Consider the following 144,179-nt stretch of genomic DNA (forward strand, 5'->3'; position numbering starts at 1 on the left):
CTTATGTGGATGGAGAGAAGGTGATAAATGTAAGAGATGCTATAAGTGTAGAAATGACAAGATGTGGCCATTAATTTCAAATGTGGGGTGAGAATGAGGGGTTGATTATGATAAAGTGACTGCAAGGAAATTGGTGAATTTTGGGAAAAATAATAAGTTCTGTTTTGTGTATGTTTAGTTTGAGATGCTTGTTGCACATCTAGTCTGAAATGTAAAACAGTCATTTGGCAATGTAGGACTAGAGCTCAGTCCTTTGTTTTAGAAGAGGACCAGGACAACAGAGAAATGATGATGTGACTTGTACTTGACTTTGTTTTGAGCGAAGGAGGGATGTTCAAGGTCACTAATGTCACTTTCTCCTCCTGAGCCATCTGGATCCAGTGAACAGGTATTCATCTGGATGGCTAGAGACAGCTCAGGGTGCAATGGGAGACCCTGGCCTTTTAGGCTAAGACCTTTTCAGATACTCACTTAAAGTGAGGTAATGCCCATTCAGTGAATAGGTGTCTCTATGAGATAGTTAGGGTGATGGCCCCTTTAATAGAAAAGAGAAAAATAGATAAGAAGTGGACTAAGACTAGCTATATATGTCTGTGAGTCTTCTAAGTAGAAAGTCTAATGAAATCCTTGGTGACTGATAAAGTTTTTCAAATATAGAGAGAAAAGAGTAGAGGATATGAGACAGAGTCCTGGAGATGCGTACACAGTTATGGGTATAACACTGATGATGACTAAATAAAGAAATCAAGAGGAGGGGCAGAGCCAAGATGGCAGAGTGAGAGTGCATACTCACCTAAGCTCTAAGACAAATTCCATCAGATACCTCTAAAAAGAGAATCTGAACAAATTTTAGAGTGGCAGAATCTACAAGGAGATAAAGTGTGGCAGATTTTCAGTCCAGGACAGCTGAGAGGGTTAATGGGATCTGTTGCATAGGGCTGGAGGAGCACAGAGCACAGAGTGCACAGGCTGTACCAGCACAGACCCCACCATAGCCAAGCTGGGCAGGAACCACAGGCAGTCTGAAGCAGAGGCAGCAGTGTGAATTCTCAAACATATCAGCCCAGGATGGGAGTCCAGTGGAACTGAGTGAGAGAGAAGCACAGAACCTCAAGTAACAGCTGTAAATGCTCTCCCCCTCCCCTTGTTGATTTTGTACACCCAGAGAATATTTCCCCAGGAATAATCCTGGAATAGTGAGATTGGCCAAAGGGGTAAGCAGTGTCTTAGCCTTGGAGGCTAGGAAAATTTCAAAGGGGGGGTCCCTCTTGCTGTGGCTGAAGAGGACTAGTGTGGGACTGGAGCTGTTCAAGACAATCACATCTCAGCAAACCAAGAGGAGATCCTGAGCCCCAGGGGTGTGGAGCCCATTAAGTGCCAATACCAGGACTCCAGGCATATCTTAGCACAGCCAGGGGAATTGAGCAGACACCAGTGCAGATGGGGGTTCACCAGTCACTGATCCTGCCTGTGCTCCAGCTCAGGAGAGGAGACCTCTTGCAGCCAGACCACCCCTCCCCCACACCTCATGCAGCCAGCTTCAAGGTAACTCTGGGGAAACTCAGAAAGACTTCACCTGGCCTCTGCTTTGATATGCCAGGCAGCTCAGCACCAGGTAAGGTGCAGTATTCTGGCTTCTAGCTGAAAGAACCAGAGCCCACATTATACAAAGCCTCAAGTTCTCAGCACAAGAACTGTGGAACAGAGCCCTCTATGTCCCAGAAGCAGAGATCCACCCTAAAATCCAGGAAAAAAGCAACCATCATGAGCAGGAAGAAAACCAGAAAAGACCAGAGAATCTTTCTATGGGGACAAAGACCAAAACATGAATACCTAAGAGATCAACATTGAGACTGTATTCCCATCTGAAACCTCAGAAGGGAATATGAACTAATCTCAAGCCCAAGGAGCATTCTTGAAAGAGCTAAGGATTTTAGAAGTCAAATGTGAGAGGTAGAAGAAAAAATTTTAAATTATGATTTTTAAAATATGAAAAAAGTATTCATGGGAGAATTTAAAAAGATTAGATAAATGAATAAAGAGATACAAAAACTAACTGGAACAATTAGACAAATGGAAAAGGGAAGCAAAAGTTAACTGGAGCAAACAATATCTCATTAGAAAAACAACTGACCTGGAAAATAGATCCAGCATAAAAAAATCTAAGAATTATTGGTCTACCAGAAAGCCACGATGAAAAGAAGAGCCTGGACAATATCTTCCAGGAAATTATCAAGGAAAACTGCCCAGATACAGAGGGCAAAACTGTCATCAAGAGAATCTCTACACATCATCTCCTGAAAGAGATCCCAAACTGAAAACACCAAGGAATATTATTGCCAAATTCCAGAACTGTCAAGTTAAGATGAAAATACTGCAAGCAGCAGGAAAGAAAGAATTAAAATATTGAGGAGCTACAGTTAAGATCACACAGGACCTTGCAGCTTCTACATTAAAAGATCAAAGGAATAAGAATTGATATTTCATAAGATAAAGGAGCTTGGACTACAACCAAGGATCAATTACCCAGCAAAACTGAACAAAATGCTTCAGGCAAGGAGATGGACATTCAGTGAAATAAGAGATTTCCAGCCCTTCATGATGAAAAGGCCAGAGATGAACAGAAAATGTTATTTTCAAATACAAGTCTCAAGAGAGGCATAAAAAGCTAAAGGGGGGGGGGGGGGAAACTTGTTATTCAATATTGTCAAACTGTTTGCATCTCTGTAAGAGAAGATGATACTTGTTAATCTTGAGAATTGTGTATTTATTATGATATTTAAAAGGGATATACACATACAGAGGGAGTGGGTATAAATTAAATGATGTGATGATAAAAAAATGTGATTAAAGGATATGAAGGGATAGTAATGGAAGATGTGAAAAGGAGGAGGCAGAAAAAGGTAAATTATATCACAGGAAGAGGCACAAAAACATATTACAGTAGAGGGAAAGAGTGGAGAGAGATGAGCACTGTTTGAGATTTACTCTCATCTGATTTGATTCAAGGAGGGAATAACAAACTCACTGAAGTGTGGAAATCTAACTAGCCCTATAGGCAGTAAGAAGGTAAAGGGGAAAGAAAAGGGAAGGGAGGTTAAAAGGATGGGAAGAAGTAGTAAGGGAAAAGGGGAAATAAAGGGAGGGAACCTGATAGACAGGAGGGAAGACTGATGGAGGCAGTGGTCAAAAATTAAAATTCTTTTGTGGAGGGGAAGGGAAAGGGAAGAACTAAATGTATAAGTATGAGGAAATAGGATGGAGGGAAAAACATAGATAGTAATCATAACTGTGAATGTGAATGGGGTGAACTCTCCCATAAAATGGAGTCAGATAGCAGAATGGATTAAAAACCATAATCTAACAATATGTTGTTTACAAGAAACATATTTGAAACAGAGGGATATACATAGGGTAAAGATAAAAGGTTGGAGCAGAATATATTATGCTCCAACTGATGTAAAAAAAGCAGGGCTAGCAATCCTAATCTCAGACACAGCAAAAGCAGAAATAAATCTAATCAGAACAGATAAAGAAGGAAACTATATCCTGCTAAAAGACACCATAGTTAATGAAGCAATATCATTACTAAACATATACGCACCAAGTGGTATAGCATCCAGATTCTTAGAGGAGAAGTTAAGGGAGTTACAGGGAGAAATAGACAGCAAAACTATACTAGTGTGGGACCTCAATCTCCCCCTCTTTGAACTTGATAAATCTAACCTCAAAATAAACAAGAAAGAAGTTAGGGAGGTGAACAGAACTCTGGATAAGGGAGATATAATAGATCTCTGGAGAAAATTGAATGGGGATAGAAAGGGATATACCTTTTTCTCAGTGGCACATAGCACATATACAAATATTGACCACGTACTAGGGCATAAAAACCTCACAATCCAGTGTAGAAACTGAGTATAATGCTTCAGAGAAAAAATGGAATTTCAATGAAATAGAGGACTTCCAAGAATTCTTGTTGAAAAGACCAGAGCTGAATAGAAAATTTGACTTTCAAATACAAGAATCAAGAGAAACATGAAAAGATAAACAGGAAAAAGAAGACTTAAGAAACTCATTAAAGTTGAACTGTTTACATTTCTACATGGAAGGATGTTACTTGTAACTCATGAGATCTTTTTCAGTATTAGAGTAGTTAGAGGGAATACATCCATACATACATATATGTGTGTATGGGTATGTATGTGTATATTATATGTACATATGTGTAGGTATGTACATGGGTTATGTTTTTATGTGTTTATGTATACATGTGTGTATATTTATATGTACATATACATGTGTATTTATGTGTATATATTCATATAAATATACATATATGTATGTGTGTATATACATGTGTATATATAGACAGAGGGCACAGGGTGAGCTGAATATGAAGGGAGAATACCTAAAAAGTCAAATTTACTGTTGAGTGGAATGTACTAGGAGCAAGAGAAAGGGAGAGGAAGATGTAGCAAATCATCTCATATAAAAGAGGCAAGAAAGAGCTTTCACAATGGAGGGGAAGATGGGGGACATGAAAGGAAATAAGTGAGCCTTATTTTCATGAGATTTGGCTTAAGAAGGAATAGCACACTCAATTGGATATGGAAATCTATTTTACCCTGAAGGAAGTTGGGGGGGAAGGAGATAGGACAGGGAAGATAACAGAGGGGACAGTCAATTGAAGAAAGGGATAATCAGAAGCAAACACTATTGTGGAAGTATGGGGTCAAGGGAGAGAATGGAATAAATGGAGGGCAGAATAGGACAGAGGGAAATGTGGCTAGTCTTTCACAACATAACTGTTATGGATGTGTTTTCATGGCTACACATATATGGCCTGTGTTGAATTGTTTTCTTTCTCAATGAGGGTGGGTTGGGAGGGAGGAAGGAAGAAAATATGGAATTCAAAGATTTAATAATGAATGTAAAAAATTGTTTTTGCATGCAACTGGGAAATAATATGTACAAGCAATGGGGTACAGAAATCTATTTTGCCTACAGGAAAATGGAGGGGAAGGGAATGGAAGAAGGGGGGAGTAATACAAGGGAGGACAACTTGGAGGAAGGCGTGGATGGGTTGCATGCTGTCCTGGTGTGAGGGGTGGGGCGAGATGGTGAGAACATTTTGAATTCAAATTCTTGTGCCAGTGAATGTTGAAAACTGAAAAATAAATTTTATGTATATATATGTATATATAGATATATATATATAAATACATATAGATACATATATATACATATATCTCTATCTCTATCTATCTACCTATCTGTCTATCTATCTATCTATCTATCTATCTATCTATCTATCTATCTATCTATCTACTTATAAATGTATCATTCAAATTCAGGTCTTCTGACTCAAAAGACATTGTTTTTTCACTGTAACATATCTTCCTTATGTCTTTACCAGGATTCTGATGTTCTCCATATCCCATGTATATTTTCTCTTTCTGTTTCTGCTTCCATTGATCATCATCCAAATACACTCTTTTTTATTTCTTTCTGGTTCCTGAATGTTTCATTTCCATCAGTCTTACTTTCTTCCTTGCCTCAGTTTCTTCTTCTGTAACAGAAAAATAACTTCATATTCCATGATTGAAGAAAACTTAGTAATTGAACAAAGAGTTTGCTGGTAGATTTGAATTGGATAGTTCCCCTATCTCTCTCGCAAAACATGTAAGTTCCTTTAAGTTTATGCTCTAATGACAGATATGTGGGGAAGAGCCAACTCACTAAACCTAAGCATAGGACCTTAATGAGGTTCTTTCAGATGTGGTAATTTTAGAAACAGGATATTTTCCAGATTTCCTGGAATATACTATTCACTCCAATCTTCTCTTTCTTGAAGCTTCCCTCCTGTGGCCACCAGCTTCAGATACTCTAAATTTCCCTTAACCCTGAAAGAGGGTCTTCTTTTAGACCTCTTAAGTACCTTCAGCATTCTTGCATTGAACATCTGATATAAAATTCCAAACTATATGCTCCTGACTCTGACCTTAATTATTAGAAATGCCAGAATGGGACCCCATCACTTTGGGACAGCAGCAATAGAAATAGAACCCTGAATGAATTTTATTCCCACTTTGATTAACATAATGGGTTCTATGAACAAATTGGCTGTAATAGCAAATTCCAAATATCCGAAATTTGGCTTTAGTTTTTATTGTGTTCCTGGATTACAGTTTACTTCTGGAAGGGGTATCCTTTCCTAATTAACTTTCCTTTTCATTTCCTCTAAAGGCTCAAGGTGGCGTTGCTTGGTAAGTGTTTATTAATACATATGTATATATGTATGCATATATGTATGTATTTCTATTCCACCTTATTCACTTATTAATTCCCTCTTCCCTGTTGAAACTGTATTTTCTATGTGGCAGTTGCGGCCATGCATCAGAAACAGCAGGTGGTGCCAGATGCCAGATGGAATGGGAAGCCACTACCCCAGTGAGAGAGAGAGAGAGAGAGAGAGAGAGAGAGAGAGAGAGAGAGAGAGAGAGAGAGAGAGAGAGAGAGAGAGAGCTAGCTGTGTGCTTATTGCAGGCAGGAGCTACTCTACTCTCTGCTCCCAGCTTACTGTTAGTAGCTCTTGGATTCAGGCTGCTACGCCCAGGAGCCCTGTCCCTTCAGCACCATCAGCCTGAAGCTCTTGATCGAGGGAAAACCAGCCCTGCTCTTCAGATTGGCCTGAATCTGGCCTGACCCTTCAAGCGTGGTTTGCAGTAAGTACAAGGGTTTACTTTGTTCCATCCCCCCCATCCCACCCTACCCCACCCTCTTTCATTGTGACACCCCTGTTTTTTTTTCTCACTAACAGGACTGATAAGTGAAATCAGGTCATGCTAAGCTTCATTGTGGTCCTAAATGGAGGGTTCTTTCTTTGACTCAGAGCAAGCTAGAGGGGAGGAAATGCAGGGCATCTATTAGTTATTGTGCAGTTTGATATTAAAAACATATATAGTTATACTATGTTGTAGTAAATTCAAGGCTATTATGTTGACTGAATCAAAGAACCAGGTAATAATGATAAGAATACTGAAAAAATGTAGGTTATGAATATATATTGATGAAAATGTGCATATGCCTTTATGAATCAATACATGGACACATGTACTTGCAAACAATGCATGACTTACTAGAAGGTTTGCTGAAGAGAACCTGTAAACAAAAATAGCAATTCAAATAGTAAGGTGAAATTTATCATACTGCATGATGCTCGAGAGTATTATGACTTTGTTCTGTTTTCTGGTTATGTCTTTTTAATATGAACAATTTTTATTTTTCAGCTAATATTTTGCACATATTTTAGAACCATATTTTTGGTTTTCCCCAGACTGTGACTGTTCAATCCTATGAGCATTAGGGCAAGGAAAACATGTTAATTGAGTCTAGTTGTACAACTGGAATAGTATATGGAAACCTAATAAAGGTGTTCCCAAAGGATCACTGAATGCTCTGAAGAATTATGTCACAGCCTCAAAAGACCAGGGTTCAAATCCAAGCTCTGATACTAGCTGAGTGATCCTAGTAAAGTCACTGTACCTTACCAAGACTCAGATCCTTCCTCTGTAAAGTGGGGATAATAATACCTGCATGGTTTATTTACCTTACAGAGTTGTGGGAAAAGAGCTCTGTCATCTTTTAAGCTCAATAGAAATGTAAGCTATGATTTGTGAGCTTTGATGATAATGTCAGGCAAAATGGAGCTGTTTAGGAAGGAACTATTTCCATGACTGTAATCTATTTTTTCCTGCTTTCTCCTTCTGTTGTCACCTTACTCATTTGGACTGTTTCAGATCTGGGAAGTGAGGCTCAAGAATGGTGAAGCTGGGGAGTAATTTGAGTGACAAGAACAGCAAACAACCTTCTGGTGAGGACGGCTTTCAGACTGTTCCTTTGATAACACCCTTGGAAGTAAATCACCTGCAGTTTCCTGCTCCAGAAAAGGTAACACTAATCATCTCCCCTATTCTCCCAGAAGTCAAAAGGATTCTTTTCTTACAGAATTTGTTCACCTGTCTTACGGTGTCCCCTGTATCATATCAATGAGATAAAAATGAATTTTTAAAAAATTTTTTAGGGGGGGTTAGCATAGTAAATAAATACATGGGACCATAGCTTTAGAGCTAGAAAGGACCTCAAACAGTATATAATCCAACAACACCATTTTGTGTATACTTAAATTGCACCTATAAACTTTAAGTGACTTGTCCAGGTTACACAGGAGATCAGGAATTGGATCCATCTCTTCTAAAATTCAAATCTAGCTCTCTTTCCACCCATTTCAGAGCACCTCTGTGGAGTTGGAACAAACATTGAGTATTATAGAAGAAAGGGACTTTATAATGTAGAATATAGATGGAAATAGCCTAAGGGACCTGGGAGATCATGGTCTATTCAAAGGGACTCTGAATGTAGAGTGTCAGAGCTTTAAGGGGCTGTGGGGATTAATTGCTTCATTTTATAGATGAGGAATCTAAGGCTTGGAGAGGGGGGACAAAGTTGAGACTCTAATGTTAGATTCAGAATGGACTTGAAGAGCAATTGTTTGGTTCAAACTTCCAATTTCACAGAGTCAAGCTGAAGCCAAAAGAAGGGAACTAAATTGGCCAACATCACATATACATTTCTGAATGTTGTAGAGAGGAAGAGTGCAGCTAACTTTAAGACATGGGTTTAGTCATAGGGAAGGTTTCAGGTACATCTAATGGAGTATCAATCGAAAGAAGGTGGAAGCTATTGTAGAGGAGACACAGATGCTTACTAATCCTGCATCCAGGGTGAGGTTTGTCAGATCCACAAAAGGGAGGTGGACAACTTTTTAAATTTATGGCATGTTTGGAATTTTTTAGTTGGATTTTTAATATGCATTTGGTTAAAATGTCTTGAATACCTTGAAAGAAAACAGTGGAATCCTCTACAGGAAAGGTAAAAATGGAACATTCTACCTATTTTTTCATCAGTAAATTTGAGGGAACAATGATAATTTTAGCCAATCACTTTGTTAAGTGGAATCTGAGAGTGATCTGAAGTGCATTGGATGACTTTATTAATGTAAAATATCTTTCGTGGTAGCAAAAATGGTTAGTCACCAAAGGCCACTGAGAAATTCATGGTTCTTTTCCTCAGAAACAGCATGGGTTCTAGTCCCAGCTCTACTCCTAACTGGATCTTTCACTTCCTAGGATCATAGATCATAGGATCATGGATTTAGAGCAGTAAAGGGCCTTAGAGGCCGTCAAATCTGGTCCTCTCATTTTACAGGTAAGGAAACTGAGGCACAGACACATTAAGTGACTTGCCTAGGGTTACATGACTAATAAAGGTCTGAGGTGGGATTTGAATTCAGGTCTTCCTGATTCCAAGTTTGATACCATATTCATTACTCTTGCTACCAAAGACTTCAGTCTCTGAGCCTCTGTTTTTTCATCTGTCAAATGAAGCTGTCTTGAATTAGAACTAGATGAGCTCTAAAGTCCCTTCATGCTCCACCAGTCTGTTTTCCATGGTGGTCCAACCTTTCCAGATCAAGCATTTTGCTCTGTAAGGTCCAAGCCATTTCAAAGAATCTATTCTAAGGTCTCTTCCAGGATGGATGTTTTTGTTGTGCATTCTAAGTCCCTTTCTAACTCTAACATTCTGTGCTCTGTGTTTCTTAAGTCCCTTTTAGTTCTATGCTGTGTTTTTATTTTTTAAGGTATATTCCACATTTAACATTGAGGAATCTATGATCATGACTTCCTGTAACCATAAGATTTTAAATTATGAAAAGTAAGAGAAAAAATACCTGAAAGAACTCAGCTTTCCTCTTCATGTAAGGGAATGTATATTGCCTGGGAACTGAGGGGAGGAAAGCCTGCTCCAGGCTTTGTCAGGCTTCACATGGAATCTTTCTCCCAAGGCATCAGTCTACTCATGGTTCTTGTATTCACATATCTCTATAAGAAAAACAGAAAAGAGATGGTAAGGTAGTAGTATTCTTGCTCCATCCTCAAGATAAATCCCAATTCCCTGCTGTAATTCCCAGGGAACAGAGTGGCTATAGGGACATCCATGCTCTTGAGTAGGCTCTTGCTCATAAAGGCTGTGATTTTTTTCCTGATCTCCCTGTAAACCTTAAGGGAGTTTAGGTCCCCTATTCCGCCCTACCCCAGTTTCTAGCTCATGGGGTTAGACATTGAGGTTGATGGTGTATTTTGTTAACAACATAGCCCATCTGGGGATGGACAGAGCTATTTTTTTCATGTTGTCTTCTATGGTCATGGTGTTAGAACCAACCTGACCAAAGGATTTGGTTTATTCCATTTTACTTCTGCAGCCCTTGTTCGTGTATTAAGAGGCAGAAGCCAGTCACCAAATCACCAGCCTTATAGGGTCTCTAGAACTAGAGGGATCCTCTGTCCAACTCCCTCATTTTAAGGTAGCTCTTACTTAGAGCCTTACTAAGGTAGGCTAACAAAGCTTCAAAAATTGGACCTCCTGAATTTTTAATCAAACCACTTCTGCCAATTTATGTAGTTGTGCTTCCACTAATATTCATCACTCCTGAATTTTGCATATGCAATATTAATAATTATACAGTTCACATGTTTTACACTTGGAAGTTTTCAAAGCAAGTTTATACCCATTAATTCATTTGAGTGTCACTATACCTTGTGAGAGGGAGGGGCAGGGATTTTATTCCCATTTTCTATGAAAAAACTAAGGTTCAGTAAGTGTGAAATCACTTGCCTTAGATCACATACTTATTAACTTGAGGAGCCTGAACTGAGAGTCAGGTCTTTTAACTTTGCATTCACTGCTCTTTCTCCAACTTCATCTTGCCTCTTCTAAGTTACCACAATACTGTAGCATTTCCACTAGGAATTTAGAGTGGGATCTTGGCATCTAGTTCAATCCTGTTTTACAGATGAAGAAACTGAAGTCTACGGAGGGGAAATGACTTGATGATCACTTCTAGAACATGTAGCTAGTAAGTGATAGAGCCAATATTTAAACTTAGTTCCTCTGACTTCATGTCCTGAGCACTGTACTACTCTGTCTCTACATTGGTTTAGCTGATAACTTTAAAAATATAAGAAAATTATAATGAACAGTCCTTTAATTAAGATGAAACAAGATTACATTTCTAAGTGACTCAGTCCTTCATGTGAACTCAGGAACTAGATAGAAAGGACTTTGCTAAGTCATCTTTCTGACTGCTGTAATTTAAGCTCTCATTCAAATCATCTTTAAAACAAAAATTAAGCCCATGAGCATTTGTCAAAGTGAGTTATTTTTATTTTAGAAGGAAAATACATGCCATAACTCTTTTGGGCAATTAATTTACCCTGCTTGTTGTGACCTTCCTGAGAAGAATCATAGCAAAATTTTATTAGAGAGAAAAATAGAAGTTCATTTGTCCACGAGAGAAATTAGTGTCATCTTGACTTTATAGCTCTCCTTAGGTCTTGGTGCAGTTGCTAGCTTCTCTCTTGGCCAACTTGCCCTTTCCCTGCCACAACCTCAATAGTAGGGAAATGAGAGAGATGCTTGGGACACCTTGAATTTGGTCCTTGTGCTTCAGGGATTAAAATTATTAGCCCTGTTTTAAAGGTAGGGAAATTGAGTTACCAAACAGGTAAGTGTTTTGTTCTAGGTAGATCATGGGAGTGAGTTCACAGCAGAATTAGATGTCTGATCTCCCTACATTTGGTGCCTTTAATTTATTTACCAAGTACTACCAATCCCTGCAGTCCAGTTAGGTAGATTGGGGATGTATAATTAAGCTGGAGTAGAGTGTGTGTGTGTGTGTGTGTGTGTGTGTGTGTGTGTGTGTGTGTGTGTGTGTGTGTGTGTGTGTAGGATAGTAATTTGAGATAAGCTTGTGAATCCCTATTTTTCCTTTTAAGCCTGACTCAAATACCACCTCTTCCATAATATATTTCTGACCACCCTAGTCCTCAGATGTCATATAGCACCATATCTACACCTAACTAGTGCACTTATGCAATATTGTGTATTACACATATCATCCTTCTATCAGATTTTGCTCCAGGATTAGGTCTTATCCACACTTCGTATCTTTTCAGATCTTAACAAAGTTAAGATCACAGTTCAGCACTCAGGAAGCAGTAACATTTGATGAACTGAACTGAATTAAATGTAGTTTCTTCTAGAAGCATGTGCCCAACATTTATTTGGTCCCTACTTTGTAAAAGGCACTGTCATAGGTTCTGAGGAAACAAAGAAAATTTTATATAAGTTGTGTCCTGAAAGGACTTACCATCTGAGGGGAAGGATAAGAGCAGAAAGATAAATAAACAGATAACTGGAACCCAAAGGTGATTAAGATAAATCTAGAGAAGAGTCAGGCAAAGAAGCTAGAAATATTTTGAAGTGGAAAAAATAACTTTCACCTTGAGGAAGGTGGTGGTAAGAGAGGATGGGAAAGCTATTTGGGAGAGGTGTCATCTGACTTGGGCATTGAAGGAAATGAGAAACTTCAGCAGACAGGGGTGGTAGGGAAAGGGTTGGAAGAAAAGTATTCTTGGCATTGGACATAACAAAGGTCTAACACTGGAGATTAGAGAAAGCAAAATAAGAATACAAAATAGGATGGTTTAGTTGGAATATAAAATATGTAAGAAGTGTAAGATGCAGTTATACAGGTAGTTTGGAACCAGATTATAGAGACACTTGAATACTAGGATCATGAGTTTATATTTTATTTGTTAGGAAAAGGGGAGGCTCTAAAGTTTTTTGGATAGATCAGTGATATAATTAAGACACTGCATTGAGAAAATTATTAAGCCACTTGTATGGAAGATAGATTGGAGATGATAAGAGAGTAAAGAGATAGGAATGTCAGTTAAGGGGCAATAGTCTAGGTGAGGAGGAGGTTCTGAATTGGGATGCTGGTCATGGCAATAGAGCGGAGGGTTGCCTTCCCCACAAAGTCAGCATTACTGATCAATGAAATAGAAATATTTGCATATGTGTGTATGTATAGCTGCACTAAAATTTCTGCGATTGCTGAAGATAGTTTCAAAGTCAATGAAAGACTTTTGAACTATTTACTATTGGGGACTCTGCATTTACCTCAGGGCCTACTCTCTATCTCTCTCCAAGCCCCTTTCCACTTTACACATGTGTGCACATACATGCATACATGTGCACATGCACGCACACACAGACAAACAACCTTGGTAGTTAAAACCGTTGTAAAAGCAATAACATGATTTTTTGTTTTAAATTGACTTATTGAGTTAAAGTCCTGAACTTGAGAAGAAGTGTATTTGTGCAGTTGTTTGTTATCAGTTCCCAAAACTTACTGACTTTTTGCACGTAAAGGAGCAGTGAGAACTCAAGCTCTGTAGAAGAGTCTAGAAATCTAGAGAAACATTCCTTCCCTCCCTCCCTCTCCCTCCCTCTTTCCCTCCCTCCCTCCCTCCCTCCCTCTCCCTTCCTTCCTTCCTCCCTTCGTCCCTCCCTTCCTTCCTTCCTTCCTTCCTTCCTTCCTTCCTTCCTTCCTTCCTTCCTTCCTTCCTTCCTTCCTTCCTTCCTTCCTTCCTTCCTTCCTTCCTTCCTCTCCCTCCCTCCATTATTAAATTTGGCTCTCTTCTCTAGTCTAATCTCAACCAATCTGTATCCTAAACTGAGCTTACCCCTATCTCGCAACCCTGCCCCCACTCTCAAGGACAATTCACAGGAACTTATTCCAGCACTTTACTGTTTTCATCTCATAAACTTATACAAAGGTTCCCTCTGAGGAGTCATGTGGTGTGTAATAGAAAGCACAATGGCCTTGGAATTACAGAATTTTAGAGTTCAAAGGAATCTTAGAAGCCATCTAGTTCAACCTATACCCCCAAAGAATCCTTACTTCAGCATATGTGACATGTAGACATTCATCCTTTAATTAAAAACCTCTAATGAAGGTCTAGTGCAGACCAATACTTTCTGACACCACCTATTCCAATTTAGGAGGATTTTGGTTACATCAAATTTAAATAATCTCTTTGCAATTTTAACACAGCTTTGAATTTCTGCTTCAGAAAGGTATTTCCAAAATGGAGCCAGAATTGATTGTTCTTTTCAATCTTATTCTTTTTTTGGGAGCTAGCGGGTTGTCCTCTGGTGTTTTCTACTACATTAATAATAATAAATTATTAATTATGTCTAAATAATAATAGTAATGACTACTTCCCACTGATAAATATCCTTAGGGTACAGTATGTAGTAGACACTTAATAAGTGCTTATAGGTTACTCTTTCATTTTCTTGGATATTCTTGGACACTTTTACATCAAAGCATTTTACACACAGTCCCTGTTTGATTAATCTTTGTGACACCCTTGTCCTTTGGGGGCCAAACAGAATAAATCTAATTCATCTTTTATACGATAGATTTTCACATACTTGAAATCAGCCATCAGTTTGCCCCTGAGTCTTTTCTATTCCAAGTTAATCAGCCCCATTTCCTAAGTCAGGAGACCTGTCTATATTTGAGTTCCAGTTATATCACTGATTTGTGAAATGAGTCAAGTACCTTCATGTTTCTTGGTCTCAGTTTCCTCATTTGTAAAATGATCAGGTAGAACTATAGCTGTCAGAGGTCCTTTCCATCTAGTGGTTATTCAGATTGTCTCTGAACACCTGGGATTTGGGTTTCTCTCTTCAGTTCTAATGATGTCTTTGCTGTATTATCTCAGACAAATTACTCAGCTTTTGTGAACATTTTTCTGCCCTACAAAATAGGGACAATAATTCTTGGAATAACTGTCTTACAGAGGTATTATAGGAGAATCACATTGTAAATCTTAAAGTACTATGGAAATGAGGCATGTAAGTGGTAAGTGGAGTTACTGAGGGCAGGGAGTGTCTGTCTCATAGTAACCTTTTTCTAGGATAGTCTTAACAATTTAGAGAAATCTTAGTAAAGTCAGATATTCTAATTGTGTTTCAGTGTTTTCTGTTTTCTACTACCCTAGAAAATATTGCTACAGAAAACTTAAAGGATCATAGGATCTTGAACTGGAAGGGGTCTTAGAGCTCCTCTAATTCAACATTTTCATTTTAGAATTGAGGTAACTGAGACCCTGAGATTAAGTGACTTTCCCAAGGTCACATAGCTGGTAAATGGCAGAGCCAGTATTCACATAGATTGTTTCTTTGATTCTTAATCCACAGTTTTGGAAGGAGAATGTTTTTATCTTACATGTGAGAAACCAGAGGAGATTCAGAGAATCTACCTGGGTCAGCTTTTCATAGTAATCCATCTCAACACTTCAGGATCGAACCTTAGAGCTTCAGCTTACTAAAAAGAGAATCCTTCCTCAGCATTTCCACATTTTATTTATCTCAGCTGCCAGTCCTGAGACTTCTTACACTGAAGATCTCTCTATTATTAATAATTCTTGGAAGTAATATTTTAAATTTTTATGATCTGCACTTTGCACAGACTGAACTGCAATGTATTATATGAACTTCTCTCTAGAAGCCTAGAGTTACATCAGGGCAGTGTGGTCTTTTCAGAATGAATAATTTACAGCATTTTCACAATGCCAATTATGTCAAATCCTATTACTTATTTCTTTAGGGACACTGTTCATGTAAATATGAAGAGAAAATCCTGAGAAAGCCCCCAAGTATGGGGGCTTTCTCAGAATTTTCTCTTCAGTGGAGATAATTTATCCAGCACCACTTACAGTACACCAACACACACACACACACACACACACACACACACACACACACTTGCTTAATTGTTTCAGTCATGTTCAATTCTTCATGACCCCATTTGGAGTTTTCTTGGCAAAGACACTGAAGTGCTTTGCCATTTCCTTCTCCATTTTCCTTCTCTCATTTTACAGATAAGGATACTGAGGCAAACAGGATTAAGTGACTTGCCCAGGGTCACACAGCTAGTTAAGTGTCTGTGGTCAGATTTGAACTCATGAAGATGAGTCTTCCTGATTCCAGGTCTGGTGCCTCCTAGCTAGCCCTATATACATACATACATACATACATACATACATACATACATACATACATATACACACATAAAATTATACTTTTGTCTTAAATATTTCTCTAAACCAAAGAAGCTAGTTAGTGTACTATGAAAAACAATGGATTTGTGAAACAACATGGGTTTGCATCCTGACCCTATTAGGATAACTAATTTTCCCTTTCTGGGACTCAGTTTTCTCATATGTAAAATGAGTAGTTTTGATTTTGAAGGTCTCTTCTAACTCTAAGATTTTATGAAGCTATGAAATCCTATGATTCACAATTACTTGGTTTCAATTTCTGTCTTCAGAAGGGCATTTCTAGAAATGGGTCCAGAATAGACTGTTTCTCTTTAATCTTATCCCTTGTTTTTTTTTTTCATTTTGTTTTGTTTGTTTGTTTGTTTTTTTTTAGGAACTAGCAGGTTACTCCCTGGAGTTTACTTTCACATTGATAATGACAACTTCCCATTGATTATGTATCCTCAGGGCCTAGAACATAAGTACTTAATAAATTTTATTGGTTATTCATTAATTTTCTTGAATATTCTTACATCAGAGTACTTTTACATATAGCACCTGCTTAATTAATCTTCATGGCATCTGTGTACAGCTCCCTCTAGAAGTGAGGAACCATGATCTTTCTGCTTTTATAGAAATGAAAAACTGAGTAACAAAGCAACTTAGAATATTTCTATAATTCTTAAAACTGAAGGAGGCCTCAGAGATCATCTAATACAGTACCTTCATTTCACAGCTTTGCTGCCGTGACCACTGTGGTCAGCTCCACCCAGATAGTCCCACAGACATCCCTAAGTTCTTTAACCTAGATGTTCACAGAGAAGCAGGGGCAGGAAGGATGTGAAGCTGGGAAACTTCCCACCCCTTAACTAATACCTTTTCTGAGAATTTACTCTCTAGCACATGAGGAAAGAAACAGACCCAGTGAAATTTCCAAGTCTGTTCAGCATGTTCCTCTAGCACTTTCCTTAAAGGCAATGAAGCCTTGTGTTGTGGTCTGAGCCCTAAATTAGGAACCTGGTGACTCCAATATATCACTTCCCTTCAACCTTCAGTTTTCTCATCTGTGAAAAGAAGGTGAATGAAAAAATCACTCCCATCTCTGTCTTCCAGCTCTAGTTTCTACATATGCCATGGAGAGAACAGTGGACTTGAGAATCAGAAATCTGGGTTCAAATTCAGGTTCTGAATTTCTTGTCCTGGTGACCAAGATACATCAGTTTCTCTGAGCCTCTTTGTAAAGTGGAGATAATATTCGTATTACCTGCCTCACAAGGTTGTTATAAGGAAGGTACTTTGAGTGCTTCATGTCCATTATCTCATTTGATCCTTATAGCAATCTTTTGAGGTGGTATGTAGTCATTCACTACCATGAATGTTCTGAGGTATTTGGATATGATGATTTCTATGACCCCATTCTAACTCTGAAGCCTACAGGTATTATGTTCATTCTTTTGGGAGTGAAGCAGGGACAAGATCTGTGATTTAATTAGTGTAGGAAAGTCCTGGGAGGGAACTGATACTATTACTGTGAGTAAGTCCTCTTTGGTCTCAGGGTTGGTGAGGGAGCCTCCTTTTAAAATATCTTACCCTAAACTTGGCATCAGTTTGAATCTTGGGTCTTACGGTTACTAGTTGTATGAACTTGGTCAAATCATTTAACATCTCCTTGCATCAGTCTCCTCCTCTGTAAAATGAGAGCATTAGACTAGATCATCTCAAGGGTTCCTTCTGATTTTACATTTCTATCACTCTTTCTGAAGTGCAAAACTCACTGGTTGGGGATCAAGGAGAACTGGGTTTGAATTCTATGTCTCAAGATGCCTGACTTTGGATAAGTCATTTCTTCTCTTACAGGACCTTCTTCTTTGGCAAAATAAGAATAACAGTGCATATACTTTCACCTTTCTAGGGTTATTTTGAGGAAAACATTTTGTAAATCTTAGAGCTATCTATAGCAATTTGAGCAATAATTACCACTATTCTGGTCCTGATACTTATTATGGAACCTTAGGCAAATCCTTTCCATCTTTTAGGACTTAGTTTCTCTAACTTTATCTCATCTCATCCTTCTTGTCCTATTGGGCTCATGCCTTGTTGTGAGGCAAGAAAAATAAGATCTTTTGCTGTTTTTGTTTTAGCATAATCAAGTGTCTCTGAATCTTGCTTTTATCAATCAGGAGTCTTTCCTAGGAGTAAAATACAGAAGCAAGAGTTTCTTTAACTAGAAACAGTATATGTATTTGTACTGTTAATTATTTTAATGTGATTAAAGATCTTTCCCATCCATTAATGGATCTGCCCATTAAAAGGAATTTGATTAGGGAAGATTTGTGGGAAGTCCCAAGCCTTTTGTTATTGAATCACTGGGTCAGAAGATTGTGCCCTCTGGCTCTAAAAAGTGTATAAATACTCTGAGGGTGAGGTTTTACTTTGGGGTTTAATTTTTGTAAGAAGGTTTGAATGCCAGATGAGGACTCTGGGAGGCCACTTTAGGAGCTGCTGCACTACCCCCAGCTTTGAAAACTCAGATGTCAGTACTTCCCTCTCTGGTAACTATAGTCAGATAGTCAGACTGTCTGTTGAATTCAGTCAGAGGAAGCCCAAAAATGTCTGTTGATCTTTGATTACTTTGGGGCTTACTGACTGGAAGTGTTTGTTTGACCAAATGAGGACTCTGGGAAGCTGCTAAAGGAGCCTCCCAGATTTGAAAACCCAGATGTGGGTATTTCTCTCTCTGGTAACCATGGTCAGACAGTAGGACCTGTTGAGTTATGGTCAGGCAGAGGAAGCCATATCTGTTGATCTTTGATTTCTCTGTATTTTCTTTGAAGTTCAGGGTGCTGACTCCCCTGAACTAGGTGAATGATATATGTACTTGATTAAAGGAATGATACATGTGCTTGATTAAAGTGATTTTTAACCCCTCAAAAGTTGCTTTTCCTTTTATGAATGCAGATCAAAGAACTTGTGATAGCAGGCTCCCCTGTGTATGTTAGGGTGCTTACAGTTATACTTGTCAAATTCTAGCCCTGGGTATCCACCATCATTTACTTTCTCTGTTCCTCTTCCACATGTGCCACTGAATGGTCTTTTCACTCAGAGATCATCAATTATGTGCATCTTCTTCTGTATTCCATTTAAAAATAACTCCTTGACATCCCTCATTTTTTCTTCCTTTAGTCCAATGTACTTTGTATCTGTTTGCTACTAATATAGAATACAAACTCTTTCTCCTGGTTATTAAAATCCTTCAAAATTTGCCTCTGGTCTGTCTTTCTAGATTAATTTCACGTTATTCACCCTGCACTTGAGCACAGAGGAGAAATAGATAATGTCTCTAACTTCTAACCATCTCCCCTTCTTTCACATCTTGGGGCAAAGCAGACTCCTTACGTGTGGTAGCTCTTCAGATAGAAACTTTCTCTTTTCTAGAATATCATCTCCAGTTCTTACAACTATTCCCTATGGTATATTCTGTAGCCATCTTATCATTCTGGTCAACATTCTCTCAATGTTGTCCAGGTTGTCTATAAATGTTCTTAAAATGTGGTATTCAGATTTGACAGAGTGCTATAAATGTGGTCATGTCAGGGCTGGAGATGGCAGGATTATCAAAAAGCAATGAGACATTGAATAAAACCCTTCCCTCCATGTACCTTAGGAGAATGAACTAGAACAGTGACTAGTAATTACTTAGTCCAGTGCTCTTCTAGATCACACTGCCTGTTGAATGATTGCTTCATAGAAACCCATGGCAGAGCAGTGAAATGACAGGCCTTAGCCTCCTTATTCTTCAATTTCCTTACCTTTCAGAATGTACAATTCATTTTACCACCCACAGACACGATAAGACCTAAAACCTCACCATTACCCAAATATATGTATGCCAGCTTTGTGATCTGGAACTTTGAAGTGATTTGCTATGATTATAATTTTCCTGTCTTCCACTTCCCAATTCCTCCTAAACTTTTTTTTATTTCTTCATACTACAACCTCTAGTCCCTTTCTCCTCTCCTGTTCTCTTGGTCTGACACCTTTGATCTTGTTGCATTTTGCTATAAGGGTCTTGACCTAATAGCTAATCATTTAAACTATATACTTACTTCTACCCTTGCATCTCTTGCCCCTTCCTCAATTCATACCCTGCCAATTCTGTCCTAGGTTATCCCACCACTTGCCTTTTACATTCTTATTCATGTCCTGATGACAGAAGTTAACCAACTATGTCAACTAGTTTCAATACAGATTCTTGTTATCCAGTCTTAGATGAGCCCCCATGACAATCTCTTATTTTTTTCTACTTTGGTCACTGCAAAGACTTCCTAATGTTCCCTTTCCTGAAGCCATCTCATACCCCTGTTTGCTATTTTTTCCCACTTCTTACTAACTCTTAGTCTCCTACTTGACTGAGAAAATTAAGGTAATTGATTATGACCTGCCTTTGTTTCCTCTACTTCATACCTTATAACCTTTCTGTACCTTCACCCATCCTCTCTTCCTTTGCTTATGTATATGATGAGGAGGGAGCCCTTTTCCTTGGCAAGGCTAATTCCTTTGCTTGTATCCTTAATCTCATCCTGGCCCCTCTCCTCCAGCAATTTGTGCCTCTCTCATCTATCTCTTCAAACTTTTTTTATTTGCTGACTTCTTCCTCACAGCCTGTAAACATGCTTAACTCTCCATTATCCTTAAAAAACAAATACCTCCCCCCCCAAAAAAAACCAAAACAAAACAAAACAAAAACAAACCTTTACTTTATTCCACAGTGTAATCGAGCTATTGTCCTAACTCTTCTTTCCCATTCATGGCCAAACTAAAAATGAGTCATGTATACTCACTGTCTCTGTTTTCTCACTACTGTCTCTTTTCCCAGTGCTTTATAATCTGGCTTGACACCCAATGCTATGTGAAACTGCACTATTAAAAATGACCAATAATCCCTTAACTGTTTAACCCAATGATCTTTCATTAGTTCTTATTCTCCTTTTATCTCTATGCAGCTGTTGATGCTGTTGCCCATTCCCACCACCTACTCTTTATGTTTTCTTTGATTCTGTGATACTGCTCTCTCCTGGTACTCCCAGGACTTCTCTTCTCTTTCTAATCTTTCCCTTAATGACTTCAGATACTATCATGGATTTAAGTTATCTTCTTTACACAGATAACTCTTTTTTGTTCTTTGTAAAAGGGCTGGCTGTCTGGAGAAAGGAGTGGGAGGGAGGGAGGAATGGGACACAAAGATGATAGAAAACCAAAAGATAGAGGTAAATTTTTATTTTTGTTTTTCCATAGAGGATCCTTTTTTATTTAAATTTATTTATTTTTAGTTTTCAATATTCACTTCCACAAAATATTGAATTTCAAATTTTCTCCCCATCTTCTCCCTCTCTGCATCCCAGGGCAGTGTGTATTCTGATTACCCCTTCCTCCAATCTATCCTCCCTCCTATCACCCTCCCCTCCAATCCCCTTCCCTTCTATTTTCTTGTAGGCAATATAGATTTCTATACTCCATTGCTTATATATCTTATTTCTTGGTTGTCTGTAAAAACAATTTTTAACATTCATTTTTAAAGCTTTGAGTTTCACATTCTCTTTCTTCCCCTCTTCCCATCCTCCTCTCATTAGAGATAAATAGTTAAAAGAAAAGTGTGAAATCCATGAAGACAGGAATTACTTTGTTTTATGTATTATATTTTAAACCCTTGGCATAGTATCATGTATGCAGTTAGCATTTAATATATGTATATTTGAATTAATTTGATTTAAAACATTACTTTCACACATACATATATATATGTGTGTATGTATATATACATATATATATGCATATATATATATATGTATGTATATACCTTCAGTGTATTTTCTGCTTTATACCCTCTTGAAGTCAACGGAGTAGTATAGTAGTTGGAGCACTAGGCCTGGCATCAGGAAGACCTGAGTTCAAATTTGGCCTCAGATACTTTCTAGCTCTGTGACCTTAGGCAAAGTAAGTCATTTAACCTCTCTTTACCTCAGTGTCTTTAGCTTTAAAAAGGGAATAACAGTACTTACTTCATAGGGATATTTTGAGGAAAGTTCTTTCTCAGTACTGAAGTGCCATATACAAGAAAGCAGTTATTACTATTAATAACTTTATGACATTAGCCAAATAATTTCCCTTCTCTGAATCTCAGTTTCTTCATCCTTGAGTAGAAGAAGATGGATTATATGATCTCTAAGACACTTTTCCTTCTCTGATATTCCAAGATCAGATCAATGACATCACCTTTTTATCTATTCTAACTGACTTTTCATTCTTTCCATCGAACAATGTAAGTGAGCTTTTGTTGTCTGTTTTGGTCAAGTCTCCTCATCTGATATCATGTCTAACGGAAATTTCATTTTGTAGGAATTATTGGGTAATGTGATGATATACACCAAACTGATTCACAATGAAAAGAAACTATGCAAATGGAAGTTAATACTGAAGGCCACAGGAGAAATAGCAGAAGCAGTTAATATGATAGTGTATATTTGAGGCAGAAACAAACTGGTGCTGTTGAATGTAAGAATTAGTTTCTTAATATAGGAATGGATGCCACTGTGCAATATTTTCTCCAAATCTTTTTCTAGATGTTTGCTTTTTTTCTTTTGGAGTGTTTTTTTTTCTCTTCTGATACTGAAACCTCTCAACTGGATATCAGAATCTCAAAGCCACATGTATAGACAGGAATGGTAAAAATGCAGTGAGTGATGATAATAGAGCACAAACCAAAAGTAATTTATGGTTAGAAACAAGTAAGATTGTGAATCTTTACTTTTCTAATTTATACCCCTTCTCTGGCTTTACCAGTTAGGTGCAAAGAGAGAAATCATTTGTATACCTCAAAAATTTATATCTAGAATTTACATTAAGCATATGATTATAATCAGAAAAGGAGATAATAAGGTTATATGAAAAATATGGCAAACTGCTTATGTATGGTTGTGAAAGAGTCATATGGAACTGAAGGATTGAAGTAGTAGGATTTGTCTTTAACTTTCTCTCTAGCTCCCTAGTCTTCCACTCAGAACCATAGATATTCTCTCTTTGAATCTGTTTACTGTTAGGGCAGACCAAGCAACTGGCATCTGAGACTATCAGGAGAAGATCCTCAGGGCCATCTAGCAATACCATTTAGAGTTACTTCAACTCTTGCCTTTATTCTTTGGAAAACAAAACAAAACATAGAAATTAAATAAACACCATTTAACTAATCAATTGTCAAGAATTTATTAAGCATTTACTATGTGCCAGGCATTGTTCTAGGTAGTAGGGGTATAAGTACAAAGAATGAAACAATCCCCACTTGTAATGGGTGTAAGAATAATGGGTGTATCTGCCCAGAGGCCTGACCCTGTGAACTTAGGCAAGTTATGTAACTGTTCTATGCCTTGGTCTCTCTATAAACATATCAGAATTATTTAAGGTCCAGCATTCTATATGCTTACAACTTTGACATTTTAAGAGGCTGTGTATCTACAGGCTTGCCAGTTCTACATGATGACAAAATTGATGGACCTGTACTAGCCAGTTCTGCCTTGGGTATTCTGATGTGGCCAGTCCCAATCATATCTAGTTCCATTATTTCTTGTATCCCTGACTTATGCTCTTTCTATTGTACCATGCTCCTTCCCTTAATGTACTAAACACTGTCAATTCCCCTGTCACTTACTCTGTGTCGAATACCATACTAGTTAACTAGAGGTATGAAAATAAAGAAGGCCAGCACAGATAGAGGGAGAAAAGGAAAGTGAATATGAAAACAAGAAAATTAAAAGAAAGCAATCTCTGACCTCAGAAATTTTAAAGTTAATTTGTTTCCTTATCTAGACATGAGGGAAATAAAAACAAAAATGATACAGGAGATACAATGAATATTCTTGCTGCCATTATAAAAAAATAGAATATAAGCATACTTTCTAAAAGCATTTTGTAGGTGCTAATAGGCTGTTCTGCATAATTACTGACACTCTCTTTCCAAAGGGCATACAGGAAGGAGATTAGTTGCCAAGTTAAACTAGAAAGAATTACAGTTTATGTAATTTAAACAGGATTTCTCTCTAAACATCTTGCATTTTAAAAAAATTACTTTCAGCAAAAATGGGCTGTAACTAGTATCTTGTCTTCATTAAAGGCTGTTCTTTAGTACCTAAATATCAGCTACCTTCAGGATACGTGGTATACCTCACAAGTATACCCCTTCATAGAATATCAGCAATGGAAAAGACCTTTGAGGTAATCTGATCTAACTTTCTAATTTTGTGGACAGGGAAAATGGAATGTCAGAGTGGTTGAGTTTCTGTCACAAAGCTAATGAGTGGCAGACACAAATAGAGACAATGTTATTATACAGTGTTACGTTATAATCTGTAGATCCAAAACAAAGTACTGTGTGAGGTCTATGGGGAAGCTAATGACTAATTGGAAAACCAGGGAGGGCATCAATGAAGAGGTGACATTTGAATGGCCTACAAAGAATGAGTAAGAATTTGATGAGTGAAGGATGGAAACCAGGGGTCTGGGAAACAAAGAGAAGGCCTATTTTTCTAAAGCCTATAGCATATGGAGGGTAATACTGTGAGATAAAATTGAGAAGGAAGGCTAACAAACAGATCCTTGAATGCTGGAGAGTAGACTTCAGATTTGGGCATTAGGAACATTTATTTAGCAGCTATATAAAGGAAGGTTTGAAATGAGAAGAAAATGGAAGAATATAGGAAGGTAGGCCTGTTAGGAGCATATAGGCCTCACAAGATGCATTGTACAGACAAACAGGAGGGCCCGTTTTAGCGTAGCAGAAGCAAGAGCAGAGGGACAGAAGACAGGGATATTGATGGAGTGGTCTAACACCCTTGAAGGGTGAGGGAGAGGGAAAAGTAAAAAATAACCTCAAAACTGCAAATATGAGGGAGTGTGCACACATCTATTCTGGATGCAATCTACCACTTCATTGACTTTCTTTTCCTCCCACTCCCCCTGCCCCACCAATCCCAGGTTCTTACCCTTTATTTCTTCAAACTGATTTATTAAAATCACTTGTTCACATGACTAGTAAACCTAGGAAGTGGGATTTGAATTCTGATCTCTTAATCTTTTCATTACATGCTAATGCCTCCCAACAAACAATTATCATGAACTTCTTATTTTCAAGATTATTTTGACTTACCCTTTCTTAATATCCTTTAAGTTTCACCACCCCTCCAACCCTGCCCTATATGATCTATCCCCTAAATTTGGAGTTTGTTTTGCTATGACTTATCTTTTCCTGAATATTTGTTGTTGTTGAGTTGTGTCTGACTCTTTGTAACCTCATTGTTTTTTTTTGGCAAAGGTACTATATATATAATATTTTGCCATTTCGTTCTCCAGCTCATTTTAGAGATGAGGAAACAGAGGCAAATAGGGTCACTTGTCCAGGGTCACACAACTAGTAAGTGTCTGAGGCCAGATTTGAATTCAGGAAGAGTCTTCCTGATTCCAGGCCTGGTGCTCTATCCACTGCACCACCTAGCTGCCCCTTCCCTGAGTATACCCCTCCCTCTTCTTTCTTCTCCAAGTTCCTTCTTGTTTCCATATGGAATTGAATGTATTTCTATACTGAACTCTTAATGTGTGTGTTCTATCCCCCTTTTCACTAGTTCAGATGAAAGTAAGTTTCAAGAGATATCCACGGTTCCTGCTCTATTCTTGTTTTTATGGTATTCTATTTATAAATATAGATTACATGAGATAGTAACTTTCCTTTCCCTTTTCCCTCTATGATATCACTCTTTTGTTCCTCTTTTTTTCTGTTAAGATTATCAAAGCATGACAAAAGCACTTGCAGGCCTCCTAACTGCTCTTATGATTTCATTCTTTTTCCTCTCTAGCTCATCTTCCATATTGTGATCACCAGTTATTGGTGTTTCCCTCCTTGGTCACTATGGTTAGACTGTTGGACCTGGCTGATTTATGATAAATGTATTGTAATGGTGAGACAGTTGAAAGCCTGTCTGTTGGTCTTTACTTCTCTTCTTGTATTTTTCTTTATTGGTGAATGACATGTGCTTGATTAAAGGAGATTGTTAACCCCTCAAAAGTTGCCTTCCCTTTTATGCATGTGGCTACTTAAGTAATTTTCCTAACCACATGTCTGACCATATCACTTACCTGCTCAAATATCTCTTGTGGCTCCCTGTTGCTTCAAATATAATATACAATGTCTCTTTTCCACCCCAATCTCCCCAAGCCTGGTTTTAAAAGTCATTTCTAATCAGGCTCCAACCTGTCTTTCCAGAATATTTCACATTACTTCCCTGAAGGAATTCTGTTTCTTCCGGCCAAAATTGGTCTAGTAGATTAACTTTATATTCCACATCCCATGTTCAGGCCTTAGCATAAAGTGATGTACTCCCTCCTTCTTTACCTCCACCTCTCTGAATCCTTATCTGCTTCCCAGATTCCGTTCAGGTGTAACTTCTCACAGGAGGATTTTCCTGAGAGTCCATACCTACTCCAGTGGTTAATTCTCTCTCCATCCTCAAATTACCTTTTGGTTATCTGTGTACATTTTGCAACCTGTCTGCCCCCATCAGAATGGAAGATAAATTTTGTGTTTTGGTTTTGTGTCTTTAGAACGTAAAAAGTGTCTTGCATCCAGCAGGTACTTGATAAACTTTTTTTCCCATTAAATTAAGATAATTAAATTAAATGTCTTTTCTTCTTTGACCAGAGGACAGAATGTACAATGATGTTCAGTTTTGTGGAATAGGAGAGGAGAATAGGAGAACTGGAAAAGCTCATATGTTTTTAGGCATCTCAGTGTAAATAAAGGGAGTGGTTTAGGGGGAAGGGTAAAACTTGGGGAAGAAGAAAGAAAAAAAAACTTGCCACGGACTTTAGAGATTATGATAAGGAATCCACGATACAAGAATAGATTGTTTAACAGCATTGAGGTCCCAGATGAAGTTATTTGGCATTCATTCTTAGTGGATGAGTTCAGCATCCTATTGTGCTTTAGGTTTGGAAGAAACTTAGATAAAATTTAATTTTCTCCTTTTGCAGATGAGTAGTCTGAGACCTGGATTGGAGAAATAACTTGCCTAGTGTCACACAGTTAGTGAGTCTCAGAGCTGGAAATTTGCCCCAAGATCTTTTCCCTCCAAATTTATTGCTTTTTTTCCCCTTAGCCTTCACAATGTGGAATTCTTCTCCATCCTGTGAAGCCCAAGAGAAATACCACCATCTCCAGAAAGCTTTCCTTGATGCCCTTAGTCAGGAGTGACCTTCCTTCCAAAATTTCACATATCTTTTGTTGGTTGCTTTTTCTTGCACTTGTGTATAATTTTTTGCTATCTGAGGTCAAAGGATAAGTTTAATCTAAGCTTTGCATATCTCCTATGGCCTATACATAGTAGGTGCTTAATAATATTTATTGAATTAAATTTAACCTTAGGGGTCATAGGATAGAGACATAATTCTAGTTTTTGGTGTATCTTAAGACTTGGATAGTTAGCTTACCCTTGAATAGCATTTGAACCCTGGAATCTGGAAATTATTATATGTAGTAACTGGTATAGTAAATCACAATAATAACCACAATAATAAGAGAGGCAGAATAGTATAGAGTCAGGAAGACTTCTAACATAATGGCTGTGTAACTCTGGGCAAGTCATTGAATCCCAGGCAACTCTCTAAGACTAGAAGTTGTAGATGGGGTCTGATCGTTGTTCCTGGAGGATACTCCCCAATCAGTTCATTATAACCTCCATCTTCAGAGAACTTTCACTTGATCCATACACTCTAGCTCGTCTCATATTTCTCCTCCCTTATGGATCTAAGCTCATTTAGTTACATAGAAAGTAGAGAAGACTATCAACAGGGTACATCCACTTCCTTTCCTCTCACTTGATCTGCAGTCATGCTTCCTACCTCATCATCCAATTGAAACAGCATTCTACAAAATTACAGATGATCTCTTAATTGCCAGATCCAATGACTTTTATCAATTCTCATTCTTCTTTACCTTCTTGTGGCCTTTGACACTGTCAATGTTTCTTTTCTTAATTCTAGGTTTTTGACTCATTTGGATTCAACTATCATCTTTATTCTAATGATTCCCAGATCTTCTTATTTAACTCATGTCTCTATCTTGCCTCCAGTCTCATACCTCCAACTCCTTACTGGGCATATAAAACTAGATGTCCAGCAGAAATCTTAAATACATCATATCTAAAACTGAACTCATCATCTTTTCTTAAGTCCTTTCCTCTTCCTGAATTTCCTATTTCTGTTCATTATACTATCCTCCCAGTCCTCCAGGCTTGCAACCTAGGTGTCATCCTTAACTCTTCACTCTATCTACCTTCTTCCCCTCCCCAGTCAACCCATTGCCAAGTCTTGTCACTTCTACCTTTGTATCATCCCTTGTATACTCCACCCTTTCTCCTCTGATACCTGCCACTCTAATGCAGGATCTTGTCCTTTATGTTTCTTTTTTTCAAGACTCAAGTATAGATTTGACCATGTCTCCCTCACCAATCAAAAGATTCTAGTGGTTCCTTGCTATCTTCAAGATCAAATGTAAAACGCCTCTGGCATTCAAAGCTCTTCAAAAACTTGTCCCCTCATGACTTTTCAGTATTCTTAGACCTTATCCTCCACAATGTACTGTGTGATCAATTGATATTAGCCTCCTTGAATTTCTTGTGTAAGAGACTCCATCTTCTGAGTCTGTGCATTTTCACTGGCTTTCTTTCTTTCCTGGAATGTTCTTTTTCCAAATCTCTACCTCTTAGCCGCTCTGGTTCCCTTCAAGTCCCAGCTAAAATCCTACCTTTCACAAGAAGCCTTTCCCAGGACCTCTTAATGCTAGTGCTTTCCCTCTGTTGATTATCTCCAATTTATTCTGTCTGTATTTTGTTTGTACATAGTTGTTTGCATGTTCTTTCCTCTTTTGCACTGTAAGTTTCTTGAAGTAAGTAGTTTTTTGACTTTCTCTATCTTCAGTGCTTAGCACAGCACCTATCACAGAATATGAATTTAATAAATGCTTGTTGACTGACAATCAAAGAAATAAATTATTTTTGGATCACATATATGCATAATATGATTACCTGCTGAAGAGCTGAAAAACAATAATGATATATAAATGTTTCAGGTGATTGTGAAGACAAGGACAGAATACCAGCCTGACCAGAAGAATAAAGGAAAACTCCGGGTGCCAAAAATTGCTGAATTTACAGTCAGTTTTACTGATGGAGTAACAGAAAGATTAAAGGTAAGATGGGTTACAGTCAACTCTGGTTTTTCTCTGTATAAAAATAGCAGACCTTGGCATAAGTAACGCAAAATGATCAAGATTACCTTCCAGGATTTCCTTAACTGCTCCATGTTAGATTCACTGATAAAGATAAAATAGTAAGAGAATTTGGTCCTACAACGTCCTCTCCTATCATCCTTTCTTACTGGCACACTGAGTTTAATCCAGTTTCAATATTTTCTTAATCATTCATTCATTCAACAATGAGGCAGAGTGAGATAGCAGAAAGAACCTTAGGCTCAAATCTTGTTTCTGTACTTATCAGCTTGATGACCTTTTTAGGTCACTTCCCTTCCCTAGTCCTTAGTTTCTTCATCTGTAAAATGAAGCCATGGGACTGAAACATCTTAAGGTCCCTTCCTGCTCTAATGTCCAATAGTTAGGACCTATGTGATTTCCCTAAGATACCATGTCTTGAGTATGTTTATTTCCCTTCTCTCTTTTCACATAGCTAACCTTTTTCCCCACCCCCATAGTGGGAAGATGTCACACTGACAAAAACCAAGTTTATTATTTTTTCTACTTTTTTTGTGAATTCTTCATATTTATCAATCTTCATGGTACCATCTGCCAGTTTGATTATGATACTTGTAAAGACATAAAATGTCCCAGTGGAAAGGGATTTTTGAAAATGAGTAGCTCTACAACCTCATTTTATACACAAGAAAACTCAGGTCTAGAGGGAACAGGTAATTTGTTCAAGGTCATCTAGCTCTCCTTCCTGTTCCTGACAGTCATAATAAATAGATGGCATTTATAAAGGGTTTTACAAAAGTACTTTATTTACATTATCTCATTAGGTCTTCATATTCCTATAAGGTAGGTATTACATAACTCTTATTCTACAGATGAGGAAACTAAGGCTCAGAAAAGCTAGTTGTGCGTGGTCACACAACTACTGGCAGAAGTAGGACTCAAATCTGGGTCTTCTGATTCCAAAATCATATCTTACATTATATTTACAGCTTCAATGATCATAGTTCACAATTAACTTGTATAGACTGAGGAAATGTAAGGTAAGAAGGAATTGGATCTTTTGGCTATTGCTGTTTAAGGAACAAAGATCTATTTGGAAATGATGGGATTGGAAGATCATAGATCTGGAGCAGAAAGGGACCTCAGAGACCACCTAAGCCAGTCCTTTCATTTTATAGGGGAGGAAAATGAAGCCAAGAAGGTTAAGTGCCTTGATCACAGTCACATAAATAGTAAGTGTCAGAGCTGGAGCTAGAACCTAGATCTTCAGATCCAAGGCCATAGCTCATTCAGTTATACCCTATGTATCATGCTTTGCTAACATTTATATAATTCACTCTTAGTCTGTGAAATCAGAGAAATGAACTATGGCTTTGTGTAGTAGAAGAAGGGAGGAAAGGAGTAATTTTTTTATGGGCAGAAAAAGTGGTAGCTGGGGAGCATGTGATCTTGGTCTGGATATAAGTTGTGGCTAATGGATGTAGAGAAAGCTAATGGCTGCCATAGAAAGCAACAAGATTAGTGATAGATTACATAGATATGAGTAAAGAACAAAGGAGGAAAAGATGGCTTACAAGTTTCTTTTGGAAGACTCCAGAATGATGGAAGATTATGGAGGATGACAGATTCAATTAATTTTAATTCAGTTCAAATAGCATTTATTAAGTGCCTACTGTGTGCAAAGGCACTAAGGATGCATAGATGAAAAATGAAATAATTCCTGCACTCAAGGAGTTTATAGCCTAATGCAAGGGGAGACATAGGGATGAGTGTTGGGGTAAGGATACATGTACACAGATAAAATAAAATCTTGTATATGGTAAGTGCATTGAATTTGGAGTCAGAAGACCCGGGTTTAAACCCTGCACCTTTCAGGGAAAGCCTTTTAACCTAATTTTTCTTACTATAAAATGAGGGAATTATATTAGATAATTCCTAAATCTTTTCAATTAATTAAACACATAGTATGTCTAAGGTGTTTTATTGGATGCTTTGGACATAGAGGAGAAAAGAAACAACAATAGTCCTTGTCCTCAAGGAGATTGGATGATATCTGGGGAAACAATACACTTATGTAAGCATATGCTCGATAAATTCAAGATTATTTTTGGGGGTGTGTGGGAAGGAACTAGCAGGTAGGGGAATCAGGAAAGGTTTCATCTTGAAGATACTAATTAAGCTGAGCTCCATGTAGAAGCAATGCTAAGAAGTGAAAATGAGGAGGCAATGAATTCCAGACAAGCAGCACAGCCAATGCAAAGGCTGGGAGAGGGGAAGTGAATGTCACGTGTGAATAAAGGCAAGGAGCCCGGTCTGACCAAACCATAGAGGGCGAGAGAGGTGTACTGTGTTTTAAAATCAGAAAAGTAGGCTGTGGCCAGATTGTAAAGGATTTTAAAAGCCATAAAGAGTAATTTGTATTTCCAGCATTAAATATTATGCCCCTATGATAGAAGCAATGAAGAGACACATAAAAGGCCTATGAGAAATAGGAGAGGGGAGATAGTAGTTTTGACTGAGGGAAGACTTAGGAGGAGATAACCTGATTTGTGTCTTGAAGGAAGAGAAGGACTTAGACAGGTAGGGTTGAATAGAGAGAATATTCTAGGTATGGAGAATGCTCAGTACAAGTTCACAGAGGCTTTGCTATGTTTGATTTGTGCTTACAATGAGAATATAGATAGAGATCAGTGGTCAGTGAATTGAACCAAGGAGGACAATTTGGTTATAAAAAAGTAGATAAAAAAGATTTGAAGAAGAGGTTGAGACAAAGTACCACATGAAATTTGAGTAAGACAGAAGTTGCTTCCATTTGGGGATGCCAGGGAAGGCTTGACCAAAGACATGGCATCATATTTAGACCTTGAAGGTAGAAAGAGAGGGATTTTAACAGATATTGATAAGAAGAAGGCAGTCCATTTGACGCATGGGGGATGGCATCAGAAAAGGAACGAGGAGACATAAGAGAACTGGGTATGGCGAACAGTTCCACATAGGTAAAAGCTGGAGTATATGAAAGGGAATAGCAATGGATATATTTAATTTAGTCTGACGGTAGTTCATGGAGGAGTTTGAACATCAGGATCAAGAGTTTGTATTTTATCGAAAAAGGAAAGAAGATGCACTGAAGCAATTAAGTAGCACAGTGGATAGAGCACTGGTCTGCAGTTGGGAAGACCTGAGTTCAAATGAAAATCAGACACTTAATAGCCTTGTGTCTTTGGGCAAGTCACTTAATCTTGGTTTGTCTCAGTTTCCTCAACTGTAAAATTAGTATAATAATAGCACCTACCTCCCAAGGCTGTTGTGAGAGTAAAATGGGATAATATTTGTAAAGTTCTTAGTGCAGTATTTGTTACATAATTAGCAATCTCTCTCTATATATACATGCATATACATATATGTAATATATACACACATACACATATATATGTAAATAGATATAAATAGATGTGTATACACATATATATTTGTTGTTGTTTAGTTGTTTCATTCATGTCCTACTTTTTGTGACCCTATATCTAGGCATTTCTTGGCAAAGAGACTGGAGTGGTTTGCCATTTCCTTCTCCAGCTCATTTTAAAGATGAGGATATTAAGGCAAATAGGGTTAAGTGACTTTCCCAGAGTAATACAGCTAGTAAGTGTCTGAGGCCAGATCTGAACTCAGGAAGACGAGTCTTCCTGACACAAAGCCTGGGACTCTGTGCACTGCGCCACTTAGCTGCCCAATAGATCTACTTCTATAGCTATCTCTCTATCTATAGAGAGATAGATAGATATAGAGATACCTCAAACAGTGAGAAAAATACCTAGCTTATGTGCCTTTATACATAGAACTACAGCTCGATATAGAGATATAAGTAGATATCTCTATATCTAGCTATAGATCAGTGGATAGCGTGAGATTCGCATATACTAGCTATTTTTATCATTATTTGAATTGAGGAGAGCTGTATCATATTTTGCAAGAGGCAGTTATGTAATATAATGGATAGAGGACTAGACCTGGAGTTAGGGAGATCTAAGTTCAAATTTGGTCTCAGATACTTAGCTGTGTGACCCTGGGTGAGTCTATTAAACTGTTTACCTCTGTTTCCTCAAATGTAAAATAAGGATAATAACAGCACTTACCTAGCACGGTTGTTGTGGGGATCAAATGGGATAATATTTGTAAAGCACGTAGCGCAGCTCCTGGAACATAGTAGGTGCTATGTAAATGCTTATTCCCTTCCCCCTTGTCCTCCCCTGATAAAAGATAAACACACAGTAGTGGATCACATGTTCAATGACCAAGTATCTCAAAAGGAGATAAAGTATATAAAATTTGTTATGTAATACCTATATGAGCATTGCTTCATTGTAATAGCATAGTAGTGACTTGTGAATTTCTCAGTAAGGACAGGAAGGATGGAATGTAATTTCAATGATATTTGATAGAACACAAGACATTCTGACACTAGCTATAACTAATTCTTGCACAGAGACAACCGTCAGTATTATAATGATGACTTTCCCTTTATTCACATTTTTAGAACAGAAAGTTACAGTTTTTTCTAAGAGGGCATCAGGTCTTTGAAATGGGATTTCCTTCCCTGGTCAATGACATTGGGAGCTTCTCATCTTTAAGGAGTGGCTCTTACATGCCTGCACTGTCACTGAAAATTAATGATTATTTGGAGAGGTGGTAAAACCAATCAAATTAGCATGGCATTTACTATCCTTTTTTGCCTCTGTAAGATTACAGTCACTGATCACACTATCCTTTGAGAGTAGGAAGGGACCTCAGAGACCACCAAAACCAGTGTGTCTCAAATTTTTCCACAGAATATTTTGAAGCTTAAAATATATTAACAAAACACATAAATGCTAACCCAAGCATTAGGGTCATGGATGTGAGGTGGTGGAGAAGGAATGCTATATCTTGGGAAGAAAGGAAGTTCAGGAAATTTTATAGAGTAGTGAATGATAAGCTGATCTTTTAGTTAGGAAGTCCTCCTAGTTCTAACAAATAATGTACTGGCTGTATGACCAGGATCAAGTTACTTTATCTTTCAGTGCCAAAGACAACTTTCTTTTATTACAAATTACATCAGAGTTGTGGGTCTGCTTTGGTGGGAGGGATACACAAACTGGGAGGTCTTTACACTGTTGATGTCATGGCCCTGAAATTTTAAAAAGCACACATTTGCTATTTTATGACTAGCATTGCAATTTTCTCAAGTCTTCTGAGAGACAGAGTTTGGGGAACTTTAATTTAGTCAAATCCCTTCATCTTGAAGATGGGAAAACTAAGATCCAGAAAGAGGAGATCATTTTTAGAAACAAGGATAAGGTGATTCACTTTATTGTGTCCTTACTCACTATAGAAATACCATAGAAAGGAATTTATGGTTGTAGAGGAAGGAGAAAGAGATTTAATAACATCCTTATTTTTACCACATATAAGTAATTGTAAATTGAACTAATTTTTTTTGAGGAAGAACTTCCACTATTTTTATTTTAAAAATTGTCCTGTAAATCCTTTTGTTCTTTTATTTCTGATATTCTGACATTCATTTCTTAACATGTCCCTCTCCCCCTTTCTCATCATATTGTGTAATAAATATCTTAAAAAGGAAGAAAAAAAGAAATCAGTTAATAAGCATTTATTAAGTACTTGCTATATGTCAGGCACTGAGCTAAGTTCTGAGGATACAAATTAAAAATGAAAGTCCCTCTGCTTGAGGAACTTACAGTTGAATGAGGGAAGACATGGTCATATAGCTGTGTTGTTTTGCGGGCAGATATAGAGTCATTTGCTAGATGCACTCTTGAAGTCTTTGTACCTTGTTAGGATATACTAGAGATTGCATTCTGCTGACTTAGTGGTCAAAAATTCAGACTTTGATAAGTCTTTAGAGCAGAAATTTAATAGAAGTCACCTGTAGATACTTATCCATATACTCTTTCCTATGAGACCTTGCTTAGATGAAAGCAAAGGGCGAAATTCTGCCTTGTGTTTTTAAATCCTCATGCCCTTTGACACCATTCTCCTGTAGGCAGTTGTACTAAAGATAAAGAGAAAGATGTATGTCCCAAATGGTAAATTTGTACTCATTAATGTTAAAAGAAGAAGCGTCCCACCATGTTGGATAGATCTTATGTAGAGGACCTAATCAATCTGACTGCATAGGTGAAGGAGGTCTTGATCTGCATTAGTAATACATACCAGGCATATACACAAACATAGCAGTCATGATGCATCTCTCTGTTCACCTTAAGATCATGTGCAATTTTGAATGTTTAAAAAGATTGTTCTATCCCATGACCGAGAATTATGTGACATTACCAAGAGAATATTGGTGTTAAAAAATAGGATCATCTTAGGATCATTTAAAGCAGTCCAGTCTATCTTCCTGCTATTCAACTCTAAGTCCAGTTCATTGTTCATTTGCAGTGCCTGCACAAGAAACATATAGTGATGAACTAACTTAATGGGCTGCCCAGCTAACTAAATGTCAGTCTGAGAGATATGTATTCCTTGTCTATAGGAAGGCAGAACCCTCACACCAGTAAGGTTATGGATACATCAAAGTACAAGTGTTTACATATCCCCTCATTGCTTTCTGTCTCTTCCTGTCCCAACTAGAACAGATATTTTAAAAGTCTTGTTAGGGTCCTGTGATCCCTGACCACCAAAATCCCATATTCCCTAATCCATTCTTCCCAAGAGACTACGAGGAGGATGTGAAAGGTTCATCAGAGTGCTAATGATGGCTGATTATGTGACAAAGTCAATTATTTTCCAGCCCTTCAGTGTTCCATCAGTGACCTCCAGAAGCTTCTCATGCGAGAGTTTTCCGGGGATATATCAAGCACAGTGGGATACAAACATGGGGAAAAGTCACTAAAGTCTTCATAGAATCACAGAACTCAATAGTTAGAAGAGCCTCAGTGGTCATCATGCTGACCAATGCCTGTAAAAAAAATCTCCTCTATCATCTATCCAAACAAAAGTTTCCCTAGATTTTGCTTGAGGACCTCCAGTGAGGAGAATCTAATTGCTTCCAAGGCAGCCATTTTTGGATAGCTCTCATTGTTAGAAACTTTTTCTGACCACAAGCCTAAATTTGCCACCTTGTAATTTTCACCCATTGCTCCTTGATTCTTCCTAAGTAGTCTAACAGAAATCTATCTATCTAGATTTTCCAAGTGTCACTGCTCCACCAATTGAGCTCTGATGTAGCTCTTGTGCTCATTCTTACAATCTAATTTACTCCATGTCCATAGTACAAGACCCCAGTCTAGTGGGACATTCTAGAGACCTAGCTCCTACTTGATTCCGTCTGCTGGCTGTAGGCAGCCTCAGAGCATCAAACAACTGGGCACCCTCATCAGGAAGTTTACCAGCAGTTGCTGTCTTCCCAACCTCACAGCTCGGTGGTTTTCCTTTCCTGATTCTGGTGGCATGTCCAGTGAAACTTCAGCAGCATCCTCATTTTTAAGGTTCCATACAGGTTGCCCGTGGCTGGCTGGTTGATAAATTCTCCTTATATAATGCAGGATCATTGCCTCATTTTCAAGCTATTTTTCTTTGTTTAAAATGTGTCCTCATACCATCCCTCTTAGCTTCCAGCTATGATGATGTCATTCTCATGAACTGCCCAAGCGGGCTGCCACATTTGTAATGAGAATGGCTGTAATTTATAACTTTCTCTCCACCTGGTTTCCCTCAAATTCTCTGTGCCATATTACATTCATGGTCTTCTATTTGCTGACAGAAATGAACCTAGATAAGAGATTATATTTTATTACTTTTTGTGCTGGTTTTTTATTACTCTGCACTTTTATTTAGATGCATATTTTAGGCATGTTATTAAAAATCCCTCCCGCTGGTTATGTGCATATCTATTATCTGGTATTGATGAAATTTTTGTGCATGTGCTGTTTGTGGCAGGAAAGCATAATAATGTTTAACTTTTATTATTTCACTTCTGGCTATGATTGTATTTAAAATATGAATGAGAGCACATTCTGTGATTCTGGCTGGCTGTTTCTTGCTACATTTCAGGTGGTCTCATTGGATTCTTATGGTGACTTCATCTTCATTATTGGGCTGTTGAAAAGCAAAATATCACGGTTTTTGGTTGTTGTTAATTAAAATGAAGCATTTTCCACAATGGAGAAGATAAGCCTAGTTTTTTCTCATGTAGAACTCAATCAATGTTTAGATGAGGGTGTTGTTAAATCCAACATTATCTTTAAAGTGAAGGACCCTTGGGTCTCAGTCTTTTGATATTAGTAGATCATTAGACTCAGAAAGGATTTTAGAACATAGAATATAAGAGCTGAACAGGGTCCTTAGAATATGGATTATTAGAATTGGAATGAATCTTTAAAAATTATCTAATCTGACCCCCCCCTTTTATTTTATTTTTTAAATTTTATGGAGGTCTTCTATTTTTCAATCAGAGCCATTTCCCATCATATCCTCATCATTCCCACCAATTAACACATCCCCTGTAACATTAAAAAAAGTTATACAAAACCAGCCAACAGTGAGATCATCTGACAGAATGTAGTCTTTTTTACTCATGGGCCCCAGACTCTTGACCAAGAGGATAGAAATATGTTTTGTCATATAAGGAAGGCCAAGAGTGGTTCTTAAAATTCACCAGTTTTGCCTGCCTTTTCCTGTTGTTGTTTTTTTTTGTATATTATTGCTTTCACCCACATTGTTCTCCTGATTTTGTGTGCTTAGCTCTGAATCAATGTATACAAATAACAGATTGTGGACAATATAGAGCTAGAAAGGACCTTAGAGATTGTATGGTCTAATCTCCTCATTAAGCAGTAAAAAAGAAATGGAGTCCTAGAGCTGTGACATGACTTGTGTGATTTGTGACAGGTCATAAGGGACAAATCTCCAGGTCCTGTAACTCTAAATATCATACTTTCACCACTGTACTTCAAGGTCTTCACATGTTTTTCTGAATTCCTCATGTTAATTATTTCTTATGGTGTAATAATATTACATTACCTCCCTATACCATAATTAGTTTAGCCATTCTCAGGGTCTCATACATGATCCTCGCACTCTTGTCTTTAAAGCTTTCTTCAGTCATTCTCCATGATTTATATTTGGCATTCTTTTACACAGCTAGGAAAGACTACATGTAGGACATCAAAGCTAGAAGGTACTTAAAACATAAAAATAGAGATTCAGATTTAGAAGGCATGGCAAAACATAAAAGAGATTATATTTGAGCTGAACTAAATCTTAAAACATAAAGCTTAGAAGGTCAGATCAGAGCCTTGCAACATAAATAGAAATGCCAGCACTAGAAAGCATCTTGAAGATTATCTGGTTCAACCCCCTCATTTTCAAGATGAGGAAATTGAGGCCCCTAGAAGCAAAATGATGTACCTAATGTCACATATGCAGTTTGTGACAGATTCAGGATTAAAGAATGATTCCCTGACTAGTTGCTATCTTTTTTTTGTATTAATTTATTTATTTTAGTCAACGTTCATTTCCACAAGATTTTTAGTTCCAGACTTTTTCCCCATCTCTATCAGTTGCTTTTTTTTTTCACAAAAGCACGTTGCTTCTGTGCTAAGAGAAGAAGTTGTGATCTGGTAAAAGGCAAGGAGAAATGAAGAAATCTTGCATGTAAAGTGAAGATGAGGAAGAACATTTTAAACTGAAGAGACAGCATGTGCAAAGGTAGAGGGGAAAGATATATGAAGATATACAGGGAGTAACAATTAGAGCACTTTGGCTAGATCATAGAGTGTGAGAAACTGCATAATGTAAGGTAGGTTAGATTCAAATTGAAGGAACTTTAAATGCCAAACCAAGAAGGTTGTATTTTATTTTAGAGGTAATAGGGAGCCACCAAGAGCTTCTTAAGTGGCATGATCAGATTGATGTGTGGGTGACGAATTGGAGAAGGGAGAATCTTAGTTGTTGCAATAATCCAGGTAAGGTAATGAGGACCTAAAAGAGGGTGGTAGTTGTGTGAATTGAAAGAAAAGTGAGAGATGTTAGAGAAGTTTAATCAATAAGATCTGGCAAATTATTAGATATGGGTGTAATGGTGGTGGTATGAAAGACTAAAGAGTGAAGGTTGACCCTAAGATTGGTTGATCTGAAGGATAATTATATTCTTCCTAGAAACAGAAAATTTAAGAGGATGGATTGATTTAAAGGGAAAGAAAACAGCAAAAATAACAATAACTACTATTTATTTAGTATTTTAAGATTTGCAAAGTGTTTTATACGTGTGCACCCCAATGACCCTTGCAACAACTCTGTGAGGTAGGTGATAATGAGTCCTACTTTGGACATATTAAGATTAAATCTCCAAGTGGAACCATCCAGCAGAAAGTTTGTGCTGGACTAGAACTGAGGACAGAGATAAGGGCTGGATATTCAGATTTGAGAGACATCTGCATAGAGGTGACAATTAAATTTGTGGAAGCTAAGGATATCATCAAGACAGTGTAGAGTGAAGGTTTAGGACAAATGAATAAAATGAGAGAACTGAACTAGACATAATCACTAAAAGTAGTGCCTTAACCATAGTGGTTAGTGAATTGAACCCTCTGGGATTTTGCCTTTCTATATTTAGATATTACTAGTTTTTGGATAACAAATTAACAGTATTTTCCCAGGCTTATATTCAAAACCTTTACAGTTTGGTGGGACCAGCCAATGCTTATATTTTCCTGGAAAATTCTTATAAAGCCCATAATCAGCTCTGAACCACAATGAAGCATTAAAGAAAGACTTGAAAATATTAGCTTTTAACTAAGTTAAGTATATCTCTAAACAAAATCCTAGAGAGTGCCCACAGGTCAGTAACTTATGCCAACTTGATCTTCCTCTCTCCTCTTCAAGAATCTGTAGCCACTTGTGTGCTGGAGGTAGGGAGACAAAGGTGTGACTTAGTAGCTACAATGATTTGATAGCTCATCCCCCATCAGTCCTTGAAAGAACAAAATATAAACTTAAGAACTGAGCTTATGATCTTAGTGGTTTGAAGAACTCCTTCTACCAATGAAAATTAACACCTTTTCTGTGATTTATAGTGGTAGAGAGATGCCTAGCACACTGAGAGATTAAGGGACTAACCCAGGATCATACAGCTAACATATGTCCAAGGCAGAACCTGAATCCAGATCTTCCTGATCCCCAGATTAACTCTCCAGCTACTACACTGTACTGCCTCTTGATTGAGGAATTGCTGAAGCCCAGTATTCACTCATTTCAAGAACTTTTCAGCACTGAACAGCAGGATACTTTTTGGACTGAATCCTAATGAATTAACTGGCAATTTTAAGAGAGAGGGGAGTAGACATAATGCAAACATGTGCATTTTCATGGAAATATATAGCTCAGTAAGCAACATAGAATCCCATCAAAATGACTTCTAAATGTTTAGAAAATAATCTTTAACAGTAACCGTAAAGAGAAAAGACTAAAAAATGGATAGAAATTTGTAACTAATTAATACCTTATTTAAAACTTGTTGGGATTTCCTAAATCCCAACAGTTTCACATAAATCCACTGGAGAGGAGTAGAGAAGTCCAGACATGCTTCTTTGCTGATCCATAGGGAAAAAAAGAAGAGATTACAACCCTCAGAAGAGAAACCTTTGTTTCCTGTCCCCATGCCTTTGGTGTCATGCAAAAGCATTGGACTTGGAGCCAGGAGCCTTGATTCTGAATCTCAGCTCTGCTGTTTTCTCCCTGTGACTCTAAATATAAATCTTGACCTCTCTGGGACTCAGTTTCCTCATCTATAAAATTAAAAGGTTGGATTAGGTTAACTTTAAGGTCTCTTTTGGTTTTAAATCCTATGATTTTTATCATTTGGTTTCTGATAAAAACCAAACCTTAAAAGATTGCCTTAGATCACATTGTGTTCCTTTGCAGATATTTTCTTTCATGTTTTGAAATATCTTGATCCAGAAAGAAGGAACAGATCCCTAAGCATCAAGCCTTTCTTTTCCATTTGAAAAGATATGCCATGTGCCCCCCTCTTGGGTTGTACAATTGTGTTGCAAGATTTTATTCAGCAAAGGAATAGTAACAGTCTCTCAATAAAATTTTCTGGGTTTTTGACACATAAAACATGTTATTTAACAAATATTTTCAAGTCAATTTACCCTGAGATTCATGGATTGTCAGAGGATGTTAAGAACTTGCAAAATCCCTTTCTTGTATGCATATTGTGTAATTTTACCCCACCTCTCTAAAATTTTAATAAAACTAGTTGCCATAGCAACTGCTGCATTATCACATCACAGAGTTATGCTAGAGATTCTGAGAAGCTACTGGAAGTTCTCATTGTACTTATTAATGTAAATAGAGCAGTTGGTAGGCAGATCATGGATTTAGAGTTAGAAAAAATCTCAGAAGTCTGATTATACCCTCCTATTTTATAAATGAAGGAAGTGAGGTCCACATTCTGGAAATTTTTATCATTATTGTAAAGTCCAACACTGTGGAATATTAGGGTATTTTTCTCCTTAGGAAATAAAATAGATTAGTACAATTTACTTTCCATGAAAGCAAACAGGATAGAAACTTAATGCGTTCTAATAACTAGGTAACATATCTTAGAATCATATAATCTCAGAGTTAGAAGGGTCCTTAGAGGCCATCTTTTCTAACTTGTACCTGATAGGAGTCCCCCCAACCATATCCCAAATAGGTTGTCCATTGTGACCTCAAGTTGCCTTCTTAACTTTTGGATAGCTCAAGTTGTTAGGAAATGTTCTCCCTATATTGAGCTAAAATCTGATTTACTCTAACCTCCACACATAGCTCTTCATTCTACTCTTTTGGGCCAGGAATAACAAGTCTAACCCCATTCCTTCAAAGATAGCAATCACGCTCCCTAAAGGGTTTTCTTTCTAGTCTAAATATCCTTAGTTCCTTCAGCAGATTGCCAAAATGTGATTGTTTCTATCCCTTCCCTGTCCTCATCCTGTTTTAGAGATATATTCCAATTTGTTGATTTTCTTCCTAAAATATGGTGCCCGGAATTGAACCAAGTGCTCTAGATTTTGCCTGATTATCTGGAGAAAACAGCGGGATCTTTCTTCCTTTGCTTCATTTCAGACATCATTCCTTTCCTGATGTAGTCTAAGATTACATTTGGTTTTCTTAGTCAACATTTTAGCCCTACTGACTTTACACTGCCATAAACCCCCAGACCCTTTCCTCCTGAACTAGAAAGACCTTGTGCTGATGCAGTTTGTTCCTAGAGGAAAGGTGAGCCTTTATTCTTTACACGTATGCTTATTTGTAGCTTATTAAATTTGGCCCAATATTCTAGCCTGTTGAGACCTTTTAGGATTCTGACTGACTGCCATCCAGTGTATTGAGTATCCCTTCAAGTTTCATGTGTTCTGCACCATTAGATAAATGTTTTCAAGTCATTGATTAACATGTTACATGGCCCAAGGACAGATTCGTGGGATACTCCTCTAGAGACCTACCTCTGATATGAAAGTTACATTAAAAGCTGCACATTTAGATTAATGTATGAACAATTCAGGACCATAACTCAGCCATTCTGGTAGTCAGACCCATTGGAATTATTGTGTCAAATTGAAGTTATTATATCTAATTCTGGATGTCTCATGTTAGGAAGGTTGTTCACAAATTGGAGACCATTTAAAGGAAGATGCCCCAAATAGTAGGAAGAGTTCCATATCTAGCTTTCCAGAAAATCAAATTCCACCCTCCCCCCCTCCCCCATTTCCTTTATAGTAGTAGCTTCTAAACCTTGTGTGATCCGGACTGTGGATCCATAGTACTTGAATTCTTTCTTTCTTGTTACTTGTAGCATTTTCTCATTGTCCTGTGAGTTCTGGATTTTGACTGTAGCGTTCCTGATAGCTTTCATTTTGGGGTTTCAAGAGGTGACCAATGGATTTTTCTCTTTTGTTCTGTCCTCTGATTCTGTTATCTGGACATTTTCATTTCTAAAAGCTTGAAATTTGGTCTCTAGGCTCTTTTTATGTTCATGACTTTCAGGTTAAATCAGTAATTTTAAAATTATGGTTCCTCAATCTATTTTCCAGATCAGTTTTCTTTATGCAGTATTATACATTTTCTTCTATTTTTCCAGTCTTTTGACTTTGTTTTTATTATTTCTTGATGTCTCATGGAATCATTAGCTTACAGTTATTTTCTTCAATAAGGTTTTGTGCCTCTTTTAACATTTTAAGGAATCATTTTTTCAATAATGGTTTTTTTTCATTTCTTTTACAAAGCTGCTAATTTTCTCTTCTACCTTCTTGCTTGGTCCTCATTTCTTTCCCCATTTTTTTCTCTACCACTCTCATTTGTCTTTTAAATGAATTTTCTTTGCTCCTTTAAAAAAATATCTTTCTTCAATTTTTCTAAAGAATTCTTGTTGGGTTTGTGTCCAATCTATATTTTTCTTTGCAGTGTTTCTTATTGGTATTTTCAGGTCATTGTTTTCTTCTGTTTGTGACTTGAACTTCCCAGGTCACCATATTAACTCTTTATGGTTGTTGTTGTTTTTTTTTTTTAATTTACTCATTCTTCCAATCTCCTTCTTGATTTTGGACTTTATGTTCTTGTTAGGCTCTGCTTAGGTTGTGGGGTGGTGGTGGTGGAGAGTATATCTGATCTAAACCACTATCTTTTTAGGTCCTTCTTCTGATTTCACAACTCATTCTGGGAACCTGCAGGTTTTTGATGCTTCCAAGGTAGTGTGATTGGGGAGAAGTTTGTTCCCTGCCCTTCTTGTCTGAGCTCTGCAAGTTCTTGAGACAGGTTTGGATCTGTGGGAGTGTGGTTGAGTTTCTGTAGGCTTATGCTGAACTCAGTCACTGTTAGCCTGCTGGGAATCTCCGCAGGTTCAGAGAAACTGAATTCCTAGCTACTCTTTGGTCTTGCTTCTCCTACCCTTGTTACTTTACTGAAGGCTTGTGTGAGGGACTGAATATTAGAAATGAGTCTTAACAGCCTTTTCTCCTCCTCCCAGTTAAGGGCTCAAAACTGTACAGTCAAGTTTTTGGAACTTATTTGTTGTTCAGTCCATAGCTAGGGCCTCTCTTGCTTGCTACTGCTTCTCTCTGACCTGGAACTGTGACCTAGAACTAGGTAACAGGTGACCGCTGCCAGCTGGCACCCATTTCTCTTCCTAGCACTTCCCTGGTTCAATTCTGAAATTTCTTAGCCCCCAGTGCTTCTAACCTTGGTGTTCTGCCCCAGCTCCCTTGCCATCTCTGGCACTCAAGTGCTGTCTATCACTGCTTCTTCAGTACCATGTTCCTGGCCAACCTATTCCTCAGTGTTCACAGAACTCTCTGTCTATCTTCTTAAGCAGCTTTATGCTGAGAAAAATCACCCTCTGTAATTTGATTTTCCTAATCTGAATTGGGTCTAGCGTATTGTGTTCTGGAGAAGGCAAATTGGGTGAGTTGGACAAAAATGCTGAAACTCACTCTGCCATCTTGACTTTATCTCCCCAAAAGCTCTTCTTGATGATTTTGAATATGCCTAAAGACAATGACTTTCCTCCACAACCTAGAGTGCATTGATGATCTGCCATACTTGTTTGTTTTCATGGCCTCCTTGAGGTCTCAGACCAAGATGATTGATTGAGTGTCTGTTTCTTAAGGATCAGTCTGTTCAAGTATGGGAACCTTGGTCACCACAAAGTAGGCCTCAGTAAGATGATTTTTTTTCCTTCCATATCAACTTGTGAAGACATTCTACTAAGGCATATAAGTTTTTACATATGTGATGGTAGGAGGAACACACACCCATGAATCCTTGAAGTATTAAAAAAAGTTGTTGTGTACCTAGCACAACTGGAGTTTCATAGCTGAGCAGACAATTTTTTCTTTATTAATAAATAATAACAATAGCAGTGCATTTTTATTTACTTCAGAGTTTCTTATAAAAATGTCTTTTCTTTCCAAACAGATTCTAAATGTCTCCAAGACAGGTACTATGTCCTATGATTTTTTATTTCCCCACTGTTCCTAGCATAATGTTGTGAATACTTGTTGGCTAGATGAAAAAGTGTGGTACAGCAAAAAGGGGACTGGACTTGGAATCAGAAGGACTAGTTTAGATTCTGGACTCTTTTTTACTAGTTCTATATAATTTTGGGCTAGTAACTTCCATTTTTCGGACTCAGTGGATTCTGAGATTGAGTAGACCCAGTAGGCAGGGCTGGGAACTTTCCCAAGTAGAGAGAAAAAGATTTTGTAATTCCTTCTAAGATGATAATGGGTGAGGGCCAGAGAGAATTCCAATTTGCAGCTCTGAAAAGTACATGCATACTGCTGCCTCTATTTCTGTACCCACCCTCTCCAAAATCAGCCTTTCTAGGACTCTGAGCCCATGCTGTGATTTGTGCATTAGTCTGGAAGGAGTACTTCCAGATTATGCTTCTGTCTCTCTCCCAGAAAAAGTGTACCCACTGGACCTGTCATGTGGATTCTAAGAGACAGCAGTAGGTGTCGGTTGACCATAAAGACTTCAGAGTTTTTGTTCATCTGTACAAAGAAAAAAATATTTATTTAGCTTTGGGTTACATAATAAAATATGAGAGAGATTCGTTTTATTTCCATTTCCCAAGGCAATCTAGGGAAATAATTCTTTAACAACTAAAATGGGGCCAAAAAAAATCAATTGCATTTTATTGCAGCCTGAGTTGAAACAATGCAGCAATGCACTAAGTATTCAGAGCAGTTCACTATTAATGACAAACTGAAGGCATGATCTATGTGAATATGTTTGTTCAGTAGCCAGGATGGGACCTACTATATTCACTTTTCTAGTTACCCACACCTGAAAGGCAATTTTAAAAAAGTGTCTGAGGAGCATTTAGACCATTTTATTTCACAGTATCCTAAATTCCTAGCCCTAAGATTGGAAGTAATCTCAGAGGCCATTTTCCAACTTCTTAGTTTTACAGATGAGAAAATGGAAGTTTTGGGAGATTGATGGATTTGTCCAAGGTCAGATAGCTAGTATGTAACATATATAGGATTTAATCTGGTTCCTCTGATTTAAGAAAGTGTTTTTTCCCCAGTACCGTGCTGAAAGACTTGAAGTCATCTATCACAATTTGTACCTGAACAGGACTGTCCTGACAAATACTGTTTCCAGAGTTTGCTTGAAGTAAGATTACCTATGTGTTAATCCATTGCACTTTTGGACAGCTCAACCAGTTAAGAAATTTTCCCTCCAATAATAAACCATCATTTTTCTCTCTGTTCAACCCATAGTTTTGCCCTCTGGGGCTAATTAGGATGCACTGAATCTTTCTCCAACCTGACAGATATTCAAGGATAGTAGTCTTGTTTTCTCCCCTCCCCCTTTAAATCTTTTCTTGCCTATCTGTCTCCAGTCCCTTCAACTGATTCTCATATGACTTGTTTTCTAGTCCCCTTACCATTCTGATCACTGTCCTCTGAACATTTCTCACCTCATTGATACTTCAAAAAATGTAGCTCCCAATATTGAATCTAATATTCCAGATGTTCCCTGAAAAGAACAAAGGACAGTAGAACTATCATCTCTTTAATTCTAAATTTGACCAACTCTCTGAGGCAGGAAGTGACTCTTTTGTGTTCACTGAGCCACTGAGACTCACTCTTGAAACCTCTCCAGTTCTACCTGTTTGTCAAATGAAGCTTTTAATCTTGGGACCAACACAAAACCCTTCTAGGAGGCTGCTTTCTACTTGAGAGAGTGTTCTTTTCAGGAATTGCAGTGTCTTCTTGCTCTTGATTTCTTTTAAGCTGATAAGACTAATCCCTGGTCAATTTGATAAGCCCCTCCAATTAAATGATAAGCTTCCATGGCATGGGCATTTGTCAGGAAGTACCTCCCATTGAGGTAGACTTGCATAGTCTACTCCTAGTCCTGTAGTCATAGTCCTGGTGCCTCACTGAGATAGCACAGGATCCATCACAGAAAATGTACAAGACACAAAAGACTAACCAATAGTCCTGAACAAATCTATAAAGCATTTAAACTATAGATGCTATAGATTCCCCCTAAAATGTAAAGACACTTTGTGAGACTGCTCAACAAATATTCTCAATTCATCTTGGAACTGCAGTCAGTCAAAAAATATTTATAAAGCTTCTACTCTATGTCTGTCACTGTGTTGAGTTCTGGGGATACAACACTGTCTCAGTGACTCAGAACAGTATCTTGGAGGGTTGGCCAAAAAACTGATTTTACCATAACTTTACCTTTGGGAGGAATCTAATGAGTTTAATGGGCTAAGCCCCTTTTATTTCCATAGTTCTTCATAGGTGCCAGAGGTTGAGGGTCAGGTTATCTGTACTTTGTCAATTCTCCATTTTACTGCTGAGTCACTCAGATGGTACAGATTCAAGAAAAATGGGGAAAATTTATTATTCACATGTTCCACAAAGAGTTCTAATGAGCCTAGTAGGGTATTTGAATATTTTTTTTTTGTTCTTTTCTGTATTTGTTCATGGACATATGTGAGTCTTTTGTATAATATATTTTCTGTGGTGGATGAAATACATGCTATGCCATATCCTATAATCATATTGTGTATAGAGTGCCTGTAAGAGTAGGAGACCTTATTACTCACATATGAGATGATTTAGAGAAGAGTTATTGCTAAGCCTTATTCAGATTTCTCCATAGTCTTATTATACCTGGGTAAGGACAGTGAGCTAAAGAGGGATACTAATTCTTTGGGATCAGGTTTCCCAGGATCAAATCTGGTCCATTTGAGCCAAGTGTCCATGACCCTGAGCCATGATGTATATCTTGGAGACACTTCTGGGGTGTAAAAATTGATTTTTGATTGACCCTCAGTGCTTAATCCTCTTTTGGGAATGTCACATATCTTTGGGGTTTATCAGAGTTTAATACGTTTTTAAAGCTGAATTGCTAATATGTTGTGAGTTTTGACAACTTGTCTAGATGTATATTTGGATTGCTCCATATTTTGCAGGGATCCATTGGAGAAGTTTTATTTGAAATTCCATTTCTAGTGTCAGTACCCATGAATTTTAATAAAGGATGAAAGAAAAAAAACAATTCTGACTTCTCTTTCATCATTGCCATCTAAGATCTCATTAGCTTTTTTTTTTTAGGCTTCCATGTCACACATATTGAACTTGCAGTTCACTGAATCACCGAGGTCTTTTTTGGAGAATTGTTCTTTAGCTTTATCTCCCTCATCCATACTTGTGGAGTTCATTGAAAGTCATCCTTTTCCAAAAGGTTATCTCAGATTCGATTCATCAGCTATTCTCATCATCTGCCAACTGCCCCTTCCAGTATCCTGTCATTTTCTAATTTCATAATTATTCCATCTATGACTTAATCCAAGTCATATTTCTGTATTCTACTTCTCGCTTTTATATATTAAGGAACATAGTATGCACCCATTTTAATGATTTGGAACCATTTATTATCCAAGAGTCATTTAAATGTGACTGCTATATGTGTTACTTTGTTCAAAGAGAAATTAAATAGGACAGTGCATTTTCTTTCACTTCTTAGTGAAAGAAAGAAAAAAAAATGGAGGAGCTCTCAGAGTCAGGGAAACTCAGGGAAAATGTTAATCTTGATGTTCTGGATCAGACGATCTGATATTGCTCCAAAGGCCTTACACAAGAAAATGCATCTGTCCCCTGAATCTTCTCCCTTAGCTGACTTCTCCAGAATATTAAGCCAGCTCAGGGAGAATAAGGCTCTCTGAGCTCTTTCTACCATGAACTGCACCACAGAAAAGTGGGAGCCCCAAGAGGGAGATTACAATTGACCCTCTTCCCTCCAACATTATCTACAGCATTAGTGCTATATGGATACGTGAGTGGGTAGATGGAGGAGAGATGGATGGAGATCATGACTGAACAAACGTGCCCACAATACAGGCAAAATAGGGAGCTCTGTTTGTGGAGTTTGGGTAAATGCTTTAAGTTATGAACCTTTGACCTCAGCTTTTATGTGATAAGTCTCTCTGTGGCATTTTATTTCATCATTTTTTTTAGTTCTTGCTGAGTTGGAGGAAAATTTGATTAGAGAAGCTTTTTCATCATTCTGGGCAGAGATAGTGATTAGGAAGCAAGGAGTTGATTCTGCTGCCAAAAAAGAACTGGTAAAGTTTATGGAGACTCTGGCTCCTGACACCAGAAAATTTAGATTAAAACTGAAAAATCCATAGGCTGTTAGCACCAGAAGGGGTTATAGAAATCATCGAGACTGGTCCCTTCATTTCTTTTTAATGTGAAACTTAGATCCACAACCTCACAAAAGATTAGTGGCAGAGCTTACCTGAAGTAAGGTGTATAAGCCAAGTGCTCTTTACACATCATGCTATTCCATTTGAAGTCAGTTGTCTGGAATTTTATAAATAATGCTGAAATATACACATGCATCTGTTTTATAATTGAATTGGATACTACTTTCAGTGATGCAGCCCATAACTAATCCATCCATGTGACACATATATTTATGTCTTCTCATCAGTTCAACACAGGGTTTCCACTCGGTATGTTAGAAGCTTCCTTCACTTTCTCCTGAGGTCATGAAGACTCTTGTAGAGTTCTCAATCTGTTCACCTGTCCTCTTTCATCCTCACCACATGTCTAGCTTATCTTCTTTTCTTGTTGTATGTTTCTCTGATGACAATTTTTAGCTCTCATTCTTTTTTGGAATTGGTTACATGTACAACCTACTCATTCCCACCATATACTTCTCCATTGATCTCTTTATGATAGTTATTTTCAATTTTTTGAAGACCCAAAAGTTGTATTTTATTTTGTTTTGTTCACTGTCCCTAAACACAGGAAAGACTGAAGTGGATGAAGAATTACTCAGTTTTTCACATGTAGTTGAATGAACAACCATGCTATAGAGCTTATCCATCAGCATACTCATTTGATACAGATAATATTAATAAACAATGAATTGAACTCAGTGTTATAGAGGAGTTGCAGAGCACACTGAATTTCCTTTAGGGAATTATAAAACAAGAACAATATTTTAAATATCAATGTTAGGCATGGTGGGCCCATGCTTTTAATCCCTGTTACTGAGGAAGCTGGCGAAACTATTGAGCTTAGGAATAGTGAAACCAATGAGTGAAGCCAATCTGTACTTACACTACATTTGGCATTAATACGACGAGCCTCCAGGAATGGAGGGGCCACCAAGTTGACTACGAAGGGAAAAATCTGTCCAAACCAGAAATGGCCTGTTAGCAGCTCCTGTACTTTCAGCCTGAATAAGATAGGAGCCCCAGTCTTACCCAAAATTAATATTCCATTCATATTATGTGAATATGAGATATAGAGCACAACAACCTCTGAAGAATTGAAAATTAAAAATTGATGAAATATGTTTAAATATTCAAAGTCAGATAATTGAACCATTTTGCTGATTTATTCCTTTATCATTTAATTTTCTTCATAATAAATTAAACTAGCCTAAGTACTGTTATATAAGCTTTACTTTGCATTTACTATGACACTTCAGACCCTTGTGAAGTAGTTGGTGTAGTCACTCCCTCCACTGGTGCCAACCTAAGCTCTTCATTATGTAGTTTATGGCTTCATGAATTGTCTTTTCCAGAAAAATATATTCACTGGGGGAATGAGCCTTTTCTTACTACTCTTCTCAAAGGACAGAAGTTCAGTCTGGCAAGGGGCTCATGGTCTTTCCAGGACCTGCCAGAACTTAGGTTTTATTGACAACACCTTCAAGAATTCAGGCTGACCTCCACATGAGGGACTTCAGAGTACTGGACCCTAGGAATCTGAGATGGAAGAAAACTTAGATAGCATTTAGTCCATCTCCTCCATTTCACAGCTAAGGAAACAGGACTAGAGGTGTGAAAAAACCTACTCAGTATCACACAGGGTTAGCATATCTGAGACTTGAATTCAGGTCATCTGAGTCCACAGCCAGGCTGCCCAGCTAGACTAAGCTGCCTCCAGAGTACAGGACATTTAGAACATTATTTATTTAAGACAGTTTTCTTGTATGCCAGACACATTTGTAAATCATCATCATCATCATCACCATCATCATCATCATCATCATCATCATCATCATCATCATCATCATCATCATCATCATCATCATAGTTTACATTAGTATAGTGCCTTAAGGTTTGCAAGGTCCTTCCTCCCCCAAACCTGTAAGATATGGGTTATAAGGGTTATTGCCATTTCACAGAATAAGAAACTGACACTGAAAGTTTATGAGATTTGTTCATGATTACACAACTAGTAGATGTCAGAGGTGGGATTCAGACTCAAGTCTTCTGATTTGGAGTCCTGAATCCTCTATGCTCTAAGTTCCACCTGCTAAAATAGTTAACATTCATGTAGGAATTAGTTGTGCTGGACCTAGCCTTTCAAAGAAATGATCCTTTAGTAATCCCATTCTCTTCCCCCACATCCCATGCCTACCTGACCTACCTGTCTTATCACTATTGGAGAACATTTTTTCTTCTGAAAAGACCTAGTTTTTTAAAGAAAGGTAGAAATATAGGCTTAACTTATAGAGAGGTCAGATACTGTGTTCCTGACTGACAAATCCTGCCTCTTCTCACATGGTTAGTGTCAAAAGAGTACTTGATTACCTATCAGGGAAGGTAAGGGAGTGAAGAAACTCCTCCTATATATCGTAGTCTGTATTCAGTACTCAGAACAAAGGAGAAAGTCCCAGGCTGTGGTGGAGAAGGGACCAGAAACAAATATAACCAGGGGAATGGTTGTTTGATTCATTTTCCTCCTGCAGCTGTAGACACTGCACCTACCAGGGGTTTCCTGAACAAACACTCTTTTATAAATACTAGGATTGGGCCCTAGCTCAGCTTTGGAGTGATAATAATAGTCATTTCTCTTTCTGTCATCCTTACTTTTAGTACGCATACACAGTGATTTCCTTATAATAACATCTCTGTGAGGAAGGGGAGCCATGGAAACTTTTAGGAGTATGTTAGATAACTAGTGGGAATGAAAATCATAGTATGATACTGAGTCTTGGGGGGAAGGGGCAACTGTATAGGACTGTGTAGGGAAAGAGGGACTCACTAGAATATAGAAAGGTTTTCAGAGGCAAGTCCTAATTGGTATGAGTCCTTTTAAATATTTTCTGTGGAATGTTTATATGGGAGCTGAGGACTTCTTTTACCAGATTTTGGGAAACTTAGATATGAGCTGTTATACCAAAATATGTTCTTGGAGTAACTACAGATATGGACAGTGAGCCAGAGAGAGAAAATCACCCTCCTCTTAGGGTCAGGTCCTTAGGCTTGTATTCAGTCCATGAGAGTCTAGAGCTTTAAAGGGGGAGGGAATGAGGAGGGATATGTGTATAGAAAGTGTTAAGAGCTAGGCCATAAAATTGCACAATTATGAGAGAGTAAAATTTTTTTTGGCCTTTACTTGATCACATGCTTCAACATTAAAAATTAAAGTTTGTAAGGAACAGTCCTTCCACTGTGAAAGACTTCTGTCACTTGGCAAGAAATGCAGGAAGTGGTTTCATAAGATAGATGTGGGACATTGTCCCACTGACAGCCCCCTGACCCTCATGTGACCCTCACCCTTCACTGGGTTCTTCTTTGCCTGTTGGCCTTCACTGATCTCTCTCCATTCTGAATCGTACTACCACTTGTAGGGCAGAACTGCTCATTTTGCCAGTTTTCGTGTATTGTCTTAGATTGTTACTTCTTGGAATGATAGAATCCTAGATTTGTATGTAGAAGGGATCTCAGAAGACTTCTGGTCCAACAACCTCATTTTATGAATGTGGAAACCGTTCTAGAGAGGAAAAAACAAGCTTGCCCAAAGCCATGCAAGTAATAAGTAGCAGAGCAGAGGGCTTCAAAACCAGGACTTCTAACTCAATCCAGCCCACTATCCACTGTATCATGCTGGTTGTTTCATGTCTGTTAACTTCCTGACCAGACTGTCCCTGGAGGGCAGAGACCCGTGTCATATAGTTCTGGATCTAGCTTAGTTTGAGGCACATATTTCAGTGGGATCATGGGATCAAAGGTCTGAGAGCTAAAAGGATATTAGACATCATCTAATCTAACCTCCTCATTTTTACAACTAAGGAGACTGAGGCCCAGAATGGAGATGGGAAATAAGGTGTGTGAAGGTGGGGGAAGCCTGTGTTAGGTCCTTGGGTCTATTAGTGTATTCTCACTGCTGGTTACATGGGAGTTCAGGGTCAGTCAGTAAGGGCCAGTTCATGGGGTGGATTTTTTGAAAACCTTTTTTGGGGAGAATTCTGGGTGTCCTAGACTATGGAGGCAAATAAAATTGCTGTATGTTTGGTGTATAATTTTTATTTTGAAGAGATTTGAGAGATTATGGGGAGCAGAGAAAATGACTAATCTTAGCCTGTGAATGTCTTATTGTTCTCATGGCCTGGATGTATGTCATTATTACTATTACTATTATTGAGCATAGATCTAGATTTGGAAGGAATTTCAGAGACTCTGATCTAATTCATTTATTTTGCAAATAAGGAATTTAAAGTCCAGGAAATTTAGGGTTTTTGTCCAAGATCACACAGGTAGAAGGTGTCAGACCCAAGGTTTGAACCCAGCTCCTATGTTAGAAAAGCTGGTACTCTTTCCACTGTTTCATGCATTATAATTGGTTTTATTTATGTCTCACTTTAATCAGTTGGATGAACTGTTCGTTATGATTTGTGTTTGCTTCATCTGCTGTGAGTTGTTGCCTCAGTTTCCCTATCTTAAAATGTGAGCAAATATGCTTGTTTTCTCCAGCCACATTGATATTTTTAGGCTTTAGGGGATCATTTGACAAGTCATTGGAGCCCTCTAGTACCCAAAAATTTATGTTCTTTTACGAGGAGGGTCATCTGATCCTTGATGATTTTCTTCTTATTGGTAAGACAGTGGAAATTTAAAGTAGAAAATGCTTTATCACTTAACAATACTTACCATGTGCATGGTGCTTTGTCTCTTCCAAGGCCTTCACCATTATTAATGAAATCCTGGCTCTAAATCCTTGGCTCCCACTCTCTGACCACCCCTTTCTCCCACAGGGAACTTCTGAAAACAGTTCCAAAAAGAGATTGAAATTATTACTCATAAAGTTGGAGGCCACAGATGTTTCATTTTCTCCTTCCTTTCAAAGGACAATTTATTAAACAGCATTCATTAGGATCTTGGAGTTTGGATTCCCTTAATTAGATTTTCAGTAGCTTGACGTTAGTACGGAGTTGACCAAATAGTGTCTTAATAATAACAGCTCCATTTTGGTCTGGTACAGGAGAGAAATCATTTTGCTGCTTTGCCCAGCCTTCACATTATAATCAGCTATTTCAGCGGCCAGGAAGGGGTTCACAACTGCTACTGATAGCCTACAAAGGAATTCAGAAGGGTCCAATTAATCAGAGAAATTCATTTAAATTCAGAATTTCAGGCTTCTAGACACAAATTACCTTTTACAACCACAGCAAGTGATGAAGACTTGGAAATGTGTGTTCTTCATTCAAGGTTCTTGCCTTGGCACGGTGTTATGCTGGGCAGGCTGCAGCTGGCACTGTGTGCATCTAAACAAATCTAAGCCTATTACTCCCTAAATAACTCAGAGAAAGAAAGGCTGTTACAAGATGGAGACCAGCTCAAACAATCAGCCTGCCTGATTATTTAATTATCTAATGAACCATTTGTAATCTGGTTTTGCATTCATGCAGTGTTCAGATTGGGTGGGGGATTCATGGAAAAAACTCTGAATTTGAGATCAGAGAATCTGAAATTAGAATTCCACTTCTGTTATTTACTACTTGTGAGACTTTGAAAGAGTCTTGGCTTTTTGAAGTCTCAGTTTCCTCGTGTGTAAAATAGGGTGGTCATGTGGACAGAATTTGGGCTACTTCCTACTTAGGGTTGTTGTGAAGGAAGCATCATATAAGTCTTAAAGTACCAAAGAAATGTGGACCTTTGACATGATATCTTAACCTCTTTGAACTCTCTAGCCCTGCTCGCCAAAAATTTGTTTAATTAATGCTAATAATAGTAAAATCAGAGTATGGACTAGCAGCAAAGCATAGTGGACTGTATTGGCCTTGAAATCAGGAAGACCTTAATTCAATTTGTGCTTTTGAAACTTATTATAAATGGGAATATAAGCAAAAAGCCTTTATTAATAATAACCTTAGTTTCCTTATCTGTAAAATAGACACAAATTATACCTGTAACTTATAGGGTTAGTATATGTCTCAAATGAGATTTTATATGTGTATAGTTACAGGGGGTTACAAAAGTTTTAGTGAAGGTTAAGCTTTAATGAGTTCAAACTTCAGCTTTGTAAATTTGCAAGTGCTATATAAATGCCCCTTTTTAGTATCAAGTGTTCACCTATCCTTTTCTCCTGTCATTTATGGTTAGCTTGTTGCTAAGTAACCATTATACAGCCAGGATACTGTAACTATGTTCCTGAAGATGCTCATGACTTGTTCACTGAAATATGCCTGGGTTTGGAGCCAGAAGACTCGGGTTCATGTTCTGGAACTGCCTCTTACTTCCCCTGTGACAAGTCATTTCACCTTCCTGAGACTCAGTTTCCTCAAATGAGGAGGTTGGACGATCTGGTCTTTGTGGTTCCTTCCTGTTTTAGATCTCGGATCCTCTTACTCTATGAAACGATGACAATGGCTCACATTTATACAGTGTCCCAATAACCTGGAGTAGACAGCGCTAAGAGTATCATCCCGGTTTGACAGATGAGGAAAGTTTGGCCTGGAAAATTGAAGTCACTAAAAGTCAGCTATACAGGTAGCAAGTGGCAAAGACAGGACTCAAATTCAGGGCCTCTGCCTCCAAATCCTGTACCCCTTTCTACTGCTTCATGTGCTCTCCCTATTGTCATAATCAACTCCATGTGTAGGTTTTGGAAGTCATTAATGTGGTGCAAGGAAAAGAGCAATGGCCCTGGAGTCAGAGCTGCAAGGCTCCTTAAAATCTGTGTGAACTTGGGCAAGTCATTGGACTTTTAACTCCCTGAGCTTCATTTTCCTGATCTGTGAAATGAGGGGGTTGGACTAAATACCCTTTTAGATTTCTTTCAGCTCTAGGTCTGTGGCCCTGTAATCTATGCTAAAAAGTTATTTACACTCAATTAGAGACCAGTGAAAATAGTTCTCTTGTGGTAACACTGCCCAGTGTGGGGTGGGGGCTTTATTGTTTTCATTCTAAAATAGGTAACCTGGAGTCATAGGATTTAGAGTTGGAAGGAACACTATCTAGGCCAAATCCATCATTTTAAAGAGGAGACAGCACCCAGAAAGGAACTGATGTATCCAAAGTGATACCAGTAGTAAGAAGCAGAGAAAAGATACGAATACGGGTCTTCTGACTCCTCATTCAGTGTCCTTCCCACTACAGTGAACTACAGACAAAGGGTCCAATTACCTCCCTTGTCTTGTCTTTTGGAGTGATGACTTATCCAACTCCCAAGCTAGAGTGTAAATTGAATAATAATTTTGGAGAAGATTGTATTTCATCTAAAATGCAGCACAGGAGTTTTGCCAGTGGACAGAATAAAATAACTAATTAAAAGCTGGATAAAAGCAGAGAAGTCTGGGTTGAGTTTTCTGCCTGAATTTTAAAATAATCTGTTTGGACCATTAAGATGCATGATCGTGGGTTTCTGTATGACTAGATGAGATGCAGCTTTGCTGGGTAATTATACACTGGGAAAAGTTCTGTGGAGTGTGTGTTTTATAAAGCTCACTCACACTTTTCAAAGTCAGTCATAAATCTTTTTAATGAAATCATCTTGGATTAGAAATGTGAGAGCTCTGGAGCCAAAGTGGCCTCACACATTGGCCAGAAGCTTCGTAAAGTAACCCTGATGCATACTGACAAATGTTTTATTAATCGGGTGACAAAAGCTGTACCATGTTACCAGTGACAACTTATGGGACTTAGATGTCCCAAGTGGCATAAAAATGGTAGGATCAAAGTAACATAAACTGATTAAGAAGACATGACTGACCCAACATAACATGGCTAGTCATGTAACAGACAATGAGAGTGAACAGTGCTCCATCAGTCCTGTAGGGAGATTGGGCAGTGAAATGGGAAGAAGGCTAAAGTTTTAGTCAGAGGAACTGAATTCAGATTCAGGTTTTTAATTCATACTGAATGTCTGACATTGGGAATCATTTAAACCTCTCTAGACCTTAGTTTCTTCATTTGTAAAATGCAGTTTGCTATACTTGTACATATGTAGAAAGTGAATATAATATATAACATGATATATATGCATATTCACATATATAAATATTATATATTACACATACACATTGTTAGTTGTTTTTATGATTTGTTATTTGACCTAAAGATTCTTCTCTATGTAAATTTGAATCCTTTCTTTAAAATACTTTTTACACTTGTCCTTAATCTCATCCCTTCCTGTCTTGTCTGACAGATTGCAACCTCAGGCAACCCCTTCCTCTTGCTAATCATCTTCTCCCAATCTACTATTTCCTTCCTGCCTGCCTTCTAACCATGCCCAAGTTTCCCGCTGCCTTAACAAAAAACTTCACTAGACTGTCCTCTCAACTATTGTTCTATTTCTCCTCTTTCTTTCCTAGCCAACATGCTTGAAAAAATTATCTGTTCTAGGTGTCTCCATTTCATCTCCTCTCACTGCTGACATCATCACTCAACTGAAACTGTTATCTCCAAAGTTTTCGCTGATCTCTTAATTGCATGATCTGATGGCTTCTACCCAGTCCGCATTCCTAACCTTTCCACAGCATTTGACACAGCAGAGTCAAGCAGACTATACCTTCCTTCTGCACAGTGTCCTCTTTGAGTTTTTGACTCATTATTCTTTCTTAGCTTTCTTCTTACCTTCTGATAGCCTCTTATTAGCTAGGCAACTAAGTGGCATAATGGATAGAACACCATCAAGAAGACCTAAATTTTAATCTAGCCTCAGACTTATTATCTGTGTAACCTTGGGCAAGTCATTTAAACCTCTGTCTGCCTCAGTTTCTTCATCTGTAAAATGGAGATAATAGTATCTATTTCTCAGGAGTGTTTAAAGAATAATGTGATAATATTTGTACTTTTCAAATCTTAAAATGCTATATAAATACTTATCCTCCTCCTCCTCTTTCACTTCTTCCTCTTTGTCCTCCTCCTCCTCTCTTTCTTTTATGCTGAGTATGTCTATAGCCTGCCCCCTAGTAGTGTGTGTACCACAAAGCTCTTTCCTGGGTCCTTTCCTCTTTTACTATAGTGACCTCATTAGCTTGGGTTTAATTATTATCTCTAGGCAAATGGCTCTCAAATTTATATCTAGCCCCATCCTCTCTCTTCAACTCAAATCCCACATCACCAATATGTTATTGGACATTTTGAACTGAATTCCCTGTAGGCATTTCAAACAATGTGGCCAAAACAGAACTCATTATCATTCCTTCAAAACCTGCACTACCATCCTTCTAGTGATGTGAGTTTGCAACTTTGGAGTGATCTTTGACTCCTCATTTATCAGTGATGCTGTAAAGAGTACTCATGCCTTGGAAGATGGTTAGACTAGGTGACCTCAGGTCTGTTCTAAATTAATTTCTCTCCTTAAAATTTTATGACTTGTAGATTCCTACTTTTTAAAATGTTATTTCATTTTATTTTTATTTTCAGTTCCAAGTTATCTCCTTCCCACCCACCTCCCTTCTACCCATTGAGAAGATGACAAAGTCTCACTTCTAAGGCCATAAATCTTTTGATATAGAAGAAAGAACCCTGGGCTTGGAACCAAGACACCCAGATTCAGGTTCTAACTGCATCTACAGAACTATGTGATGACCCATGTATCTGTATCTTTATCCACTCTGCTACCTAGCTGTCCTAAATTGGAAATGTCTTGTTGGGATTTACACTCAGGTCCTCTGACTCCACATCTAGCACTTTTTCTATTTAGGGGGGAAGTAGTGAAGACTTCTCACATGTGCTCATGAATTGTTGGCAGCTTGGCCTGGGACAAAGTAAACTTGTGAATTCCCTTTCCAGAAATAATAGCCCACAGTATGGCAGGTTGGGGAAAGGAGTGATGCAGTGAGGGCAAGTAGTAGTAGTAGTAGTAGTAGTAGTAGTAGTAGTAGTAGTAGTAGTAGTCGTAGTGGTAGTAGTAGTGGTAGTAGTGGTGTTAGTAGTGGTAGTAGTAGTATTGGTAGTAGTAGTAGTAGTAAAGGCAGTGGTGGTAATGGTAATGGTAATAGTGGTGGTGGTGATGGTGATGCTGTTGGTAATAGTAATAAAAACTAGAAATCTGAACCAACCTCCATTTTTACAAATGTTCTTGATGAACTAATGATGCTTCATCCTAGCTCAATAAATTGTTACATTGCTTCCAATAATCCCCACAAGACTGAGAAGACATTATAACAAGTTGTCACTGGTAAGGTATCCAGTCTGGACAAAAACCTACCATACCCCAAAGAAGAAGCATTTGCTTCATGCATCTAGGTGGCCAGAGGATAGAGCACTGGATCTGGAATCAGGAAGATCTGAGTTTGAATCCAACCTCAAACACTTCCTAGCTGTGTGACCCTGGGCAAGTCACTTAATTGCTATTTTCCTCAGTTTTCTCACCTGTAAAATGGTGATAATATTATCACCTAACTCCCAGGATCAAACGTAAAGATCATTGCCTTTCATATAGTAGACTCTTAATAAATGTTGGTTCCCTTTCCCCCTAATTAAGTCACAGATCGTTCTGGTCATAGTAGTATTCACAGTGCAGCAAAAGAAGAGAATTATAAAATGAAAATCACTCTGGTGATGCAAAGAGATGCAAAATATTCAGGACAAACAACTATTAATTCTCCTATTCTGGTATTCAGAAGAGCTGAAGTCAGTCAGAAGGTAACATAAATGGTTTCTAGCCATGTGTGGCTATGTAGGATCACAGACTTATTATAGAACTGGAAGGAATCATAGTGATTATCTGATACAATCTCCTTTGTCCCCAAAGGAGGAAAATGGGGCCAAGAAAGTTTGAGCCATTTGTTCAGGGTTATATATTTAACCTAGATGGGAATCAGAAGATTTAGCCCCTCTGACACTTGTACCTTGTTCAGATGGACACTTTAAACATTATGTTTGGCACAGCGGCATGCCTGGACTGTGCTGATTAATGGTAATGAAGATAATTTTCATTTCATACAACCTGAAGGCTACCAAATTCTTTTCTATTATTAATAAAGATGATAACTCACATTCATATGGTATTTTAAGTTTTATAACTTGCTATGCCCATAACAACCCTTTAAGGTATATAGTGTAAGTATTATTATCCCCATTTTACAGGGGGTCATTGACTTACCCAAGCTATCTGTTTTGCTCATATAGACATGGTCAGTAATAACAGTGTCTACCATAATCACATTAATGTGGTACTCTGTAGGGAGGTATATTAATATTTTAAGACTTTCTGGAGGGAATCAAATTGGAATATGTCAAAAAGGCAACTAGGATGAAGAGGGGAGTTGAATCCATAATTGTAAAGATTACTTGAAGGTATTAAGATGTTTAGCCTGGAGGAAAAAAGACAGCATTATATTACTTTTTTTTAACTGTTGGTAGGGGGATGATGGGGAAGAAGAGTTAGATTTCTTTTTCTGGGTTCCTTCACGGTGCTGGGTCCAAGAGAAGAAACAAAGTTTAAATGCCAGGTCTAGGATTAGCAGTCATAGAAAGAAGTTATAGCATGGCATATTTTGACACAATGTAAAGAAACACTTCTTAACAACTAGTGATTAAAAAATAGAATGGCCTGACCTTTGGGAATAGTAAGTTTGCTTCACTAGAAGTCTTTTACCAAAGTCCCCATCACCACTTATCAGGAATTTTATAGACACTGTTTACCCTATTGGTAATGGTTTGCCTAGTTGATCTTTAAAATCTCTTACCACTTAGGGATTCTACAACTATGTCATTTTAAGGCTTACACTTCAGGAAGGGGAAACGAAAGAAACTAAGTGTACTAAAGGACATTTTAGACCTTTTAATTTCAGGAGGCTGGGCTTCCATCAAGCTTTCTTCTAGTTCTTTATCCTTGTAGCCTGTTAGGGGAATGTGCAATGTAAATTCTTTCTCCCATAAGTCCCCATCTTGCTGCCACTTACAAAGATTAATGTCTGTAATGCATCTATGTTTTAGCTCCTCACAAATTTTGTTTCCCCTATGTGAGTGTTTTTATAGCTCTGAGATTTCCAAGGTTCATGTTATTCATAAGAAAGTTGAAGTTTATTGGATATTACTGAATTGAGATTCTTGACTATTTGAATGCTAATGAAGCATCATATTTTCTGGTATAACTAGAGCACTATATCTTCATTCAAGGATTGGCAGAATGTGGGTGGCTCTTTTCTCTTCCTTTCCTACTCTGACTTTTCCCTCTGAGTTTTAGCAATATTTGTGACATATCAGCTCAGAAGAAAGAATTTTATATTATTACCATAACAGTGGAGAGATCATTGGACAGGAAGTCTGGAGTCCTGGGTTTGAATCATGGCTCTGATACCTTCAAACTATGTGACCCTGGACCACTTGACCTCTCTGAACCTTTATTTCTTCATCTGTAAAATGGAGGTGATAATAATACTTGCGTTATACTGCTTCACTGGGATGTTACAAAGAAGACATTTTGTAAAGTTTAAAACACTGGAGAAATGTTAGTTGATCTTTTTATTGCCATATATCATAATCATCAATTATGTATCATCAGTGATCACAAGCTGTGTGCTTCTACCAAAGCTCATCAAATGCTAATATTCTCAACTTGATACTTGAAGGCTTCTAATGACAAAATAAAGCTATCAAAAAAAATCACAACTGCATATAGGGTGATGGAAAAAATATATCAAGTATAAATACATATAGCATGTTACCCTTGATGGTTTACCTGTAAGGTAGCATAAAGGCCATCAAGGGTATTTAAGACAGGGAAAGGAGATAGGTTAGTCCTGTAACAAGAGGGAGGGGTCACTGACAGTAGGCCTGGATGTTGTACAGGCAAGAATGAAATATGAAAACCATCAGAGCAAGGCCTTTAGTGTGTTAGATATGGAGGATTTAAGGAAGGACACAGAAGATAAGTATAAAATAAGAAAGCATAGGGGGGTTGCGACTTGGAGGAAATCCTCACAAGGTTGAAATCGTAGACCTAACTAAACATTGAGGTATAATATTGCATCACATTGTAGAGGTGAAATTCCTTGGAAATGCAGGTGAACAAAGGAAAAGGAAGGCATGTGTGTGTTTGAGCCAATCTACTAAAGAGAATATAATGATACCAGGTGTTTATAAAAAAGAAAAAACAAACAGCAAAACTTACTATCTTTTTTAGAGGGTCAGTGGGCAGACAAGAAGAAAATAAAGGAGTGTGATTGATTACCACTTTTCATGTCAGATAGAATACTATTCAGATTGCTCTGTTAGGATAGGATTAGGATATTAGGGTAAAAAGTCCTATTGGCAGATTGATTTGTTTACTCCTGTGTTCATTCTGCCACAGACTCAGCCAAATCAGTGCTGACAGAGACAGACAGGAAGCTAATGTTTGTGTCAAATAATAGGTATGCTTATGGCTAAGGGAGAAAAATGTTTATAAAATAAACCAAGTATTACTTAGTGCTTATTCCAGCATCCAGGATATAGGAGAGAGCACCCTGGATTTGTATTTGGGTTGCAATTCTACTATTTCCTGGGTAAATCATTTGACCTCTTTGAGCCTCAGGTTTTTTATCTGTTAATTGGAGATAATTATGTTTATGCATGGACAACTGATAGTCTCACAGGTTTTTCATGAGGATCACGTGAGATAACACATGTTCAGTGTTTTGTAAACTCTAAAGCACAATGGATATATTAATTGTGGGTATGACTACTATTCCTCTTCCTACTCCTCATCAGTTTCTGTATCTCCCATAACTTCTATGGGAGGTGGAAGTATACTTAAAAGAATACTGAACTTGGAAATCATAGGACCAGAATCATGATTTCTTTGCTACTTACAATCTGAATGACTTAAGGCAAGACACTTAGCCTTGCTGGGCCACAATTTGCTGATTTATGAAATGAGTAAAGTTGTATAAAAGGACCTTTAATGGTCTGTCCAACTCTAGATCTATGATCCTTTCATAGGGAGCTATGAAAATATAGGGTGCTATTGACTCCCAAACAGACTATATTCCTATGGTGCTCAGGTTCCATAATTATCCCAATCCTGTCCTTTGTAGCATTGTGATTATGACTGATAGAGAAACTGAGTAAAACCAAATGAGTCTAAGCAGGGCCATTGCATTCCATGGCCCTATCTCTGAGTTGAACATTCCTTTTCCAGATCAAGTATCGTCTGCTCATTTTTCTTAGGTAGCTTAGAATTATGAAATTTTTGACCTAGAGGATGCAACACTATTTTAAGTGTTACCTAGTGTACAAAACACTGGCTAAGTGATAAGGAGATATAACAATGTTTCAATAAAATGTGATCTCCAACCCTAAGTAGTTTACTGTCTAAGGTACCTTAGAAGTTATCTAGTCCAAACCTCTAATTTTATAGATGGGGCAACTGAGGCTCAAGGTGAGAAGTAACTCTCTCAAGGTCAGACCACAAGATAGTGGTGGGACTGAAACCAGCTCACTTTATGACATTCCTTGATTCCCAGGCCAGGGCTTTTTTTCTAATACACCAGTTTGCTTGAGATATTATAAAAATAGTTGACCATCCTACAAAATATAGCTCCTTATAGGAGTCTGCCTCATATAAAGCCTGGCCTACTAATTGTCTCATAACTCAAGATTCCTATTGGCCTCAGCCCCAGTGTTCCTTTAGCTCATTCCTAACTGGGAATCTTGCTCCAAAACCTGAACCTCCTAGCCCAATTAATGTATTCAGTCAAATATATGATTCAAACTAGCCCTTTATTTTCTCATAATTTTTTCCCACCCACTTTTCCAGTGAGGGACCTGAATTGTCAGGTACATCATCTTCAGAGGCTCTGGGTTCAAATCCTAATTCTGTTACTGTCTGTGTGACTTTTGAACTCTAATCTCTTCCCTTTATTGGATTTCAGTTACCTCAACTGCAAAATGAGAGTACTGACCCAGGTGATCTTTAAAGACTCTTCAGAAACTCTTCTAATTCCAGCTAAGCAGATAAAGAGCACAATGATACTATACTCAATCACTCAATTAACCAGTATTTATTAATTGCCTGCTCTGTGTCAAGCATTGGGGTAGGGAATAATTTAAAAAAATGAATCTCTATACCCTCTTTAGATGGCATATATAGGAAATTCTTAATTAGCATCTCCCTCTCCTCCTTATTTCTGTTGTATTTTGAAGTTTATAAAGAATCTTCCTCACACACACAAATCTATGCCAGCATCATGATCAGGGGAAGGAAGGAGTTTGTAAGACCAATCAGCACCATGGCTAGGGAATGCATCTCTCCTAGGATGTGTGACAATAAGAAACATGAAAATTGATTGGGGCAAGTGCAGAGAAAAAGAAAAAGACCATTTGTTTTACGCAAATTTTCCACATGAACAATGTTAAAATCTGGAGTGAAAAGCTCAATTTCCAAAGGGGCAAAGGGTACAGGAGTGACATGAGGGTGTCTAAGCTCCTGGACTGCTGTCTCTGATTGGGAAAGGGAAAATAACAAATGAGGTTGTTGGCTGTGAAGTGAGATTTTATAAGAAAGGTGACTTTGATGAGCAAGTTTAGTTTTGTATGAAAGGTACACATACACACACACACACATACATACACACACAACTACTTCACTGTTTTTATATGCAAGGACTCATTTATAAAGGCAGTTCTTCATCAAAAGCATACAGACTTCTCATTTGGCAGTGTGAGAAAATATTGCCCGAAGTTATTTTACTGAAAGACCATTTTTTCTCCTGAAGTATTATACTCAGTTTTGCTGGGTAGGTGATTCTTGGTTTTAGTGCTAGTTCCTTTGACTTCTGGAATATCCTATTCCATTCCCTTCGATCCCTTAATGTAGAGGGTGCTAGATCTTGTGTTATCCTGATTGTATTTCCACAATACTTGAATTGTTTCTTTCTAGCTGCTTGCAATATTTTCTCTTTCACCTGGGAATTCTGGAATTTGGCCACAATGTTCCTAGGAGTTTCTCTTTTTGGATCTCTTTCATGCACCGAAGTTATTTTAGATAGTAATAAGTTCCTCTCAAAGTTTAAAAGCAGAGACTTTTCTGAAATCCTTTCTTTATATCATTTTCCCAAGTGAGAAAATGCTTTATTCCTTTCTGTGAACAAACGTCTCATTTTACTCTCCAAAGAATCTTCTTTAAATTTCACAAAGTAAATTACAAACATTGTCTCATTAAATCATCACAGCACAATCTTACAAAGTGGCTACGATATTTAATACTTCCCCCATTTTGCAGATAAGGACACTGAGGCTCAGTGAGATCACCAAGGCCACATAGCTAGCAAGGTAGGAGTTTAGAATGTAGCTGTCTTTTAATTGCAAATATAGTACTCTTTCTATGGTACTACACTGTCAGAGATACTATCTTAAGGGCTTAAGAGTTATGGTCCTTAAATATTATCTACTCCATTTCTCTTATTTTACAGATGAGGCTTAGGGAGGAGAAGAGACTTTCCCAAAGTTACACCACTAGTTAGTAGCACAACTAGGTCTGGAGCCTCACTTTATAGACAGGCAGTGTGGTGCTATTTAAGAAGCATCAACAACTTCTGGTCTAACTCAAAAACAACTTGTAAAATTACCTAATAAGCTCATAATTAAGTTTCTTCTCTTCTCTGGGTTGGGAGCTAAATAATTCCAATTCATAGGTTATATGTAGGTCACAAGATTTAAAGACTTATAGAACATTTTAAAAAATTCATATCCCTAGCATTTAGCACAATGCCTAGACATAGCAGGCATATGTTAAATGTTCATCGTACTGTACTATATTACCCTGGCCATTTCCCTCATTTACAAGCAAGGAAACTTTCTGAGTTTGTATTACTTTCCCCCCAGTTTTTTAGTCACCTTCAAGGGTTTACTCTGAGTTGTCTGTCTATTTACAATGTATATACATATGGCAGAGACAGTCTGATTTAGTGAAAAACATTGGACCTGGAGTAGGGAGAATTGAGTTTTAATCTTGGATTTGATATGTACTAGCTGGGTGATTGCAGGCAAGTCATTTTTATCTCTTTCCCCCTCAGTTTACATTAGTAAAATGGGTACAATAATACCTGTACTGACTACCTCCTAGGGTTGGAGGAAAGCACGTTTAAGCTTCAAAATATGCATATATTTGTGAATACATATACACATATATGGTGGTGGTGCAGTGGATAGAGGGCTATGTCTGGAGTCAAGAGGACCTGAATTCAAATCTGACCTCAAGACATTTACTAGCTATGTGACCCTGGGCAAGTCGCTTAACCCTTTTGCCTCAGTTTCCTCCTCTGTAAAATAATTTCAAGAGGGAAATGGCAAACCACTCTAGTATCTCTGCCAAGAAAACCCCAAATGGGGTTGGGAAGAGTCAGCCCTGACTGAAAACGACTAAACAATAGAAATATCATGGTGAAGTTTATAAAATCTCAAAGAATGGTATATAAAATGTTTTTTTCCTATGTCTTCTATATTGTTGCCCTCATGCCCTTCCAGCACTTCATTGGACTGATAGTTTGCCATGGGTTCAAATCTGGGCCCTGCCTCTTGTGTATGACCTTGAATAAATCACCTCCTTTCTCTGGATCTTAATTTTCCTATCTTTCAAATGAAGAGTTTTCAGTAAATGTTCTCCAGGGGCTTTTCAAGGTCAGGATCCCATGATTATCATTTCAATGATCTTTCCCTTCCCTCATATTGTAATGAACCCAAGTCTTCATGATTCCTATTTGCTATTCCCAATAGCCTTTATAAAATTAAACAGTTTATTCTATTATGATGGATGAGAGGGAGGAAAGTTCTTGGTTTCCTTATTACATCAGGATCATATTAATCATCCTTTTTAAAATCCTGATTTATGCTTCGCCAATTGTTTTTACTGTCTCCACTGAAATGTGTTAAAGGTTTGGCAAAGTAAAAGGGGTGTGTTTTTAAGCATGGAAACTCCTTTGGCAGTAATGCAAGGCCTGCAGGGGCATGACAGGCAGTGACAAAGAGTTGGACAGAGTTGGAGGGATACGTCATATACTCAGCTATGTTCTAAATATGATGTAAAGCTGTATTATGTCACATAGCATCAGATCTGAAGAAGATCTCAGAAACTTGAGCATGGAATGTCAAGGTTGAGAAAGACCTTAGGTACTGTGTTGTTTAAAAAGGTTTGAGAGACATAGTTTCTGGGTAAATCATTTTATTAATTAGGCCAGCAAATTATTAATAAAAGGATCTCTTGGACCAAAGACAGTCATGGTGGTAGACTCACAGTTTATGTACCCTTCAAAATAGTAGGTGGTCCATCAAATAGCAATCATATCTAATTGATTAACTGATTGGAAGTGAGCTATATTAAAATGAAGGGCTGAGTATCTCTTGATAGGGAAAGTATCTCTAAATCAGACCACCCATAGCTTTAGACTATCAATTCAATGAATGTATATCCCACCTAAGTCTGAGCAGAACACAGTGGGCTTCCCCATCCTAGATTAAATTCTTTTCCAGGTTAGTTGTGGTCTGACCAAGAGAGTTAACGCAGTCTCATTACAGTAATGTCCTTAGAAAAACTGAACTTTTTAAAATAAGGAATTAACTAACAGGGGAGAGCCTCTGAATCTCCCCAAGATATTGGGTTATTAATAACCATTTCTCACAAACCTTATACTGTGATATGACCAAACTGGAAGGGGCTTTATTTAGAACATAGAATAAAGAATGTTGGAGTTAGGAGACATCTGAGAAAATATATAACTAAACTAGATGGAATATTCAAGATTATCCCATTAAATCCTGTCATTTTGAGAAGGTAGAACCCTGAGGTCCAAATAGGAGAATTGATTTATCCAGGGTTCCACAGCAACTCAGCAGAGGAGGAAGGATATAAAAAGGCAGGCCTCCTTACTATCAGCCCAGTTCTCCTCCTTTCCCTGACATGATAGGCTTCTTAATAGTCTAGTGAAAATGCAAACATGACATTTAATTGTCAAGTGGCTTTGATGTATCTATTCCCTACATGGAGATTAACAGCACATTTCTTTTATAGGTCACTATTCTTGTCAGCCTGGCTTTGGCATTTCTTGCCTGCATTGTATTTCTGGTGGTTTACAAGGCTTTCACCTATGACCACAGCTGCCCAGATGGATTTGTTTATAAGGTAAGGGATACCAGCCAAAGGAGTTGCCTGAGTTCAGGGGGCAATTAATTGGGTGTCATGTTATAGGCTTATCTCCATTTGTATCTAAATAAGGTGAATGGATTGGGCACAAGTGGGTCTGAGTCTTGGGTGAGAAGTCCCCTACTGTTATGTTTTTATGTTTGTGTTTTCTCTTTCTCCCTCAGCATAAGCGGTGCATCCCAACCTCCCTGGACGCCTATTACTCAGCACAGGATTCCAGCTCCCGGGGCCGGTTCTACACTGTCATAAGCCACTACAGTGTGGCCAAGCAGACCAGCTCCAGGGCCATCGCACCCTGGCTCTCTGCAGCAGGACCTGTAAGCCACGAGTCAAAGGCTGTGAAGGCAGATGGCCATTAAAGATGTCCACCAGTGGGGGAAAGTAAAGGGAGAAGGGAGGGGGGAGGGGGGCGAGGACATGGGCTTGGCGAAAGCCGTGCTCCAGGTACCTGACAACACTGTCCTCCCAGGGTTCCACAGAGGGAGGAGCAAGCCTAAACGAACACACAGAAGGAGTTTGAATCGATATTTACTTTGGTCCATTGTCATTCTGGTTGATTTGTAACTAACTGAGTCCAGCTCTTGTACAAAGGCATGTTTGGTGTTGATTGTTACAATGTAAAATATTTTTCAAAACATTGCTTACTATTTGTTAAGGAAAAAACAAACAAAAAAACCCTACGAAATAAAAACAAGTCGCTGTCTCAGAAACCTGGCCCAATTCCAGTGACACCAAGAGAAAGGGCAGGATCTAGTAAGGTCCTGTGAGATGAGAGAGTATGGTCATGGCCTGGGCAGGCTCAGGAGGATGGATACAAAGCCAGTTTTCCAATGTGTGGGGGGTGGGAAAGGGTTAGGGAGGCAGGGGGAATCTTTCATGCTGTGTGTGTGATAGGGTGATCTGTAATCTTCAGTCTGGGCCTGAACTGGCCCAGCCTCACTACTTCATAGAAATGACAGGTGCCAGGGGGAGGCAATTTGAAGAAGCAAGCTGAAGTTGATAGTGGAAGTATTTTCAACCCGAGTTAGTGACCAGGAAAAGACTTACCCACGTATCCAGTTGTGGGAAGACTTTATGGCTTGTAGTATCTTATTTTTTCTCTGAATGAGGTGAAGTTTTGCCCACAAGATATTGTCCAGAGGGCCCTTGGTGCAGATTCTTGAACCTGACTTCTGCCTGCAGTACTCATGCAACAGCAAGGCCAGATTTTGCGCATACGTATACTGGGGACTGGATACCATTATTGACCCATTATTTTTGTAGGCCTTCCATCTGCTCATTTGTTGTGGGCAGACCACAGTGAAACCCACGTGCCATAAGTAGAGCATTCAATGTAGGAAAGATGGGAATAGTCAGGTTAGTAAGAATGAAGTGTGGGGTAGGGCTTCTCTCTAATTTCTAACAGGCTGTTTAGAAGGGTATAGCAGAAGAGGTGTAATTCTGGTGAAGTTATCAATGCCATTATGCTCAGCAACTATATAGAGAAAATAGTCTAGTGAAACTGTAATGCCAAAAGCTATCAGCTGATTTTCTGTCCCCACCATGATTCACCTGTAAATTCATCTGTCACTAGAAATGGGAAACAAACAAAAAAATGACCCCCAGCAAACTGCTGAATAATTTATAATTTTGTGGCGTATTTTTGTCAGTAGGTAGCAAAGACTGAAGTATTTTTTGGTGTAATTCTTGAACTTTTCTGAGAAGAAAAACAATAAAGATAGATGTGTCTGAGAGTCTTCACCTTTCTTGACTCCCTGTGTCTTTTGTGCATCCTAGTGCTGAGTGGAAGGAGCTGCGGGGTGTATGTGACAACTACACTAGAAGAATCCCGAGGCACTGAGCCTGCTGTTTAATGGGGACTAGATCAGGACCCTGCGAACCTGACTTGGAAAATATATATTTTATGTACTAGTGGTCTGGAGACATTGTTGGGGAGGGGTGGGAAGTGAGTCTGTGGAGGCTTGGTTTTTCTAAAAGGACTAGCATTTATATAGTACCTGCCATTAGGGGCCAGACTCTGTGCTAAGTGCCTAACAAATATTATCTTATTTGACCTTCACAACAACATTGGAATTATTATCCTGTGATTATCTATTATAATTATTATCCTTATGTTATAGGTGAGAAAAGCAAACAGAGACTAAGTTATTGGCCCAAGTCACAGTTTCTTTTCCAAGTTTGTAGTATCTTGCACTTGTAGTATATTGTAGTTATCTTATCTTACCCAGACAGGGGTGAGAGGAATTTGCACTTCTATAATGGTTAGAGATGAAAGAGCACAATATTAAAAGGTTTCCTATATAGGGCTGGTCCTTGACAAAATTGAAAAATAGAATCTATGCTTCTGCATCTAGTGCAAGCATGTTTCCACAACTCATATAACTGTAGGATTTAGACCTGCGGGAGATTTAAGAAATAACCTCAACCAACCTCATTTGACAGATGAGGTGTTTGAGAGGCAAAATGATTTGCTCCCAAATCATGTAATCAGTAAGTGGGAGAGCTGGACTTCAATTCTTGACTTCCAACTGCAAATCCAGGACTATATTTCAGTTCTTAAGCCTAGCCTTGAATACACATGCCATTTCTTAGCCCCGTTTCACAATTGGAGGAGATATTCTAGGCTAACAATAAGGGTGAAGCCCTCTACAGACTCAAAAGGCTTTTCATTCATTCAACAAATACTTGTTGAGCACCAAGTTTGTGTTAGGCATTGTGTCTGGGACTGGATTTGGGGAAAGTAATATAAATATAAAATTAATATATTTATAAAATAATCATAGACTTTTATATATCAATGTGAAATTATTTTCAAGGCCTTGGCTAAATAAGAATTGGTAGTCCAGAGAAATTATATCTTCTTCTTTTTTTGGTCCATGAACACACAGGACTAAGGTTTATTTTGTGTTTCTTGGGGTAACGGCTCAAACATTTCCTACTGACTGACCTTCTGGCAATAAGCTTAGTTAAACTCAGTGAGGCTGGTCCTTAAAGAATAGATATTCCTGATGACAAGAAAAGGGATAATATCAAGGGACTGATGACCACTTGCTTAGATTTGCTTCACTACTAAGGCTCCAGTAAGTGAGATCAAGGTAAGTGGCACTATGCTGTCAAGTATGAATGTAGTACCTCCTCTGTCCTGTGCCCAATTACAACCTAAGAGAAAATAATGTCTCAGCCTTTTATAGCTATTAGTGCCCAGCTACCAGGCCTTTCATTACTAGGACAAAAGGACTTTGTCTGAAACCAGAATCTAAGCACCAGGCCCAAACATGAAACAAAGTTTCATATGGATGGTATCTTCTGGGTGTATATCATCTACCACCAACTTGGGGTGAATTTGGAGGAAATGGCATCAAGCAGTTGAATCTGCTTGTGGGTTCCACTCCTGTTTCCTAAGACCCTGAAGGGTGCGAGACCCAGTCAACCCATATGTACCCTGTCATATAAGTAGATTACAAACTTTTATTTCCTCCTTCTCCCTTAATTTTTAAGATTTGGAATCATCCTTTGCTGAGTTGAAACCTTCTTCCTCTACATCCTGCCCCTCTTTCTCATTCCCATTCATTTCAGTCCTTCCTTTCCCTTGTGCCTCCTAGAACTGTTCTCAGCAGATGCCCTTCCCTTCATCTTAGAATTTTCTTGAAACTTCCACCTTCTTTTAATCTTCTTATGCTCATATAAACCTGGATCACTTATCTTTAGTCACTCTCTAGTCCTGAGTTTTCCTTCTATCATGGTCAACCAACACATTTGGCCATCAGGAGGGAAAAGTATGTACCATGTTTCTCACTGCTCCTTACATATTGTTCCTTTACTTCATTCAAATGCTACACTGTATTTCTTTTCTTTTCTTTTTCATTTTTCCAATACATAGTTCTCTAAAGTTTTCATAACATGAGTCATTATCTCATTTGAGCTTATACCCTTCCTATTATATAGGTATTAGAGGTATTTATTTTCTCATTTTATTGTTCAGTTATTTTTCAATTGTGTCCAACTCTTTGTGACCCCATTTGAGATTTTCTTGGCAAAACTGGAGTGATTTGCCATTTCCTTCTCCAGCTCATTTTACAGATAAGGAAACTGAGGCAAACAGGGTTAAGTGACTAGACTAGAAGCTAGTAAGTGTCTGAGGTCAGATTTGAATTGAGGAAGATGAGGCTTCCTGATTCTAGATCTGGCACTCTATCCACTCTTCCACTTACAGATGAGGAAGCAAAGTCTCAGAGATGAAGTATTTTGCCATGATCAGAAAATTTAGGTATCTTATCCATTGCCCTATAAGTCCACTATACCATGCTGCCTCTTGATCTCTGATGCAGTCTTTTACCATTCTCAGGGTCATTCTTTAATTTTCAAGGCATTTAGTACTTGACTTTGCCAAAACCCAACCCTGATTTCACCTTCTCCATCTTATTTGTATGTTACTGAATAACTCTGAAGGAAGTCCTCAGACTAGGTTCATTACAGATTTATATCAACTAATTTCAACTGTGGCCTCACTACTGAGTGGCAATACTTTGACTCTTCCTGATTATTATGTGATCAAACTGTCTCCTAAGCCTTTATACTCCTAAACCTTTCTCAACAGAGAGAGAAAATAAATCCCATCCATCATGAGTTTCCATCCTCTCTTTCATTCTGGAGATAATGCTTCAAGTACTTCATCATAATTCTTCATTTTCTCCTCCTTTGTTAGAGACTCAAATGGAGATGTGGCCATTGTTGCCAGTGGCAAATCCTCTGTGACCTTGATCCCATCTTCTCTGAATTTAACCCTTTGATTATCATCCCTACCATCTCAAATCTCTATTTATTGGCCCCATCCCTTTGGCTTACAATATACTCTGGTCTCCCTGACTCTCAAAAAATACATTAAATACTTTTCTTGACCCTATCATATCCTGTATTACCTGTCCCTTTCATAACCAAACTCCTTGAAAAATTATTCCTCATTGACACCATTTCCTTACCTCCCACTCCTCAACCCCCTGCAATCTGGTTTTCAACGTTGTTACTCAGTGAAAACTCTGCCCTTTCTAAGGTTTGCAGTGCTCTCTTAAATGCTAAATCCAATAACCTTTTCTACTTAAAGTCTCTCAGCTTTTGACACTGCTCTGAGTGTTCTTTCTTATTTTGGTTTCTGCAATGATGCCCTTTTCTTCTTCTACTCCTATCTCTCTGACCATTTCTCAGAAACCTTGCTGGACCCTCTCCAGCCTTGTAATAAGCATGGGTATCTACCACTGTTCTGGGCTCTTTCCTCTTCTTTCTCTATAGATTTTCTGTGAATGGATTCATGGATTCTATATGCAGATGATTCCCAAATCTATAAATCTCACCCTAAATAATCTTCTTGAATCACAAGTCTGCCCATGTCAGTCACCTCTAAAAAATTCTCCAGGAGCTCATTATGCCTCTAGGATGGACTACAAACATCTCAACCTGGTATTTGACATCTGTAACAATATAGCCTTCTTTTTCAGATATGTTTTACTTTACTATCCTTCACTCATGCTGCATCATACCCAGATTAGACTATCCTTCCAACTCAACATGCTGTTTCCCAATTCTGCACCTTCACACAGGCTTCAATCTCCCCTCCTTCCCCCAACATCCTTCTTATTGTCACCTCTTAGAATCCTTAGTTTCTTTAATGCCTCAGCTCAGCTTATGTCAGATTATCTTATATTTACTTAGCATTATAGAATCAGAGCTTCCATCTGTGAATTTGTTGTGGGCAGGCCACAGTGAAACCCACGTGCCATAAGTAGAACATTCATTGTAGGAAAGATGGGAATAGTCAGGTTAGTAAGACTGAAGTGTGGAGTAAGGCTTCTCTATAGGCTGTTTAGAAGGGTGTAGCAGAAGGGGCCTAGTTCTGGTGAAGCTATCAATGCCATTATACTCAGCAACTATATAGAGAAAATAGTCTAGTGAAACTGTAATACCAAAAGCTATCAGCTGATTTTCTGTCCCCACCATGATTCACCTGTAAATTCATCTGTCACTAGAAATGGGAAACAAAAAAGACCCCCAGCCCATCTACCTTTCCAGCCTTGTTACACCTCACCATCCTTTTCTCACTCTGTATACCAGTCACACTGACCCACTTGCTGTGCCACACACATACTTTACCACCTACTTCATTTTTCCCTCTTTATTTAATTTTAAGAACTCATGGAATAAAACAAGCATTTTCATAACAGTACAATAAAAAAGATGATTGCATGTGAAACCACAAATTCGTTATGTACATTTTGCTGTTCCTTTTAAGTACAAAGCAAAATTATCATGTAAATTTCCTTCTCCCCCTTTTTTCAGAGCTCATCATTTTAGAGATGAGGTGATTAAGGTCCAGGGAGGTGAAACAATCTGTTCCTAGTCCTGTGGGTAAAAAGCATCATCCAGGATTCTGTGTACACGTTGTAATCCCTAGTAGAATGTAAGTTCCTGGAGGCCAAGGGCTATTTTGTTTTCCATTTTTGTATTCTCAGAATCAAGCTTAGTGCCTTGCATATAATACATACTTAAAAAGTGTTTGTTCAATTGAATTGAAATCAATTTACAAAATTCTTTCCTCACACAATTCTCTGAGGTAGGTAGGACAAATTTATGATTCTGATTTCACGGATAAGGGAAATGAGGCCAAAAGAGTGGCTGCCCCAAAGTTACAACGTGAGTTAATGGTGGATCTGTGACTAGAATCTAGGTGTTCTGAATTTTAGTCCAGCACTCGTTTTTTTTGTTTTTAAACTGGATCCTGCCATTGAGTCTATTTCAGACTCTTCTTAGGACTGCTAACATGAGATCACCAATTTAGGCTTTTCAGTCACACAGTGTTCTGGGAGCTCAGTCCCAAGGAACAGGTTAGAGTAACCCAGTAGCTATTATGGAAAAATGGCCCAAGATGTAGAGGCAACCACCAGAAAACTTTCTTGGGGCTATGTCCAGAGATCAAAGATGCTTTGCCCCTGAAGTTGGTATGGGGAGGAGGAAAGAAAAAATGAGGAGGCAGAGAAATAAGGTTCTAAATTAAATAATAACATTTCAATAGCATTTTGAGGTTTACAAATTACTTTCCTCACAATGACTCTGTGAAGCAGGTGCAACTTTTTATATCCATTATATATAACTAAAGAAACTGAGGTCTAGAATCAGTGCAAAAAGTACTAAATTTAGAATCAGATTTGTCTCTCATCTGAACTTTGCTATACACTGCTCAGGGGGATATTAGGTAACTCCCCTTCACTCTCTCAGTTTTAGTTTCCCTTCTCTGTTAAATGAAGTGGTTGGAATAAATGATTTCTAACATCTCCTCTAGGTTCAAGTCTCCCATCTGTGATTCCGTGTCCAGCATTCTTTCTACTATACAACATGGACTCCAAGATCTGGGGCTGGTACAGCATTCCCCTAGTCAGATCAAAATAACAAGAAGGTAGCCTCCTTCTTCAGGGTAAATGAAAGTCCATCTGGCTAGTCTAGGCACAATTGAGTCATTCTTTCCCTGAAGCAAAACTGAAACACGCTGGAAGAACAGGGTAGGTCCATATGAAGAAAAAGAAAATCCTGGCGATTTTTTTTTTTTTTGTAAAGGCAGATGCTGGACTTATCACAGAGATTTTAAAAAATAGCTCCCTTTAACAGATGGATACAGGCATGTTACCATGGCAACATCAATGTCACTTTCCATGCATTATCTTTCTTCCCACACTGTGGGGTGTCAGCATTTTCTGCTTTGCTTTGCCTTGCATTCTTAATAGCTAGCAAAATCTCTTGCACACAGGAGATACTTAATAAATGTTGGTGAAATTGAATTTATTATTATTAACATTATAATTATGAATCACAACTCTCATTTCCATAGCTCTTTCAGGTACATAGCCCTTTCCTCCCTATATGGGAGTTAATATATATACTATAATCTCTGTTTTACAGATGGAGGAAACTGAGCTTCAGAGAAATAAGAATAACTCACAATTTTATAGTACTTTAAGCTTTACAAAGTGTCTTCTTTCCAATAACCTTTTGGTAGGATAAACATTAATATCCCCATTTTTCAGATTATAAGGCTGATGTTCATATAAATTACACTAACCTGCTTATTTGTACCTCAATGAGTTTCAGAATTGGAACTTGAACTCAAGGCTTCACTTTCTATTCCATTCCTCTTCCCTGCCTTTCCCCTCACATCCTAGAAAAATGACTTACTCTTTAATGATACATATGTATATATGTATGTATGTACATGTATATGTGTATATATACATATATATGTATAAATGAGTGCTGAACCAAAATTCAGAACACCTAGTCCAAGACTATAGGCATAAATCCATTAACTCACTTTGTAGCATGAGGCAGTCACTCTTTTGGCCATATACCTAAGTTTTATCTTGAATTTACTTTCAAAGAATGACTTCCCTGTTCTGTCTATATAATCAATGTTTCTTTCTCTTCCAAAAGAATTGTTTCAGGAAGCATTAGATTTTCCTTATTTTAATTCTGTACAACACTAGGGGTATGGACTGTTCACTTACTAAGAGTCAACATGAATGGTACTGGGAGTTCATCTTGATTGAATCAATCAATCAATCAAAAGTAAACTAGGTGTGAGTAAGTCTTTAATCAATATGAAAGAACCATAGGGGCTTTGGGTCATTGACTGGAAGAAGATAACACTACATAAGACATAACTTGCATTTGATTGAAGAGAATTAGTCATGCTTTGTGGGGCTCTGGATAAAATGGCAAGCCATTCTGTGAGTTTGAGTATTTCGGTAAGGAACCAGTCCAGTGGTAGTCAAACTTTATGGTGAAGGACTCCTGAGAGAGAATTGCCCTTGAGGAGGTGAAAAAAGTGTTCTTTCTCTTCATCCCAGTTCCCCATAGACTAAGTGACAGACAACCTTGTAGACTCCAAAGAACTTCAGTATCTATACATAGGTGCCTATCCTAGGCTACGCCAGACCCAGGAACTCAATTCCACCTCCAGATATTCATTTGCCTACTTTCGTGAAAGAATAAACACAAAAGAAGCAGCAATACCATATGTTCGTGGACACTGCCCCTCTCCACCAGCCCCCCACAGGGATATTCTGCAGAGAAGAGTTGAGAGATCTCTTTTTTGAATCTTTTGTTTGCACTCAGTTCAAGGCACCTCTCTACTGGGTCATCCATTCTTCTGGCTTCTAACAGCATTGGAAGACTTTTCAGCATCACATAGTACAGATGCCTGAATCATCCATAGTTTCAAGCAGCCTCCTCACATTTCTGTATGTTGATCTGGACCCAATATATACACACATGCTCTGTATAAACCACCACTAAGGAGAAATCTGAGTATGTTTTAAGGACTGGTCTCTTCCACTAGTTGAAAATATTATATCCTCAACAAATTGTCCAGGGTGCATTTTGAACTCATAATCGACAACCCTAACCCAGAATAATTTTCTGGGTAATGAGAGGCTTATTAAGCATTGACCTTTTACTTGCTTCCCCAGTGTCTTACTCTCAAAACAGTGACACAGATTTTAGTATCATGTGTAAAGGAGGAGATCACAATTGTCCTGAGTTATAGGGATTCAACAAACAAAGGATATTTGACAAAGTTTATCAGAGACTCTTGCTTGTTTAGTACTTAATGAGGCCCTACCTTGGGACTTTCAAAGGCCTTTTCTAACCCAATGTCAATAAGGCAAAGATAAAAGCAAAGAGAATCATATTCAAAATGAATACAAAGGCTTACCTTTAACAATTTTCTACTTGTGTTTCTCACTAAGTCAGACTGGCCAGTCTTTAAACAACCCTATATGTGAGTAAGACTTTGGCAGATTTCTAGGTTTGTCCTCTCTATGGACCCTTTCCCCCTTCCCCTTCCCCCCACCCCCCAACTTTCTTTTTGCTTTATCATTAGCCGATCTCATTATAATTAGATGACAATTGTGGGAAATTTTGCCACTTCTATATGGCATGTAGATCACATGTGTGTATGTAGATCACAGTCTCTTGTTGGAGGGAATGGAAGGAAGAGGTAAGCAGTGAGTGAAGATGGAGGCAAAGGGAGAAATATTCTAAGAATCTGTGTATTGAGAAAAGATTTGGACACAGGAGAAATCCAGGGTTAAATTCAGGGTTTGTCACTTACTAGCTTGTCACCTTTCCTTTGCTATGCCTCAGTTTCTCCTTTGGTAAGATGAACAGGATCAGTGGGATATTTGAAGATTGCTTCTAGTTCTAAAATTTATGATAATGCCACATATTGGCTGGTAAGCCTTCCTAGGTTCTCTCACTGAGTTCCAATTTCTTCATCTTCAGAGGAGAGGATAATAAATTTTCATAAGGCGATTCTTAATACAATGCATCATAAGCCTTAAATCACTGCACAAATGGTAGTTTTAAAATTATTTTGTCCTAATAAGCAGTATGGGTAAATGAAATTATTTTGCTCCATAAAGGGTTCAGGGGATAGTGATCTGAGCCTTGGCCAGAGAGTTTTTTCCAGCCTTTCACATACTGTGTAGTCTGGGGGTGGGTGTGGGGGATGGGAGAGAGAGAAATTGAGAGAGAGAGAGGGGGGCTATTATTTATTTCTCTTATTGCTGACATCAACAGAGTTCTCTGGAATTCTGGATTTGGTGTCAGGAAGACCTTAGTCCAAATTATGATTCTGCTACTTACTTCTTGTGTGACTTTAGGCAAGTCATTTAACCTCCATAGTCCTCAGTTTCCTAATCTGTAAAATGAGGAAATTGTACCAGATGGACTCTAAGGCTCTTTCCAGCTCTAAAATCCATGATCATATGATTCCCATGATGAACCTCACCACTAAAGTTATCACCGACAGCCAGAGCTTTCTAGAGATCCTGGAGAGGTAAACAAAATGAAGTATTCGGTTTATTCAATAATTAACAACAGGAGGTTTAACCCAGTAAGGACACATCTCTTAGAGCCTCCCCACTTCTTTATAAAGAATGTAGTTTGCCAAGAACATCCCAGATGGGGTCATGAAGAGGTGGGCATGTCTAAAACAACACAACAACCATAACAACCCTTGGCAAGTCACTTAACCTTTGTTTGCCTTGGAGGCATTTAGGCGGCACAGTGGGTAAAGATCTGGAGTCAGGAAGACCTGAGTTCAATTTGGCTTCAGACACTTCCTAGCTGTGTGACCCTGGGCAAGCCACTTAACTCTATTTGCCTTAGTTTCCTCATTCCTAAAATGAGCTGGAGAAGAAAATGGCAAACTATTCCAGGATCTTTGCCAAGAAAACCCCAAATGGGGGCATGAAGAATTGAATACAACTGAAAAATGACTAAACAAGAACAAATAACTCTTTTTCCAAACTTCACAAATATCATTAAAGGCATTGTCATCCTTCTGACAACCCAGATTTATAACTTCAGTGTCATTTCTTAATTACTTTTTCTCACTCACCAAATCTTGTACCTTCTATCTCCACAATTTCTCTCACATATGTCCTCACATAGTCATGTCCCTAGTTAAGGTCCTCATCTCCTCTCCCTGGCCTCTCACAATGGCCTCCTTGCCTCAAATATCTCCCTTCTCCACTCCATCCTCCAACAGCTGCCAAAGCCATTTTCCTAAAACCCAGCTCTGTAACCCTTTACCCATTGGTTCCCTATAGCCTTGAGTACAAAACTCTTTGTAAATTCATTTCTCCATTTAAAGCCTGACCCCATCTATCTTTCCTGTCTTGTTACACTTCACTCTTCTTTTTTCATTCTGTATACCAGTCACACTGACTCTCTTGTTGTGGCATACACACCCTCTACCACCTACTTCATTTTTCCTCCTTCTTCTTTATTTAATTATTTAATTTTAAGAACTCATGGAATAAAGCAAGCATTTTCGTAACAGTACAATAAAAAAGATGTGAAACCACCAATTCATTATGTACATTTTGCTGTTCCTTTTAAGTACAAAGCAAAATTATCATGTAAATTTCCTTCTCCCCCTTTTTTATTCCCTCCCCCCTGCTCCAGAGATAGCTACCATTAGACACAAATATATATATATGTATATATATGTATATATATACATATATATATGTACACACATATGTATGTATATAAAATTATTCTATACATACTTCTATTTATCATTTCTTTCTCTGGATGCAGATAGCATCTTCTCTGTGACATTGCATAGTCTGTCTCCTATGCCTGGCACATACTAGCCTCCTCATCTAAGCTTCTTAGAATCCATTGCTTCCTTTAAGACTCTTCTCAAGGGACTCCTCCCTTCCTACTTGTCCCAGCTGCCAGGATGCCCCCATCCCAAAACTACCTTGTGTTCATTTTGCATATATCCTCATTCATTATATCTGTGTTGTCTTCCCAGAAATGTAAGCTCTTCCAGGCCAGGGCCCCATTCACATTTGTGTCTCTGGTGCTTAGCAGCATCCATACATTCTTAATAAATGCTTGTTGATTGATTGATTCCCACACTGCCAAATTTGAGGAGTAAGAAATCTCTCTATGGAGAAAGAAGTATTAATTTTATAATTTATCTAAATCTTAGAGAGTGTTCAAGGCATGTAAATGTTAAGTAAGTTGTCCATGGTCTCACAGCTAATAGGTATCAGGGGCAGGATCTGAACCCAGGTCTTCCTGACTCCAAGTTCAATGACCTATATTCATTATGCAACACTGTCTCATGCAAAAAAAAAAATTCAGCTCAATTCACATGGAATGGGTATAACTTCTAAATTAGTGTGGCCTGAATTAATGAAGTTTTACTATATAAATCCATTAATATTCTACATGCAAAACTATCAAGATTTTTGAATCATTAGTGTGAAAAATGGATGATTTCCAGTGCATTATTTATAGGACAATGAATAAAATTTGATCAAGATCAGACAGTTAGGTTAAGGCTTGACAAATCTGGCACAACTGAACCTCCTTCTTGGTTATGATGGCAAGAAACATGAAAAGAGAGTTGAAAGTCAACTCAGAACTTATACTTTTTCTTTTTTTCACAAATCTTATCTAGATTGGGTCAAATATTTAACTTGGAGTGATAAGAATAAGTTTAAATCCAGCTCTGCCATTTACTACCTATGTGTGATCTTAACCAAGTCACATTATGAATATTGACTCAGTTTCATAGGGTCACAGAGTATAAAACCATGCAATTAGAGTTGGAAGGGAGCTTAGAGGTATAATCCAACTACCTTACTTTTATGGATGAAAAAGAGAAAACAATATGTGTTTCCAAAGGGCCTGCTAGGTGCCAGGCACTGTGCTAGCTGATTTCTACAAATATTGTCTTATTGAATCCTCACAATAATGTTGGGAGGTAGGTACAGTTATTGTACCCATTTTATAGTTGAGGAAACGAGGCAGACAGAGGTTAAGTAACTTGTCCAGAGTCTTACAGTTTGTAAGTGTGTAAGGCCAAATTTAAACTCAGATCTTCCTGACTCCAGGTATGGTGTTTTATCCATTGCACCACCTCTAGAAAGTAGACTCAGAGGATTTAGATGAATTGACCAAGGTCACCCAGGTAGATGATCCGTGACAGAGCAAGGATCCAAACCTAGTTATTCTGCCTCCAAATCCACTGCTCTTTCTACTACAACACATGGCAATGCCCGTATCATATCTGTAAAATCAGGGTGTTGGATAGCTCTGAAATCCAGTGAGCCTTGGAATCTTTGCCTAGGTTGTCCCCTAAATCTTGTCTTTAACAGAATCACAAAAACATTATAGCTAGAAGAGGTCTATTATACAGCTACCAGAGGTCATCTGCTCCCCCTCCCTCTCATTTTATAAACTAGGAAACTGAGACCCTAAAAGGTTAAGTGATTTTTCTCAGAGTTAATAAGTGAGTGGTATAGGCCATAGGACTAGTAGGAAGATCAGTGGATAGAGTGCCTGGGGTCAGGAAGACCTGAGTTCAAATCCTGCCCCAGATACTTACTAGCTGTGTGACCCTGAGCAAGACACTTAACCTTTGTTAACCTCAGTTTCCTCATCTGTAAAATGAGCTGGAGAAGGAAATGGCAAACCACTCCAGTATCTTTGCAAAGGAAACCTCAAATGAGGTCATGAAGAGTCAGACATGACTGAAAACAATTGAGCAACAAAAAAGACCATAGTCTTTCTTCAGCTAAGTTTTCTGACCCTCTATTCCAATATTCAGGTTTAGCAATGAAGGGAGCCTCCCATGGAGTTGTCCTTTCACTTGGAAAATATATTGCTAATCTATTTTCCGATTACCAGATTTTTGGATCACAGAGGTAATGCAGATAGGGTAAAGGGCCACAGATTTGAAGTCACAGCTCCAGGTTCAAACTCAAGGTCTGCTGAAAGCCTGCTTTCTGGGGCTCTTGTCAAGAAAATGGGTTTAAAACCTTAAATGTCCTAAAAATGCATTCACCTGTGTGACCTTGACCAAGGCATGTAACTTCTCTGGGCTTACTTCTTCTTCCCTGTAAAATGAGGAAGCTGGATTAGAGAACTCCAGATCCCATTGGTTCTGCTACAGTCACAGATGGTATTAGTGCCAGGACCAAGCTGTAAAACTAACCTCTCTCTCTCTCTCTCTCTCTCTCTCTCTCTCTCTCTCTCTCTCTCTCTCTCTCTCTCTCTCTGTCTTTTTCTCTCTCTGTCTCTCTTTGTCTCTGTCTTTCTCCCTCTCTTCCTCTCTCTTTTTCCCTCCCCCATCTTCCCCCCTCCTTTCTACTCTTCCCCTTTTCTCTTTCCCACACTCTTTCTCTTTCTTCACTTGAATCTCATTCCCTTTGTTCCCCCTCTTTTTCTGCCTCTTTTCAATTATAATTTTTTGTGTGTTTGTTTCCCCAGAAATACTTCTTATGTAGGCCTGGCTGCCTTCCTGCATGCTAATAAGGAGGCTCTTGGTGTTGGCTGCTACACTGTTCTCACACACTGGCTCTATTTCGGGGTCATGTCAGAAGCAGATCATTTATCAGCAGTGGCATATGTGCTTTCTGTACCTCCAATCCATCACTTGCTTCCCAGGCTCCCTCAGGAGTAAGCCAGGCTCTAGCTGAATCCTCTCTCTAGTGTCTACCTCTCTTGCTGGGCCTCTGGTGATTCCACATGTACTAAGGAACAGTGGTGATGATGGAGCCTCCCTGTGCTCAGCACTTTGCTAGGTCATTGTGTGTGTGCATGTGTGTGTGGGGGGGCATGATCCTGGTCCTCACTGAGTTTCTCATCTTGGTGCTATGCCTTGGCCTACTTGCAAAACAATTAGGGAACGATGCAGATGTTAGGATAACCCCTTATTTTTCAGACTGTTAGGGTGGGAATAGACCTTAGAGGTAATTACTCCATCTCTCCCCCCACAGAGGGAAAAGGACTGAGGCCAAGAGAGGGGAAATGACTTACCTAAGATCCCCCTGAATATGATTGGCAGTATCAGGCCTTAGCCCCAGGACTTTTTATTCCAAAACCAATGTTCTTTCTCCTGTACCACACTGCCTGCCTCCTCTCTGGCACTGTTTATTAGGGAAAGGTGGCTCCCCACACCCCTCACATTTCCTCTAAGGCCTTATGGCCTAAGGCATGGCATTGATGGCTTTGTGTTCTATGAGAAGATGCCAGTGGAACCCAAGATCTCGTGGGCCTGGACAAACTAAAAAGACTTGAGAATGTGCCGAGAGCTGAACGGTGTATCCGCCAACCAAGTGTCAGTCCCAAGGATCGTTTGTAGAGATTCATCATCAGAATGTGAATCACCAGAAAGAAGCAAATTATTATGGTCATGGCAGCTTACAAACTTATTAAGGCATAGAGGGGTTTCTATCTGCACCAGTGGAAATAGCTCCTACACTAATGAAATCTTGGTGTATATTTTGTGTCGTTATTAACATTTACAGAGTGCTTTCAGGTTTGCAAAATGCTTTATATATGTTACCTCATATCTTCACGACAACTCTGGGAAATGGGTGCTACTACTATACCCATTTTACAGATAAAGAAACTGAAGAAAGGAGAAGTTAAATGACTTGCTCAGGGTCACACAGTTAGTAAATGTCTAAGGCAGGTTTCAAACTCAAGCCTTCTTGGTTCTAACTCCTATACTTTATTCATTATACTAAGCAGATGAAATATTCACAACGTTTTTAGGAGAGGGGATAAAAATAAGCTCTTATACAAGGTGAATTTTCCAAATAATTAATGGATTCCTTGAGTCAGTTAATATTTTTGATTGGATGCTGCTGCTTGAGATAGCTGGGTAGTACAGTGGTTAGAGCATTGGACCTAGATTTAGGAAGATCAGAGTTCAAATTTAACCTCAGGCACTGATTGGTTGTTTGACCCTGGGTAAGTCACTTAATCTCTATCTTATTTTCCTAGGGATAATATAGCACCTTTTTCACCAGGTTGTTGTGAGGATATACTAAGATGTTGTTTATAAGACACTTTGCAAACCTAAATGCTAGCTATAATTAGTATTATAAGTTGCCATGATTCATTTTATCTCCCTACTGACCTGTAAGCTCTAAGAGGGTAGAAACTATGGTTTATTTAAATTTTTTTATTTCCCCCAATTCCTCGCACAGTTTTATGTTTGCAGTACTTAATTAGTAGGGGCAGGGAGGTGGTGTAGTGGATATATTGCCAGGCCAAGAGTCAGGAAGTCTCAATTTCCTGAGTTCAAATCTATCCTCAGACACTGACTAGCTCTGTGACCCTGGGCAAGTGACTTAACTCTCTTTACCTCAGTTTTCTCATCTATAAAATGAGCTGAAGAAGGAATCAGCAAACCATTCCAGTATCTTTGCGAAGGAAACACCAAATGGGGTCACAAAGAATCAGACATTGACTGAAAAATGGCTAAATTCAATTAATAAATATTTGTTGTTGAATTGTGCTATACTATACTCTGGGTACATTGGGATGTATAGGGCTATATGCCCTTAAAGACCTCTGGATGCTCAACTTTTCGAGCTAATAAATCTGCTTTCTATGGTTTTTCTCTTCTTTCCACCCCTATCTTCCTTTCCAAAGACGAATCTATTTTATTTGTTGCAATCAATCTGGTATGGAACAAAAATACAAATCATCAAGTTATTTAAAGTGGCACATATCTAAATTAAGAATAACTGGGTTCTGTGCCACGTTAAATAACTTGGACCTTTGGTGGTGATAGTAGTGATGGGGAGCAACTATAAATAGTGTTAAATGCATTGACTTTGGGCTCAGAGAACCTAGATTCAAATCCCAATACTGTTTCTTATTACCTGTGTGTCCTTAGCAAAAGTATTTTATTTCTCTGAACCTCAATTTCCTAGACCCTTTAGGAGAGGGGTGGGGAACCTGTGGCCTGGAGGCTACATGTAGTCCCCTAGGTCCTCCAATGCAGCCTTTTGACTAAGTCCAGGTTTTACAGAACAAATCCTTTTATTGAGGGGATCAGTTCTGTGAAGTTTGGAGTCAATCAAAGGGCCACACTTGAGGACCTAGAGGGCCACCTATGGCCTTGAGGCTGCAGATTCTCCACCCCTGATTTAGGACATGATATTCTGGCAGCTATTGTGGTTGCTCAGAGACCTTTTGCTTACTTTCTCCTCTTCCTACCACATGTTCTTATGGCACGTTTTTGTTTATAATGCAATTTAATGCTTTCAAATGCATTATCTCAGGTGATCTTCACCAAATCCCTGTGAAATAGGAAGGATAGACAAAATCTTCCCCAGTGAAGCACAAAAAAGTGGTCCCAGTTTTTAAAATTAAAGTTTTATTGAGGTTACTTGTTTTTCATGTCATAGTCATTTCCTGCCATATCATCCCCTTTTAACCATCCCTGGTCATAAAGGAAAAAAGAACAAAACTGATGGTCAAAACAATCCTGTCTGACAGAGTGTGCAATATTCCATATGCATTATCTCTCACTTCTTTATTGGGAGGATGGAATGTGTCTCATTATCTGTTCCTGAGACCAACATTCATATGATTCATAAGTCCAGAACTCAAATACCAACTTCTTATAATAGACTAATAGAACAGAAATATAGAAATAGAAATATAATAATAGTGCAAAGAATTTTTCAAATATTATCTGATTTGATCACAACCATATTGGGAGGTAGGTACTATTATCATCCCCATTTTACAGATGGAAGTTGAGGTAGACAAAGGTTAAGTGACTTACTCAGGGTCACACAGCTAGTTAGTATCTGAGGCAGGATTTGAACTGAAATTTTCCTTGTTCTAGGTCTAGCACTCTATTGTGCTACCTAGCTGCATCATGGACTTCTACTCCATGGTATAGTTAATATCCTTAGATTCCTGTTTTTTTTTTCTTTACCCCAGGCTGTTAGTACAGTGAGAAAAGCACCATATTTAGTGGAAAGATCACTTCTCAGTTAAGAGACCAGGATTCACATTTTGACATCAACAATTATTAGTCATTCAATCTTGGACCAGTCACAATTTCCCTGGACCTCAATTTCCTCATATGTAAACTGGGGATGATAATACCTCTAGTGAATTGTAATCCTCAAAGCAGTATAGAAACATGAGCTTTTAGTCTTATTTTTTAAATGGAGAGATAGTAATAACATGCTATCTCCATCCAATGTTTGTGGTGAGATAAGTGTTTTGTAAGTCTTACATGCTAAAAGAATATGAATTTCACTCCCAAATAAAAGTACTAGCCATGGGCTATGTAATGATGCCAGTTTCTTGATTAATGTCCAGGGTAGAAATGATACAAATCCATTGATAATAAGGCTTGGAATAATCTGAAGAGTTTTTTTTTAAGCTACAGTTTAGTCTCAGAATTTGTCATTGGCTCTTGTGCCACTGGAGCTATGTGACATGCCCACAATTTTGCATCTGCCAAAGGTGTACCAGCATCATGCTACCCTGGGGATCCTGAGAGTTAGTTAGGTGGTAGTTGGGGCTCCCATATGATAGAAGAGGGGAATGAAGGCAGAAGGGCACCTGTGGGTGTGGAAAGAGCTAGAGCTAGTGAGTAGGTGGAAATGTGCAGGGCACACATGCCACTTTTTTTTCAAGCAGATGGGAAAAGATCACTTCTCATCTTTTCCTATTGTGATTTCAAGCCATTGAGTTTTGTCTGAATTGTTTGCATAATCACTTTGATTTTCTACCTCTAATCAGAGAAAATGGAATGTCAGGGCTAGAAGGGACATTCAAATATAATGGGAACGTTATATAGGAGTCATCATATCTTTGCTGTCAGGAAGACCTGAGTTCAGATCTTCCCTTTGGTACTTAGGACCTTTGTGACCATGAGTAAGTCACAGTTTCTATCAACTTTAGTTATCCTATCTATGAAATAGGGACAATGATGCTTGTTATTTTGAAGTTCAAATGACTTAAATATGAAAATGCTATGGAAATACCAATTACAGTTATTAAAATGCAAGAGCTGGCATGGACCTCAGGGATCATCTTCATTTTACAAAGAAAGAAACTGAGGTCGAGACAAGGGAAGGGAATGGCCAGTGTTATTTAATAATATGTTATCTTTACTATGAATGTATTTTTTCAGTGAAAACTCTAAAAAATAGTGATACATTGTTAGAGTGGGTGTGAAATATATTCCAGTGGAATAAGGAATTTTTGAGTTGAAGTTGTCTAAGATAAGACCAGGGCCAAAATCTTGATGATTTCAAGCCTCAGGACTTGAATTCACACTGTCTTCAACCACCCATGGCCACATCTCATGGGGGACCCATCTTCTTCTCCATCTTTGTGTCCAATTCTGAATCAAATCCAAGCTTCCTTTACTCTTCTTTATCATTGTTTCATCTGGTGCCCTTTTAGGTCTTTTGCTGGTATGTTTGTGAGAGCTGGGCTCCTCCAGGGCCCTATTTATCACAGTTTTACTCAGAAGTCTCAATAGGATGTGGAAATTTCTGAAATCTATATTGGTTGCTCTGCCCAATGTGACCATCTCTGAATCATCATTGTCCTTATCAGTAAGTTGGTGTATGGATGTAGTCCTGAGCAAGTCACTTGCCCTCTCTAAAACTCAACTTAGCTATCTATGAAATAGAAATAATCATACCTGCAGCTACATACCTCATACCTTTTTGTGAGTTCAGTGCTTCATAAAACTTAAAGCTCTCCAGATAAGGTGATCTTATCAGAGAGCAGAAGCTGAATTTTATCTTGTTAATTTGCAAGTGATTCAGCTTTCTTTGCAGAAAGAGAAAAGCCTGCAAACTGTTATCTGAGAAACACAGAGTAAGAATTGGATACTTCCTCTGGAAGAGAAGGGACAAAAGAACATTTGGGACCAAGAATTAAAGAGGCCCCAAATGCTTGGACTCAGAAAGACAAAAGCATAACCACAGTGACACCCTTGTAGATGAAGCACAACCAACCAGAGTTAGGAGGGATCTCAGTGACAATAACTGCAATGCATTTCAGCCTACTTCTACTTCTTAGAATCCCTAATTTACTTCAAGACTTTGTTCAATTATCCCCTTCTACATAAAACCTTTTCTAATTACCCCAATTATATTTTATATACATATATACACACACATATATTTATATACACATACATGTACATATGTATGTATATAATTTATTTACATATACATATTTTCATGCACACACACATATATGTATATGTGTGTGTATACATACATATATATATATGGAGAGAATCACATATGTGTATGTTATTTCCCCTATTAGATTATATATTAGATTATACAGTCCTGGAAGGTAGGGATTATTTCACTTTTGTCTCTATATCCCCAGGGTTTAGCACAGTACCTGGTACATAGTAGGAATTTAATAAATCAGTTGTTTGTTGTCCTTTATTGTCAAAAAGGACTAAAATGACATCATTATGCTAGAGTCAAGTTCCAGTGTGTCTAACTGTGGCCGATCAGACCAATATGAGCTCGGAATGTTCTACCACAGGTCAGGCACAAGCAGTCCATGTGGACATTTGGGATGGATTCTCTAAATGTACACAGCTTGCATTTCTTTTGAGCCAGAGTTTTAATTCTGCTTTGCTCATAGAGCACAGCAGCTTTTCTGATGTGTTCACACCATACTTAGTGGTCCTGTGCCAGTGTCTCCCATGTCACATAAAAGCATTTGTAAATGCTTGTTTATTGAATAACTTAGCCTACTCAATCCTGAATGAAATAGGGGCAGCTAGTTGGCACCATAATGCGCAGAGATCCAGGCCTAAAGTCAGGAAGACTTGAGTTTAAATTCAGCCTCAGATGCTTACTAACTGTGTAACCCTGGGCAAGTCATTTAACCCTGTTGCCCTCAGTTTCCTCATTTGTAAAATAAGTTGGAGAAGGAAATGGCAAATCACTCCAGTATTTTTGCCAAGAAAACCCAAATGGGGTCACAAAACATTAGACCTGACTGAACAACAGCAACCTGAATAAGAATCCTTGGTTTGGCATTTCCAAAAAGCCATCATCTAGCTTTTGACTGGAGCTCTTCAATGAAGGGGAATCACTGTCTCCCAAGAGAGCCTGTTCCACTTTGGGAGAGCTCAGATAATGCTGCTACTGCTGTGGCTGCTACTTGACTTGGTGTGATAGGAATAGCACTAGTCTGTAAGTTAGAAAGCCATGTTCTAGTTCTGATTTTACTATGTGGTTTTAGCCAAGTCATTCCCCCTGATCCTTAGCCTTCTCAACTATCATATGGGATAATAATCCCTTCCCTGCCTCCCTCCAAGGGCTGCTGGGAAGTTCAAGTAGTAATGTATATAAAGGTATATGCATAAAGGCTTGTAAAGTGTGAGGTGTTAACATTATTACTAACGACAGGACCAGAGCTTAAACTCTTGATTCTCAGTCCAGTAGTATTTCTGCCATATTGTAGTTGCCTCCTTGCTGACCACATAAAGACAGAATGGTAACCAGTATGGGGTGAAAAGGGCTTTGTCCCAGGATTCTAATAATAAGGATGTAGACACATCTTCACACACTGATCTTTTAGAGGCACAGAGTACAAGTGTCCCTTTTAGAGTCCCCATAGGATAGACTGCTTGATGCAAGTGTGTCTGTGGTGGGGGTACAGAGCTATCCTCTTCACTGTTGATGACTCCATCCCCAACCTGCACATATTTTCATGCTGGAGAGAAGTGTTTCTAAGTTCATATTATGTCATTTTTTTTTTCAGAATCCAAAGGGATTTGTGAAAGTTGAAGGTATTTTGTAAAATCTTTGAGTAACCAGATATGAAAATGGAAGGATATGGAAATGATACTCAAGCTAATGATTACAAAGAAAAATTTTGTATACTCCAAACTATTTATAACAGCATTTGTTTTTTTGGTGCTGGCAAAGAACTAGAAACCATTGACTGGGGGATAGCTCAGTGAGTTGTGGTACATCAGTGTATTGGAATCTCAGTTTCTTGTATGAAATAGTGAATAGAGATACATGGGAAAACTTCTATAAACTGATGCAAGATTAAGTAAATAAACCAAGAAAATGGTGACTGCAACAGGAAAATGGAAGGAACAACCCAACTGAAAACTGAATGCTGTAAATTATAATGTCTTGGCTTTAAAGGCGAGATAGGAGAAGGCTTCTTCTTTCTTTCTTTGCTGGGATTGGGGGTGGGGGACAAAGCTTTAGGTGTAGAACATTAAATATAATTTCAGATTTGATTCTTGGTTGGTTAGGCTTTTTTCTCTCTTGTATTATTTGCTTTAAGGGATGGCTCTCTGTCCATTATTGATCATTATTGATTTCTCTTGCTTCCTTTAAGTTTCAACTAAAATCCTGCCTTTTACAGAAAGCCTTTCCTAACCTCGCTTAATTCTAGTGTCATTCTTCTGTTAATTATTTCATATTTATCCTTTATATAAGTTGTTTGTACATATTTGTTTGCATTTTGTTTCTTCCATTAAATTGTGAGGGTAGGGCCTGTCTTTTGACTTTTTGACCAATTGATTGATCTGGGAGGGAGCAACGTACTGGCAAATATAGGTGGTATGGAAACAAGAGATAATAACAATTTAAAAATAAAATAATACCCATAGCTCCTTTCTAGCACAAATATTTTGTGATGTTGTATATTTTAATATTTCAAGAATCCAAAATGTCTTCAGTGTAGGCTCTTTTGCTGAAACACATCTTAGCAAATGATCTCGTGCATTACTATATGTAGAAAAATCCTTCTGGCCAGTCCTCTGGCAATTAACTTCTTTGCATTGTTGACGTTCAGGGCATCACTTGCTCTGCATTTATTCCACATTGGCCAGACCTGGCAGAAGCTTATGCTCTTCTGACATAGACTATGAATACTCAGGTCACTTCTATGACATAATAAATAATCAAAAATGGATTCTAAAGGTGTCAAAGAAATAAGGAAATGATTTAACTCTCACATAATGAAGATGAAGATGATGATGATGGTATCCAGCATTTTTATAGCACTTTAAGGTCTGCAACACGCCTTACAAATGGGGCGTATGAAATATTTAATTAGGATTAGCATCTCATCTGTCAGGGCTGGTTGACCTCTTTCCAAAGCTGCTCATCGATCTTTGGTGTCCATTTAGCACTTAACTCTTACCTGTCACTTCAAGAAGCTGTAGCATGTACAGTGGCTATATCCTGGCAAACTATCTCAGCAGACAGGCTAATCCAGATTGAGGGTAACTTATGGATCTCAAACTCTATTGGTGAATTAGGTAAGTGTCTGCTTCACGTTTGTGAAGACTTCTTTTGGTAGAATGGGCATATGAGAACAATTTGTTCCAAGGGCTATGAGGGTAGCTGAAGTAGGCACTGTGGAGCACTGTGGAGAAGATGCCAAAGTCATCCACTGTATCCTGGGCCAGTTACCCTGATGTTTTTTTTTTTTTTTTTTTGCCATTGGACTTCAATGATTGGAAGAGAAAGTGATGAATGCTGCCTCACTTAAATCCAATTCACAGGCAAGTTAAGACATCACTGTGTGAGGTTATTGATTCTTTTCAAAAATGGACAAAGAGCAACACTTTAAGGTTTGCAACATGCCTCACAAGTAGGTATTGTCTCATTTTATCCTCACAATGCAGATGCTGTGATTTTCCTCATTTTACAGATGAGGTACTTGAGGCAGACAGAGGTTATAGACTTGCTTATACCACTACACAAGTAGTAAATATTTGTTGCTTGTCCTTCCTTCTCAAAGAGGACCCTGACTTGATGCCATGACTTGTGAGTAAATTATATTTAAGTGAGGGAGGGCTGTGCAAAGTCACTAGCCTCACTTTCTCCTCTGGAGCCATCTGGGTTCAGTGGTGAGATATGGATTAGGATGACTGGAGATGGCCTGGGATGAGTAAATTTTTATGCTGGATTTGAATTCAAGTAATCCTGACTCCAGGTCCAGCTTTCCATCCACTGTACCACCTAGTGGTCATCTTTCAAGGGGATAGACAGACAGACAGACAGACAGATAGAGATAAATGTAGATCTACATATAATAAAATATGTATAATAAAATCTGACATCAAGTATTTTCATGTTTGCAAAGCACTTTACATAGATGATCTTATTTGATCTCTGCAACAACCTTATAGGGGAGAAATGAAAGATATTATTAATCCCTATTTTACAGCTTAGGGAAATTGAGGCTCAGTGCAGTTAAACAACTTGCTTATTGCCAGGCAGCTGGTCAATTTCTCAGGTGAGATCTGATCCAAGGTCTCTCCTAACTATATCTAGTGCTCTTTCCATATATATAAGTCTAGATGACTTTTTATTTAAGAATACTGACATATATTAATTGCATTTTGTAAAATTCAGCTACATAATTAAAATTCAGTGGACTTATCCATTGAATTTTGTTGTTATCACAGCGTCCTAACTTTGAAATATCTTGGTAATGTGACTGAGGGAGAGCTAATTAGTCTCTCTGAGCCTCCGTTTTCTCCTTTGTAGAAAGGAAATAGAGAACGGGCATGAGAGAGACCTGGGTTCAAGTCTTGCCTTTGCCACACAATTACTTTGTAACACTGGGTAAATCACACAGCCTCTCAGTGCTCCAGGCAGCTAAGGTATTAATCTGCAATGGTAGAGGGAATTCCTTACAGGAAGCTCCTTACACCCATGAAGTCATAGGTTATAACTTCCTTCCTCCCCTCCTCCAAAGGACATAAAATTAATTACATTATCTTATAAGACTATTGTAAGGCAAGTTCTTTGTGAGCCATAGAATGCTATGGAAATGGGAGCTTATTTTTTTTATTATCATTATCTACAACAGTTCCACAATTTCGTACCTGAATTGGCAGCACAGGCTCTGAAATCAGTTTTGTTTTTCCTTTCTGGTCTCCATTTCCTTTCTCCTTCCTCCTTCACCCTCTGCAATTTGCTGCTACTTCTGGGTGCTGCTACTTCACTCTCAAGTACCATTTCCTAAACTAATGAAATCACATTTGGACTCAAGCATCATGATGCTGGATTCCTAACTTAAACAAGCACATTTGATGAGAAGGATGTGTTAGCTTTGGGCTGGCAACATATTCCCTTCTATGCAGTTTCCAACCGCTCTATTTCCTTTAAAAAAAGAAACTCAGCTGTAGAATTCAGAAAGGTTAACTCTTGGAAGAGAAAACAAAGAAATTGCTGGCAAATTGATATTGTTTCTTCAAATTAAGTTGCCAAAAAAAGTACTGGAGAAACAACCTCATTGAATTTTACAACATAGAGTTTTGGGCAAAAAGGAAGCTTGAGATATAGAATGTCAGCCCTGGAAGAGAACTTAGATACAGAACACAAATTGGTCAGATTTTAGCAATGACTTAGTTACAGAATAAGAACTTTAGAGTAGGAATGAACCTCATGGGCCATCTAGGCCAAGAAGTACCTGACAGAGAATCCCCTTTACAACATTCTCAATAAGTGCAAATCTAATATTAGCTTGAGGATTACATGTGCGGGAGAACCCACAGTCTCTCAAGGCAGCTCATCTCACTTTGAGAGAGTGCTGATTGTTAGCAACTTTTTTCTTATGTGGAGAGGAAATCTGTCTGCAACTTCTATTGCTCTGACTTTTCTCTCCAACCCATTCAGTTTATATGGAGGCCTGTTTTGCTCCTTAAGCATCATGGTGGCACTTAGCCAGTGAGAGATCTGATAGCTACAATCCTTTGGATCTCAGCTTTCCTTTTAGGAGGCCAACTTGGAAAAGTAGGTATGGACTCTTCCCTAGGAATTCAATAATTGATTGAGTTTAGTTGCATAGAGATTCATAGGCTCTCAGAGGTCAAGTAGACCCTACAACTCACAGATCTGTTCTATTTTACAGATGGACACATTGAAATTCATATTGGTCGGTGACTTAAACATTCCACTCCAAACTTCCACTCATTTGGAAGCACAGGCTTCCAAGTATACTTACTGGTCTATAAACCCTCTCAATTTTATATCCTAGTTCATAGTAATCAGCTTTGCAGTGCATAAAGTTTTGTTTTCTTACATACTCTCTGAAACAGCACCAGTATTTAGGGGAGTCCAGACTTGTGATTCATCAATTCAAGGAACTCCCTCATGTAAGATTAATAGTGGTGGGGGGAAGAGTTAAAGATCTTCCCCACCTATTAATAGAGCTCAGACACATTTTATTAATTTCTAATGAGGCACAAGATTATTGTGCCCTCCAGCCCTGAGAAGAGTATATATACTCTGAGGTGAGGATTGCCTTGGGGCTTATTTTTTGGAAGAAAGCTCATGTGACAGATGAGACTCTGGTCACTTGTTTTAAGAAGCCCCCTGGCTTTGAAAGCCCAGATGTTGGTGCTTCTCTCTCTGGTAATGATATATGTGTTATCTATGGTCAAACAGTTGGAAGCCCTATCTGTTGGTCTTTCTGTTTGTAATTTCTGTTTATTTTAGCTCTGAAGTTCAGCATGCTGACATTTTCCTCTGAACTAAGTGAATGATATATGTGCTTGATTAAAGTAGATCGTTGATCTCTCAAAAGTTGCTTTCCTTTTAGAAAAGCAGATCTAAGAACCTGTACAACAGATCCTCCTGTGTATGCAAGGGTCCTTGCTATTAAAGCTCATATGAAAACTTTTTCTATCACTGTATATGAACAACTTGACTGTATTTATAATCTTAGAGAGTTTCCCAGGGCACTAAAAGTTAAACTACTTGCTAAGGGTCATAGAGATGATATATGGTCATAGGTAGAACTTGAGTCAAGGTCTTCCTAATGCCAATGCTAGCCCTTTCTGTGCTATGCCATGTTATTTTCCTGACAATATTGTTATGTTCATTTTATGGATGAACAGTTGATCCCCAGAGAGGTTAAATGACTTACCCAATGTCATATAGATAGTCAGTGGTAGATCCTTGGACCCAAGGTTTCTTATTCGAGTCAAATGCTCTTTTCACTACACAATGTTGCCTCATCCTATGCCAGTGCAATTTATCCCATCATGGTTCAGTGGAAACAATATTAGATTTGAAATCAGAAGATGTGGGTTAAACACCTAGCTCTGTTACTTATTAAGAAGGTGAACTTGGGCAAATCCTTTTGTCCTTATCTTATCCTCAGTTTCCCATCTATAAAATGACAGGTAAGAGTAGATAGATTCTAGCGTCAACTCTAAATCTGTGAGCCTGTGACTCATTGCATCAGCTCAGAATCCAGTATTCATAGCAAAGAGTAAAGCTGAGTATCTTTTAAGTTGTATGCCCCCATAGCTCCATCTTTTCCTACAACTTAAATCCCAACCTATGAAGGGCCAATTATCATTCCAGGTTCAAGGCACTATTCCCCTCCTAAAAAACAGCTATTGTAATCAAGCTTTCCTCAATGGGTAGGCCAAGCAATTGGTGGGAAAAATCCTCCTTACTCACATTATTCAGAGGCATTATACTTCTTGGTATAAACAAAAACAGCAAAAAGAGCCTACTTTGCTTGCCCTCACACAAACCACTTCCTCTATAAACTTGGAACATGCTGTCCTATTGATGTACACAATGAAAGTGAGAAGAGTGGACACACAAATGCCATTTATTATTTGAGTGGCACAAATATAGGCATCATAGATATTTTAGGCAATTCATACTTCCAACATTGCTGAACCCTTATATCCTTTCATTTTTTGAATTATCCTTCAAAGCTATCTCTGGTATACTCCCTACTGGGTGCATCATCTACAATTTAACAAATATTTCTGCTGCAAGAAGTCATATCTGGTGGCACAGGAGAGAGAAATCTCTTGTCCTCTAAAAGGTGAAGGTTGTGGTCTACTTTGATAACTGGCTCTCTTCTCTGCTGCCAGAAGTCACATTCCTCAGAGTTAGATCCTTGATTTGCCTTGCTGCTTAAAGACTATGTCTTAATTTTTAAAGGGCCACCTTTCTGGCACGCCAATCCCATTCCCCAACCAATAACTAGCTAACCTCTGATTCCATTAAGAATTTTACTCCCTCCCCCATACATACAGTGAAAACTCTTCTTAATACCTAATTTAAAACCTTAGCATTTATTTGCTTTTTTCCTGTCCCTTATCTTCTGGGACAACATCAGCTAGTCTGGTTGATTCCTTTACTCCTCCCTCTACCCCAACAAATGATCAGGGATTATCTGATTCACTGCTCTCAGCAAGCTATGTCTTTGAACTCCTTAGATCAAGGAACTTCTCCAATGGAATTTTGATAATTTAGTATTCTGAGAAAAAATTACCTTGAAAAAGTGTAAAATTAATGATATACATAAGCTACATAACCACAGAGCAATATCATATCTATGTAGGTGCCATGTCAAAGGACTGTGCATTGGAAATGTAAATCTAAAATGTATCCTCAGGGCACCTAAAAGAATACTCCAGTTTATTACCTTATCACCAAGCTCTATCAAATTGGCAAATTTCCTTCCCATTTTAAAATAATGACTCTGGATTGTTGAGGCTGGAGTGGGAGGAAGGAAGAGAGAACTCATTTAAATGAACAAAGCAAGGGCACAGAAGAAGGGGCCCTAAACTCAATGCAAAGGAAAGTGTCCTGGACTCAGGTACTTTGAACTTGGAATCAGAATGAATTCTCATTTCAATTTAGATACTTCCTTGATGCATGACCCCGGATAAGTCACTTAACCCACTTTTTAGACTTAGTTTTCTTTTCTGTAAAATAGGGGTAATGTCAATGCAATTCAAATCAATAAACATGTATTAAGTTTCTACTTATAGAAGTATTATGCTAAATGTTGGGGAATACAAAAAATTAAAAGAACAACAGTCCCTGCTCTCAAGGAGACAGTGTACAAAGAAGGTAGAAATGAGGATGGAGTACTAGGAGATACTGAGCATGGGGGCATCATGTTCCGAGCACAGCTGCTTATGAGAAGTGAAGAGTTAGCTGTGGAGAATTAGTATAATTCAAAAACACCTAGTCCCAGGAATGTTGTGAGGATAAGATGAGATTATAGACACACACAAACACATACATACACACACCATCTTCTATATACATATACAAAAGCTCATTTTATCCTCAGAACATTTAAATACACACACATATTATATGTAGATATAATATAGATATGTCATTATGTGTATAGATATAATACAAATATCTATCCCTCTAGACATATGCATGTATCTGTGTATATATGTACACACAAAATTATATATGTGTACATACATATGGTAGTGGTACAGTGGTTAGAATGCCATCTCTGGAGTCAAGAGGACCTGAATTCAAATCTGGCCTCAAGATACTTACTAGCTGTGTGACCCTGGACAAGTCACTTAACCCTGTTTGTCTCAGTTTCTTTATATGTAAAATGAGCTGGATACAGAAATGACAAACTACTCTGGTATCTTTGCTGAGAAAACCCTAAATAGGGTCTTGAAGAGTCAGGCATGACCAAAAGGACAGAACAACAACAACAATAATGACATATGGATATGTAGATAGACATGTTTTAAACATATATGGGTATGTGTATATACATATGCACATATATGTGTGTACACACATAAATGCACATATGTGTTTACATATTTGTGTGTATGTGTGTAATTTTTGTAAACCTGAAAGCATATAAATATTAGTTACTATTAGTAGTGTGATCTGGAATAAATTGCTTTTCTGGACTTCTGTCTTCTCATTTACAAAATGGGGTTGTAAAACTTATACTCCATATTTCATATCTTTACTATAAATCGTAAAGAGCTCTAGAAATGGAAACTCAGTAGTTATAAACTGAAAAGTAAAGTTCTTAGCCTAAGTCTAATCTCATGACTCCCAAACTTGTACTTGTCATGATGGCAGGAGTGCCAAGTAGCTTCAGCAATTTGGTTCTGAAATCAGCAGAAGAGGGACTTAATTGCATTTGAAAAGAAAACCCTTAACCAAAAGAAACACCTTATTGTGTTTTCCCCACCAGGAGAAATGATGTTTTTAATTAGCTGTTCATTGACCCGTCTCTTGGCTCAAGCTATTAAACTTGTGCTGTGCTCATAAAGAACAAACTCTATTATCCTTGCTCTATTTTATGAGCAACATTACAAAGCAAACTCCCACCCTGAAGAATGAATTACTTCTGAAGCAGCAATCGAAAAGGACCCTTCTGCCTGCTCATGATGAAAGACAACATTGAGTAATGGAACAGTCAATGGACTATGGAAAAGACTTAGAAGACTCAAGTCACTCATGGGCTTGGTCCTTGGTCCTTCACTGGCTCGATGACTTCAGGCAAGTTACTTTTCAATCTTAGTTTCCTTTTCTGAAAAATGAGGAGCTCAGGGAATTGGAACCAAGATAATGGAATAAAAGCAGGGACTTCCCTGATTTCTCCCTCAAAGTGCTCCAAATACCTGTAAAATGGCTCTACACAAATTCTAGAGCTACAGAACCCATGAAATGACAGAGAGAAATAAATATCCAGACCAAGACAACTTGGAAAGTCTACAGGAAGGGTCTACCACACTTGGCAGGGAGTCGAGGGTAGTCTGACATGGGTCACACTCACACAGATGGGCAGGCCTCAGGGGACTGAATCATTGTCACCTGTGGCAGTTTTCAGACTTCTGAATACACAAACACCAAAAATGTCAGTGGGAAAACTCTCTGGGACTCAGTGAAAGAGGAATGCATGGTCTGGCCCCAGCCCCAGGACAGTGGGGGTGGTGCAGTGGTGGCCAGTGACTGTGGTGGCAGCAGCAGCAGCAACAGTGGCAGAAGCTATTTCTGGATCTCTGGGTTCACAGATGATGGGGGAATGAGCAGCTGATACAAAACCACTGAAGCCCAGGACAGTACAACCACCCCACCTCCATCCCCACTGAAAGCAGAGACTAGAAAGTCAAGTATTTGACTGGGAAGATGAGCAAACATTGTAAAAGAACTCAGACTATAGAATCTTACTTTGGGGACAAAGAATATCAAAATATAGAACCAGAAGACAACAAAGTCAAATCTCCTATATCAAAAGCCTCCAAGAAAAATATGAATTGGTATCAGGTCATGGAAGAGATCAAAAAGGACTTTGAAAATCAAGTAAGAGAAGTAGAGGAAAAATTGAGAAGAGAAATGAGGGTGATGCAAGAAAATCATGAAAAACAAATCAACAACTTACTAAATGAGACACCAAAACAAACTGAAAAAAAAATAACACCTTAAAAATAGACTAAGCCAAAGAGCAAGAGAGGTCTAAAAAGCTAATGAGGAGAAGATGCATTAAAAATCAGAATTGGCCAAATGGAAAAGGAGGTCCAAAAGCTTACTGAAGAATATAATTCCTTCAAAATTAGTATGGAGCAAATGGAAGCTAACAACTTTATGAGAAATCAAGAAATTATAAAACAGAACTAAAAAGATGAAAAAATAAAAGACAATGTAAAATATCTCACTGGAAAAACCACTGACCTGGAAAATGGATCCAGGAGAGATAATTTTAAAATTATTGAACTACCCAAAAGCCATGATCAAAAAAGGAGCCTAAACATCATCTTTCAAGAAATTATCAAGTAAAACTGCCCTGATATTCTAGAACCAGAAGATAAAATAGAAATTGAAAGAATCTACTCATCACCTTTGGAAAGAGATCCTAAAAGGAAAACTCCGAGGAATATTGTAGTCAAATTCCAGATTTCCCAGGTCAAGGAAAACAATATTGCAAGCACCCAGAAAGAAACAGGTCAAGTATCATGGAAATATAATTGGGATAGCACAAGATCTAGCAGCTTCTACATTAAGGGATTGAAGGGCTTGGAATATGATATTCTGGAGGTCAGAGGAGCTAGGATTAAAACCAAGAATCACCTACCCATAAAAACTGAGCATAATCCTTTAGGGGAAAAAATGAATATTCAATAAAATAGAGGATTTTCAAGCATTCTTGCTGAAAAGTCCAGAGCTGAAGAGAAAATTTGACTTTCATATACAAGAATCAAGAGAAGCATGAAAAGGCAAACAGGAAGGAGAAATCATAAGAGACTTATTAAAGTTGAATTGTTTATATTTCTATATGGAAAGATGATATTTGTAACTCATGAGACTGCTCTCAGTATTAGGGTAGTTGGAGGAAATAGATTAGATAGATAGATAGATAGATAGATAGATAGATAGATAGATAGATAGATAGATGGATGGATAGATAGAGGGTTCAGGGTGGATTGAATTTGAATGGATGATATCTAAAAATAAAATAAATTAAGTTGGGAGAAGGAGAAAGGGAGTAATAGAATGGGGTAAATTATCTCACATAAAAGAGGTAAGAAAAAGAGGGGAAGAGGGGGAGAGGTGAGACAGAATGAGTGAACCGTACTATATCTGATTTGGCTTGAGGAGGGAATAATGTACATACTCAACTGGGTATCTTATTCTACAGGAAAGTAAGAGGGAAGGGGATGAGGGGGGATGATAGAAGGGAGAGTAGATTCAGGGAAGGAGTAGTCAGAAGGAAACAGTTTTGAAGAGGGACAGGGTCAAAGAAGAAAATAGAATAATTGGGGGGTGGGATAGGATGGAGGGAAATGTAGTTAGTCTTTCACAACATGACTATTATGGAAACATTTTCCATAACTACACATGTATAAAATATATTGAATTGCTTGCCTTCTTAATGGAGGTGGTTGGGGAGGGAAGAAGGGAGAATTTGGAACTCAAAGTTTTAAAAACAAATGTTAAAAAAAAATTGTTTTTATATGCAACTGGAAAACAAGATATACAGACAATGAGGTATAGAAATCTATTGTTCCTTTCAAGAACAAGGGGAAGGGGATAAGAGGGGAGGATGATAAAAGGGAGGGCAGACTGGGGGAAGGGGTAATTAGAACGCATGATATCTAGGGGTTGAGGTGGGGGAGAGATGGGGAGAAAAACTTGAAACTCAAAATCTTGTGGAAATGAATGCTGAAAACTAAAAATAAATCACTTTTTAAAAATTAACACTTCATAGGATTTGGGTCTGAAAAGCATTTTGGAACTCATCTGGTTCAACAACTTCATTTTATAGATGAGGAAACTGAGACAAATAGGGTTGGTTAAGTGACTTTTCAAGGGTCACACAGCTAGTAAGTGTTTAAGGCCAGATTTAAACTCAGGAAGATGAATCTTCCTGATTCTACGTTCCAGCACTCTACTGTACCACCTAACTGCCCAGACAATACATATTGGAAGATTTAAACCTAGGTCTTTTCTCATACCAAACTCAGAGCTATTTTTACTATTCTCTTCTACCTATGAGCTAAATGATATCTAAGATCCCATTCTTTGTCTCACACTGTGTAAACTGGTGTGTCAGAGACAACTTTAACTAAGAGCTGATTGTTAAATCTTAAGTGTGAGCATTTATACCTTGGATTTTGGCAAACCTACACATCAGTACCTGATTTATTGTTTTGTTGATTGTCTAGATTTGAAAAAGTGATGGAGAAAATGTTAATGATGTAAAATAAAATTTATGTGTGTTATATTGTACATTCCTCCCATCCCCCTCCAGAGAAGTTGTTGTTAAACATATATTTACTAACATATCCTTGGTGATATATGATCTGTGATCTGGATTGAGTGTCAGAAAACCTGGGTTCTAGTTCTAGTTTTGGCATGGTGTTAGCAAACTGTGAGACACTTCTCCATAGGTTTCAGTTTCCCTATCTATAAAATGAAAGAATAGGACTAGATAATCACTGTAGTCTCCTCTAGCTTGATGTTTCCATGATTCTTGTTTTTCTGTAGTCGATGCTTAGAAATCTTTTGTAACTCGCTGAAATTGAAATTGTTTCCAAGCTGACCTAAATGATAGTGTTGCAGTAGAAGACAGAACTCTGCCCTCCTCTTCCTTGTGTACTTAACTCATATCCAGGGTTTTGCAGGTATCATAATTATAGTCAATTTCATCAGTCACACCTTAATACAAATGGATTTTTCCCACACCAACGTTTTTCTTAGAACAACAGCATTTATACTCTTAGTAGCTCCTAAAACACCAACAATTTTTCACAATACTGTTAACTGGTTGAGAACCTTGGGTGATTATCCAACTCTCATGGTTCCATCCACCCTCATGTTTTTTTTTGTTTGTTTGTTTGTTTGTTTGTTTTCCTCTAGAAGGCAGAACTGACAATATCTCAAAGCCACTGATGTTGGATCTGGGATTAACTCAAGAGTCACCTTACCTTTGCTCATGCTAAACTCATATTTCAATGATCAAAGTTGACATTTAAAAGCTCTAGTTTACAACTTACTTTTATTAGGTATATCTAGTTCTTATTAACTGCCCTGGCATTTCAGAGTGAATTGACAATTAATTTATAAATTTGTGAAATGGGGTAGGCATGCCTGGTTCTTTGGGTTTTAGCCAGGAAAGACCATGATTGGCAGCAGGAAATGGGGCAGCAATTAGGCACAGAGACAAGCTCGAGACAGGGTTAGAGACAGATGGTGCAGCTCAGGGATAGGGGAATGGGGGCGTGGGATGGTGAAGGGAGACAGTGTGAGGAAGAAGTTGGGGAAGGAGAGAGGCAGAAAATGTAAGACATAACTGTGGATTAGAATTGATAATGTTAGGCAGCTTGGACCCTCAGGAGATGGTATGGTGATCAAAGGGCAGGAGTTTGAGGTCTCATTTTTATAGGTTTGGGGTTTTTTTGGGGGGGAGGGGAGCAGACCAACTCCTATCTATACCGCCTTGGGGTTAGTTCATTAACATCTCCGAATAATCTCAAAGTTATCAGTAAAACTTTAAAGTCAGCATCTCAAAATTATCAGCCCCATTTGATGATCCTCTGGTTTGAAATTTGTTAGAAATTTACATATCACAGAATGAGAACGCCCTCATAGCTGTGCCTAGATGGCTTTTGCTGATTCATCACATGTTACCAGGATGTGAATTTGGGTTAATATATGGCACAATTTATAAATTAGACTCCTTTGATTTTTGGGACAGTTTGTACAAGACTTCTATTTATTTTCTATTATTGCCCCTAATACTGTGTACTTATAAACTTATTAGACTGACTAGAAGTGGGTGGTGGTGGTTAGGAGGAGCAGAACAAGATATAATTTTAACGCAAGGAGGCAATATGTGGTAGCAGAAAGAACATTGGCTCTGGGGGCAGAAGGTACAAGTTCAAGTCTTAGTTTTGACACTTTCTATTTGTATGATAAGGCAGCTAGGTGGTGCAGTGGATAGGACATTGGGTTTGGAATCATCTTCATGAGTTCAAACCTAGCTTCAAACACTTACTAACTTGTGACCTTGGGCAAATCACTTAGTCCTATTTGCCTCAATTTCCTCATCTTTAAAATGAACTGGAGAAGAAAATGGCAAACTCTTACAGTGTCTTTGCCAAGAAAGCCCCAAATGGGGTCATGAAGAATTGGATATGACTGAAATGACTCAACAACAATTCGTATGATGCTAGAGAAGACACTCCCTCTCTGACCCTTCTAATTCCAAGACTTTTCTTGAATGATTGAACAAATGAATGATTGGTCAATTCAGGCCAATCAAATGAGTTTGCATGTGTAGACAAATTATTCTGTTATGTTTTTGTTGTAGCATAGATGAGATTGCTGGATACTATGAGTTACTGAGGAAACTAGAAATAATAATAAATCTTATTTCTCTAGCATTGGAAGGTTTATCTGAAGTCTGTAGTGTAACAAGTACTATCCCCTATTTTACAGCTGTAAGGGTCAGAAGATAATGGACCATTACACAATAACCTATTTATTTAACTGATTAATTCCCCTTGGCAACACAGAGAGCAGCAAAGGTCTGAGGGGAAATGGTGATAAGATGGATATGTTTTAGAACGGTTAGGGTCAGAAAAAAGTGTGTTGTCTAGCATCCTATGGGATATAATAAAGGGGGCACTGAGGTACCTGGCAGATGGGGGATGGAATGTTGTTGTTCAGTCATTTAAGTTGCATCTGACTCTTTGTTAGTCCTTTTCAGATTTTCTTGGAAAATATACTAGAATGGTTTGCCATTTTTGTCTCCAGTTCATTTTACAGATGAGGAAACTGAGACAAACAGGGTTAGGTGACTTGTCCAGGGTCACATTATATTATAATTACCCAATTATATTATAAATACCCAAATTAACTCCAAAGGACTTATGAAGGAAGACACTATCTGCATCTGGAGAAAGAATTAATAAATAGAAGTATGTATAGAATGATTTCACATATATATATTATATATATATATATATATACATACACACATGTTTATATCTAATGGCAACCATTTCTATGGTGGGACAGAGAAGGGAAGAAAAAAAGATATTTACATGATACCTTGATTATATATTTAAAAGGAATGGGAAGTTGTATGTAATAGATTTGCAGTTTCACTTGCTATCATTTTTTTTATTCTACTGTGTTATAGAAATGCTTGTTTTATTTCACAAATTAAAAATAAAATAAACAAATAATATGATATAAGATAGACTATGAAACCAACACCATACAGTGGAAAGAGTACAGAATTTAGAGCTAGAGGATTTAGACCAATCAGATTTAAATATATGCTTTTCCACTTACTACCCTGTCACTATGGACAAATCACTTAACCGCTCAGGGTCTCAGGTGCACCTTCTCCCTGAAGTTTTTCCTCATCTGCTCAAATGAACATGATCTCTCTATGTTCCAGCTTTCCTTGAGCGGTACTGACAGTGTCCCCTCTTTGCAATTTTCACGGCATCGTAGATTTAGAGTTAGAAGAGACCTCAAGGTCATCTCATCCAGTCTTTTCGTTTCTATCTGAGGTGAGCCTGGAAGAGAGAGGGACAGAGATAACAACAGACAGAGAGGCATTTCAGGCTTGATGAATAGCCTACACAGGGATGGGAGAGGGCAGGGAATGGTTGGAGCACAGAGTGTGTAAAGGAGAATAGAATCAAATAATGATGGAAAGGAAGTTTGGAGGCATATTGTAAAAGTTCATAAATGTCAAGATGAGGAGTTTCTATTTTCTTTTTGAATTGCTCCCAGAGAAAGGGAGTGGTGTGATCAGACCTGCTCATTCAAGAGGTTATTTTAGCAGCTGGGTAGCAGATGGATTGGAGAAGGAAGAGACAAGCAGCAGAAATATTAATTAGTAGGCTATTACAGTTGATCAGATGAAAAGTGATAAGAGCATAAGAGAGGGTGGCGGTCACGCAAGTGGAGAGGAGGAGATGGATATTGCAGAGGTGGATTTGTCAAAATTTGGTAAATCATTGGAGTGAGGTGGGGGAAATGGTAGTCAAGTCAACAAGTACTTATTAAGCATTTCCTGTGTGCTAGGTACTATGCTAAGCTCCAGGACCACACATAGAAACAAAAAAGAAATACAGTCTTTGACCTCAAAGAACTTAAATTCTGTTGGGGAATAGAAGGGAGCTGGGGGACAAGAAATCATGGTGAAGTCTGGAGAATGAAGGATGACTCATCTAAGCCCTTCCTCAAAACAGAAGTTCCATAAAAACTCACAAATAGTGGAAGGAGGCTGCAGAGTTAGAGATAGAAGGCAACTGGGGCATAGGGGCAAAGTTCAGAGAAAAAGATAAAAGAACCAAAGATGGCTCTGAGGTTTTGAACTTGTATGGCTAGCAGTCAGAAATAACAGACTAAAGTGTTGAAAAGTGGTTCAATGAGTTATAGATTGTGAAGGTTTCTGCATTGAGATGGTAATTGAAGCGATGAGAGTGGAGGGTATCAAAGGAGGAAGATAAAGTAAAAGAACAAAGAACATAGATTTGGGGAAGAAGAAAGACAAGAAGAAAAGAAAGAAGGGAGGGAGGGAAAGAAGAATGATGGGAAAGAGGGAGGGAGGGAGGAAAGAAGGGGAAAGAAAGAAAGGAAGGAAGGAAGGAAAGAAGAGGAAAGGAAGGAAGAAAGAAAAAGAAAGAAGGAAGGAAAGAGAGGAAGCAAGGAAGGAAAGGAGGAGAGAAGGAAGAAGATGAAAGAAAGAAAAGAAAGAAGGAAGGAAGAAAAAGAAAAAAGAAATAAAGGAAGGAAGGAAGAAAGAAAAAGAAGGAAAGGAAGACAGAAAGAATAAAGGAAGGAAGAAAAAGAAAGAAACAAAGCAAGGAAGAAAGGAATGGAAGAAACAGAGAGGGAAGGAAGAAGATGAAAGTAAGAAAAAAGAAACAAACAAAGGAAGGACAGAAGGAAGGAAGAAAAAGAAAGATAAAAAAAGGAAGAGATGATGGCGAAGTGAAAGCAATGACTCACCCAAGCTCCTGGAAAAACTCCTCTGGATATCTCTGGGGGGAGAGTCTGACCAGACTTTGGAGGTATAGAATCCAGTGGGTGACGGACTTTGACGGATTCGGAGCCCAGGTTGGACTGGAGGGTCCACGGGAGGGATCTGTTCCGCGGGGGTAAGACCAGCGCGGTCGGCGCGACAGGGCGGAGGGGACCTGAGGGGCCCGAGAGTGGCAGGCGAGACCAGCGGAGCAGGAGATAAGCCAGGCCGAGCCGATGAGAGCCGCTGAGCGCCAGATATCAGCGCAGCAGCCCTTAAAACCTTCAGCCTGAAGACTGGACTTCGGTGGGTCAGCTACTTGAACTTCCAGGAGTTGGGATGGCAGAGTGATCAGTAAGTGTTCTCTCCTCCCCCCTGATGACCATGAGGGAACCATAAAATTCTTCCCCAGATTAATCCTGGATCAGCGGGAACAGTAGAAGGGGGCGGGTGGTCTCACAACACCAGAGGCTGGAAAAGTGGCAAGGGGGGATTCTTCATACTGTGGCGGAGGCGATCTGGAGGGACAGACGACCCAGGGCAGAGAAAATTCGCACTGAGACCCAGGCAAGCCTCAGAGCCGGGAGACAAGCCCCAGGAGGGGCGGGAACACGCATTAACTTCTAGGCGTACCCCAGCCCTCCAGGGGAAAAGGGAAGACAATAGGGAAGCTGGGATCACCATCCCCTGACCTTGCCTTTGCCTCAAGTCAGCTGAGGAGATCTCCTGAGACCAGACCACCCCTCCCATACACCTAACAAGCTAACCCCAGGGTTGATCTGGGAAACAACAACAACAACAACAAAAAGCCTGCTTTCAGCCTAGACACACAGCAGCCCAACTTAAAAGATCTGTATCTTCTGACTGAAAGAACCAAAAGCTACAACACTCAGCCAACATCATGAATTGGAAAAAGCAGACGAAAAGTGAAAAAACCATAGAATCTTTCTATGGGGATAAGGACCAAAACACAAACACCAAAGAGGTCAGAGCTGAGACTGTACTTCCATCTGAAACCTCAGATGGGACTATGAATTTCTCGCAAGCACAACTAGATTACCTGGAACGTCTGAAGAAGGTTATAAAAGAAAAACTGGCCAATGATTTTAAAATTATAAAAAAAGAATTCACTGATGAGAACATCACTCTGAAAAAGAAAATTGAAGAAATAGAAAAGGAAGTTCAAAAATTAACTGGAGAGAATAACTCCCTAAAAGGAAGAGTTAATCAAACGGAAAAGGAAACCCAAAACCTAATTGGGAAAATTGAACAGATGGAAAAGGAAACCCAAAACCTAACTGGGAAAATTGGTCGAATGGAAAAAGAAATACAAAAATTAAAAGGAGAAAATAGCTCCTTAAAGGGAAAAATTGGTCAGATGGAAAAGGAAATGCAAAAGCTAAAGGAAGAAAACAATACGATGAAGATTAGAATTGGGCAAGTAGAAACTAATGACTCAATGAGGCAACAAGAATCAGTCAAATAAAATCTAAAGAATGAAAAGATAGAAGAAAATGTAAAATATTTAATTGGAAAAACGACTGACCTGGAAAATAGATCCAGGAGAGAAAATTTAAGAATTATTGGCCTGCCAGAAACTCATGATGAAGAAAAGAGTCTGGACAACATCTTCCAGGAAATCATCAAGGAAAACTGCCCAGAAGTACTAGACTCAGAGGGCAAAATAGTCATCGAAAGAATCCATCGTTCCCCTCCCGAAAGGGATCCCAAACTCAAAACCCCAAGAAATATAGTTGCCAAATTCCAGAGCTATCAAGTGAAGGAGAAAATACTACAAGCAGCCAGAAAGAAACAATTTAAATATCAAGGACACACAGTCAGGATCACACAGGATCTTGCAGCTTCTATATTAAAAGATCAAAAGAACTGGAACCCAATATTCCGTAAGGCAAAGGAGTTGGGACTTCAACCAAGGATCAACTACCCAGCAAAGTTCAGCATAACATTTCAGGCAAGGAGAAAGTCATTCAACGAAATAATGGATTTCCAGAGCTTCCTGACCAAAACACCAGAACTCAATAGACAATTTGATCTTCAAATGCAGGTCTCCAGAGAATCATAAAAAGGTAAACAGAGGGGAAAAAACAAAAACAAAAACTTGCTACTCAATTAGGGCAAACTGTTTACCTCACTATAAGGGAAGATGATACCTGTTAATCTTGAGAACTGTGCAGCTATCATGATAAAAGGGATATATGTAGAGGGAATGGGCATAAAGTAAATGATGTCATGTCAAAAATATTATTTAAGTAGGAGAAGGGAATGTAATAGGAGGTGTGGAAAGGGGGAAGCCAAAAATGGCAAATTATATCACAGGAAGAAGTACAAAACTATAGTAGAGGGAAGGAGGGGAGGGAGATGAGCATTGTTTGAGAGGTACTCTCATCTGATTTGTTCAAAGGAGGGAACAATAATCTTAAGTAGATAAGCCTAACTAGCTCTATAGGTAGTAGGAGGGGAAGGGGGAAGAAAGGGGAGGGTGGCTAAAAGGGAGGAAAGAAGCAATTAGAGTAAAGGGGAGTAAAAGGGAGGGGGGCTAAAAGAAGGAGGGGAAGGCTGCAGGAGGAGGGGGAGAAAAGTGAATACTATTGAGGAGGGGAAGGGAGACGGGAGAGCTAAAAGCACAAATGGTGGGAAAGAGGTTGGAGGGAAATACACAGATTGTAATCATAACTGTGAATGTGAATGGAATGAACTCTCCCATAAAACGGAGATGGATAGCAGAATGGATTAAAAGCCATAATCCAACAATATGCTGCTTACAAGAAACACATTTGAAACGGGGAGATACACATAGGATAAAGGTCAAAGGATGGAGCAGAATATATTGTGCTTCAGCTCATGTAAGAAAGGCAGGAGTAGCAATCCTAATCTCAGACAAAGCGAAAGCAGAAATAGATCTAATCAAAAGGGATAAGGATGGAAACTATATCCTGCTAAAAGGCACCATAGACAATGAAGCAATATCATTACTAAACATGTATGCTCCAAGTGGTATAGCATCCAGATTCTTAGAGGAGAGGTTGGGGGAGTTGAAGGAAGAAATTGATAGCAAAACTATACTAGTGGGGGACCTCAACCTCCCCTTCTCTGAACTCGATAAATCCAACCTCAAAATAAACAAGAAAGAGGTTAAGGAGGTAAATAAAACTCTGGATAAGGTAGATATGATAGATCTTTGGAGAAAATTAAATGGGAATAGAAAGGAATATACCTTTTTCTCAGCGGTACATGGAACATTTACAAAAATTGACCATGTACTAGGACATAAAAATCTCACAATCCAGTGCAGAAAGGTAGAGATAATCAATGCATCCTTTTCAGATCATAATGCATTAAAAATTACATGTAATAAAAGGCCATGGAAAGAGAAACCAAAAATCAATTGGAAACTAAATAATCTAATTCTAAAGAAGGGTTGGGTTAAAGAAGAAATCATAGAAACAATCAACAATTTCATTCAAGAGAATGACAATAGTGAGACAACATACCAAAACTTATGGGATACTGAAAAAGCAGTTATTAGGGGAAGTTTTATATCTTTGAATGCTTACATAAATAAAATAGAGAAAGAGGAGATCAATGACTTGGGCTTGCAGTTGAAAAAGCTAGAAAAAGAACAAATTGAAAATCCCCAAGTAAATACCAAATTAGAAATAATGAAAACCAAAGGAGAAATTAATAAAATTGAAATTAAGAAAACTATTGAATTAATAAATAAAACCAATAGTTGGTTTTATGAAAAAACTAATAAAATTGATAAACCTTTGGTCAATCTGATTTAAAAAAAGAAAGAAGAAAACCAAATTACTAATATTAAAAATGAAAGGGGTGAACTCACCTCCAATGAGGAGGAAATTAAAACAATAATTAGAAACTACTTTGCCCAACTTTATGCCCACAAATTCGATAATCTAAATGAGATGGATGAATATTTTAAAAAATACAAATTGCCCAGATTAACAGAAGAGGAAGTTGAATACTTAAACAACCCCATCTCAGAAAAAGAAATTGAACAAGCCATCAATGAACTCCCTAGGAAAAAATCTCCAGGGCCAGATGGATTCACAAGTGAATTCTATCAAACATTTAAAGAACAGTTAATTCCAATACTACATACACTATTTTTGAAAATCGGGGAAGAAGGAGTCCTCCCAAATTCTTTCTATGATACAAATATGGTTTTGATACCGAAACCAGGAAGAGACAAAACAGAGAAAGAAAATTATAGATCAATTTCCCTAATGAATATAGATGCAAAAATTTTAAATAAGATTTTAGCAAAATGAATACAGCAGCTTATCATGAGATTAATACATTATGATCAGGTAGGATTCATACCAGGACTACAGGGCTGGTTCAATATTAGGAAAACTATTAGCATTATCAATCACATCAACAACAAAGCTAACAAAAACCACATGATTATCTCAATAGATGCAGAAAAAGCTTTTGACAAAATACAACATCCATTCCTACTAAAAACATTGGAGGACATAGGAATAAAGGGAACTTTCCATAACATAATAAGCAGTATCTATCTAAAACCTTCAGCAAGCATTATATGCAATGGGGATAAGCTAGATGCATTCCCAATAAGATCAGGGGTGAAACAAGGTTGTCCATTATCACCACTATTATTCAATATGGTACTAGAAATGTTAGCTGTAGCAATTAGACAAGATAAAGATATTGAAGGAATAAGAATAGCCAAAGAAGAAACTAAGTTATCACTCTTTGCAGACAATATGATGATTTACCTAGAGAATCCCAGAGATTCAAGTAAAAAATTACTTGAATTAATAAAGAACTTTGGCAAAGTTGCAGGTTACAAAATAAACCCACACAAATCTTCTGCGTTCCTATATATTAACAACAAAGTCCAACAGCAAGAGATAGAAAGAGAAATCCCATTTGAAGCTAGGGTAGACAGTATAAAATACTTAGGAGTCTACCTGCCAAAACAAACCCAGGGATTATATGATCACAATTACAAGACACTTTTTGCACAAATAAAGTCAGATTTAAGTAAGTGGAAAAACATTAGTTGCTCATGGATAGGCCGTGCTAATATAATAAAAATGACAATTCTACCCAAATTAATATACTTATTTAGTGCTATACCAATTAAACTATCAGACAATTACTTTCTAGAGCTGGATAAAATAATATCAAAATTCATTTGGAAAAACAAAAGGTCCAGAATATCAAAGGGACTAATGAAAAGAAATGCTTGGGAAGGTGGCCTAGCGCTACCAGACCTCAAACTCTACTATAAAGCAGCAATTATCAAAACCACTTGGTATTGGCTAAGAAACAGAGAGGTAGACAAGTGGAATAGACTTGGTACTCAAGATGCAGTAGGCAAGCAATATAGCAACCTTCTGTTTGATAAACCCAAGGACCCCAGCTTCTGGGATAAGAACTCATTGTTTGACAAAAATTGCTGGGAAAACTGGATAACAGTGTGGCGGAAATTAGGCATAGACCCATACCTGACACCGTACACAAGAATAAAGTCCAAATGGGTACATGATTTAGGTATAAAGATTGATACCATGAATAAACTGGAGAAGCAAGGAATAGTATATTTATCAGATCTATGGAGAAGGGAAGAATTCTTTACTAAAGGAGAGATAGAAAGCATTATGAAATGCAAAATGGATAACTTTGATTACATTAAACTGAGAAGTTTTTGCACAACCAAACCCAATGCAACCAAAATCCGGAGGGATGTAGTAAATTGGGAAAGAATTTTTACAGCTAAGTTTGGGGATAAAGGCCTCATTTCTAGAATATATAGAGAACTGACCCAAATGTATAATCATACAAGTCATTCCCCAATTGATAAATGGTCAAAGGATATGAACAGGCAATTTTCAGAAGAAGAAATTAAAGCTATCTATAATCATATGAAAAAATGCTCTAAATCACTATTGGTTAGAGAGATGCAAATCAAAACAACTCTGAGGTACCACATCACACCTATAAGATTGGCAAACATAACAGAACAAGAAAATGATAAATGCTGGAGAGGATGTGGGAGAGTTGGAACACTAATTCATTGTTGGTGGAGCTGCGAGCGCATCCAACCATTCTGGAGAGCAATTTGGAACTATGCCCAAAGGGCTACAAAAATGTGCATACCCTTTGACCCAGCAATATCGCTACTAGGACTATATCCCCAAGAGATCATAAAAATGGGAAAGGGTCCCACATGTACAAAAATATTTATAGCAGCACTCTATGTAGTTGCCAAAAACTGGAAGTCAAGGGGATGTCCATCAATTGGGGAATGGCTGAATAAATTACGGTATATGAATGTAATGGAGTAGTATTGTGCCATAAGAAATGATGAACAAGAAGACTTCAGAGAGGCCTGGAAGGACTTATATGACCTGATGCTGAGTGAAAGGAGCAGAACCAGGAGAACTTTATGCACAGCAACGACCACAGTGTGTGAGAGTTTTTTCTGGTAGACTTAGATTTTTGTAATAACACAAGAACTTCTTACAAAAAAAAAAAAAAATCCCAATGGTGGTTCTCAAGGCAAAATGCCTTCCACACTCAGAGAGAGAAATATGGAAGTCACTCACATAATGTAACAGATCATGTTTGTGTATGTATATGTGTTTGTGTATCATGTTCTGTTTTGTTATACGATTTCTTTCATTTATCTTAGTCTGACTACATAGCATGACTATAGTGAAAATATACTCAATAGGAAAGTATATGTAGAATCTATACAGAATTGTATGCAGTCGTGGGGAGGGAGGGGGGGAGTGGGGGGTAGGTGAGGGGGGATAAAATCACAATTGTATGGCAGTGATTGTTAAACATTAAAAAAAAATTAATCTCAGATCTGAAAAAAAAATAAAAAAAAATAAAAAAAGGAAGAAAGGAAAGGATGAAAGGAGGGAGGGAAGAAGATGAAAGGGCAAAAGAAAGAAAGGAGGGAAGGAAGAAAAAGAAAGGAAGGAAGGAAAGAAAGGTCAGAGGATTAGGAAGTGAACCTTTTAAAATATGGTGTCAAGTATCCTTGAAGTTAGAGCAGCAGTACATCATCAATGTCGTCATCATCATTGTCATGGTGCAACGTCCTAAGCTATACATAGATCAATGCAGATGAGGAAAGAGGAAAAAAGGATTATTGGATTCGGTCATATGGAGGTCATTAGTCATCTTGCAGAGGGCAATTTCAGTAGAGTGCTAGGTGCGTAAGTGGATATGAGAACTGCAGGAGTTAGATCATAGGCTAGTGCAATGAAGGTCATTTAATTTGTCACCATTCCTTATTATTAAGGAAGAGAGCAAACTATTCTTTAATAAAGAGGTTTTGAGAGAAGCTGAGGCTGAAAGAAGGGAGACTGTGAAACTTTGTCCCAGACAAATTGGTGGCATTGTGAGTAGAGAGGAGACAGATGTCAAATGGGAATGATGGGGCAACTTACATGTGGGATAAGGGGGAGTGAGGAATTAGAGAAAGTGCTGAAGCTTTGAGTCTGGGAGACTAAAAAGATGGTGATATTCATGGTAGAAAGAGGGAAGTTTAGAAGAAGGTTAGGTTTGGGGAGGGAGGAATGAGTTCTATTTTGGACAAGCTGAGTTTACATGCCTATGGAATAACTTCAAGGTGGCACAGGGAATAAAGTGTTGGGCCTGGAGTCAGGAAGACTCATCTTCCTGAGTTCAGATCTGGCCTCAGACACTTACAAGCTGTGTGATCCTGGGTAAGTCACTTAACCTGTTTATCTCAGTTTCCTTACCTATAAAATGAGTTGGAGAAAGGAAATGGCAAATCCCTCCATTGTTTCTGTCAAGAAATCCTCAAATGGGGTCATGAAGAATCTGAAATGACTGAAAACGACCAAACAACTGAACATGGAAGATATCTAGTTTGAAATGTCCAACTCGTAACTGGAGATATGAAACCAAGGCTTAGGAAAGAACCATATCTATACTTTCATAATGAAAACTAAAGGAGAATGAGATTAATTATGTAAAAGCTTGCTTTACACAAAGCTTTTCAGGAAGTCTTCTATAAGCAAAGTTCACCAATAAAATAAAACTGCTTTGCACATTTAATAAATGAAATTATTTTTTCACACTGGAAAATGTGTTAAAAATGACAAGAAATTTCTCAACATTGTACTTACCTAAGTTATTAAGGGAATTAATAGTCCATTATAAAAGAACAGGCCCAATACCTTGGATAAAGAAAATCCCAAGCAGCTGTTAGCTCCTATTTTGTATCTCATGTTTCTATTTTTGCTAAAACCAGGAGTTCAGGGCAGCTGAACTGTGAGGACCAAAAGGTAGAAAATGATGCTGATAGTTCCACTACAAGTACCAATCTCTCTTTAACTCTAAGTTTGTCTCATCTTCAATTGTTTGTGGGACATCTCAAGCTTGATATCCCATGTTCAGATGTTCTGGCATTTTTCAGTAGTGTCCAACTTTCTGTGATCCCATTTGGGATTTTCTTAGAAGACACTGGAATGGTTTGCCATTTTCTTCTCCAGTCCATTTTACAGATAAGGAAATTTAGGCAAACAGGTTTAGATAACGAGCCTGGGGTCATACAACTAGGAAGTATCTGAGGCTAGATTTGAACTCCGGAAGCTGTGTATTTCTGATTCCAGGCCCAACACTCAAACCACTATGCCACTGAACAGCTATCCATAAGCATCTCAAGCTCACCTTGCCCCAGATGGAGCTCATCCTCTTTTCCCAAGTGTGAGGAAAGCCTGAGTCTTTGGGCTTGTGTCTCCCTAACTGGTAGAGTGAGACTAGGATCCTGATTGGGACTCCAGAATTTTCACTGCAATTTGCCACTGCTCCAGCTCAAACCCTTATTGACTTTTGAGCTAGAATATTATAGCAAGCTTCCTAACTTTTGTGGCCCATGCTACTATCACAGTTATCAAAATAACAACAAGTAGCATTTGAATGGCATTTTAAGGTTTACAAAGTCTTCTTCATCTTTAGTTCATTCTCTCAGTTGTCAAAAATAGCATAATATTAATAATGATAATAACAGCCAGCATTTACATAGCATGTTAACTTTTGCAAAGTACTTGATATGTTATTTGATTCTCACAACAATCCGATAGAGATAAGTACTATTATTATTCTCATTTTACAAATGAGGAAACTGAGGCAGATGGAGGTGAAATGACTTGCCTACGGTCACACAGCTGGAAGTACCCGAGGCAATATTTGAACTCGGGTCTTCCTGACTTAAAGTCCAGGGCTTTGTCCATGGTACAGGTTTGACCATGTTTCTTCCTTCATTAAAACAACAGCAACAGAAACAAAAAAATACCACCACCAACAGTGGCTCCCTAATAGCCATGTGCTAAGCCTGGCACTTACGGCCCTTGACCATCTCTTTCCATTCTTATCTCATTTTACTCATATATTCTAGTCAAACTGGTGCACTCCTTACTTGAATTCATCATGTCATTTCTAACTCTAAATAGTATTGCAGACTGTCTTCTGTTACTGGAATGCATTCTATTCTCATTTCTACCTTTCAGAATTCTTTCCTTTAAGGTCACTTCAGGTTCTGCCTCCATCATGAAGCCTCCCCTATTCTCTTAAACTGAAAGCGTTCTTGTTCTCTTGTATACATATGCCTACGATAATGGAAATGCCTTGAGAGCAAACACTGCCCCATTTTTAGCTTTACATCCTGGCACGTAGTATCTTGCTGTGTACCTAATGGGAATTAAATGAATGTTTGTCAGAATGAACTAACTAGAAGCTGAGTATGGTGATGGGAGAGAGAGCACTGAGACAGACAGGATGCACAATGCCGGGGTTCTTGGAAGTCTAGGGACCAATATGGCTTTTTCAGTGGGATGTGTGTGTGTGTGTGTGTGTGTGTGTGTGTGTGTGTGTGTGTGTGTGTGTGTGTGTGTGTATCCCTGGACAAAGTATTATTCGTTATGCTAGACTAGTAACTGCTGGAAAGCTTGAGCTCAGAATCTCTCAGAGAGCTGGGTAATGATGATTCTGTGTTAGGAGGTCAGTAACAGTTGTCTTCTCAACCAAACCTTTTGAGCACCTTTTTATTATGACAGGAGTCCCTAGATCAAAGGCTTTGGTTCCTTCATAGTTGTTTCTAGGCCCTGACACTAGTCAGGATTTTCTCAAGTCTGAGACTGATTCACATAAAACACAAAGGGAATAGTAAAAACATCTCACAGTTCTATTACACTTTACAGTTTACAAAGTGTTTCACATTTATTATCTCATTTGAGTCACACAACAACCCAATGGAATAGGTAGTCTAAGTTTTATTGACTTAGAGACTCAAAGACCTTAATAGGGTCACAGACTTAGAATTGTAAGGGATCCTAGAGATCATCTTGTGAAACCCCTCATTTTACAGATAGGGAAGCTGAGGTTTATGAAAGTTAAGCATCTTGTCCAAAGTCACTCAGGTAGTATATATCAGAACCAGGATTCAAGGTCAGGAGCCTGGGTTTTGAGGTCAACAATCTTCCTCTACAGTCTATTTCATACTGGAAACAAAGGCTTACAGGGGGTTAAAGGATTTTTTGTCAATGTCAAACAGCGTCAGAGCTTGGAGTAGAATCTGGGTAGCGGAAAAAGGACTGATGTTGGAGACAGAGGACCTGTGTTCAAGTCCCAGTTCTGACAGTAATGAATTTGGGCAAAGTAGGTAGTCATTTTGCTCATTGTGAATTTTAGTTTCTTCATCTGTAAAACTGTTTTTGTACTAGATAATAGCTAACAGAGTGTAAATATTTAATAACCAGCTCTCTAAAAAAATTATGATGTACTCGTAAGTTTAAACTAAATTTATTAACATTTTTTCTATGGGTTTCTTGAGTCAAGGCAATCAATAAAACAATAAATCAAGATCTCATTTGTAGCAGGTAGTCCTGATTTGACTTCTGAGGTATATTTTTTTCACATTGCATATTTAACAATCAGCTCTTTGGAAGTACTTTGAGCTGGCTTCAATACATCCCTGAAATCAATCAACTGATCAATCAATGAACAGTACATCAAGCACCTGTTATATACCAAACACGGTGCTAAGTGCTGGGAATAAAAAAAAAGAAACAAAAAGTCTTGCTCTCTGAGTCACTTAAGATGCTGCCAAAGGCAGCCTTGGGCTTGTTCAAGAGATGATGATCATCTTGCATCTAGAAAATTATAGATGATAGAGAACTAAGGATTGTGTGGAAAGATTTGAGAGAGTTTAGTCAATGTGGATCATGGAAAGGAGCAGTAAAATGGGAAGTAAGAGAAAAATGGAAAGTAAATTGAAATGGTGAATGCTCTGGTCATTCGTTGTTTGGAAACTGAATCTTAACCTGAGAGGGATTGAAAGTAGGCTTCTAGGTCCTAGTGCCCACGTTCCCGCCCAAAGAGTGATACATGCCAGGACAAAGAGCAATGATGAGGGGTTTCAAATCAAATCTGTTCTTATACCATTTATCTACCTGAGGCATTTTCTGAGCTCTTCTATTTCTGTTTTGACCACAGACTGTATTATATAAGAGTGAATGAAGCTAATCAACCTAGAGTTCAGGGTGCAAGAGTTATGTGACGATAATGTTCTGTGACTCTGGAATTCAAAGTTCTTCAGAACCATTCTGCTTAGCTACTCTTGTTAATATAATTATCTGCAGACAACTCATCATCTTTTAATTATTTAGAAAGGGTGGAATAATAACTCATTTGTCTGTGTAGCTATGGGTAGAACAATAGCTTCTAGAAACAGTAGAAAAGTGGGCTCAAAATTAGATGTGACTGGATTGAGGAGGTAGTTTTCTGTTGTTAGCCTGGTTGGACCTCCTTGATCAAAAAGTAATGTACTATTTGGGGAACAGTGGAACAAACTGTGGTATGTGAATGTGATGAAATTTTATTATACCATAAGAAATAATAACAGCTAGCAATTATATAATGCTTTAGAGTTTACAAAGTGTTTAACATCTATTATCCCATTTGAAAGGTTGAAAGAGATGATTTCAGAGAATCTTAGGTAATTTAAACTAATACAGAGTGAACTGAGCAAAACCAGAAAAAGAATTTATGCAAGGGCAGAAACCTTGTAAAGACAAACAGCTTTGAAATACTTAAGAACTCTGATCAATGCAAAGACCAACCACATCTTAAGAGAATCAACAATGAAGCATGTAGCTTGCCTCCTGATAGAGAAGTGATAGATACACAAGGTACAGGAGACATGGCCATTGCGTGTATTCATTTTGTTTGACTGTATTTATTTTATGCAATAATTCTTCCTTCCTTCTTTCCTTCCTTCCTCCCTTCCTTCCTTCCTTCCTTCCTTCCTTCCTCCCTTCCTTCCTTCCTTCCTTCCTTCCTTCCTTCCTTCCTTCCTTCCTTCCTTCCTTCCTTCTTTCCTTTTTTCTCTCTTCTTTCCTTCCTTCCTTTTTTCCTTCCTTCTTTCTTTGAGAAGAGGGATTGAGGAAGGATTAGCAATAGTGACCAAAATGCCGCCCCCACCTTCCAGAAAAAGAGGGCCATTGAAACATTTTTCAAAAGACAAAGAAGAGAACAAAATGAATGAATGTCAGAAGGAAGCAGATAAAATGCTTTTGAAAGAATTGCGTAGAATTTATTACATAATTTAAAAATAAGCAATTATTTTGAAGTAGAGATACACAAATTCCACAATTAAATTTTCCTTTTGTGTTCTGTTGTGTGTATGGAAAATCTATGTCTATCCATGTCAGTCTCCCTGCATTTTTGTCTCTCTATCTCTGTTACTCTGCCTCTCTTTCTCTGCCTTTCTCCGTATTTCTTGGTCTCTGTCTCTTGGTCTCTGTTTCTTTGTTTATGTCTGTCTCTTTCATTTGGGAAACCTGCATGGTATTGTGTCAGAGTAGCCCCAACCAAGCTCAAAAGAGATAATAAAATTCAACCTGCTTTATAGACATACTTGTCTGTCTTAACATTACTGTTAAAAATGCTATCCTCTATTTGTAGAAATAGTTAAAATTTTAATGAAAATCCGTGTTTCTAGTTCTAATTAAATATCTATCTTCCTCATTCTAAAGCAAAATAATCTCTGTTTATATAATGAGATTTGCCCACCCAACCATCTCATTAGCCATTGTTCGAAAGACTTTACATTTCTATTTGAGAAGTCTGGGATTCAGTGGCTGCCCCCAAATTCTGTCTCTAAGCAATGACTTTTATGAATAATCTCCTTCTACTATAACAAGCAGATGGGGCAGTTATCGATTTTTTAAAGGCACAATTTATGAAGCATGACTAGAAAGTAATGTGATAAATTTTTTAGTACAGCTGGTGATCTCTTGATCACTACTTTATAATCATACCAAACAAATAAAAATTTGGAAATGGGTAACCTGTGCACCTAGTCACAATGGTAATCTCTGTTCTGAGTCACAAACTAGTTAAAAAAAATCCCCCCCCAAACACAAAAATAGACAAGTCAAAAATTCCCAAGCAAGAATGAAATCCCAGGTTTGTTTTTGTTTTTGTTTTTTTTCTTGTTTTTTTTTTTTTACATTTGCCCAAGATGGGATCTTTTCATCAGAGGTTAAGTCAGGACAAAAGGAGGAATGAGGAAGATTTCTGGGTTTGAAATCAAATACCAGCTCTGTCATTTGCTGACTTTATCTCTGTGTCTCCGGTTCTACTACCTACCTCAAAGAGCTGTGGTACTTGGTACCAAAGTACTTGGTAAACCACATAATTCTATAGAATGGTTACTATTAACACATACAATCAGGTCTATCTGTTATAAAGGCTGAATTAAAGTAAACATTGAGGTTTCAGTTAATTGGTGGTCAACCCAACATTCCAACTAATTGCTTACATCTTGGGATTTTGGTGGGCAGCAAACCCAAGATGAATCTGTGTGATATATGACATATGTGATATCATACTGTATGGGTGATAAATGATACGGTGTTTTATGAAATGTGTGATATCATTCAACATGACTGCCAAGAAAGCTAATGAGATTTAAAAAAAGAACCCAGCAACCTTGATCTGTGATTACATGGCTGTAGTAAACTCCTGGTAAGTAAACTATCTCTATCTATTAAAGGCAGCTGATGGTACAATGGATAAAAATGCCATACCCAGAGTCAGGAAGACCTGAGTTGAAATCAAGACTCAGACATGTACCAGCTATGGGACTCTGGGCAAGTCACTCAACCTCTCTACCTGCTTCAGCTTCCTCATCATTAAAATAGTGATAATGACAGCCTTTCTCCGAACCTTGTGAGGATTAAGTAAGAAAATATTTATAAAGCACTTTGTAAACCTTAAATTGTCATGTAGATGCTACCTATTGCTACCTATGCAGGTCAGTGTTCACTCTACAATTTTTGAGTCACCCACAATTTTTTTTTATTAAGTATCAGAGAATTGTTTGAGACTAAAAAGTTACATGACTTACCCAGGTTCATAGAGACAGAATATCAGAGGCAGGACTTAAATTCTGGTCTTTCTGACACCAAGGTCGAATCTTCTAATGACTATACCATGCTACCTCTGAGCAATCTAATTCTATATTAAAGGAAGCATCATGTCCGAGTCTAGAAATGCAAGATGGAACTGCTTCTCTATGCCCTGCTCTGATTATGGAGTAGTATGTGTGTTTTGGGGGCCATACTTTAACCTAGGGCATTGATGAGCCAGAGAGTATCAGGAAGATGGCATCCAGAATAGTAAAAGAAGAAAGAAAAGAATTAATACCTATCCTGTGTCCTACTAGGTATCAAGTGTTTGAAAGGTTGTTTGGGGAAGAACAATTTGGCCAATTCTGGTGGCCTCTGATAGCAGAACTAGGAACAATGGGTAGAAATTGCAGTTCAAAGGAAAAATTCAGGGGAAAACAATTTCAAAATAGACAGAGTTCCTTGGAGAGAGGAAAGCTTTCCATTCCACATTCTCTCCCTTCCTTCCTCCCCACCCGTCCTCATTGAGAAAGCAAGCATAGGTCATACATATGTACCCATGCAAAACACGTCATAACAATCATGCTGTGAAAGACTAACCACATGTCCCTCTATCCTGTCCTGCCCCTCCATTTATTCCATTCTCTCCCTTGACCTGTCCCCCGACAATAGTGTTTGCTCCTGATTACCTCTTCCCCCAACATGCCATACCTTGTATTAGCCTCCCTCACCTATCAGCGCCCCCTACCTTCTTGAAGGGTAAGATAGATTTTCATTCCCAATTAAATGTGTGTTATTCCCTCCTTAAACCAAATCCACTGAGAATAAGGCTCTCTTATTCCCTCTCAGCTTCCCCTCTTCTCCTCCATTGTAAAAGCTCTTTCTTGCCTCTTTTGTGTGAGATGATTTACAAAATTCTGCATCTCCCTTTCTCTTTTTCCCAACACATTCCTCTCAACACTTAATTTTATTTTTTAGGTATCCTTGCTTCATATTCAGCTCACCTATGCCCTCTGTATGTGTGTATGTGTGTGTGTGTGTGTGTGTGTGTGTGTGTGTGTGTGTGTGTGTGTGTGTGTATGTATATGAAATCTATCTTGCCCTACAGGAAAATAGAGGGAGGGGATGGAAGATAGGGGAGTGATAGAAGGAAAGGCAGATTAGGGAAGGGGGCAGTTGGGGTGTATGCTGTCCTAGGGTAGGGGAAAGGGAGAGATGGAGAGAAAATTTGGAATTCCAAATCTTGCGGAAGTGAATGTTGAAAACTGAAAATAGATAAATTATATATACACACACACATATATATGTGTGTATATGTGTGTATATATATATACATACATATATATGTATAATCCGAACACAATAAAAAATAAATAGGTGCTTTTCCCTTTTTTGTTGATCTCTTTGGGATACAAACATAGTAGTGGTATTTCTGGGTCAAAGGATATACACAGTTTGAGAGCCCTTTGGACATAATTCCAAACACTTCTCCAGAATGGTTGGACCAGAACTCCACCAGTGGTAGATTAGTGTCCCAATTTTTCCATATTCCTTTCCAGTATTTGTCATTTTCCTTTTCTGTCATGCTAGCCAATTTGACAGTTGTGTACCTCAGAGTTATTTTAATTTATATTTCTCTAATTAATAGTAACAACATCTTTTATATGACTAGAGAGCTTTAATTTCTTCTCCTGAAAACTGCTTATCCATATCCTCTGACTATTTGTCAATTGGGGAATGACTCCTATTTTTATAAATTTGGTTCAGTTCTTTATATATTTGTGAAATGAGGCTGTTTTAAGAGAAACTTAATATATCCTCCTTCAATTTCCTCCTTTTCTTCTAATTTCAACTTCATTAATTAATTTCTAGAAATCATTTTCAATTTAGTAAAAAATATAATATAAATATAAATAAAAAATAATAAAAAATATCCATTTTATTCTCTGTAATTCTCTCTATTTCTTGTTTGGTCACAAATTCTTTCCTCATTCATAGATCTGACAGATAAACTTTTTCATTCTCCCCTAATTTGTTTATGATATCAGCTTTTATATTGAAATAATTTTAACCTTATCTTAGCATATATTGTGAGAGGTTGTTCTATACATTTTTTCCCCCGTTGATTCTCTTGATAGTCTTGATCTCTTGTTCTTCCAGGTGCTTCTTGTTATTGCTTTTCCTAGCTCTATAAAATAAAGTTTTTGGTACTTTGATTGGTATGGCATTGAATAAATAAATTGATTTAGTTAAATTATCTTATTGATTTACTATACCTGTGAACAATTAATATTTCTTCAGTTGTTGAGATTTGTATTTATTTGTGTGCAAAACATTTTGTAATTGTGTTTTTTGCTGTTTGTTTATTCCTGGGTTTGTCTTGGCAGGTTGGATCCCAAGTATTACAAGTCCTTGAACTGCTTTCTGGACATCACTGGTGTTATGATACCTGGATAAAAATTAAATGTGGTAGTCTCCCTCCCCTCCCCTGCCAATATATGGGACTCTGGGTGTTTGTGTGTGCCTCCCCCAAGGAGGAAGTCATGCCACAGCATGTCCCCCACCTCAACTACCCAAAGAGGGCCACCTCAGTCCTACCCATACCTGCCAGTCTACCCCTCCCCCAGCAGCCCAAGGGTTGGGGGCTAGTGGTTAGGGTTTGAATTTGCTTTATTTGCAACATTAGATTTGATTTCTCTTCTGCGCCATCTCTAACTTTTCCAGGTCGGGAGTTTGGGCATGTGGGTGGGGCAAGGACATAATTCTGCACTTATTTTTATACATGTCATGTTTAGAAAGTGATAGGGGTCCCATTCCCACCATCGCTCCAACCCCATAGTGTTCCATCCTTTCTTCCATTTGACCTCAGTCAGCCAGGTGGGCCTCTGCATGCTTCCTCACATATGTTGGGAGGTTGACCAACTGATCACCTCCATGCCCACCCTCACTATTCCACACTGTCCCTGAGCCACAGTAAGGGATGACATAAAGATTCTTACCTCTGGGAATCTCCTTTCCTTTCAGGACCTGTCCTCTCAGTCCTGGTCAGGACTGCCAGGAACTGTAGTCTGGCCAGTTCCACTCCCTTTTCTACTTTCCTCCCTTCCCTTCTCTCTTTCTGTCTCCCTTGTCTTCCTGCCCCATGGGGCTAATCAGCAAACGTGGCCCAGAGGAGTTCTAACCTCCTGTTTGCTCTTTCTTTTACAGTCAAACTATCTGCATGTTGTCTGCAGTTATTTCAAATGGAATTTCTTTTTCTATCTCCTCCTGCTAGACTTTGTTGATAATATATAAAAATACTAAAATATAGGTTTATTTTATATCCCACAACTTTGCTAAAGTTGTTCATTGTTTCAACTAGCTTTTTAGTTGATTTTCTAGGATTCTTCAATATACCACTATACTGTCTGCAAAGAGTGATAGTTTTGGTTCCAAACTGCCTATTCTAATTCCTTCAATTTCTTTTTCATTTCTTATTGCCATAGCTAACATTTCTAGTACAATATTGAATAATAGTGGTGATAATGGACTCCCCTGTTTTGTCCATGATCTTAGCTTCTTATCCCCACCACAGATAATGCTTTCTGGTTTCAGGTAGATATTACTTATTATTTTAAGGAAAATTCCATTTATTCCTATTTTTTAGTATTTTTAATAGGAATGAGTATTATAGTTTTTTAAAAAACCTTTTTTTGCTTAACTGAGATAATCATAGGATTTTTCCTTGCTTTTGTTATTGATATGGTCAATTATGCTGATAGTTTTCTTAATATTGAATTAGGCCTGCATTCCTGCTTATAAACCCCACCTGATCATAGCATAAGATCTTTGTGCTATATTGCTGAAATTTCCTTGCTAGTATTTTATTTAAATTTCTGATCACTTTCAAAAGAAATGGCAGTGGATTACATTCTTTGCTCTGCTGGAAAGGTTTCAGATACAGGTCCAGGAAAAGACAGTAAGTCTTTCTTCAAGGACCAGCCTAGCAAATTGTCAGAAAGTTCAACATCAAAGAACCAGAGGATAATATTTTTGTTTGTTTGTTTGTTTTAGGTTATAGCAACTCAAGAAGACCTTTCATTCTGTCCTAGAGGGATCTGATATCTGTGTTGATTGAGGGAGTGGTCTATTTGGCATCTACTGCTCTGCTTGATGTGAATTCCATAGAGCAAGATGCCCTTGCCAAGAAAAGCTCCTCCCTTCTAAAAATCACCAAACTGCTAACTCAAGCCTTAATTGACACAGCTCCATCAACCTACTCTCCCCTCTGTTTGGAGGGCTGTATACCAAACTCTTCTCAGTGTATTCCTTTATAGATAAGGACAGAAACTGGCCTCTCAGCTCACTCCAATACATATCTGCCCTTTGCCTGGTTTCAACTTCAGGAAATAAGATCTGCCCGACCTCCCCATGACCTGTCCTTACCATTTTCCTGCCTCCTTTTGTATGTTCTCTCTCCCTTTAGATTGTAAATTCATTGAGCTCAGTGTCTGGCATATAGTAGGTACTTAATAAATGTTTATTGGACAAAATTGGACATCATGGAATTTCAGATTGTAAACTATTGTAACTTTTCTTACATTTTGAATTTTGCTAACACATTTTAAAAATAGACCAGGCTAATGTATATGCAACTACCATCAAGAAGCACTGTGGGTTTCACCCACATCTGCCTTTTCCTCTTTGGATAGCTGATTGATTGTCATTCATTTATTATCTTTGCCTTCTGTGTGGATTATCCTGGGTGTTGATGTAAACTTGGAGGTGTATGTATGTGTGTGTGTGTGTGTGTGTGTGTGTGTGTGTGTGTGTGTGTGTGTGTGTGTATGTGCATGCCCACCAATCAAATTGGTTTGGACCTTTCATTCCTTTGTTAAAAAAAAAATTCATAGTTATTAATCAAAGGTCTCTGGGTAGTGTCATTACTATAGTAAACAGTTTAATCAGATTAGATAAAAGGTAAATTATTAAATTAGATGAAAAGTAAACACAAAAACAATATCTTAGAAAGGTCAACCATCTTTGTTGCCTTTGTCATTAATGGAGGTGGTTCCATACTCTTCCTAGTTCCTGATAAACATGGGCAAGTAAACAGAACATTTAGGTATTTAAACAAACCTCCTGACTCCTGAAAGCATGGGAAGGGAGTGAATGGACTTTGAACCATTCTCCTCACCTAAAATGTTGGGTGCTGAAGTTCTCCATTAGTGCTCCAATAGCCTTCCTCCATCTTCTCACGGCTTTGTTGGAAAGAACCTGATTTGATTATTGCCCACACTCTCTGGTTTCTCTGTTGATGGAATAGTAATTCTTTGCCAGATACAGAGTCATACTAGGGCATGGTGAAAAATTCTCCCCGTAATCCTTATTCTTTTCTCTTTCTCCTTCATAGTCCCATGCCAAGATATATCGTGCCTTGTGTACTGACTGTTGGGAACATTACTTCATAATACATCTATTTCTTATTCTGAAAGCATTTTAGGAAATGAAGCCCAAGTTTAGGGGAAACATGCAGGTCTACCTGAGTTGTCTATTTTATGTAAACCATCATAAAAATAAATTCCTGCTGTTCTACTTTATTTTTTTACTAAATAAAGTTCAGACTCTTCTATTTAGTACACAAGGCTCTCCATAACCTAGAGCTTCCCTACCTTTTTAGATGTACTATATTATTGTCTGTTATTCTTTCTTCACTCAAGGCAACAAGGTCAATTTCTGTCATGGCAACTCAAGTGGCATGGTTTTTTATATGTTTGTTCCCACTCTCATTCTGCCTGACCCTTCTCCAGCTATGTGGAGCAAAGGCTGGTCCTTTGGTAGGTAAGGCTGTAGAGTAAGAGAACGACAGTAAGGGGAAGTGACACAAAGAGAAAGCAGGAGAGGAATTCCTTAGACTAAAGGTCTGATGATGACAAAGATGAGAGGGATATTAGGATGGACGTTGGTAGGCCTCCCTCGGTGAAGTCAATTGCTGAATCTCTTCCTCTCTACTCTGAGATGGGCTAGCTGCAGTAGTCAGAGCTTCCTGCTTATGTCAGGACATGGCAGAAAATAGGACTGACTTTCACAAGTCTCAGTTCATGCTGGATCCTGAGTCCATTCCCTGTGCTGAAAGAGAACCAGAAGCTCCTGGGTCTTCATCTAAAGTTCAGCTCTACAATGAACACACAAATTGAGCATTAGCTATTCCCTGTTGTATTATCTATAGTGTTTTATCTGTTGGGATAAGCAAGTGTGAGGATGAAGAAAACTAAACTGTGTTTCTTAGAACTCTTGGGTTGGGAGCAGCTTATGTGCTGACTGGAAACTGCCTTGGTTTAGGAGAGGCTACAGGGGCCCAAGCAAGTAGTAGATTTATTATTGGCTATTATTTAGTTGTTTTTATTGATTCCATACTAAGAATAAATCACAATATGAAGGGTCTAAGCATTCCTGATCACCATGCGGAATAAACTTCCACTAGGAAACATAATGGATAGAGGGATGGACTTGGAGTTAGAAAGAGTTGCCTTTGAATCCTTCCTCAGACCCTTAGTAACTGTGTGATCTTGGGCAAATTACTGAACCTCTGCCAGCATTAGATTCCTCCTCTGTAAAATAAAGGATAAGTATAACAAGTACTTTCCAGGGTTGTTCAAAGGATCAAACAAGAAAGCACATGTAAAACCCTTTATGAACCTTGAAGTGATTATATAAACACTAAGGAGTGATGGCAGTGGTAGTGGTGATGATAATGATGATGATGACGAAGATGCTAATAGTAAGTGACCAAGGCTCAATATAATAGGAAGAGGCATGGTTTGGGTGAGGGAGACTTGAAAACCAATTCTCAAAAGAAAAATTCAATACTAATCATCTCTCTAGATCAGGAGTTCTTAATCTGGAGTCTGTGAACTTTTAACCAACATTTCTTTAACTATACTTCCATGTAATTGTTTTCCTTTGCAGTTCTATGTATTTTACTTTTTTGCATTTAAAAGCATTGTTCTGCAAAGAAACTCATGCATTCACTAGACTGCCTATGGAGTCCATGACATGAATGAAGTTAAGAATTATTGTCTTACATAGAGAGTAGATATGGCCATCCAGAGAGACAGGCAGTTGGGGGATAGAAGATAATCTAGGATGGGAGATTTATAAAGAAATTGTCATATTATCAGCACTTCCACACAATGGAACATAATTTGCCCAGTTCCTGATCTGTCTTGTTCAGCTGAGTCATATTAGTGACCATCAGTGCCCCAAGATGTTTAACCTGAATCACCTTCCTTTCTCTTCTCTACCTGCTTTACTTTACCCATACTTTAAAATCCAACCCAAATACTACTTTTTCTAGGAAGAAGATCATTCCTGGCAGACACCAGTTAATTCTAACTTTCCTCTGTGGATCTCATGTAATGCTTTGTTTTGTTACTTTCTAATGGTCTCATCACATGATATTGTGCCTTATAGCTTTTGGTGCTGGGGATATCTCTCTCCAAGATGATAAACTTCATAATAGTCCAGCCTAACTTTTCTTAGCTTTATATCTTCTATGGTGCATACCTAGCATAGTGTCCTGTACATAAGTGGTACTTAATAAGTGTTTTTGTATGCAGTTGTACTGTACAAATGAAATTTCAGAGCCAGAACAAAAAAACCCATTGCTTTAGTGTTAAAGGAAAAGGAGTTTACATAATATAGGAAATAAGACATTTGAACTAAAGAAACATCAAGGTTTTTTTATTTGAAATTTATATGGAAATCAGGCTAGAAATATTCAAAGCAGATTGTTTTAAGTCCCCAAGGCAGGGTTCATTCCTGCCTGTATTCTGTACTCTCTATCTCATTCATTATAAGCACTAAATATACCATTAATATTAATATCTTATGGTCCACTGAATGTGACACCAGATTTTATTGTAAAGGAAAAACCCTGTCAACAACAGCAACAAACCCCTCCCCCCATTATTACCAGCATTGTCAATTCTTGCAATAACTTGCAATTGGAAAGATGGTGGGGGACTGAGTTAACAGCATAGGGATTTTTCATCCTCCCACAGCTTCAGTGATTTGGAGAGATGAGTCATCTTCCCCTGAATAACACAAAGTCTCTAACTTAGTGATGGTTTTCACAGGAGCACTGAAATAAAAATGAGTCCTGGATGAGAAAGCTATGGTACAAGGACCATTGAACTAGGAGTCAGGAGTCCCACCTGCATGTCATAGTTCTTCTATTAGCTAGACCTAAGACCTTGGGTAAATCACTTGTCCTTTCTGGGCCTTAGTTCAGTCAATTAAGAAACAGTTATAAAGGGCCTTCTATGTGTCAGGCATTGTGTTAACTGCTGGATACAAAAAGAGGCAAAAGGCAGCCTCTGACTTCTTGGTTGTAGTTACAGACTATGTGGTGTGGTAGAGTTTTGGACTTGGAGTCAGGAAGACCTCTGTTGAGATTTTGTCTCTGATACTGGCTTAATGACCTTGGCCATGTCACTTAACTGACCTATGCCTCAGTTTCTTCATTTGTAAAGTGGATATTATAGTATCTGAAATGTCTAGCACACAAGATTTTTTTGAGCATCAAAATGAGATTATCAATGTAAAAGAAGGTGCAAATAGTGCAGTTAGATGTGTCACCTAGTGAAATGAAGGGATTAAACAATTACTAAAGTCCAGCACTACCCATGTGATGTTTTAAAACTGTTCCAGGGAAAGGAGTGAGTTTATAGACATTCCTTGGTGAGAGGGTTTCTGGGAACAGTGAGTTTGATAGAAGGAAGCTTAACTACAAAATTTACTTCAGAATTTAAATTTAGAGTAACAGTAACAAGTCCTTATGGAGCCAGGTGGTTTGGTAGATAGAGCTGGTCTAGTTACGAAGATACATCTTCCTGTGTTCAAATCTGGACTCATGTACTTACTAGCCTAGTGACCCTGGCCTACTCACTTAACCTTGTTTGCTTCAGTTTCCTCATCTGTAGAATGATCTGGAGAAGGAAATGGCAAATCACTTCGGTATCTTTGCCAAGCCAGAAAGAGTTGGACATCAACAATATTATGAAGGGATGGGGAGAGACAGAGACAGAATTAGTGTCTATACATTATCATAGCCAAACTTTATCCGAGACTCACAAATATGTCACTATTTGAAAAGTGAAAGGTTTTGACTTCCAGGTGAAAGGAAATAGCTGATGCTGACTTTCTTCCTCCATCCCCTGATGATGATATCCTGAACCAGAAGTAGAAATGCTGTTGTATTTCATAGAATCACAAAATTCATTACTGGAAGGACTCAAGAGATTATCTAATGGAAATATTTAATCTTTTTTTTTAAATGGATATTGCTTTATCACACTGTTGTCATTTCATGAGGAACCTTGTTCTGTTCCCAAACTCTCCTTTCTGGCAAAGAAGTACAGTTAAGCTGAACAGAGAAACACGCTGACACTATGGGACGACACATGCCTGATTTTGCAGCCATGGTCCACTACCTTTGCATTATGAAGGAGGCAGGATTTACTTTCTGTCCCCTTGAGTCAAACTTGGTCACTGCATTAATGAAAGTCCTGATGTCTTTCAGCATTATTTTGCTTTCCATTATTGTGCTTATTGAGCAGTGGTTTCACTTCCTTCATCTTGTATCAGTTCATCCACAGCTTCCCAAGTTTCTCTGAATTCCTCATATCCATTGCTTCTTGCAGTACAATCAAATTCTATTACATTCATTTACCACAATTTGTTCAGCTATTCCACAATGAATCTCCTTCATCATTTTTTGGAGGGAGAAATAAAACTCCAAAGAGGCAAGTGATTTGTCCAGGACCAGTCACGTAGTAAGTAAAAGAGTTTATAATCTGGCATAACACATAGAGTCAGAAAGACCTGGTCTGAAGTCCTCCCTTGTACTCTTCACTAGCTGTATGACCTTGAGCAAGTCACTTAACTTCTGATAATTTCTCCTTTGATGCAGTGACCTCTAAGACCCCTTTTAGCTCCAAATCTGTGATGCTATGATCCTACAGACCCAGGTCCTTGCACATCACATAATGGATTCTGTTAGATTTTACTCCTACCTTTCTTAAGACTGAAAGTCAGTATCAGTTTGTGTTCTGCAACACTGAAGCTACAAGATGCCATTGGAGATAATGGGAAAGCAGTTAGAATCCATGGGAAAAGAAATTTTTGTTCAGGGGTAGTACAGTAGTGTAGAGGGATGAGGAAAGAGGATGAAAAATTTTGTAGAAGAGTGTCAGCTTCCAACATTTTAGATGATCTCAGAAGAAAATTACTGACTCATCTAACACAGGGTAAAAAAAAAATGCAGCGGCTTTTAGGAGTTAGTTAACAATTCCCACTGGTTCCCATTTTAAAAATAACTCAAGCCTTACAGAAATGGGCTGTCCTGAGGGCAACAGCCTTGCTTCTTGCTAATGAATGCTCTGATTGTGTTCATTGTAGAGCTGGGCCACATTTTTTCCGTGGGGAGTGGGGGTGATTTTGTTTTTATGAAAGCTTGATCCAAAGCCTCCTGTAATCTTTATTTCAGTGGAATGAGCCCTGAATTTGGAACCAGAGGACCCAAGTTTGAATTTTGCTCTGTAATTTGCTATGGGTGAAACCTTAGGCAAGTTCTTCTCTCCCACCATACCCCTCCAACCTCTGTTTCCTTAACCTTTACTGACACAGCTAGGTAGATAGGGCAATGGTCCTGGAGTCAGAAGGACCTGGGCTCAAATCTGGCCTCAGGTACTTACTAGCTGTGTGACCCTGGGCAAGTCACTTATGCCTTTTTGCTTCAGTTTCCTCATATGGAAAATGAGCTGGAGAAGGAAATGGCAAACCACTGCAGTATCTTTGTGAAGAAAACCCCCACTGGGGTCCTGGAGAATGAGGATGTAAAACAAAGAAGTCAATCTACAAGAGCTATAAAATTCCTTTTAGCTCTAAATCCAAAAGTTTGATTTACTACAAAAATTCCTGGATTGGAGAATCAGAAGACCTAGATTTGAACACTAGCTCTGCCACTGATCACCTCTGTGACCTTGAATAAGTTGCTTCCCTTCCCTGGTCCTCTGATTTTTTACCTATAGGGTTGGTTGCTTAAGAGGCTGTCTATGATTCTGTTCAGTTCTAAATTAAACAGCATGATACAATGGACAAAGTGTTGAATTTGGAGTCAGAAGAACCTAGCATGAATTCTAGTTATACCTTTTACTACCTGTGTGATCTTGACAAGTAACTCACCTTTATGGACTTGAGTTTCCTCATTTGTGCAAGGAGTGGGTTATATGAGATTATCTCTAAGGTCTCTTTTTTTCTCTCTCAAAATTCTGTGATCTTGTTATTTGCCCAAGGTCACATGAGCTGAGGTCTCTGGGTATCTAATCCAGGATTACTTTTCTGCCTATCTTGCCTTTCATTCTGAGACTGGATCAGTTAATATCTATACCTTTAAAAGAGACCTAATCTACCATTAGTAAACAGTGGAGAGGACATATATACACATACATATGTACAATTGCATGTGAAAATCATGATTATTGTTATTGGGACCATTGGCCTATGACCTGCCTCCCCAATCCCATGCTTAATTTTTACTAGAAATACAGTTTTATAAAAAACTTTGTATATTCACTGTCCAGCTCTCCCAGGGATACTGGGCAAAAGGATCAGCCAACACCCTAAACAACCCCAAACTAACCACCTTATGTTTCTTGTCTTTCCAAGTGGTTAAGCACAGGTACAGAAGGGAGCACAACATATGGGAAAAGCTTTACTTTTCTCTAGCCTCACTCTGGAAAGGCTATAGGGAGGAAAAGAGGAGTATAGGTGGTTAATATGGGTGGTTATAGAAATTATGCCTCATTCTTTGGGAAAGAATGTTGGACTTGAAGCCAGATGACATGAATCTGAATCCCAGAACTGACATTGACTAGATGGATGGCCTTTGGTAAACCACATAACCTTTTTTCTGCCTCCATTCTCACATCTATAAAAGGAGGATCATAATACCTCTACTCTTTACCTTAGAGGGTTGGTGTATGGAAAGTACTATACAAACACCAAGTCATTCTAGAGTCTGGCTCTAAATGCATCCCAGTATTACATCACTATATTCTTTCTTCTATGTCTGATTTCCTCTCATTTCACAAAATCTCCAAGTTGGAAGAAATCCCAAGCGTCACCTAGTTGAACAGACACTTGAACTATAATTGCCCTTTCCACAATGTACTTTATTGAAAAAATATTTTATTTTTAGTTTATGGAATAAAATAAGCATTTCCATAAAAGAGTATAGAAACAAAGATGATTGTACAATACACTTTCCAAGAAACTTTTGCTTGAGGATGATCTCCCAAGGTAGTATGTTCTGCTTTTAAATAGCACTGATTGTTAAATGACTGGATCTGTGAAGCCATGTCTTCCATGTCTCCCATGACTCTTACAGACTAGATATCCCTGGGTCTTTCAAGAATTCTTGTCTTACATGAATTGAAAATCCTTCACTGTTCTAATTTCTTTCCTCTGAGTACTTGTTATCGTCTTAATGTTCATTCTTTGCTTATGAAGTTGATTTTTTTCTTACATTCAAGTGTCAGAATTTACATTTATCTTGACTGAATTTCATGCTTTTAAAAAACTCATGGCTCTAGCTTTCCAAGAATATTTTGGGACTACTCCCTTTAGACACACACACTTTCCTGTCTCTTCCACCAAGAAAAATCAAAGTTATGATCTAAACTTTTGCTTTGGAATATTGATGGGACAGATAACTTTTTTCTTTTATTCTTTTTTGAAATTAATTAATAAATTTGTTTTCAGTTTTCTACAATCACTTTCATATATTTTAGATTATTCCCCTTCCCACCCCCATCTTCTCCTGTTAATCCCCCTTCCCACCTCAAGAAGATATTCAATCTCATATAGGTTCTACACATACATTCTTATTAAATACATTTTCACTTTAGTCATGTTGTATAGAAGTATTAAAATGAATGGGACTATGAAAACAAAACAAAATACAATATAACACAAGAGAAAATGGTTTGCTTCATTCTGTAATCCAATTACATAGTTCTTTCTCTGGATGTGGAGGGCACTTTACCTCAAGAATCCATTGGGAAATTTTTAGGTCCTTGCATTGCCGTGAAAGACTAAGTCTATCAGAAAAATTCCTCCCATACTTTGGTTGTTGCTGTGTACAAAGTTCTCCTGCTTCTGCTCCTTTCACTCAGCATCAGTTCATATAGGTCCTTCCAGACCACTCTGAAGTCTTCCAGTTATTAATTTCTTATAGCACGATAGTATTCCATTACATTCATATACCACAACTTGTTCCTCCATTCCCCAAATGATGGGCATCCCCTCATTTTCCAGTTCTTGGCCACCACAAAGAGAGCTGATATAAATATTTTTATTTCCCATTTTTATGATCTCTTTGGGATACAGTCCTAGAAGTGATATTGCTGGGTCAAAGGGTATGCACAGTTTTGTAGTCCTTTGGGCATAGTTCCAAGTTGCTCTCCAGAAGGGTTGGATCAGCTCATAGTTCTACCAACAATGAATTAGTGCTCCAACCTCCCACATCTTCTCCAACATTTATCTTCTTTCTGTTTTGTTATGTTAGTCAGTCTGATAAGTGTGATGTGGTACCTCAGAGTTGTTTTGGTTTGCACATCTCTAATCAATAGTGATTCAGAGCATTTTTTTCATGTCTATAGATAGCTTTAATTTCTTCCTCTGAAAACTCCCTGTTCATATCCATGGACCATTTATCGATTGGGGAATGACTTACACTTTTCTGCATTTGACTCAGTTCTCCATAAATTTTAGAAATGAGACCTTTATCACAGACACTATTTGTAAAAATTTTTTCCAGTTTTCTGCTTCCCTTCTAATCTTGGTTGCATTGGGTTTGTTTGTGCAAAAACTTTTCAATTTAATGTAATAAAAATTATCCATTTTGCACTTCATAATGTTCTGTATCTCTTGTTTACTCCGAAATTTCTCCATTCTCCATAAATCTGACAAATACACTATTCCTTGTTCCTCTAATTTGTTTATAGTATCAGTCTTTATACCTAGATCATGTATCCATTTGAATTTTATTCTGGTGTATGGTATCAGGCATTGGTTTACGACCAGTTTCTGCCACACTTATCCAATTTTCCCAACAATTTTTGTCAAACAGTTAGTTCTTATCCCAGAAGCTGGGATCCTTGGGTTTATCAAATAGTAGATTGCTATATTGACTACTGTGTCTTGAGTACCTAACCTATTCCACTGGTCTACCCCTCTATTTCTTAGCCAGCACAAAGTGGTTTTGATGATTGCTGCTTTATAATACAATCTGAGATCTAGTAGGGCCAGGCCACCTTCCCTAGCATTTCTTTTCATTAGTTCCCTTGATATTCTGGATCGTTTGTTCTTCCAGACAAACTTTGACATTATTTTTTCTAGCTCTAGAAAATAAGTATTTGGTTGGTATGGCACTGAATAAGTTAATTAATTTAGGTAGGATTGTCATTTTTTTATATTATCTTGGCCTACTCATGAGCAACTGATGTTTTTCCACTTACTTAGATTTGACTTCATTTGTGCAAAAAGGGTTTCGTAATTGTGTTCATATATTCCCTGGGTTTGTTTTGGCAGGTAGACTACCAGATATTTTATAATGTCTGCCATAGCTTTAAATGGGATTTCTCTTTCTATCTTGTGGTGTTGGGCTTGTTAGTAATATATACAAATGCCGATTATTTAAGTGGGTTTATTTTGTAACCTGTAACTTTGCCAAAGTTGTGCATTATTTCAGGTAGATTTTTATTTGATTCTCTGAGATTCTCTAAGTGTATCATTATATCACCTGCAAAGAGTGATAACTTAGTTTCTTCTCTGCTTATTCTCATTCTTTCAATTTCAGTGCTAAAAGAAAGTTCAGAGGTCATTCTTCTCCCCCCTTCTCCAAGTCATTTTAATGCAATATGTAATTATTCAGGAAACTAGGACTAAGGAAATACACAAAACATAACATCTTTAAAAGACAAGATCTTTAGAATGGATTTTGTCTGCAGGGAATTGCACACTAGGAGATCACTTTCATTGAAAAAGTGTTATACCTCTCAGAACTATATCCCACCAAAGGAAAGAAGATGCATGATTCCCTACTGGCAGTTACCTGGGGTAATAGGAGACATAGAACAAGAGACAAGATAAACCAGCATTAAGAATAATAAGTGGTCATTCTGAGTGCAGAGGACAGGACTAATCATCATTTCTCAGGATACACAATAAGTTTCATTATACAATACTGCTTCTTTTTGACTTTATTTTGATTTTCTAATAATGAGGTACACCAGAATAAAGGGAGGAAGAATTAAGATCTACACATGTAGTAACGTAGAAATGGCATAAGGAAAGGAGATCATATTTAATAATATGGAAATTGTATATTCATGAGAGACATAAAGAGAAGGTACAAGTAAAGTCAGTGATTTGGCAAATAGAAATAAAATAGATCAGAGGAAAAATGCAAAAGGTGGAAGACACAATAAAGGAAAATTTCTTGAAAAATATATTACCCTATACTGTGATCAGGTAGCATTTATATCAGGAATGCAGAGCTGGTTCAATATCAGGAAAATTATTGGCATAATTGATCATATCAACAACAAAACTAACAGAAAATATGTGATTATCTCAATAGTTGCAGAAAAAAACTTTAGAAAATACAACACCCATTTCTATTAAAAACACTAGAAAGTACAGGAATATATGGAGACTTTCTTAAAATGACAAGTACCATCTACCTAAAACCATTAGGAAGCATTATATATAATGGGGATTAACTAGAAGCATTTCCAATAAGATTGGGGATGAAACAAGAATATTTATCACCACCACTGTTATTACTATGGTACTAGAAATGTTAGTTTTAGCAATAAGAGAAGAAAAAGAAATTGAAAGAATTAGAATAGGCAAAGAAGAAACTAAGACATCACTCTGCAGATGATATGATGGTATACTTAGAGAATCCTAGAGAATCAAGTAAAAAACTACTTGAAATAGTAAACAAGTTTAGGAACCTTGTGGGATATAAAATAAACCCACATAAATCACTGGTATTTCTATATATTAGAAACAAGACCTGACAGTAAGAGCTAGAAAGATAGAACATTACTGTAGACATTATAAAATATTTTGGAGTCTACCTGCCAAAGAAACCCAGGAGTTATATGAACACAATTACAAAACACTTTTCACACAAATAAATCATCTAAATCATTGGAAAAATATCAATTGCTCACTAGTATGCTGAGCTAATATAACAAAAATGACAATTCTATCTAAATTAACTTACTTATTCAGTGCCATACCAATTAAACTACCAAAATTATTTTCTAGAGCTAGAAAAAACAATAAAATTCATCTGGAAGAACAGAAGGTCCAGAATATCAAGGGCATTAATGAAAAGAAATGCTAGATAAGGTGGCTTAGTCATAATAGATCTTAAAATCTATTACAAAGCAGAAATCATCAAAACCACTTGGCACTGGCTAAGAAATAGAGGGGTTGATCAGTGGAATAGGTTAGGTACATAAGATATAGTAGTCAATGACTGTGGACTACTGTTTGATAAACCCAAGGATCCCAGTTTCTGGGATACAAACTCACTATTTGAGAAAAACTGGGAAAACTGGAAAATAGTATTGCAGAAACTAGAAATAGATCAACATCTTACACTAGATACCAAAATAAAGACTGATGGGGTACACAATTTAGAAACAAAGGTTGATACTATAAGCAAATTAGGAGAGCAAGGAATAGTCTACCTGTCAGATTTATGGAGAAAAGAGGAATTTATCATCAAAGAAGAGTTAGAGAACATTGTGAAATGAAAAATGGATAATTTAATTACATTAAATTGAAAAGTTTTTGCACAAAGCCAATGCAACCAAGATTAGGAGGGAAACAGAAAACTGGGAAAGAATTTTTACAAATGGTGTCTGATAAAGGCCTCATTTCTAAAATATATAGAGAACTAAGTCAAATTTATAAGAATATGTCATTCTCCAATGAATAAATGGTCAAAGGATATAGACAGGCAGTTTTCAGAGAAAGAAATGAAAACTGCCTATAGTCATGTAAAAATGCTCTGAATCAGTATTTATTAGAGAAATGCAATCAAAAGAACTCTTAGGTACCACATCACACCTATTAGATTGGCTAATATGACAAGACAGGAAAATTATAAATGCTGGAGAAGATGTGGGAAAATTGGAACACTAAAGCATTGTTGGTGGAGTTGTGAACTGGTCCAACCATTATGGAGAGTAATTTGGAACTACACCCAAAAGGCTTTAAAAATATGCATATTTTGGGGGCGGAGCCAAGATGGCGAAGTAGAAAGACGCGCATACACATAGCTCCGAACTCACAAACCACAGAACGGCTAGAGGGTCCAACCCAGGGCGAATTCTGCACCCAGAGACCATGGAATATTGGAGCGAGGGAGATTTCTGTTCCGGAGAGACCTGCAAACCTCTCGCGGGGGGTCCTTCGCGCCGTGGACTGGGCGCCGGGACGGGGAGCAGAGGGCAGCCCTGCCGCGGCCACGACACTGTGAGGAAAAGATCCGAGAGGGCTACGGGGACGGGATCTCCAGCGGCCACGCGGGTCCCCCCACCCACAGAGGGACCTGCAAACCTCTCGCAAAAGGTCCGTCGCGCTGCAGACGCGGAGCCCAGCCTGGACCTGCTGCGGCCGCGGCTCTGAGAGGCACAGATCTGAGAAGGCTCCAGAGAAGGGATCTCCAGCGGCGGCACAAGCCCCCCCACCAACAGGTGACTGATGGGGGTAAGTGAGAGAGTCTCCTTGGCGGGTTGAGAGGAGAGTGGGGTGCCCCCATGGCTCGGGCCCCCCCAGGAGATAGAAGCTGAGAGGCGGCTACAGACAGGGGCTCCCCAAACGGGTGGGAGCCTGGATCCATTGTGGAAGGTCTGTGCATAAACCCCCTGAAGGAACTGAGCCAGAGAGGTGGCCCTGCCCCTGACCACCTGAACTTAATTCTCACACTGAATAGCAGCCCTGCCCCCGCCAAAAACCCTAAGGCGGGAAGCAGCATTTGAATCTCAGTCCCCAAACGCTGGCTGGGAGGACCAGGAGGCGAGGTGGGTGTGAGGAGAACATTCAGAGGTCAGGTCACTGGTTGGGGAGAATGCCAAGAAAAGGGAAAAGAAATAAAACTATTGAAGGGTACTTTATCAGAGAAAAGACACTTCCTCCCTTCCTTTCTGATGGGGAGGAACAATGCTTGCCATCAGGCAAAGACACAGAAATCGAGGATTCTGTGTCCTAGCCCACCGAATGGGCTCAGGCCATGGAAGAGCTCAAGAGGAATTTTGAAAATCAAGTTAGAGAGGTGGAGGAAAGACTGGGAAGGGAAATGAGAGGGATGAAGGAGAAGCATGAAAAGGAGATCAACTCCCTGCTAAAGGAGAACCAAAAAAATCTTGAAGAAATTGGCACCTTGAGAACTAGCCTAACTCAGCTGGCAAGGGAGGTACAAGGGGCCAATGAGGAGAAGAATGCTTTCAAAAGCAGAATTAACCAAATGGAAAAGGAGATTCAAAAGCTCACTGAAGAAAATAGATCTTTCAAAACTGGAATGATACAGATGGACGCTAAGGACTTTATGAGAAAGACAGATATCTCAGAACATACTGCGCAGATTCAAAAAATGGAAGATAATGTGAAATATCTTATTGGAAAAACAACTGACCTGGAAAATAGAATCAGGAGAGACAATGTAAAAATTCTGGGACTACCTGAAAACCATGATCAAAAGAAGAGCCTAGACATCATCTTCCATGAAATTATCAAGGAAAACTGCCCTGAGATTCTAGAACCAGAAGGCAAAATAAATATTCAAGGAATCCGCAGAACACCACTTGAAAGAGATCCAAAAAGAGAAACTCCTAGGAACATTGTGGCCAAATTCCAGAATTCCCAGGTGAAAGAGAAAATACTGCAAGCAGCTAGAAAGAAACAATTCAAGTATTGTAGAAATACAATCAGGATAGCACAAGATCTGGCACCTACATTGAGGGATAGAAGGGAATGGAACAGGATATTCCAGAAGTCAAAGGAACTAGGACTGAAGCCAAGAATCACCTACCCAGCAAAACTGAGTATAATACTTCAGGAGAAAAAATGGTCTTTCAATGAAATAGAGGACTTTCAAATTTTCATGATGAAAAGACCAGAGCTGGAAAGAAAATTTGACTTTCTAACACAAGAATGAAGAGAACCATGAAAAGGTGAACAGCAAAGAGAAGTCATAAGGGACTTACTAAAGTTGAACTGTTTACATTCCTACATGGAAAGACTATTTGTAACTCTTGAAACATTTCAGTATCTGGGTACTGGGTAGGAGTACACATACACACACATGCACACACGCACACATACATAGAGACAGAGTGCACAGAGTGAATTGAAGAGGATGGGATCATATCTTAAAAAAAAAATGAAATCAAGCAGTGAGAGAGAAATATTGGGAGGAGAAAGGGAGAAGTTATATGGGGCAAATTATCTCTCATAAAAGAGGCAAGCAAAAGATTTATTAGTGGTGGGATAAAGAGGGGAAGCAAGAGAAAAACATGAGGTCTACTCTCATCACATTTCACTAAAGGAAAGAATATAATGCACACTCATTTTGATAGGAAAACCTATCTCATAATACAGGAGAGTGGGGGACAGGGGCACAAGCAGGGTGGGGGGGAGGATGGAGCGGAGGGCATGGGGAGGAGAATGCAATACGAGGTCGACACTCATGGGGAGGGAAAGGACCATAAGAAAATAGAAGTAATGGGGGACAGGATAGGATGGAGGGAAATATAGTTAGTCCTATACAACACAACTAGTATGGAAATCATTTGCAAAACTAAACAGATATGGCCTATATTGAATTGCCTGTCTTCCAAGGGGAAGGGGTGGAGAGGGAGGGAGCTAAAGAAGTTGGAACTCAAAGTGTTAGGACCAAATGTAATGTTCTTACCACTAGGTAACAAGAAATACAGGTTAAGGGGTCAAGAAAGCTATCTGGCCCTACAGGACAAAAGAGAAGATGGAGACAAGGGCAGGGAGGGAGGATAGAGGAGAGAGCAGATAGGTCACAGGGGCAATTAGAAAGCTTGGGTTTGGGGGGGGGAGGGGATAAAAGGGGAGAAAATTTGTAACCCAAAATTGTATGAAAATAAATGTTAAAAGTTAAATAAAAAACAAATATGCATATCTTTTGATCCATCAATCCAACTTCTAAGGCTATATCCCAAAGCGATTATAAAAATGGAAAAAGGACCCACATATACAAAAATATTTATAGCAGCTCTTTTTGTGGTAGCCAAGAACTGGAAATTGAAGGGATGCCCATCAATTGGGGAATGATTGACCAAATTGTGGCATAAGTATGTAATGGAATATCGTTGTATTATAAGAAATGATGAACAGGCAGACCTCAGGAAAACCTGGAAAGACTTGACTAAACTGATGCTGAGTGGAGTGAGCAGAACCAGGAGAACATTGTACACAGTAACAGCCACAATGTTGGATGACTAACTTTGATAGACTTATCTGTTAATAGCCACACATAAAACCAAGACAATTCCAAAGGAATCATGATGGAAAAAGCCATTCACATGCAGAAAAAGAAATGAGGATTCTGAATGCAGATCAAAGCTTTCTTTTTTGTTTTGTTTTATTTTTCTTCCTTGTGGTTCCTCCCATGTGTTCTAATTCTTCTATACAATATGACTAATGTGAAAATATATTTAATCAGAATGTATATGTAGAGCTTATATCTGATTGCACATCTTTTTGGGGAGGGAGAAGAGAAGGAGGTGGGGAAAATTTAAAACCTATGAAATGAATGTTAAAAACTAAAAATAAATAAATTAATTTGTAAAAAAAAAAAGCAAAAAGAAAGAAAGAAAAACAATATTTAAAAAGAAGAACACATGATTGAAGAAATGTTAAATTCAGAGGCTATAGTCAAGATGAGAGAAGGGAAGATTTAAAGCCAAATGCTAGCTGTGCAGGAAAAAATAATGATCAGGTCAAAAGAGAGGAAGAAACAGACAAATTAAAAACTAAAGAATATTTTTAAAAAGAAATGATTGTATACTCAGATCAAAACAATCAAGCCTGGGCTCAATTGTTCAGAGTTGAAAGAGATCTCAGATGACAGTGATTCAAGCTTTACCTGAGTCAGTAGTGTGAAGGGAATTATGATTGTTATAGTAATCAGTATGATACATGTGATGAATGTACTAAAAGATTAGATTTTTCAGAATTGCCTCTCTTGTGAGTCAGACTTACAATGCAGCCTGAAATAATAAATCAAATCTTTGAGAAGGCTCACAATCACTGGCATTTTTTTTTTTTGTAAAAAGTCAATCAATTAATTAATTTTTAGTTTTCACATTCAGTTCCATAGGATTTTGAGTTCTAAATTTTCTCCCCTTACCTCTCCTCTGCCCTCCTCAAGATGGCATGCAATTCGATATAAAATATACATATACATTCATATAAGTATATTTTCACATTAGTCATGTTATAAAGAAGAATTAGAACCAATGGGAGAAACCACAAGAAAGAAGACACAAACAAATAAAAGGGTAAGAGAGAAAACAGTATGCTTCAATCTATATTCAGACTCCATAGTTCTTTTTCTGGATATGGGTAGCATTTTCCATCATGAGGCTTTTGGAGTTGTCTCAGATTCTTTTTTCTCCCCAATTTATTTATTCATTTTTAGTTGTCATCATTCATTTCCACAAGATTTTGAGTTTCAAATTTTCTACCCATCTCTTCCCTTCCCCCACCCCAAGACACTGTGCATTGGGATTACCCCTTCCCCAATCTACCCTCCCTTCTATCACATCCTTCCCTTCCCTTATCCCCATCTTCTCTCTTTTCTTGTAGGGCAAGATAGATTTTTATACCCTATTACCTGTATTTCTTATTTCCAAGTTACATGCAAAAATAATTCTTAACATTCATTCCTAAAATTTTGAGTTCCAACTTCTCTCTCTTCCTCCTTCCCCACCCATCCCCACAGAGAAGGCAAGCAATTCAATATAGGCTATATATGTATAGTTTTGCTAAAGACTTCCATGATAGTCATGTTGTGAAAGACTACCTATATTTTCCTTCATCCTATGTCCCCTCATTTATTCTATTCTCTCTTTTGACCTTACCCCTCCCCAAAAGTATTTACTTCTAATTAACCCCCTCCTCTCATTTGCCCTCCCTTTATCGTCTCCACCCACACCCCAACCATCTGCCTCTCCCCTACCTT

At 38.2% G+C, this 144,179-nt stretch overlaps 1 protein-coding gene across 2 annotated transcripts; it reads left to right on the forward strand.

Moving 5' to 3' along the window:
- Window positions 1–6,495: 6,495 nt before the first annotated feature.
- NSG2 (neuronal vesicle trafficking associated 2) lies at window positions 6,496–69,334 on the forward strand. Of its 2 annotated transcripts, none has more exons than XM_072630999.1 (5): window positions 6,496–6,725; window positions 7,800–7,950; window positions 29,185–29,304; window positions 68,586–68,696; window positions 68,882–69,334. In XM_072630999.1, exons 2-5 carry the CDS (start codon window positions 7,822–7,824, stop codon window positions 69,074–69,076), a joined length of 555 nt encoding a protein of 184 aa, XP_072487100.1. In that variant the 5' UTR covers window positions 6,496–6,725; window positions 7,800–7,821; the 3' UTR covers window positions 69,077–69,334. The 2 variants fall into 2 exon arrangements, with proteins under 2 accessions (XP_072487100.1, XP_072487101.1); XM_072631000.1 differs by lacking the exon at window positions 6,496–6,725 and adding an exon at window positions 6,936–7,020 and having other exon boundaries at window positions 68,882–69,219.
- Window positions 69,335–144,179: the final 74,845 nt, after the last annotated feature.

The sequence above is a fragment of the Notamacropus eugenii genome, chromosome 1 (genome assembly GCF_028372415.1).
Source record: "Notamacropus eugenii isolate mMacEug1 chromosome 1, mMacEug1.pri_v2, whole genome shotgun sequence".
In the NCBI taxonomy this organism is placed as follows: Eukaryota; Metazoa; Chordata; class Mammalia; order Diprotodontia; family Macropodidae; genus Notamacropus; species Notamacropus eugenii.

Excerpts from the sequence above, each read along its gene's own strand:
- NSG2 (XM_072630999.1), top strand. The coding sequence starts at position 7,822 with ATGGTGAAGCTGGGGAGTAATTTGAGTGACAAGAACAGCAAACAACCT. Across the intron at positions 7,951-29,184 it reads AGTTTCCTGCTCCAGAAAAG|GTGATTGTGAAGACAAGGAC; the intron begins GTAACACTAATC and ends TAAATGTTTCAG. Across the intron at positions 29,305-68,585 it reads GAGTAACAGAAAGATTAAAG|GTCACTATTCTTGTCAGCCT; the intron begins GTAAGATGGGTT and ends TTTCTTTTATAG.